Source organism: Lactuca serriola, chromosome 8, assembly GCF_051521515.1.
Source record: "Lactuca serriola cultivar US96UC23 chromosome 8, Lser_US96UC23_V15, whole genome shotgun sequence".
NCBI classification, from domain to species: domain Eukaryota; kingdom Viridiplantae; phylum Streptophyta; class Magnoliopsida; order Asterales; family Asteraceae; genus Lactuca; species Lactuca serriola.
The window spans coordinates 205388564-205532742 of record NC_136415.1 but is presented as its reverse complement, the minus strand read 5'-3'; the positions used below and the strand labels follow the sequence as shown (position 1 = coordinate 205532742).

The 144179-nt window shown below is 37.5% G+C and overlaps 1 pseudogene; it reads left to right on the top strand.

Moving 5' to 3' along the window:
* Nucleotides 1-52220: 52220 nt before the first annotated feature.
* LOC145071014 (dirigent protein 22 pseudogene) lies at nt 52221-53645 on the top strand (annotated as a pseudogene).
* Nucleotides 53646-144179: the final 90534 nt, after the last annotated feature.

Below are 144179 nucleotides of genomic sequence, written 5' to 3'. Positions count from 1 at the left end.
GTTTAAAAATAGAATAATTAAATAAGGGGTTTTATAGAACATTTTAGATAGATATGGATGTTAGAACAAAGTTCTATCTGGATCGATTGATTCTAAGTACGCAAACAAGAAAGTATGTAAAGTGAACAAGAATATGGCTTAAATACGTTGAATGGTTAATGCTTCAACACCTTAGAATAGATCGATGAAGAACTTCGACTGTAGAGGTGTTTAGGGTTACAAAAACTCAAGCGTAATTAATAAGACGTACGTTAAAAGATAATGCATACATGCATGCATATATAGTCTAACCCTGAGAGATAATCACGGATGGACAGGCCCAATCCAGATATATACAAAAAGCCCTAAGACGCAATACAATAAACCCCAAAAATCTCCCCCTTTGCGTATTTGGGACCGAGACTTCAACTTTGTTTAGGAACCGAGGGCTTCTTCACCGTCTTGAACACTCTCGATATGATAGCTAACAGATGGTACCGAAAGGTAATATACCACCGAAGCATATCAGTAAAATTTTTCTTATCAGCATCTGAGTTCTGCTTGCACCGATGTATCAGATTGATAATGTGCTCCAAGCAGTCAGTAGAAAACAAATGTTTATCTACCAAAGCGAACAGAAACCTGTGAGCTTTGCCTTTTGTGAACATCACAGTAAGATTCGTTGAATCTATCTGTCCTATTTTCATCTTGTTCACATCACCAAGCTTTTGAGTAGGCTTGACCGTCGGCATCTTGTTCATTACTCTTGCTATCTCCTGATCCATTTTTGCAACTTCATGGATATAGGATCCCAACATTCTTTTTAAATGTTCTATAATCGGTTCATACTCCTTGGAATTATTGAGCAGAATGTTGACTAGAAAAATCCAATCGTGTGGATTAAGATTGGGAAGATCAGCCAGTGATATCAACGAAACAGAGTTTGCAGTCCTTCGTGTAACCTTGAAATGGACGTTCACAAACTTGTCAGTTGGAGTCGGCTTCAATACCTTGACAGTTACAATCTTTTGTGCACTCCATGTCAGATATTGAGGTTGACCATACTTTAAGTACCAATCGATAAGCTCTCGGTCAACCTTTGGACTTGGAAAGGGAACCTCAACAATTGAGTCAAAACAGTGAAACGTAAATGCCTTCCTTGTAATCGGCATATCAAACTATGAGTCCTTGGAATTGTCACAATCAAACAAAGCAACTGGTTCCAACCAATAGACAGAAGGAGACTCAATTGCCTGATTGATAAGTGTTTCTTTCGTCCATAAGGGAAACAAAGATTTCTTATAGTGCAGAACATCTTCTTCTTCTTTGTTTCTCCTTTCCCTTTCCTCAACTTCCCTTGCTATTTTCACACTTTCATCCAATTCTTTGTTTCTTTTCTTTCGTTTGAGAGCATTAGCAATTGTTTCATCTTCCTCGCTTTCACTTTCATTAATGTTCTCCATTGGCTTTGCTTTTCAACCAGAACCTGAAGCTACATTATCCTTCAGTTCAGTTGTGACACTGGTATGATCATCTTCTGTTTTCACAAATACTTTCGGCTGAACAACACGAGTAATTTCTCCCCCTTGTGTTTGGAGGTACAAACCCCTCCGAAACACCTTTCATTTCATGCAGCATGGCAAGGGCAGGAATGAGTTTGGTTGTGAGATGATTACGAATTGTAAGAGTTAAAATAAGATCATGAGCACCAAGTAAATTGGTCAACAAGTCCTTCACCTCACCTGCACAACTCTTATAGACAGCCCATTGTACCTTTAATAAAGATATTTCTTTCTCTGCTTGGGCAAGCTGCACCTTCTGGACTTCAATAGTGGCTTTGTGTTTGGCCAGATCCTCCTTCAAGGCACTCTCGGTTGCTAGGTTAGCATGAAGAGAATCAAAACGAGAATCCACTGATCTTAAAAAAGAAGTGGTCTCGGTTTGGAGCGATGAGCGTACAGCATCGAAGTTAGTTCTTTCTGCTTGAAGGGACTTAGAAAAGGAGTCCACAGAGGATTGAACTTTCGCTGTAGTGGTTTCAGCATGAGCTTTCAAAGAATCAAGGAATATCTGAGTTGTATGAATAACCTTAGTAACCTCTGTCGTTTCTTGTTTACAAGATGATGTAGACGCATCAATTTCCTGAGTAGATTTGTCAATAGCCTTTGTGTTTTGATCAATGGCAGTTTCGAGGAAGGCTTTAAGAACAACACCACTGTAAGCTTTACTATCATCAAGCAAACGATCAATCTTCTCATGAATTTCATGCAAATGTTGAGTTGTGACGGGCGCATCAATATCATCATCAATCGGAAGCCGGTATGGACTAAAATAAGTAGAGCCAAATTCATCATTTTTTCCACCAAGGGTAGCACCAAAATCAGTGGAGTGGATTGGGGAAAGAGGTTTAGAGACAACAGGGGTTTCTGTTACAGGAGTTGCCCCCGTATCAGATATGTTGACATTCACTGTAGGGTTAGGAATTGTGGTTGTTGTGGATGCTGTAAAGATTGGGAATGATAAAGGAGTTGTAGAAATAGGAATAGATGTAATGGGAGGTGGTGGAGGTAAGGTTGTTTGTTGAGTTGTGAATGGTGGAGTGATAATGGGATCAGAGAGAGGTATGGTCTGCTTTGGTGATGGAGGTAGGGAAGGAACTCCGTTGTGATTGGGAGATTTGGTTGGAGTAGGAGATCGTGGAGGAGTGTTACCCCTTGGTGAGTCATGATGACCTTCCTAATCTTCATTGTCATCGTCCTGTTCTGAACATGGAGGAGTGGGACTCTTAGACCTTCGTGCCATCTTCTTAAACTTCTTTTTCTTGTGATGAGAAGACTCTCCTTCACCAGTCTTGAGTTTTGTTGACTTAGAGGATTTAGACTTGCCCTCCTCAGTAGTTTCTTTCTTTGAGATGCATTTTCCTCGGTTGGTAGACTTGTCTACGGCATCCAGGGCAGCTTGTTGTTCTACAGAAAGAACTCTTGGTCCAACGGGAGGAAGTTTCCGATATACAACCATAACGTTACTCTGATCTGAAACACACCTAAACATGGACTCCGGAATTGATCCCTTGTGAGGAAACTTAAGGGGATCCGAAATAATAATTCATATGAAACGAAGAGATAGAGGCAAGCAGGGCATCCTTCATAACCGGAATCTCCAAAGAATTGATCGCTTTTCTCGTAATCGGAGTCCAAAATCTTCCACGGGAGACTTCCGAATGCCTCGTGGAGGTGTTGAGGCTCTGCACCACCTGAGACCAGATTATTGAGCCATAATCAAGATTGATTCCGTTGTAGAGTCCATAAATAATGGTAAGGAAACCCTTGCTAGTACCATCGAAACCACAACTTCGTTCTGCCAAACCCTTAATCAGTAGAGAAGCAAGACATTCCATTGAGACGGCAGACATGACTTCTTTACTTTGGTAATCGTGGTGAGCGCATCAGTATATCCCATCTCGTACATCATTGAGAATAATTGAGTGGTTGTGATAAAGTCCGGCAAGATGACAGAGGGATCCACAACCAGATGCAAAATCGAACAAAACTTCACTTTAGAAATTGTTGCCTTCTTATCGTGGATGACAAAGTAGATGCGTTCTTTGTTTTTGTCATAAGTTGCCGTAGAATAGACTTGGGATAACAACGACATTGGTACAGCTTCAACTTGAGTTAGGGCTAAAACCAAGGGGGAATACTTCAAACATTCCACAACATGTTGCATATATGAATCATACAAGAACGGGTTAAGTTCGCTGATCATATTTTGGTTTGGCTTAATAGTGAGCAATGACGACGATGCCGTCTGATCATGAACTGATGATGAAGTCTCCATTATTGATCGAAGAAAGAAGATGAACGGAGTGTACTTGCCTTGTAAGTTTGAGAGAATTTGTTGCTGATAAAAGACAAATAAAACAAGAAACCCTTAATATACCATTGCCAGGAGAGAGAAAAATCATGATGATAATGACGTGATCTCTGAAACGTCGCCTGGAAAAGCGCGATGTGACAGTGTGGTTACTCCCAGGTATACGTCAGCACGCATGGGTAGATAGAACATTCAAATTCACGCGTCTAGAGTTTATCTTCAATCGTAGTTTGAAATTCCATGGTAATCCCTTGTTTGGCGCCAACGGATAGAACAAAATTCAAATAACTCAGCAACCAGAATGTGGGAAAATTGAAATTTTGTGCATCAGGGTGACAAAGATAATGAAATAAAGCAAATGTGTATGGGATGTGAGTGATGTCTCATTATGAGACATAAAGTAGAGGATTCCGGGCAAGAATCACTTCCTTCAAAATCAAGAGAGACTTGAAGTGCTTGTGTAGTTTCCTTAAAAATACAATCAACTGTTTGTTAATAAACATTGAAACGCTTCTTTTAATTATTAGGATTAGGGTAGCTTATCTTCAACCGAACTTCGAGTCTTAACATAAAACTGAACGTTGGAAGAAGTACCTGTGAGACGGATGTGGTCTGTTGAACAGATACGTTGGATAAATTATATAGTTATGAAAAAGGAAGCAGAAATACCAAAACAAAAAAAATTAATCTGGATCTCTTTGGGAAGAAATGCCTTGGTAGTAGACAATTTCATAAAAGATCACACAAAAATAAAAGGAGATTTCATTAAGTAACCAGTAAGTTCTTGAATAATAAATTCACCGTCAATTCATTATGGGTGTTGGATATTGGGTTTCACTCAGTACATGGTATATGTAGCTAAGATAAAAAACATAGATGTTGTGTAATCATAAACCTCAGTGGTAAGGACCAAGAGTCTCAAGGGTTACATTTGTAAACTGAAAGTAGATGGAGAATTTAAGGAAGGTGGCTTTAGAACCGAAAGTACCTTCTGCTAGATAGACATGACAAAGCAGAAAAACTCTTAACTCATATGAGAAGAGTAAGGTAGCTCTAGACCGAATAGATGTGTTCAGTTTGATTGGGAAGAAACGATAGGTATAGATCGAATCATTAAGGCCTGCTCAAAGTCATAGAGGCTTAGGTCAACATACTGCAACATGCTTCTAGGGACCCTTATCTAGTTCGAATTTAAAGTAAAGATACCTGCCTTAGATCCACATTCCGTTGTAAGGGTACTCTTGTCACCTATGAAAAATAAAGAAACACACGACACAAACCAAACAAACAAACAAACGAAACAAAAAAAATTGAATTTTTAGAATTTTCTAAAAAAGATTAAAAAGAGAAAGATAAAATATTTTTGAATTTTTGGAATTTTCTGAAAAAGAATAAAAAACAGAAAGATAAAATATTTAAGTTTAAATCAAATGAAGGACATGAGAAAAGAATGTACAAGATATACAACCGAAACCTTATCATACAGGAGTGAAGCGAAATAGACCGAGCGATCAGTTCATTTATGTTCCTTAAAATTCTAGAGCCGAAATAGATCGAGCGTTCGGTTCATTTCGGTTCCCAAAAATTATGGAGCCGAGATAGACCGAGCGGTCGGTTCATTTCGGTTCCCTAAAATTCTAGAGCTGAAATAGACCAAGCGGTCGGTTCATTTCGGTTCCCGAAAATTATGGTGCCGAAATAGGCCGAGCGTTCGCTCCATTTCGCTTGTCTAAATTTTTAGTGAGAGATTTGAGGATTCGGTACTGACTCTCCTTCCATCATGCCCAAGCCTTGTAAAATTTTGTTAAAGGTAGCTTCTGGTAAGGGTTTAGTGAAGATGTCATCCATTTGATCAGCAGATCGAACAAAGTGTACTTCCACGTTCCCATCTTCAACATGATCTTTGATGAAATGATATCTAAGTGTGATGTGCTTGGTTTTTGAGTGTTGCACTGGATTGTGACAAATCCTTATCGCACTTTCTGAGTCACAATAAAGAGGTATCTTCTTCATGCTTAGCCCATAGTCTCTCAGTTGACTTTGAATCCAGAATACTTGAGAAGTGCAAGAGGCTGCAGCAATATACTCAGCTTCGGCTGTAGATAATGACACGCAAGTTTGCTTCTTGGATTTCCAGCTAACAAGTTTCCCATCAAGAAATTGGCATCCACCTGTAGTACTCTTTTTGTCCAGTCCACATCCTCCCAGATCAACATCAGAAAAGGCTTGAATGAAGAATCCAGATCTTGCAGGATACTAGAGACCGAGAGATGAGCTTCTCCTCAGATAACGAAAAATGTTATTCACTGCCACCATGTGAGGTTCTCTTGGATTAGCTTGAAACCTGGCACAATAACAAACAGAAAACATAATATTCGGTCTACTAGCTGTTAGATACATAAGGGACCCTATCATTTGACGATATAGTGTTATGTCCACAACAGGTTTTTCAAGAGATGGTGTTAACTTCGTGCCAAATGTCATAGGAACCTTCACCTTTGAATCACCCTTCATACCAAATTTTGTTAGTAAGTTCTTTGTATAGGCCTCCTGGTTGATAAATATACCTTCTGGTCCCTGTCTAATATTCAAACCAAGGAAAAAATTAATTGGACCCATTGCGCTCATTTCAAATTTAGTCTCTATCAACTTCCTGAATTCAGCTGCTAAGCTAGGATTCGTGGAGCCGAAGATGATATCATCAATGTAAATTTGAACAATCATCGGATGTTCGCCTTCCTTCTTACGAAAGAAGGTTGGGTCAACCGAACCTTGTTTAAATTTTGACATTTTCAAGAAGCGAGTTAGTGTTTCATACCAGGTCCTCGGTGCTTGTTTTAGACCATAGACAGCTTTATCTAGCACATAGCAATGATCAAGATATTTTTCGTCCACAAAACCAGGTGGTTGCTCAACGTAGAGTGTTTCTTCTAATTCTCCATTCAAGAAAGCGCATTTGACATCCATTTGGAAAACTTCGAAGTTTTTATGAGCAGCATATGCCAAAAAGATTATGACTGATTCTAACCGTGCTACTGGATCGAAGGTTTCCTCATAATCTATTCCTTCCTCTTGACAAAATCCTTTTACCTCCAACCGAGCCTTGTTACAAATGACATTCCTCTCTTTATCTAACTTATTTCTTAACACCCATTTCAAGCCGACAACAGAAGCATCTTTCGGTGTAGGAATCAACCTCCATACTCGGTTGCGTTCGAACTCATGGAGCTCATCCTGCATTGCTTGAACCCAATCAGAATGATCAAGTGCAGCATTTACAGTTTTCGGCTTGATTTTGGAAATAAATGAATTAAACATACAAAATTCAACTTTAGAGAATAATGCAGTTTGTTTCGCCTTTAGTTGAGAGCGAGTAAGAACACTTTCTAATGAGTTACCAAAAATTTGTTCTTTGGGATGGTCCTTAGTCCATTTCACTAATGGAGGATAGTTTGGGTCATATTCTGGATTCAATTCAGCTTCCACTTCTACTTCAACTTCTGATAGATCACCCTCGCCTTCGTCAGTTGTACTGTCATTCTCTTTCTCCCCCTCAATTGGCGAAGTTTGTCCTGAGGCAGCATCAGTGTCTGCATCCCCTGTGGAAGTAGGATTCTCCCCCTCGATTGTACTTCTACTCGTTGTTTTTGGATCAGTACTTTCCTTTTCATCTGTATCTATATGTGCTGGGGAGGGAATTCGATTCTCCCCCTCGACAAAGACTTCAGTTGTCTTTGAAGTTGTAGTACTCTCCCCCTTGAACGTTGAGCCTTTGTGTGGAGAGTCATTTGAGGTTTCTGCACTTGTAGCTGTAGGAGGTTCACTTTCCATCTCTTTGGCAGCTTCATCGATGACCTTTTTGAGATTATCTATTTTGTTATCTACTGCTTGTACTTCTAAATGAATCGCTTTCTTTGGGTCATCAAACATCCGAATGTATTCCTCGAACAGGTTGGATATCGGAACCGAGACTTGTCCAGATTCTGGGAATATGTCACCTAGGTCCTTTGTAGTCCTTTGAACCTTCTTCATATAATTGTCATCAAAGGTGACATAATAAGTCTCTTCAATCCTTTTGGAGCATTTATTTAACACTCTGTATGCTTTTGATGACAGAGAATAACCCAGAAATATGCCTTCATCGGCTTTGACATCAAACTTATTTCGGTTCTCTTTCGAGTTGAAAATGAAACACCCCCTTATCAGCCAGAAAGTCTTCAAAATCTTTGTTTTTGAATTCCAGACCATTGTCACTTCTGATGTTTCTGACTGTCTTCCTCAGCTGTACTTCCACTTGTTTAATAAATGACTTCAACTTGGGGTTTGCATCTGATTTCTGTGTAAGAAAGAAAGCCCGACTGAAAAAAGAAAAGTCACCCACAATTACAAGAATGTACTTACTACTACCGATACTTTCTATAGCTGAAGGTCCACACAATTCAATGTGCAATAGTTCAAGTGCTTAAACTATCTTTGTATTTAAGCATGTAGGGTGACTCTTTCTGCTTTGTTTTCCCATCTCACATGCAGCACATAGATGCTCCTTATCGAACTTGAGAAGAGGAAGACCTCGAACATGGTTACCAAGCACCAATTTGTTGATGTCTTTGAAGTTCAGATGCGATAGGTGTCGATGCCATAACCAGCTTTGATCGGTATTTGCTTTTGACAACAGACAAATAGCTGGTGTACCTCGAATTGGGTTTAAATTCAGAGGGTATGTTTCTCCCTTACATTCAGATTTCAGCAAAACCTTTTTGGATTGTTTTTCAATTATCTCAGACCCCTCATCATCAAATGATACCTTCAAACCTGTGCCCACAACTAATTGTGACACGTTGATGAGGTTATGTTGTAATCCTTCTACATACGCCACTTTCCTAATTGAGAAATCTTCGTTGGTTATCATGCCATACCCCTTGATTGTTCCATAGGAATTGTTTCCATACTTTACACATCCACCATCTTTCAGGGACCGAAACTCCCTCAATTCTTCCTTCCTTCTTGTCATGTGACGCGAGCAGCCACTATCTATATACCATTCGTCGTCAAACTGCTCATCACTGATTACCTGCAAATTTAAGCAGATTTAGGAATCCAAAGTTTCTTGGGTCCTGGTGAGTTTTTCACAGAGAAAGGAATTACAGAAGAGATATCAACCAAACATGTTCGTTTAATGAGAGTGGTTTGATCTTTTCTTTTAATTATGTATACCTTAATTTTGGTTTTATCTTGTTTAAATTTGAGTTCGTTGGTTAGTTTGTTTGATGGCGTGTGGCTCCTAGAATTAGCTGATGAATGCTTGTTATGGATCCTAGTATTTAGAAGTTGTCTTTCCTTTTCCTTTGATAGTTCTTTTGCTTTAAGGTTTGTTGTAGCCGAAACTAGATTGAGGACCGAAACTGGGTTTAAAACTATTAGGGGGACCGAAACTCGACTTAGGACCGAAACTAGATTGAGGACCGAAAGTGGATTTTCGGTTCTTAGACTTGGAGTAGTAAGAACTTGGGCTGAATTTATCTTTTACTTTTTCTTTTCCTTTGTCCTCTGAGATCTTCTTTGGAGGAACATGGTTGGAATTTTGTGAATTCCAGTAACTCATTCGCTCATTCAAATTCTTAGCATATCTTTGATTTCTTAAGCGTTTTTGCTCAGCCAGTTCCTTCTGCGATTTGTGCATATTGAAGCTTGCCTTTTGCTTCTCTCTTTAGGTTTCGGTTGTTTTGACTGGAGCTTTCGGTTCTTCTCTCTGTTCTATAGGAATGTCCTTGGTTCCACTCGTGCTTGGTTTGTCAGAACTCGAGGGTTTATTTAAGGGTTCAGCTATGTATCTTCGTTTAACTCTCCAGGAGGACAGCTTAGATAAGCCTACAGTTTCGTCTGCATTATCTATGGGAGCTGACCAGAAGAAATCTTCACAACCTTCTTCATTTTCTTTTTCCACCAAGACTCTTAGTTCTGCCGTTTGCCCTGGATTGACTCCTGTAACTGTGTATACCTGATTTGGTACAGTCTGAACCTTTTGATAGACCATGGCCTTTTCCTAGAGTTTCGTTTTCTGTTCTTTTGACATACGAGCGAATTCAACCGAGTTTTCTGATATCATTGGTTTTTCATTCTCGGTTTCACTTTTCATAAACTTAGAGCAGTCAACTTCATCTTCTACTGAGATTTCACTCATCTCACTTTCCTCATCAAATTCAGACGAATTATCTAAGTTTATTTTATTTTCATTGACAAGTTTGGCGTTTGAAAGATCAAATGTTTGAATAGTTTCAGATTTAATTTTTAGCCTATCATTTTCATCTAAGATATCTTTTAGTATACTTTTGTGTTCCTTAGAATCTATGAAGGTTTCTATTTTTTCCAGACCAATTTTATATGACATGGACGTCTCTTCTGATGACACAACTGATTCGCTTTCAGCTATTACCTCTTCTTCCTTAAATTCAAGAAATGGCAAAATCATCTTATGAATTTTCTTACCTATCTCACAGCTTAAATGCAGTTGAGCTATATTAGTGTATAAACGCTTAACAATTAAACAAAAAATATTTCTCTGTTTCAAAATTTTCAAATTGTCTTTTTGTAAATAAAAACTTTCGTCCCTAGCGTTAACTAATTCCGCCTCCTTCAACTCGATCCACATCATTCTCTCCTCACTCTTTGAAGACACCCTGCTGAGTTGGTCAGTTAGGTTAGAATTCACTAAGCGAGTTTGCATGAGACTACCACTTAAGTTAGAGAATTTAAACTTTAATTCATTTAATTCTTCTTCATAATTTGTTAATGGAATTTTAATTGATTCGAGGATGGATTGTACCTTTTTGATCAACCGATCGCAGTCGTTGATCTGCTCACTGACAGGCTTTGCCATGAAGCATTTGTCTTTATTCAGGTTCGGTTCTTCATCTGCACTTTCGGTTGATGATCCAGCGGTGACCATCAAGCACTTCCCGGCCGAACCTGCTTCCTTTGCAACATAAGCCCTTCCATGAGTGGGCTTTCTTACTTCTTCATCCTCAGAGTCGGTTGACTACACTTCCACGCCACCGAACTCATCTTCATCAGCTTTTTCCTGCACAATTAAAGCATTCATCGTACCTTTTGCACCGTTAGTTGTCTTCTTGTTCTTGATCTCTTCCAGCTTGTGCATGTAATATGCCTCATCATTTTCCCCGTCTCTCTTCTCAACCAGTTTCCTTAACATACAATCCTTGGCAAAGTGGTTCTTGCCATGGCAGTAGTTGCAGTCGTATCCCGAAACTCTTGCAAGTTTCCTCTCATTCTTGTCTTCAGTCTTTTGAGGGGTGATCTTCGCTTCATCCTTCGCCTTCTCGGAACTATAACTTCCTTGCCAATTTCGGTTTTTGTTGATAGGAAATTTTATTATAGCAAACTTCTTTGGATTAGTGACCATCATAGCATATTCTTCGCTTGTAAGGTCATATTCAGACATATCCGACTCTTCTTCTTCTTCTGCAACACCCTTTCCTTTTGATATGAGAGCCAGTGATCCCATACCAGAGACCACTTTCGCTTCTTTGGTTACTTCACTTTCATGGGACTTAAGGATTCCCATAATTTTTGCAAGCGAGTAAGATTTGAACTGCTCATGCGCTTTTACGGTAGAGACCACATCCATCCATTCGGTTCTTAGTCCGTTCATGAAAGTCACCTTTTTCTCAATTAATTTTCTTTCTATTCCATGCTTGACCATTCTGCTGGGAAGATGATTGAACCGATCGAACGTCTGTATGAGTTTCTCCTCTGGTTTTTGTATGAAAGCTCCAAATTCTGACAATAACAAGGTTTGAGTTAAGTGTTCCAGATCTTCATCAGTTGAATAGAGTTCTTTCAATCTGTCCCAGATTTGTTTAGCAGTTGTGCATGAATCAACTAACCGAAAGGTGTCAGATTGCAAGGCGAATCTTATCATTCGCATGGCTTTCACATTACATAGCAGCTTGTCTTTCTCATCATGTGGCATCTTCTGTTCATCTGCCACCATCTTGATGTAGTCCTGTTAAGTCTTGACAGTAGTGTTCGTTCCCGAATGAACAAACGGTCCAAGAGTGATGGCTTCCCAGATGAGATAGCCATGATCTTCATAACCGATCACGTAGTCTTCAAAGTGAAGCGCCCATACTTCATAGGCTTGAGTATAGAGTATGGGTATCCTAGTTGTAGATCCAATGCTATTTGAGATGTTGATTGGATTTGTTTGCGAATCATCGTGAGACATGTTGAGTTTTTAGAATCAGACTTTTATACTCGAGATTAGGGTTTTATCTAGAACAAAGTTGCCTTCGAAACGAAGAAGACGACTTGTTATTTATACGATAAAAGCGGAAATCCTCAGGAATTCTTAATACAGAAAGAATGTGTATTGAACACACAGACTCCTGCTCTGATACCAATTGTTAGAACAAAGTTCTATCAGGAGCGATTGATTCTAAGTACACAAACAGGAAAGTATGTAAAGTGAACAAGAATATGGCTTGAATACGTTGAATGATTAATGCTTCAACACCTCAGAAGAGCTCGATTAAGAACTTCGACTGTAGAGGTGTTTAGGGTTACAAAAACTCAAGTGTAATTAATAAGACGTGCATTAAAAGATAATGCATACATGCATGCATATATAGTCTAAGCCTAAGAGATAATCACGGATGGACAGACCAAATCCGGATATATACAAAAAGCCCTAAGACGCAATACAATAAACCCCAACAATGGATAAATTAGTTAAATTTTGTAAAAAAAAAAACTATTTGAGGAGGATAATCATTAGAGTAATTATTTGGTTATAGATTAATTTTTTATAATGATGATGTGACAATAGTTTCTAAGTCTTCATATGAATTAACCGTTAGAGATGCTCTTAATTTGTAAAATTGTGTTGTATGTTTACAATATTTTCTAAATTAGTTTTATATGATTTTAGTTAGGTTATATTTATTTTAAAATAAAAAAATTAAGTGGGTTGGAAATGATGCAAAAGGTTAGGTTTCTAAACAATATGAAAATAATGCAAATAATATTTCATTTCCAACTTATTATATTATTTTTTATGGAGTAAATTGTAAAATTGGTTCTTATAGTAACCAAAAAATACAGATTGAATCATTGTTTTTTTTTTCATTCGCATGGTCAATATAAAATTGAAACTTTGATGTAGATTTGGAACATGTGGCATGCCAAAACATGTAGATTTGACCATTCAAGTTAACTACGTCTAAAGAAAGACTCAAACTATATATATATATATATATATATATATATATATATATATATATATATATATATATATATATATATTGGATAAAACAAAGATAAAATCTATATAAAAGTTACAATTTTGGAATAGCCATATGAATATAAAAAAGTCTTAAATTGTACTTTTAAAATACAATAGGACGGATTTTGTAATTTACTCCTTCTTATGCTATAAAATCTATTTATACTATACTAGTTTATAACCCGTGAGAACCACGGTTATAAAATTAATAAATTTTCATATTAAAAAATTAAAATTATTAAACAATTATTTTAAATAAATTATTACTTAAGGGATATTTTTTTAGTTATATAAAGTTATAATCATTGATTTAAATAAATACGTAAAGTTATATCGCCATATAATCTATATAATTTGTATTAATTTAATTTTATTTTTTCAATGTAATGTTATTAATTAAATATAATTAGAGTGAGAAAATTGAAAATGAAGAACCAATTATTATTTTAATGTAATTAGAGTGAGAAATTTAAAATTTGAAATGGATAGTCAATTATTCATTTAATGTAATTAGAATGAAATTTAAAATTTAAAATTTAAAATGGATAATTAATAGGTTGACAATTGACATGATAAATGATATATAGCATTAATGAGGAGTTCTAATTATATGACACTTGTCAATAGGAGATTAAACTTATTCTTTTACTAGGTGTGAAACCCGTGTATTACACGGGTTGATTTAAAAAAAATTTAAACATTAAATTAAAGTGTAAATAGAAAATATTTTTAATGTACAACTTTAAAATAAGAAATTGAATAAACGTATTTATTGCAATTTAATATCATATATATGATATTTAATACTTTACATGTATAGTATATGACTTTAATTTTAAAAATTGAAACAAACCAAAAATTGACAAGTGGATAATATTTATTTCAAAAATACCACAAAATGACAAGTGTCAAAACTCATGAGAGATTGACATGAGAGATTGATGGCTTCCCAGATGAGATAGCCATGATCTTCAGAACCGGTCACGTAGTCTTCAAAGTGAAGCGCCCATACTTCATAGGCTTGAGTATAGAGTATGGGTATCCTAGTTGTAGATCCAATGCTATTTGAGATGTTGATTGGATTTGTTTGCGAATCATCGTGAGACATGTTGAGTTTTTAGAATCAGACTTTTATACTCGAGATTAGGGTTTTATCTAGAACAAAGTTGCCTTCGAAACGAAGAAGACGACTTGTTATTTATACGATAAAAGCGGAAATCCTCAGGAATTCTTAATACAGAAAGAATGTGTATTGAACACACAGACTCCTGTTCTGATACCAATTGTTAGAACAAAGTTCTATCAGGAGCGATTGATTCTAAGTACACAAACAGGAAAGTATGTAAAGTGAACAAGAATATGGCTTGAATACGTTGAATGATTAATGCTTCAACACCTCAGAAGAGCTCGATTAAGAACTTCGACTGTAGAGGTGTTTAGGGTTACAAAAACTCAAGCGTAATTAATAAGACGTGTGTTAAAAGATAATGCATACATGCATGCATATATAGTCTAAGCCTAAGAGATAATCACGGATGGACAGACCAAATCCGGATATATACAAAAAGCCCTAAGACGTAATACAATAAACCCAAACAATGGATAAATTAGTTAAATTTTGTAAAAAAAAAAAAAACTATTTGAGGAGGATAATCATTAGAGTAATTATTTGGTTATAGATTAATTTTTTATAATGATGATGTGACAATAGTTTCTAAGTCTTCATATGAATTAACCGTTAGAGATGCTCTTAATTTGTAAAATTGTGTTGTATGTTTACAATATTTTCTAAATTAGTTTTATATGATTTTAGTTAGGTTATATTTATTTTAAAATAAAAAAATTAAGTGGGTTGGAAATGATGCAAAAGGTTAGGTTTCTAAACAATATGAAAATAATGCAAATAATATTTCATTTCCAACTTATTATATTATTTTTTATGGAGTAAATTGTAAAATAGGTTCTTATAGTAACCAAAAAATACAGATTGAATCATTGTTTTTTTTCATTCGCATGGTCAATATAAAATTGAAACTTTGATGTAGATTTGGAACATGTGGCATGCCAAAACATGTAGATTTGACCATTCAAGTTAACTACGTCTAAAGAAAGACTCAAACTATATATATATATATATATATATATATATATATATATATATATATATATATATTGGATAAAGCAGAGATAAAATCTATATAAAAGTTACAATTTTGGAATAGCCATATGAATATAAAAAAGTCTTAAATTGTACTTTTAAAATACAATAGGACGGATTTTGTAATTTACTCCTTCTTATGCTATAAAATCTATTTATACTATACTAGTTTATAACCCGTGAGAACCACGGTTATAAAATTAATAAATTTTCATATTAAAAAATTAAAATTATTAAACAATTATTTTAAATAAATTATTACTTAAGGGATATTTTTTTAGTTATATAAAGTTATAATCATTGATTTAAATAAATACGTAAAGTTATATCGCCATATAATCTATATAATTTGTATTAATTTAATTTTATTTTTTCAATGTAATGTTATTAATGAAATATAATTAGAGTGAGAAAATTTAAAATGAAGAACCAATTATTATTTTAATGTAATTAGAGTGGGAAATTTAAAATTTGAAATGGATAGTCAATTATTAATTTAATGTAATTAGAATGAAATTTAAAATTTAAAATTTAAAATGGATAATTAATAGGTTGACAATTGACATGATAAATGATATATAGCATTAATGAGGAGTTTTAATTATATGACACTTGTCAATAGGAGATTAAACTTATTCTTTTACTAGGTGTGAGGCCCGTGTATTACACGGGTTGATTTAAAAAAAATTTAAACATTAAATTAAAGTGTAAATAGAAAATATTTTTAATGTACAACTTTAAAATAAGAAATTGAATAAACGTATTTATTGCAATTTAATATCATATATATGATATTTAATACTTTACATGTATAGTATATGACTTTAATTTTAAAAATTGAAACAAACCAAAAATTGACAAGTGGATAATATTTATTTCAAAAATACCACAAAATGATAAGTGTCAAAACTTATGAGAGATTGACATGTGGCAAAAAAACCTTCATTTATTAAGGAGGATTAGAATAGAGATTTATTCTTTTTTGTTAACTTATATCGATGTTCGAAAATAACACTTCTCTTAATTTTTTTTTCCAAAATTTGTATTATATCAATTTCCCATAAGGCATGGATGGCAGCATGACATGCCATGCACCACTACCTCTGCACCATTGCTTCCGATTTTGTTACTTTGCCCATCGACGTTTTCTATGAATTTCACTAGTTGCATGTGCAAGTGTGTATGTATAAACTATTGCTGCTTTGTCAAGTAGTAGTAAAGTTTGTTTATCATCTTCATTTAAAGATCATAGCAGAATTCGGTTTACTTTTGCTGGCCAACTCGTGAATCGTTGTTTTTGTGTAGTCAATTGTGTTTGGATTCCGTTGTGCTTCATCACTTAAATTACAACGTCTTTTGTATTTGATATTTTTGCACTATCTGTTGCTCAGACTTTTATTCATCGTGTATACACAGCCATCTGATTTCATCCTCATTATTTGTAGTTCATTAATATCAATAAATAGATGTCATTTTAAAATTAAAATACTTTTATTTTTCTTCACTTTCTTGGAGACAATTTAATTAATACCATGGTTTTTTAACATGTAGCTACACAATATTAAAAAGGGGCATGTAAAAAAGAAAAGAAACCCACTTACCTCCTCCCATATTGACTAAGGTGAGAAACACAATCTTAAAAAGGGGGCATGTAAAGTTTTCCTGAGATTTTTTTTTTCCTTAGAATGATGCACGTTTCTAGTTGTACTGGAATCTATAAATAGTGCAAAAGTGGGATGCTATTGTTTTTCATTTAACCCTTATAAATGAATCTAAACATGCCCCTCTCTTACATAAATCTATACTTTGGTGACCACTTGAATCTTGGACAACTTTTTATTTTTGAAATTTCTATTTTGGGTTTAATGGGAAAATTCCAATAATGTGTTTGAAAGTGGAAACATTAAAGTCAGTTCATCTTTATGTCGGCTATCTCATGTTGATTGACTTGATTCTATAGTTTATAATTTTGTGTCTTGTGTTGAGCTTCTTGTATGATATTTTTCATTATTCTCGTAATTTCACTCTCAATATTTGTAGGCGGTCCAACCAAGCGTGGAACATGACCAAAATAAATAAGGGCCGAAACAAAGAGTTATATGTATACTTTCTAAGATAGGGGTAAAGTCTAAATAATATCTTTTGTTTTCTGTTTTCTGTTTGATTTTTTTTTCTCCTAATCACCAATTTCATTCTTTACGTTTTAACTATAATCTGTTTCGAAATCCAGATAGGCCTATATAGTAAGTATCCTAAAATAATAGGCTAATCTAGAATTTTTTGATATTGGAAGCCCCATAAGGCATCCGCCGCTGGGTCGTAGAGACACAAAAAACCAAATTTTTTAGGATGTTTGTAGAAGAAAAGTACCTATATAGTAAGTATATCCCTAAACATATAAACATAAATTATTCCATTAGACATCTATTTAATAAGTATATATCTGTTATTGTGTAATTATTAAGTTCATTTTATTTATTTATTTATATTTATTTTTATTATCAGCGGGCAGATTTAGTATTTGTTGCGATTGAACCCATTAAACCCAAAACCTCTTGGTTATTTGACACATTGTTGCTCAAGTGGACTAGCCAAACTTTTAATTATTTATCAAGTTAACATAATATAAAAGAAAGTGATTTATACAGAATATTTTTTTTTCATACAAAACAATTAGATATGTATATTTAATGAAATACAAAAGAATATTATATTCATGTATTTTATTTAAATATCTTCTAGATGTTACATTAAGAGTATGTTTGTGATTACTTTTGAGCATCAAAAGTCTTTCTTGTAGAAGGACTTTTTGTAAAATGATTTTTTTGCAAAAAAATGTCTTTAAAATGTGTTTGGATTGACACAACGACTTTTAAACTATCCAAACAACAAAAAGTCACAAAAAGTCATGATTTTACGACTTTTAGAACTCCTTATTTTCTTCTTGCCAAAAGTCATTTCCAAAAGATCTTTTGAACTATCCAAATACCTTTTTTTTTTTTTTTTTTTTTACTTTTTGGAAAAGTTAAAAGTTATTTCAAAAGCAACCCCAAACACCCTATAAGTCAATAACTTAAGTCCTTTTGGTAGCATGGCTAAAAAGTTAGTTGGCTAATAATATCATCCAAAATACACACTACTAACCATTATATTGATCTGTGTCACATCATCACTACATATAAATAGGGGCCGAACACAGACATTAGAGTAGGAGGGGCCGAAGGATATATAACGAAATAAATTAATTTGTATGACAAATTGACAAATTAAAATAAAAATAAAATTTATTAATGATAAGATAATTAAAATGTAGGTTTTCGATGAATATGAGAAAAAACATATTTTATAAATGTTTTTTTGAAAGTCTTTATATTATGATTTTTTATTCTAACAACACCTTTTAATTTGCTTCTGTTTTTGTTTATCTCCAAACAATTTAATAATCGAGAAGATGAGTACATCAAAATTAAAAAGCATGAATTATTTATTAAATCACATATCATAACCCTAATATATCATAACCCTAATGAACATGGATGATTACAACCTAAACATAAACAAACTTAATAATCTCACAGTTTATTTATTTCCAAAAAAATTTATAATATAGTTTATAACAGCTAACAAGTAAATAAATAAATATATTAATTGAATATATATATATATATATATATATATATATATATATATATATATATATATATATATATATATATATGTTTGGGGAAGGTACTAGGCAAATAATCTTAAGTCATAAGTCTTTCTTATGTTCCCAAAGCCTTTTGCCTTCGTGACAACACATAGAAAGAGAAAAATGGTAGCTTTAAAACAGAAGCAATGAATATCAATTTCATATAAAAAAACACACCTTAAAAGATAGAAATAGAAATATGGCGAGAGTGAGTGAGTATGCAAGAATTAGTCAACAGGAGGACATACATCGATCCAGAAGGCCGACTGGCGAGATGTCGGTGACTTCGACTTCGACTGGTGATGGGAGGGACAATTTCCGTCAAACCATATTGCCGCCGTCGAACGAGTGATGACACGAACCCTAGGCGGTAACTAGAGACGAAGTTCATCTGTTAGGTATTCTGAGTTTACAAATGTTTGAGATTTGGTTTTTAATTTTTTTTTTTGGATTTTATAGAAATTTTGGTAGATTCCAAAATTAGTTAGGATTTTTGTTTTTTTATAAGAATTCGATGTTACAGAAATTCCGATAATACCTCAATCGTTGTTATGATTTGCTAAAACTTTGCTTTTATAGTTCAGATTGATTTTCATTTTTATGATTTGGCTTTGAAATTCTGAAAATTTAGTTTGTCTTCCTTATGATATTAAATGTTATGCCAAAAACCTGGGGGGGGGGGGGGGGCATGGCCTCCCCTGACCCCTTAAAGATCCGCCACTGCATACAAACACTAAAAGTATGAGATACTTACCATTAAACATTCCATTCTACATTAATTATTTATTTATTTATTTATTCAAAAATACAATAAAAACATAAACTACTTTAAAAAAAGCTAAAATAAAAAAACCCAACAAACATAAAAATTCAAAACATAAAAAAAAAAAAAAAACTAATTTTCGTTCATGTTTTGTGGGTACAAATATCTAAACGCAACCGTATATTCTTATATACTACTACAACTCATACTTCTTCTACCATCGGGTTTTTGTTTAAAATAATTATAAGGGGTCTCTAATCATTACTAATACGTAAAAATACAGAATTATTTAGACACAAACGATGTTCGAACGAGTCATTATTATAAATAAAATTATCGACAAAGTAATCATGTACCAATAAGTAATGTGCAACTTGAAAATCTTGATTCACAACTGCTCTTGAATGTGAAACACTCAAACCTTCTTCGTATTGTATGTATTGCACAACATTGAAGAATGTCGAGATGAATTATTCGTTGTCATCCGAATCAAAATTCTTAAAGAAATCCATAAATATGATTTTTAGAGAGTAGAAAAAAGTTGATTGGTTTGGATGTAAAGGTTTATATGAATGTTGTGTATTTATATAGGTAAGTGGTTGTTTTTAAAAAGAAAAATCAAAAAAGTTACCATTAAACCGCTAGTCAAACTTAGTCAAACGGGGAAATTAAATCACCGGCGTTAGATTGGTTCGTTCTCGATCGTCGAAGGGAATACAAAACACAACGACCACGAGCTACCACAAGGGTTCGGGTTGGTATGCACAAATCATGCAATAATTAATAAGTTAGATTACAAATATATGGTATGCATTCGAACAGCCTAAGATAGCATGCAGCTGATAAGCTAGTTTATGAATTAATAGTATTTGGTTAAAAAATAATTAATAAGTTAAATTACAAATATAAAATTGCATAAATGGATATTTTAATAAAGAAACATGACTTATCAAACTTAAAAGAACAGGTCTCCAGTTCCTATAAAAAAGTTCAAATTCTATTTGCGCGTGCGCGCGCGCGCGCACACACACACACACACACACACACACACATATATATATATATATATATATATATATACACGCTTAAGTTATTTTGTTTTTACTAACTATTGTGTGCTAGAATGTACAGATCTGGACCAACAGATGGTAATCAATGGACATGATTTGAGAGTGTATAATATTACAATGGGATAACATGTACCATATAATCACACAAATTTTAGCAAAAGGGTATTTTGGACAATTAACTACATTTATAAAATGAAAATTTCGGATTTTTATGGATAATTAACTCTACTAGTTTCAAAAATCTGATTTTTTTTAATTAATTCAATTTTAATTCTAACGTAAACATAATCGATTTTATTCTGTCAGAATATTTTTTTTAGAATGATGTTCTTTCAGAATTTTATTCTATTAGATTATTATTGAAGATTAACAAAATTCTTGAATCCGAGGTTGAAAAATAACAACATTCTATTATATTCTTATACATTCGAATTTAAATATAAATTCATAAATATTCTTACAGACTAAAAGCCTTATACATTTTAATATAATTATACATATTCTAAAAAAATATCAACAAAAATGAATAAAATTCTTAAAAAAAAATAACAACATTCTGCTAGAATACTCTCTTTCTCTATGTTTTCTTCATTTTTTTACATCAATGGCAGACCTTTCAAAACCTAAATAAAATAATGAACTTTAAAATATTATAACTTTTAGTATATTCTAACTATAAATTCTTATAGAATATGTTAGACATTAAAGACTTTTAATTTATTCTAACAGAATGTAATACTCAAGTCACTTGATCAAGTATTTCCCGAGTCACTTGATCCAAATAATCGACTTAATCTAATTACAATGATTCTAGAGCCTACATTGTAGCTAACACAGAGGACAGTACTTTGGAAAAAGGTCAGCTTATTACAAGCTAGAATGTGGTAAATATGACCGTTCAAACATCACAAATTTTTCTGAACAAAGTAAAAGTGCAAAAAATACAGTTGTAACATCGCATGTTCGAAGGACTATAACTCAGCCAATATTAATCCAATTAAAATAACTTTCGAACCTAACTTGTAGCTAACACAAAGGAGAATATGCATAAACAAATTTCAGATCATTCCAAACTAGTATGAGGGAGATATGATAGTTCAAAGATTACAAAAAAAGTTGGCTGAAATATCTGATTCAATCATTTTAACAAACATTTGGCGGGCAAAATCAGATGTAAAGAATGACTTTAGATTAAGGAATTGTCAAGTAACACCAACTCTATATTTTTATAAATCTTAATTTCCTAATTATTAACTACCAGTTAGGATAGTTCATAAATTGCCACAGTAGATTAAATATCAATTCGAAGAATAAAATTAAACTCTATAAACAAAGAGGTAAAACAACAATTAACAAATTTCATGTATGACAACAATAAGTAAATTCCAACTATTAACAATATTTAAGATTTTCATTATCTTTGACATTCTATGGTTTTTATATGATTATTTAATTTTATTATGAATGAAAATAAATAAATAAATAAAGAACTAGCAGAACTCAGTGGAGTATTATAATTTTAGAAAACTAGCAATGAACATGTATCATATGTATGAAAACCTACGAGCCTACAAAGAATCAAATAATATTAAAATAGTAGAAAAACTCAAAGGAAATATTACATATTGATTACATTGGTTGAGTCTTCTTTGGCGGCTGTGAACATGGAGTTGTAATAGGTTCATCAATGGTGTTGTATTTATGTATGTGGTATGGGGGCTATCAGTGAAACAAGATATTGTAGCTGTGTAATTAAAAATCGATCGAAAACCTTTTGCCACCAACGTTCATCGTGATTGCATCAACAAATCAAATAATTTTGTAGAAGAGGGGGATGTGAACCTTTAAGTACGGTGGGCTAGGTTTAAAAGATAGGGATGACGGATAAAGGGATCTCTCAGTGATTTTGTAGTGTGTATTAAAAAAATTTCCATATTTAAAGGTTATTAATGATTTTAATTATTTACCATATTTATCATAAATAAGATTATCATTATACCCTTTAATGATTTATTATTGATTTTATTTTTTTCTTAATTTTGATTGGTTGTTAGAGGCACACAATACTTGTTGGAAACATTTGAACCTATCTTTTTCTCTTTCTCTTTCTCTCTCTCTCTCTCTCTCTCTCTATATATATATATATATATATATATATATATATATATATATATATATATATATAGAGAGAGAGAGAGAGAGAGAGAGAGAAAGAGGTAGGTTCCATTGAGATTAAAAATAAAATAAAGATCTTGAGATTCAACCTCAGCCACATATTTCAAGTCAATCGCTCTAACCTTCCGGCGTACTGGTGCGGCAGACCTATTATAATCATAAATGATTATATAGCGTTGCCCGTTCCTTTCTCCTCCGCCAACATCCCCACCACCACAATCGCCACCAGCACCACCACTACCACCACCTCTGACACCAGCCGACACCACCACAGTCATCTCGACATTATGCGGGGGTTTTATTGATCTACTCGATGAGTCGGGGGACCGACTCGACGAGTAGGAGCTGTCTGGACAAAACCCTAATATTTGGGTTTGCACCCTATTTAAACAACTTATAACACCCCAACACAATCTCCATTGTTCCTCCCAACCCAGAGAAATCCCTAACTCCAAACCCTAGCCATTTTTTTGTGTTCTTGAGCTTGTTGGTACCTTTTTGTGTGTTTTGAAGTTGGAAAGGAGGAAGGAAGTTTGGGAGTTTAAGTAGAAGCAAGAAGATCCAAAGGTTTTGATCCATTCTCAGCTCATTCAAGGGATTGAGTATTCGAGGAGACTTGGTTTTCATACCGGGATCAGTGCAGACACTACATGAATTTGAGGTGAGTCCTCTGCTAGTAGGAGTGGGTCTACGACCACAATGCTGACCCACTAGTAAGAGTATTAGATAGATGATTGTCTATGTGATAATTATCTAGTGTTGATATGAGATATGTTTATTGTGCCAGATATGATTATTGTGCTTGATGTGTTTACTGTGCTTGATATGTGTTGATAGTAGTAGGGGTGAAATAGTCCTCGGTTACCGATTGAAAGATACCGAAGGGGAGGGTAGCTCCCAGTTACCGGTTGAAAGATAGTAAGGAGGAGCCCAGCTCCTGGCTATGCCCGACAGTTACCGGTTGAAAGATACCGAAGATTATGCATTATTTGATGGGGGAACTCACTAAGCTCTGTGCTTACATATTTTATTTTTGGTTTCAGGTACCTCTTCATCTAAGGGGAAGGAGCCGGCGGGGTAGCAGTGCATCACACATTCACACATGATATTCCGCATTTGAGAAACCTGGGATTGTACTATGATATTATACTATTTGCTAAAATGGTTTTGAGACTTGTGATTTGTGACTTTATGTTTGAAAGGATTTCAATGTTGTTTTCCGTTAGCTATTTTTACAAGTAGTATATTTTAAAACAAAAATTTTTGGGTCTCGGTTTTGGGATGTTACAAGTTGGTATCAGAGCCTTGGTTTGAGGGATTCGGGCACACCATCGGGGGTATCTGGACTCAAACCGAGGCCTTGATGGATTTTTACAAGAAAAATAGATTTCTAAATTTAAAAATAAGGAGTTTGAGAAAGAACAAGGTGTGTGATGCGTGCAACCGACCGAGTTCAAGTAAGTTTTCCCCAAGTTACCTATACATGCTATGTTATATTATATGATATGATTATGAGAAATGCATGCTAGATTAGGGCTAAGGATCTAGGAAGGATGCCTTATATGCCTATTGTATGAGTTTATTGAGCTATATGCTAGGGCTGGTTAGTCAGCAATATGGTAGCCTGGTTAGGTTATGCTTGGTAATGGTTACTCAATGCACGAATGCTGCTTGCTTTGTGCTGATGGGGGTTCAAACTAGCTTTAACTAAATAGTAAGCAAATATGTAATGGTATCCGCAAGCTAGTTAGGGAAAGATGGTAGGGACTCCTAGTGCAGCTGATGGCGGAGAGTAGGTAGGAGAGTGCCCTAGGACAAGCCTAGGAAGAGGTAAGCTTGGAAAGCAGTATCAGTAAAGGGGAATTGGTGAAGTCGAAGCAATCCTTGAGGAAAGTACAGATAGATGTGGAAGGTAGTATGGGTTCGTACTATTGGAAGGAGAGGATCCATACTCGAATCAAGGAGGGCTGAGATAGAACCAAGAAACTTGGAGAGTGTGAGATTTCTCGAGAGTATGTATGTCCCTGATGTTTATGTATTTTATTTCAGTATGGCGATTATGCGACATGGAGCAGGAGGTTCAGGATCCGGATCAGGATCAGGATTAGGCTCGGGTGCGGCATCCGAGCAGGTTGATGACGGGTTACGCGAGCTCATCGCGTCAGAGATCACGAGAGGTATCCTTGAGGCGATCCCGATCATTCTCGGGTCGATCAAGGAGGGGATTATTGAGTTGATGGAGGATCGCCTCCGAGCATTTAGGAGTGACTTGGTGTCCATCAAGTCGGGTTCGCGCACACTGTCCTTCATGGACTTCAGGGGGGGGGGGGGGGTAGTGAGCCATACTTTCACGGGGTAAAGGACCCCATTGTGGCCAGGAGATGGATTGCAGACATCAAGTCTGCATAGTTAACGAGATTCTGCCCGGAGGGGTCGAAGGTTCGCTTTGCTGCAGGATGTTTGAGGGATCGGGCCCGAGATTGGTGGGAGTTAGTGGGTGATTCACTGGGTGCCCCAGCCATTGAGGATATGACGTGGTCAGAATTTGTGACCAGGTTCAGGGCTGAGTTTGCGCCAGCCGTGGAGCTTCAGCAGCTGGCCATGGAGTTTCTTGATATGAGGCAGACTACTGAGACTGTGGCAGAGATCACCACCAAGTTCCGAGAGAGGGCCTTGTTGGTGCTTCAGTATGCAAGGGATGAGGAAATGCAGAAGACCCGCTATCATGATATGTTGAGGGCTGACATTCGGGAGCATGTCAACTATTCTGCTTGCCCGACTCTGGATTCCATGATTGCCAGGGCGAGGGAGATGGAGATTGATTTAGAGCTGTTGGATAAGGTGTCTAAGTCCATAACAATATTTGAGATGCACTTGACCTGACCCGGCATGGTCCATTTGAGTTGCACTTCACCAGAACAATTTGTATGGATAATCTTTTGAGAATAGTATTTTTATGATTTATTAATATAGTATAAGGTATAATATATTAATGCGAAATAATATTATTTAATTAGTATTGATCTTAAATTAATATAGAATTAATTTAGTGATAAAAAAGGTGACTAATTAAATATGGGCTCTTGTATTTATATAGTGTGGGCTAATGCTTATTTAGTATGGGCTAGGCTTGCATGGGAGTCCATGGATGGTCCATAGGGCTTTTAACCCATGGATCCTTGGAAAGGAAGAGTCATGGGTATTAGGTTTTACATGGATGTAACCCTAATCCTCCACACTATAAAAAGGAGTCTTTGGCACTAGTTGTGTGTGAACAAGAGTGGTGTCCGATTTCAAGAGTGTACATTATTCTCTCAAGAGTTTTCCAAAGTTTGTGGTGATTTGTGATTTCCATTCGAGGCATCCACACTATTAGTGCTAGGCTCTCAAAATCCAAGCAATCAACCACCACTAAAAGGTATGCCATTATACTAGTAGTTTTATGATTCAAGTTCCCCATGCCATACTAGTTAGGATGTAAACCTTGGAAATTCTTATTTGCATGTATTTCAGAGAAAACATAGATCCAAGGTTTATAGGGTTGCATGTACACCATAGGAGTGTTAGAATGCTCAAATCCCAACAGTGATATCAAAGCCTAGGCTTATTTTCTTGAATACTTGATGCAAAATGCTAAAAAAAAGTCGATTTTTCCCACTGATCAGTGGACTCGCCGATTCCATGGGGGGACTCGTCGAGTCCAAGCATATCTTCATCCTACTCATCGATTAGGTTCTTGCACTCGACGAGTAGGAGGCCCTGAGTGTAGATTTTCGATTTTTTTAGCTGGAGTTGGACTAGAATCATTACACTAAACTGTTTTGGACTTATAAAACCTGTTTTTGATATTGTAACGATTATGCTAATCCAATTTCAAAGGCTATTATCAAAATTTCAAATTTTGTATGTGTTCATATGATTCTGAAAATTGTTGATATGGATGTTCATGAACTTATGAGTTTGTTTAGATCATAAGAATTATTTCCAAATTGTTTGTTAGTTAATTCTTGATCTTGATGTGGTTTAATGGAATCTATAATTTGTCGTCAAGTTATGGATTACCAAAAGTCTTTTCTTTTAAAGTCCATTAAAAACCATAGGTTACACAAGTTGAAGATTCTTTTTCATCATAAATAGTTTTATGGATTCCATAAGTTGTCCTCAAGTTATGGATGTCCAAGAGTCTCTTCATTAAAAGTTTTTTTTAAACCTTAATTAAACTCATAAGTTATGAAAATCCAAAAGTTCTTGAATTGTTCAAAACTTTCCCTCAAGTTTTGGAATTTGTAAAGGCTCACACACACTTTAGTTCCAACCCTTAGAGTTTTAAAAGTTAAAATTCAACCCTTATACTTTATAGTGTTATAAGTTAATAATATATATATATATATATATATATATATATATATATATATATGTATATATGTATGTATGTATGTATGTATGTATGTATGTATGTATAAGAGCAAGTCAGTCTTACCGTTTGTAGGCCTCATTCACGAAGCCAGTCTATAAGGGGGGTATAAGGTTGTTGCCTATAAAATGACAGCTTAATGGGTGTCCACTCTCACCTACCGCTTCCTTGACTGGTGGAGGGTCGTTAGCCGAACGGGTAGTACAAGGACTATAATTCTCATTATGTAACAACGCAAATTTTCAAACAAAATTTTCATTTTAAAAATAAAGTATTTCCATTCAAAACAAGGCATAAATAATTTAAGTGTTCTGTCAAATACAATTAATCAAAACCCCAAGATCATAAAAGCAGTCTTCAGTGTGTATCGATCACGCCGGCGCCTTCCCACGGTCCTCGCTAGTACCTGAAATACATACACAACAACTGTAAGCATAAATGCTTAGTGAGTTCCCCAATATACACTTACACACATACGCCTTTCCAGGTCCTGACCTTCCGGTCCTCAACACAACGCCTTGCGGCCCATAACATAATCGCCTTGCGGCCCATAACATATTGCCTTCCGGCCCACATAACATACCTAGCTCACGGATAACAAATAACTTATCACATATATCATACATACCACATATCATATCTGACCTTCCGGTCATATAGTCAAACCCTTTCGGGTACAGTATAGTGAGAAGACTCACCTCGTAAAAGCTGAACGCTAGCAATTCCCGAAATGACTCGTGCACAACCGACGAGCTACAACCTCCCTATAACATCACATATCTCATTAACACTTATATCTTCTAAGTGTGACTATCCCTAAGAAGTCAGACTTAGGTCAACTCTGGTCAACGGTCAACGGTCAACTCGACCGGACTCGGCGAGTGCCATGGCGACTCGGCGAGTCTAGACGTCCTCCAACTCTCTGAGATTCCCTATCTACTCGTCGAGTATCCTCCTCGACCCGACGAGTTACTCCTGGAAGAATCGCGGGGCCACCCCGACTCCACTCGTCGAGTCTGAAGAACAACTCGGCGAGTCCCAGTAAATCTTCAAGCTACTCGCCGAGTCTGAAGAACAACTCGGCGAGTCCATGCCATGCAGACGAGCAACTGCTTTCTAAATTACGTATGGTCCCGAGATATACAATCATGGGACTTTCTGGACTTCTAAACATCTTATTACTGGGGTATAAACGTTTGGGTAATAACATAATAACCCATCTAATCACTAAATGGGTTTCATAAACCCTAATTTCGCATACACATCAAAATAACAGAATTGGTCCGAGCATTACCTGAAAACGCACTCTCTGTGTCCCCCAAACCTCAGGACTCGATCCTCCTTGATATTCCTTTGGCCAAATTCCTCTTCTTCTTGCCTAACAAGTTCCTCCAAGTTCCAATGGCTTTCTCCCCTGCTCTGGACGTCCACAACGATTAGGGTTCTTCTCAATCGACCAAAAGACGGAAAATGACGGCCTAAGAGGCATTATATACGATCCAAAACCGAACGGTTAGGGTTTCTGCTGAACAGCGTCGACTCGCCGAGTCCATATCTGGACTCGTCGAGTCCAGTCGTGAACCCGCGACCAAGTCTGCGATCCTACTCGGCGAGTCTAGGCTCCAACTCGCCGAGTCCCCTCTTAAATCACCCCCAAAAACATAATTTAACAATACCTGAGATTCCGGGCTGTTACAACTCTCCCCTGCTAGGATTAGACTTCGCCCTCGAAGTCTCGTTCTGAAAATAGTTCCGGATGTTGCTCCCGCATCTCACGTTCCGGCTCCCAAGTCATTTCCGATCCCTTACGGTGTTGCCATTGAACCAACACCAGAGGTACCTCCTTGTTCCTCAGAACCTTGATCTTCCGATCCTTGATAGCCACTGGTCTCTCCGCGTAATTCAGGCTCGCATCCACCTGAATATCCTCCAATGGAACCACTGCCGACTCATCGGCTATGCACTTCCTCAATTGCGACACATGAAAAGTGTTGTGGATCTGTCCCAACTCTGCTGGCAACTCCAACCGATAGGCTACCCGGCCTATCCTTGCAATCACACGAAATGGCCCAATATACCGGGGCCCCAATTTGCCCCTTTTCCTGAATCGAATCACTCCTTTCCAAGGAGAGACCTTCAGGAGAACGAAGTCGCCGACTTGAAACTCAAGCTCGGATCGGCGCCTGTCTGCATAACTCTTCTGTCGGCTCTGGGCGGTCAATAACCTCTGTCTAACTTGCTGAATCTGCTCTATCGTCTGAAGCACAATCTCTGTGCTGCCCATCACTCTCTGTCCCACTTCTCCCCAGCAAATGGGGGTCCGACACCTCCTACCATACAACAGCTGAAAAGGTGGCATACCAATGCTCGAATGATGGCTGTTGTTGTAGGAAAACTCTGCTAAGGGTAAATATGCATCCCAGCTACCCCCGAAGTCTAACACACCCGCCCGAAGCATGTCCTCCAGCGTCTGAATCGTCCGCTCGCTCTGACCGTCTGTCTGGGGATGGTATGCGGTACTAAAATGCAATTTAGTACCCAGTTCCTCATGAAATTTCTTCCAGAACCTGGAAGTGAAACGCACATCACGGTCTGACACAATCGAGATCGGCACCCCATGCCGAGATACCACTTCTTTCACATATATCTCTGCCAACTTCTCCGCTGAAGAACTCTCGCTGATGGCAAGGAAGTGTGCACTCTTCGTCAACCTATCCACAATCACCCAAATTGCATCAACTCCCCTGGCAGTCCTCGGCAATTTGGTGATGAAATCCATAGTGATCTGTTCCCACTTCCACTCGGGGATCTCCAATGGCTGTAACTTGCCATGCGGTCTCTGGTGCTCAGCCTTAACCCTACGGCAGGTCAAGCACCTCTCGACGAACCATGCAACGTCCCTCTTCATACAGGGCCACCAATACTCTTTCCTCAGGTCCAAATACATCTTCGTAGCACCGGGATGGATCGAGAATTTCGATCTATGAGCCTCTTCCATCAAAGTAATACGCGTACCACCCACAAACGGTACCCAAATCCGACCCTGAAATGTCATAAGCCCTCGCCCATCCTTAACGAACTCTGAAATAAACCCCACGACCCGCTCTTTCTTCTGCATTTCTGGTCGCACAGCTTCGGCCTGCTCCCCACGAATAGCATCCAATACTGGAGTCATCACAGTCAGTCTCAAGCATACATCTCGCAATGGAGTGCTCTCCGCCCTGCGGCTCAACGCGTCGGCTACCACATTAGCCTTACCTGGGTGGTACAGGATCTCACAATCATAATCCTTGACCACATCCAACCACCTCCTCTGACGCATATTTAGGTTGGGCTGATCCATCAAATACTTCAAGCTCTTATGGTCCGTATATATCGTACATCGAACCCCATACAGATAGTGACGCCAAATCTTGAGAGCGAACACTACTGCCCCCAACTCTAAATCATGCGTGGGATATCTCGCCTCATGAGGCTTCAGCTGCCTCGACGCATACGCTATCACATGACCCCTCTGCATCAACACTGCACCCAGTCCCGAAATCGATGCGTCGCAATACACCACAAAATCCTCCATCCCTTCTGGGAGAGCTAATACCGGGGCTTCGCACAACCTCTGGCGAAGTGTCTCAAAGGAGGTCTGCTGCTCGGGCCCCCATGAGAATGCAACACCCTTCCGGGTCAATCTGGTGAGCGGCACTGCGATCTTGGAGAAATCCTTAATGAATCTCCGATAATATCCTGCCAACCCGAGGAAGCTCCTGATCTCAGAGGGTGACTTCGGCACCTCCCAACTCATCACCGCCTCAACCTTGGCCGGATCGACCAATATCCCTTTCTGATTAACAACATGTCCTAGAAATTGGACCTCCCGCAACCAGAAGTCACATTTGGAGAACTTTGCATAAAGCTTCTCCGACCTCAATACCTCAAGGACCTCCCTCAAATGCTCCTCATGCTGCTCTCTAGATCTCGAATACACCAGAATGTCGTCGATAAATACAATCACTGACCGATCCAACATCGGCCTGCATACCCTGTTCATGAGATCCATGAACACAGCCGGGGAATTGGTGAGCCCGAAAGGCATCACCACAAACTCATAATGCCCATATCGCGTTCTAAACGCTGTCTTCTGGACATCCTCGTCCCGCACTCTCACCTGATGGTACCCTGACCTCAGATCGATCTTGGAAAACCAAGATGCTCCCTGCAACTGATCGAATAAATCATCGATCCTCGGCAACGGGTAACGGTTCTTGACCGTCAACTTGTTCAACTCCCGGTAATCAATGCACATCTGGTGTGAACCATCCTTCTTCTTGACGAACAGAATAGGTGCTCCCCACGGCTAGCTGCTCGGCCGAATGAATCCCTTCCCCAGCAACTCCTGGAGCTGCGAGGACAACTCTTGCATCTCTGGAGGTGCAAGACGATAAGGCACCTTAGCAATAGGCGCGGCCCCCGGAACCAGATCGATACCAAACTCTACTTGCCTCACAGGAGGTACTCCCGGCAGCTCCTCGGGGAAAACATATGGAAACTCACGCACCACAGGGACCTCCTCAACTGACTTCGGTCTCTCGGAAACCTCCCGCGTATCCATCACATACGCCACAAAACCCTTACAGCCCTGCTGTAGACACTGCCTCGCCCTAGCGGCCGAACAAAAAGCTGATCCCGAACGGGTACCCTCGCCGTACACCGAAAGAACTCCCCCACTATGGTCTCGTATAGTCACCAGCTGACGCTCACAGTCGATGACAGCGCCGAATCGGCTCAACCAGTCCATGCCTACGATGATACAGACATCACCCATCGCGATAGGAATCAGGTCAATCGGGAATTCAACCCCGAAAATCTCTAGTACACATTCCCGTAGAACCTCCGTGGCGCAAATCACCTTCTCGTCAGCTATGGAAACTCTCAAGGGTCGACTCAACGACTCACAACTAGCGCTGATATGCTGACTAAAGGCTAAGGACACAAAGGACCTACTCGCACCCGAGTCAAATAACACTAAGGCAGGCACAGAGTTCACAAGGAAAGTACCTACGCATACAATAACATAAGCATAACATCTCGACATTAAAATAAATACATGAATTACAACATACCTGCCACGACATCGGGCGCAGCGCGGACCTCTTCCGCAGTCAGCTGAAAGGCTCTCCCACGAGCCCTCGGGGCCTCGACCTTCACCGGTCGAGTCTCAGTAGTCCTAGCAATAGGTGCAGATCCCTGACGAAGCTGCGGACACTCGGCCTTTCGATGGCCGGTCTGGTTGCAATGAAAGCAAACCATAAACCCCTTGGGGCACTCCCTAGCAATGTGCCCCTCCTTGCCGCACTTGTAGCAAGCACCGGCTCGACACGCCCCATCGTGACCCTTGCCGCACTTTCCGCAAGTGCGGCTCTTCGAACCTCCCGTCCTCGAATCGGCGGACTTGATCCGCTTGGCTGCCGGCTGAGACTGAGCCGGCCGCCGGTCCGCCTGCTGAGACTCGGCCTCCTCCCTGGCCTGAGTCTCCAACTCGATCTCACGCTTCCGGGCATTCGCCTGAAGCTCCGTAAAAGTATGGTAGGTGGAGTTCGCCACAAACTCCCGGATATCCCTCCTCAAGACACCCAAGTACCGGCTCATCCGAGCCTGCTCTGTGGACACCAGCTCGGGGCAAAACATTGCCCTCTCATGAAACTTCCGCGTGATCGCCGCCACCGAATCAGTACCCTGCTTGAGGGTTAAGAATTCCTGAACCAATCGTTCTCGTTCCACCGGGGGAACGTACTCATCCCTGAACATGGTAGTAAACCCCTCCCATGTCACCGCTGTAGTCTCTGCCATAGTGAAGTTCGCTGTCACGAACTTCCACCAGTCCTTCGCTCCCAGACGGAGCTGGTTCAAAGCGAACCGTACCCTCAGGTGCTCCGGGCATGAACACGTGTATAAGCACCCCTCTATGTCCGCGATCCACCTCATCGCAGCAATCGGATCCTGCGTCCCATCGAACTCCGGTGGCTTCGTGTTGCTGAACTCTCGGAACAGCAACGAGTCACCTCCCTGTGGCCTAGCAGCGGCCACAGCTGCGGTAGCTGCAGCGGTTGCAGCCTCAGTCAACGCAGCGTACCGCTCATCGAATGTCTCCATCAGGGTGGTCTTAATAGACCCAAACATCTCCGGGATCTCAGCCCGGATCGCTGCCGCCACCTCCTCGTGAATCATCTGACGAATATCCTCGTCACTCACACCGCTCGTACTCGCTCCGTGGCGTGGTCTAACCATGATGTCTCTGAAATACAACATAAAACTATCAGAGACTCCACCGAGTATAATTGTACTCGATACGCAACCCTACTCAGTCCCCGATATCCAGGGATTCTTACTTGGGTCTCCCACTGACCCGGTGTCTTCGGTAGTACGAGCCCAATACTACCGACCACACCGCATCAGCATTCATCCCAAGTCTTCCTCCCCAAACCCCGGATAGTGAGTACTGTACTTCTGATATGCATTATCTACCTGCATACTAGCAAGCATCTCATATCGGCAAACTTCCCTAGACTAAGGCATCACCAATCAGGCCACTCTAGTCCTATCATGAATACCTAGTCTTCTAGCATGCATAACAATTTATATCATATAACATTGTAAGGTATTTTGGGGATCTTTACCGTTCGGGCGCTGACTGATCGTACACACTGCTTCTTTCTTGCCTACCACAAAACCATTTACAAAACTTTATGCCTTTATTTAAAAGTTTTCCTCAAATCCTCGGTTTGAGTTCAGTTACTCCCGAAGGTGCACCCGAATCCCTCAAACCAAGGCTCTGATACCAATTGTAACAACGCAAATTTTCAAACAAATTTTTCATTTTAAAAATAAAGTATTTCCATTCAAAACAAGGCATAAATAATTTAAGTGTTCTGTCAAATACAATTAATCAAAACCCCAAGATCATAAAAGCAGTCTTCAGTGTGTATCGATCACGCCGGCGCCTTCCCACGGTCCTCGCTAGTACCTGAAATACATACACAACAACTGTAAGCATAAATGCTTAGTGAGTTCCCCAATATACACTTACACACATACGCCTTTCCAGGCCCTGACCTTTCGGTCCTCAACACAACGCCTTCCGGCCCATAACATAATCGCCTTGCGGCCCATAACATATTGCCTTCCGGCCCACATAACATACCTAGCTCACAGATAACAAATAACTTATCACATATATCATACATACCACATATCATATCTGACCTTCCGGTCATACAGTCAAACCCTTCCGGGTACAGTATAGTGAGAAGACTCACCTCGTAAAAGCTGAACGCTAGCAATTCCCGAAATGACTCGTGCACAACCGACGAGCTACAACCTCCCTATAACATCACATATCTCATTAACACTTATATCTTCTAAGTGTGACTATCCCTAAGAAGTCAGACTTAGGTCAACTCTGGTCAACGGTCAACGGTCAACTCGACCGGACTCGGCGAGTGCCATGGCGACTCGGCGAGTCTAGACGTCCTCCAACTCTCTGAGATTCCCTATCTACTCGTCAAGTATCCTCCTCGACCCGACGAGTTACTCCTGGAAGAATCGCGGGGCCACCCCGACTCCACTCGTCGAGTCTGAAGAACAACTCGGCGAGTCCCAGTAAATCTTCAAGCTACTCGCCGAGTCTGAAGAACAACTCGGCGAGTCCATGCCATGCAGACGAGCAACTGCTTTCTAAATTACGTATGGTCCCGAGATATACAATCATGGGACTTTCTGGACTTCTAAACATCTTATTACTGGGGTATAAACGTTTGGGTAATAACATAATAACCCATCTAATCACTAAATGGGTTTCATAAACCCTAATTTCGCATACACATCAAAATAACAGAATTGGTCCGAGCATTACCTGAAAACGCACTCTCTGTGTCCCCCAAACCTCAGGACTCGATCCTCCTTGATATTCCTTTGGCCAAATTCCTCTTCTTCTTGCCTAACAAGTTCCTCCAAGTTCCAATGGCTTTCTCCCCTGCTCTGGACGTCCACAACGATTAGGGTTCTTCTCAATCGACCAAAAGACGGAAAATGACGGCCTAAGAGGCGTTATATACGATCCAAAACCGAACGGTTAGGGTTTCTGCTGAACAGCGTCGACTCGCCGAGTCCATATCTGGACTCGTCGAGTCCAGTCGCGAACCCGCGACCAAGTCTGCGATCCTACTCGGCGAGTCTAGGCTCCAACTCGCCGAGTCCCCTCTTAAATCACCCCCAAAAACATAATTTAACAATACCTGAGATTCCGGGCTGTTACACATTAAAAGTAGAATGATGAATATAAAGTAACTAAACCTTTTATAAATCCAAATCTTAGTTACTTTAGGAATATGTGAATTTGGTGCTAACCCATGAAATTTACACTTTGTACCATACCAAGTCATTGGTGGAGCGTGTGTGGTTAACCGGCACACTAACTTGGACTACTAAGGATGGCAAAGGGTGACTTAATGTTTATCATAGATCGGTGGAGCGCGTGTGGTTAACTGGTACATTGATTGGGTGATAATATTAAGGGTACCAAGTGAATTTTCATGGTTATTCACACCTTGTTTTGTGATCCTCGACATCCCAGTCACAAAACCTGAAGGGCAGAATCGAAATTGAAACATGCCATTGAAAAGTTCAATGAATCTCAAAAGATCTAGGAGTTTCAAACCAATTAAAACCTAATTTTATTTTGTTTTTCATGGTGGAAATTGGTGAATCATCATTCACCTACCTTCAAATATTCTATAACTTGGATTACGACATCCCTCTTCCAAGTTATAAATCTTGTGTTGGGTCCTAGCCTTAATATTTCATATTGAGTGTTATATTATGGATTTTAAATCAACTAACTTGAATATCTCCCATTGTAGATGTCTGGTTCAGACAAGTATGATCTTCTCAAATCTCTTGGAGCAAGCTTTCCTCTTGAAGATGATGTCCCACAACATCATGCTTCACTTCCTCCATCTCCTCCAATTATTCTCCCCGACTCACAAGCTCGAAGACTTGAAAAGTTCAAACTCACTCATGTCCTATTGGATAGTAAACACAAGGATGGAAAGCCAGCATGTGCACATGTCTTGGAGATGAAGGCACACATTGACAGGCTAAGGATGATAGGTGTCGGGTTCCCAAGAAAGTTGGCTATTGACTGGGTTCTTAAGTCACTTCCTGGGTCATATAGTGAGTTTGTTAAAGACTAATATGTGACAGATCTCGACATGGACCTAGTACATCTTACCTATTTGCTAATTGCTGTTGAATCAGCAATGATTTGGCGCAATAATCAAGCAACTTTGATTGGAAGGTCTGCCTCCCAAGCTGACAGGGACATCCCATAAATGATTCCTTCCCCTAAAGGAAAGGAATTGTCCATGGTCAAAAGTGATGATCATAAGAGAAAGGCCATTTCTGAGACTGCTCTATGTGTTGGCTCAGATGAGCCTGTGTGTTTCTATTGCTAAAGAAATGGACATTGGAATCGAAGATGCCCTGACTACCTGAGATCTTTAGTCAGAATGTATGGTTCTGCTTCAGGTAAGTCCACTATCTAACTCTGTTAAGTTCCTAATTGTTGATTCTTAATACATGATGTGACTAGGTTGCATTTTAATGTTTTGTAGGATCAAGCAAAGGGAAGGAAGCTTAAAAGAATAGTATGCTGAATCTGATCGCGAAGATGGATTTCAATCGCATGGTTCGAAGATCAGATTCTTGAGCTACTACTTAGGAGTTATGATAGATTGCTAGGAAATATGTAATAGCATAGTTTCCATTTAATGTTGCATTGTAAGGATTTTTTTTTTTTTGCATTTTATAAATAAATAAAATTTTTGTTTTACTTTATTTTATATCTCCTTGCAATGGCATTTATGGAAAGTTAATGGTTGTATGTTTCTAGCAATAATGAATTTGATTCTTTCATGCGTGGTAGTGTCTAAATTTACCAAATAAGGAAAGACTCTCATCATCTAAGTTTCAATTGGACAGAAACTTGGAATCATGCATGTTGTATTGCATGATGAATGAGAATTTTCATTTTTGGAAAGTTAAGACTAATTCCCTGACCATATGTATATGTGAGTCAGGTGAAAGACTAAAGGATCAGGTACACTGGGTGTATGCAGGTCAAAGTCCACCACAAAGATCGATAAAACTATTCGTCATGATTTAATAAAGTTTAGTAAATATGGTTGTACCTACAAGTTTAAGTACAATTCTAAAACATTGGAAAAGTCTCAATGTATGGTAGGGCGAATGGGAAGAATCAAATTAGGCAGAAAGATAAAATTTTCTCAAATCTGAAAAGATGGGAGAGTACTTTAGTATCATGTTTTATGATCATCTTAATGATTATGGAACGATATCACAATTTGATTCTCTAAGGACATCTTAGTGCATTTTTATGGCTAAGAAGAGGATTCATGAATTGTTGGAATGGTTAAAATTAAGAAGATGAATCATACTCCATTCCAAAACAATTCTTGGAGTTATACTCCAAGATGGTAACCTTGAGTGACATAAAGAAGGGTTTAAAACACTTATCAAATGTATAGTAAAATGTTTTCTACTCTTGAACATTTGAAATTGGTAAGTTGTGTTGTCTTGGATAAAGCAAAGACCAACTGAGACCAATTGTGTGAAGTGTTTATCTTGATAGGAATCCGCACTAACTCTTGAATATTTGTTTGGTTGTCAAGGAATGGTTCTTGACAAAGAGAAACTTATATGTCAAGAGGACAGTGGGAGTCTTAAAGGTCTTGAAAGTTTCAAGAGCTAATCAAGTATAAAACCTATAGTTTATCGCTAGCACACGACTTGAGGTTTGTAGCCTATCGTGTTGACATAATTCTTGTTTCTGTACCTATTCTGGTAAAGTTGACTATGTATGTGAGTTATGTATTGTGTGCATAACAAATTGGAAGAAATGGTGGGACCTTGTGCTAATAAGAGGCAAGAAATTAAGATTGAACAAGTTCAATTCATATGGTTTTGAGTTTGTCACTAACCTTGTCTTGTGATTATGGTTTTGAAAAATTCACATGGATAGGAACATATGCACCATAAAATCTAAGAGTCATAATGTTTATTTCGGATTCATGAAAATGATGGTGAGGAAACGTTTTCACTAAGTAGATTTTAAGTAGATAGCAATTGTGATATTTTCATTCTCAAAGTCGTTAGTGGAGCGTGTGTGGTTAACCGACACACTAGCATGGACTTGTGAGAAAATGGAAAAAAGGTCTAAACATTATGATTATGACATCCCTCTTCATAATTGTTTAGACAAACATGTGAGCTATCTAAGGAAAGATGTATGAGTCTGAGAAGCTTAGATAAAATTTTGTCGAAGCATCTCGTATCAGAAGTCTGAACTTTGGTGATGAAAGTCAATAAAGCATTGATTTCTAGAAGTCGATTTCTGAGTATATGTCAAAGCTAGTGGGAGCATAATTGTTATGCTAAATCATTATTATGCTAGTGGGAGCATAATCAATTATGATAAGTATTGTTACTTATAGAAAACAAAAGTTTCGCTTGGAAAAGGTTGTTTTGCTATAATTAAGGGAGATGAGATTATACTTCATTTCAATCCTAAAAGTTTAGATTGAGATTTCAATAATCTTTAGTCAAGGATATATATATATATATATATATATATATATATATATATATATATATGTTGGATTAGTGTCTAAGCCCGTAACCATATTTGGTAAGTACTTGACCTGGTTGTGCATGGTCTTTTTGGGTTGCCTTCACCAAAGCAACTTGACTGGAGAAATTAAATAGAGAGAGAGGTTATTGTGATTTATTAATATGTTATAAGAATAATATATTAAAGGAAAAATCATATTTGTTTAATTAATATTGGTCAATAATTAATTAGGAATTAATTTTGTGATCAAGTGTAATTAATTAAACTAGAGGGGCTGAATTGTAATTATAAGATAGTTGCAAGATAGGGCAATATTTATCCTTGTTAAAGGATGGACGAATTCAAGGATAAGGATATCCTTAAAATCGTCCAAGGATAAGAGGATAAGGGTTTTTTTTAAGGCTTATCTTGTGGTTGCTTGGTGGGCAAGCAACTAGATAAGGATAAGGACTGAAACCCTAATCTAAACCCTATATAAAGACCACTAGGCCTTTAGAATTCGTGTACATGATCCTAAGAGGTCCCAAGGACGAATTCCATCTCCTCCCTCATCTATCTTAAGCCTCTCCAATTGCTTGTGGTGTTTGTGAGCCATTAGAGGCACTACACTTGTGGTGCTTGCTTTCAAGACTTAGGATTTGAAGATTTAAGTTGTTATTGCAATATAACAACAAGAGGTATGTAATCCAAACTTATATGTTAATTTTGAAAATAGCAATGCACATTAGGGTTTTATTCTTGTGTTCATAATGTTGTGTATCTAATAGTGAAAAAATAGATCCAAACTAGGGTTGCATGCACACTTAGGATTGTTTGTATAAAACCCATCAGTGGTATCAGAGCCATTGGTTAACTTGTTTTCAATTAGTTTTATTCAATTGTATGAACTTGACAAATTAGGGTTTATAGCCAATAAACCCTAGGAGGCCATAGATTTCGAGATTAGGGTTTCCTAACCCTAATTTGCGAAAATCTTGAAAGGGTTTTTGAATCCTTTCCTTTCAATCCAAGATTTCGAAATCTAGGGTTTGCAAACCCTTAGATTTCTAGATTTGCCTCCTTCCCCAAGATAAGATCCTAAATTTTACGGATTTGGATAATCCCATATCTTGTAATTATCCTTTAATAGTTAAATATGGTAATTAAAGATCATGAATTATCCCATCCCTATTTTCGAAATTTATAGAGGGATTTAAGGGATTAGGATAAAATACACCCTATACTATTATATTATTACAAGCTTAATAAATATATATATGTATAATTAAAATGCTAGTCTTACCGTTAGTAGGCCTCATTCACGAAGCTGGTCTATAAGGTGGGTATAAGGTTGCGGCCTAGTATTTTTGAAATGTTTAAAATACACCCTATACTATTATATTATTACAAGCTTAATAAATATATATATGTATAATTAAAATGCTAGTCTTACCGTTAGTAGGCCTCATTCACGAAGCTGGTCTATAAGGTGGGTATAAGGTTGCGGCCTATAAAATGGCGCTTAATGGGTGTACACTCACACCCACCGTTTGCTTGATCGGTGGAGGGTCGTTAGCCGAATGGGTAGGATAGGGCAACCTCATCCTCTCATTAAAAGTATAATAAGAAATACAAAGTAACTACATGTTTTCTAAAATTTCCAATCTTAGTTACTTTAGGAAAGGTGAATTGATGCAATCCCATGAAATTACACTTTGCACCTTGCTAAGAAGTTAGTGGAGCGTGTGTGGTTTACCGGCACACTAATTGGTTCTAAGCGAAAGTGGCAAAGGGTGATTCATTGTTTATCATAGTTCGATGGAGCGTGTGTGGTTTACCGGCACATCGAATAGGTGATCGATACAATGAAGGCACCATGTGAATTTGCATGGTAATTCACACCCACTTTGTGATCCTCGGTATCCCAGTCACAAACGAGAGGGGCATATCGAGATTTAAACATGCCATTGAAAAGTTTCAATGAATCTCATCCGAACCTAGGAATTCTCAATACATTTAGAACTTAGAGTTAGGTTTTTCATGATGGAGGATTAGTGAATCGTCATTCACTTACCTTCAAATTATTTGCATTTAGATTACGGCATCCCTTTTCTAAGATGTAAATATTGTTGTTGGATCCTAGCCCTAATTTTTCTTATTGGGTGATAATTAGGGATTCATATTCTAATCTATCTTTCTCCTTTTCCTTTGTAGATGTCGAAATCAAACAACGTTGCCGATAGTTCCTTCTCATTGATGAGCCTTTGCCAAAAGGTTACTTTCGATGGATAGAACTTTACCGAATGGATAAGATACATTCGCACAATTGCTCGCTACGAGGACAAGGAGTATGTCCTTGATGAAAAGCTCGAGAAGATCAATCCAGAAATCGCTACTCCGGCTGAAATGAGTGCTTTTGAGACTCATGAGCGTTATGCAACGAAGGTTTACTGCATCATGATAGCCACAATGAACTCCGAATTCCAAAAGTCCTATGAGGACATGTATCCATACGAGATGCACCAAGACTTATTGGAGAGATACCACCAAAACGCGAGACAAGAGCGTTATGAGATTTTCACTAACATGATTTCCGCTAAGATGGGTCATGGAGAGTCTCTTATCGTGCACCTGCAAAAGATGCAAAGGTATGTCGATCGTCTTCGCAAGTTGAATGTTGACTTTGGGGAAGACTTGGCGATCGACATGGTGCTTCACTCTTTGCCTCCGATGTACAATCAATTTAGGATGACCTACCACATGAAAAAAGAAGAGGTCACCCTAAGCAAACTCCAAGGTCTCTTGACGGTCGCTAAGGGCAACTTCAAGGACAAGTCTGTTGCACCAACTCCCAATCCACCCGCTACTCCTGTCTTGGCTATTGGTCAAGGAAAGGGAAAGAAGAGGAAGGCTTCGTCTAAAAACTATCGCAAGGTTAAAGCCCGAGATGGTGCCTCTTCTAGTGGGACCAAAGTTGATCCCGCTAAGCCTTGCCCTAACCCTAAGGAGACAGAGTGCCACCACTGCCACAAGTTAGGACATTGGAAGAGAAGCTGCCCAGAGTACCTGCAAGCCATCAAACAAGGAAAGATCAAGCCATCTTTCGCAGGTATATACACAATTAAATCTAACGATTCTAGTCATGCTATTTATTGGGTTCTTGATACCGGTTGTGGTTACCACATTTGTTCTAATGTGCAGGGACTAAGAAGAAGTAGGGATGTGGAGCAAGGAAGAATCAATCTAATCATGGGGAACAGAAGATCGTCACCTGTGACCAAGATTGGAGTGTATTCTTTAGTGCTTAGGAATAATTTATGTTTAGATTTGAACAATTGTTTCTATTCGCCAGAAATGGCTAGAAACATCATTTCATTTCATGGTTTATATAGACAAGGTTTTAGATTTTCTTTTAATAATGAGAATGGTTCTATTTTAGCTTATCTAAATGGTGTCTTTTACTTTGAAGCTATACCATGTAATGGAATTTATGAAACTGTTATGATTGTTGATAACTTAGGAAATGATGTTTTGAATATAGATTCTTCCAATAGTTTGGATAAAGCATCCTTGTGGCATAGTCGTCTTGGACATGTTAACAAGAAACGCATAGCCCAACTCCAAAAGGATGGAGTGTTGGAGTCATTCGACCTTAGGGAAGATGACACGTGCGAGTCTTGTTTGTTTGGAAAGATGACTAAGTCACCCTTCGCTGGTACGTGCGAAAGGGGTAAAGGTTTATTGGACCTAATACATACCGATGTATGTGGATCGTTTAGATCAACCACGAAGGATGGGAACCGCTTCTACGTGACTTTTACCGATGACTATAGTAGATATGGGTATATCTATTTAATCAAGCAAAAGTCAGAAACTTTTGAAAAGTTCAAAGAGTTTAAGAATGAAGTGGAGAATCAATTAGGCAGGAAGATCAAGATGCTTCGATCCGATCGAGGAGGAGAGTACCTCAGTCTTGAATTCCACGAATATCTCAAGGAGTGTGGAATAGTTTCGCAATTGACGCCACCTAGGACACCACAATTGAATGGTGTGGCAGAAAGGCGTAATCGAACCTTATTGGATATGGTTTGCTCTATGATGAGTCGTGCTTCACTATCAATCTCTTTTTGGGGGTATGCCTTAGAGACTGCCACCCATATCCTTAACCGAGTCCCTACTAAGAAGGTTGCCAAAACACCTCACGAGATGTGGACGGGGAAAGCTCCTTCTTTGGCACATATCAAGGTTTGGGGTTGCGAGGCTTTCGTAAGACGAGATACTCACGACAAACTTGAACCTCGAAGTGAGCGGTGTATTTTCATCGGCTACCCGCAAAAATCCTTTGGATATCTCTTCTATAGACCGAAGGACAATGTTGTCTTTGTTGCGAGGAGAGGAGTTTTCCAAGAGCGAGAACTCATAGGCCAAGAGGACAGTGGGAGGCAAATCGAGCTTGAAGAGATTCAAGAGTCGATAGATGAAGGAACCTCTACCACTGGCACTCAACCCGAGGAGGAAACTCCGGTTGAACCAATTGACGAGTCCTTACCTCTTAGACGTTCCGATAGAGTTAGATTTCAACCCCAGTTTTATGGTTTTCATATTACTACCGAAGGGGACACGTATATTAGTGATGGTACACTAATAAATCTTGATGAACCTAATAGCTATAAGGAAGCCATGGCAGGCCCGGAGTCTGTGAAATGGAAAGAGGCAATGGATAGCGAGATCCAATCCATGTATGATAACCAAGTTTGGAATTTGGTTGATCATGTGCCCGGACGTAAGACCGTTGGGTGTAAGTGGATCTTCAAGAAGAAGACCGACGTGGATGGAAAGGTACACACATATAAAGCACGATTGGTTGCGAAGGGCTTTACTCAAATTCCCGGAGTTGACTATGATGAGACCTTCTCACCAGTTGCGAAGATAAAGTCTATTAGGGTAATGCTAGCTATTGCCGCATTCCATGATTATGAGATTTGGCAAATGGATGTCAAGACCGCTTTCCTTAATGGAAAGTTGGCTGAGGATGTTTACATGGCTCAGCCAGAAGGGTTTGTGGATCCGAAGCATCCAAATTGAGTGTGTAAGCTTGAGAAGTCCATTTATGGACTTAAGCAAGCATCTCGCAGATGGAATCTCTGCTTCGATGAGAAAGTCAAAGAGTTTGGATTTGTACGAAGCGAAGATGAGTCATGTGTATATGTCAAAGCCAGTGGGAGTATAGTAAGCTTCCTCGTTCTATATGTCGATGACATATTACTCATAGGAAACGACATTCCGACTCTGCAGGAAGTTAAGTCCTGGCTCGGGAAGTGTTTCGCTATGAAGGACCTCGGAGTGGCTTCTTACATTTTGGGAATAAGGATAGTAAGAGAAAGAAGTAAGAGACTAATTGGACTTAGTCAGAACACTTACTTAGAGAAGGTACTAAAACGTTTTAGTATGGAAAACTCAAAAAAGGGAGAATTACCGATACAAAGCAATGCCAAATTGAGTAAGACTCAAAGTCCGAGTACCGAAGCTGAGATAGCTGAAATGAGCCGAGTTCCATATGCTTCCGCAGTTGGCTCAATCATGTACGCTATGACTTGTACTCGCCCTGATGTAGCCTTTGCTTTGAGCATGGTTAGTAGATATCAAGGGAACCCTGGCAGAGCACATTGGATTGCTGTGAAGAATATCCTTAAGTACCTTCGGAGGACGAAGGAATGGTCTTTAGTCCTCGGAGGGAGTGATGACTTGAAGGTGCGAGGGTACAGTGACGCCAGCTTCCAAACCGATAGGGACAACTATCGTTCGCAATCGGGCTGGGTCTTTACCCTAAATGGAGGAGCAGTGACTTGGAAGAGTTCCAAACAGGAAACAGTAGCTGATTCAACGTGCGAATCAGAGTACATAGCAGCGAGCGAAGCGTCGAAGGAGGCAATATGGCTGAAGAACTTCATTGGTGACCTTGGAGTTGTACCCGCCATAAAGGAGCCCATGGAGATTTTCTGTGATAATGAAGGAGCGGTTGCCTTGACCAAGGAACCAAGGGATCATGGTAGATCTCGACATATCGACAGAAAATATCACTTCATCAGACATCGTGTAGAAGAAGGACAACTCGTAGTGAAGAGGATATCATCAGAAGATAACCCAGCAGATCCGCTTACGAAGGGACTGAGTAGGGTTAAGCACTTGCAGTATGCTAGGAGTATTGGGATGAAGGATGGTATTAGCATATATTAGATAGTTTTAGAAACGTGTAATAGATAAATGTAATTGACATTTGATGATTAAATAAAGGAGTTTTATTTATAAGTAAAGCTACTGTCATATGTTAATTGTTTAACTATTGTTTCAATTTTTGCATGTTTTGACTTCCAGAATAATTGAGTTTATTAGGAATAATCGAATTATTCAAATTGTCCACAATCGTTCATGTGTTGGAAGTAGATATGAATGAAGATTGTCATGAATTGGTTTGTAGATTGTCTAAATGGTATTAAACATAGCAAAGGGTTGTTGCGACGTTCATGAGTGCTTATGAACTGGTTTTGAGCATTGGAATAAACCCGTGCTTGATGGAATCACCATATGGAATATGATATATAAGAGGTGATCGCAAGACGATAATATCGTATAGTCTTAAAACCTAGATATATGGTTTATTATTTGCTAATTGATTGTACATTGATAATGCGAAAACACATTGGTAACTCAATGTTATAAAACTCATTGTTGTGTATAGTTGATTATTGACTAAGTAAATGCATATAATTCGAAGTTTATCTGTAAATTTTATCCTAAGAGGGTAGAAGAGATATCTCGGCCGCTCGATGATTTGATTTGACTTATGTGCCGGGCCCGGTCAGAATTAAATTGATGTGTTCGATTAAGTTCTATGTCAAATAAATCGGAGATCGAGAAACCTAAATGCTTGACTAATCATTCCATAGAATTGTCAGCATGATATCTAACAGAGAACTGTACGATACCTTATCTAGAGGACAGGTTACTGATAAGATCAGAGTTTGACAACGTCTTTGAGAGCTATGATTGCTAATCGGGTTGCACGTTACATTTGTGGTTACTAGACTTATCCAAGTGGGAGACTGTTGGATTAGTGTCTAAGCTCGTAACCATATTTGGTAAGTACTTGACCCGGTTGTGCATGGTCCTTTTGGGTTGCCTTCACCAAAGCAACTTGACTGGAGAAATTAAATAGAGAGAGAGGTTATTGTGATTTATTAATATGTTATAAGAATAATATATTAAAGGAAAAATCATATTTGTTTAATTAATATTGGTCAATAATTAATTAGGAATTAATTTTGTGATCAAGTGTAATTAATTAAACTAGAGGGGTTGAATTGTAATTATAAGATAGTTGCAAGATAGGGCAATATTTATCCTTGTTAAAGGATGGACGAATTCAAGGATAAGGATATCCTTAAAATCGTCCAAGGATAAGAGGATAAGGGTTTTTTTTAAGGCTTATCTTGTGGTTGCTTGGTGGGCAAGCAACTAGATAAGGATAAGGACTGAAACCCTAATCTAAACCCTATATAAAGACCCCTAGGCCTTTAGAGTTCGTGTACATGATCCTAAGAGGTCCCAAGGACGAATTCCATCTCCTCCCTCCTCTATGTTAAGCCTCTCCAATTGCTTGTGGTGTTTGTGAGCCATTAGAGGCACTACACTTGTGGTGCTTGCTTTCAAGACTTAGGATTTGAAGATTTAAATTTTTATTGCAATATAACAACAAGAGGTGTGTAATCCAACCTTATATGTTAATTTCGAAAATAGCAATGCACATTAGGGTTTTATTCTTGTGTTCATAATGTTGTGTATCTAATAGTGAAAACATAGATACAAACTAGGGTTGCATGCACACTTAGGATTGTTTGTATAAAACCCATCAATATATATATATATATATAGATATATATATATATATATACATACATATATATATATATATATATATGAATTTTATGTTGGAATGGTTCAACATAAGGGAATTCTATATATATATATATATATATATATATATATATATATATATATATATAGTTTTCTCAAATTCGATTATGATTACGACATCCCTCTTCATAATCGATTTTTGAAAACATGACAAATTAAAAATATTGTAGCAAAAGACCGATCTAGTATCAGGTCTTTATGTGAGACATCATGAATCGTATCCCATATGCTTTGGGTATAGGATCGATCACATGTGCTATAATATTTATCCGTTCTAAATTTTCAAAATGCCTAGAGCATTAAGAGGGAAAAAGGAATTGAACCGGATATGACTGAAATGATTAAGCAATTGTCGAGAACAATCTTAGGTTTGCCTAAGATTGGTTTCTCATGGACAGTTGGAAATATGATGTTAAATTTGGAAAGGGACATATTGACATATTCTGAAAAGATGTAGCTCTTGTTCAGAAGTGATAGTCAAAATGGGAATATGGAAATGTTTCCATATTGGGAGTTGGATTTTAAGAATCTATGAGAAAGTTAGAAAATTTTATGCAAGAAAGATATTCAAAGGAATGTACTTTGAATGTGAGACTTCGTTTCCATGGAATTGATCTCCACTGGAATACTTTGTAATGTCTGTTGCCAGGTCTTTGTGACTTTTGTGCATTGTCATTGCAAGATGATCAATGTATAGAAGTTTAAAATCTAACAGATTATAGTAAATGACAAGAATTTGATATTCTTACATTTACTTGGGATTGTGAAATGAGCATCATTGGAATCATATTCAATTGATCTACTTCACAAAGTAAGGATCATAGAAAAACATAGTTTGCATACTTGGAGTATGGCATGGCTATTGCTTAGAAAACATAGTGTACATGCTTGGAGCATGGGACAACTATTGTTTTAGTTCAAGTGTTAAGTTGATAAATCGAAACAAAATAATGTGTAATCAATATGGTGATGAATAAAAGGTGTTTTATTTATACTCATAAGTGCTGAGACCATATTGGATTCAATTATTCTTGTGTTTCACTTTGCATGTTTTGACTTCCATAATAACTAGGTTATTCTTTCCGAATGACTAAGTTATTTAAACTTCCACAGTCGGTCATACGTCAGAAGTAGGTATGAATTAAGACTCTCATGAATTGGGCTTGTAGATGACTAAAGGTGTTTAGCCATAGCAATGGTTGCTACAACATTCATGAGTGCTCATAAGTTCTGAGTATTGGAATAAACCCACACTCACTTGCATCACTTCATGGAATTTATCTTGAGTGATCGTGAGATGGTAATATTATATATGTCTTCAAACCAAGAGATATGAGTTGTTACCTATGAGTTGGTTGTACATTGATTGCACGAAAACACATCAGTAACTTGATGATATAAAACGTACCTTTGTGTATAATTTAATAAGTAGTAGAACAAGCATATGAGTCGAAGTTTATCTGTTCCTTCTAGTCATTGGAGGATTAGAAGCGATATCTGGGCCCCTCTATGATTTTGTTTTGACCTATGTACCAGGCCCGGTCAGAACCTAATTGATGTGTTCAATTTAGTTCTATGTCAAACAAATCGGAAATCGGGAAACAAACAGTTGGACAAAAAGTACGATGTTGTTCCATTTAGTCCTATGTACAGGCGTCGTTCGGACATGGAGTTCCAGGTTGGGGATATGGTGCTCCTGAAGGCACCGCCTTGGAAATGCATCGTTCGGTTCAGGAAGCGGGGCAAGTTGGGCCCCAAGTACATTGGACCTTTCAGGGTCGTCGTCTGGGTGGGCAAGGTGGCGTATAGGTTGGACCTGCCAGCCGAACTCAGTTAGATTCATAGCACTTTTCACGCCTCCCAGTTACGGAAGTGTTTGGTGGACGATTCAGCAGTGGTGCCTTTGGAGGATATTCAGGTGGATGACAGCCTTAACTACATTGAACGACCTATGGCGATCCTCAACAGGAAGTCGAAGGATCTAAGGAACAAGAGGGTGGAGCTGGTGAAGGTGCAATGGCAGCACCGCAAGGGCTCGGAATGGATGTGGGAGACGGAGGATGAGATGAGGCAGCACTACCCCAAGATTTTTCAGGACTCAGCAGCAGACTCCAAGGACGAAGTAAAATAAGTGGGGGAGATTTATAACACCTGGTTCCTAGTACATATTTAAATTCAAGTATTTTGGTATTCTACTCTGGGATACGGCAAGTTGGAGGCCCAAGTCGTCGAGTAAACTTGACATTATGCGGGGGTTTTAATGATCTACTTAACGAGTCGGGGGACCGACTCGACGAGTAGAAGTTGTCTGGACAAAAGCCTAATATTTGGGTTTGCACCATATTTAAACAACTTATAACGCCCCAACACAGCCTCCATTGTTCCTCCCAAACAAGAGAAAGCCCTAACTCGAAACCCTACCATTTTTGTATTGGTACCTTTTTGTGTGTTTTGAAGTTGAAAAAGAGGAAATAAGTTTGGGAGTTCAAGTAGAAGCAACAAGATCCAGATGTTTTGCTCCATTCTCAGTTCATTAAGGGGATTGAGGATTTGTGAAGAGTTGGTTTTCATACCGGGATCAGTGTAGACACAACACGACTTTGAGGTGAGTCCTCTCCTAGTAGGAGTGGGTTTACGACCACAATGTCGACCCAGAAGTAAGAGTATTGGATAGATGATTGTCTTTGTGATAATTATTTAGTGTTGATATGAGATATGTTTATTGTGCCTGGTATGATTATTGTGCTTGATGTGTTTACTGTGCTTGATATGTGTTAACAGTAGTAGGGGTGAAATAGTCCTCGGTTACCGGTTGAAAGATACCGAAGGGGAGGGTAGCTCCCAGTTACCGGTTGAAAGATACCGAGGAGAAGCCTAACTCATGGCTATGCCCGACAGTTACCGGTTGAAAGATACCAAAGATTATGCATTATTTGGTACGGGTATGATCGGGGAACTCACTAAGCTCTGTGCTTACAAATTTTATTTTTGGTTTCAGGTACCTCTTCATCTAAGGGGAAGGAGCCGACATGATAGCAGCGCATCACACATTCACACATGATATTCTGCATTTAAGAAACGTGGGATTGTACTATGATATTATACTATTTGCTAAAATGGTTTTGAGACTTGTGATTTGTGACTTTATGTTTGAAAGGATTTCAATGCTGTTTTCTGTTAGCTATTTTTACAAGTAATATATTTTAAAACAAAAAATTTTGGGTCTCGATTTTGGGATGTTACGGTCATAATCATATATGATTACACAGGTTGAATCTTATATATATATATATATATATATATATATATATATATATATATATATATATATATATATATATATATATTGGGGGGGGGGGGGGGGGGGGGGGCTATCTGTGTGTGTATAAATAAGGCCGTTGCCTATTATGAATATATCAAAGTTGCTTTGTGTAAGAGTTGAGTATTCTCAAAGTTTTTCTCTGTTGAAATTTATATTCCTAAATAGCAAAATTCATATCCAAGTTCATATTATCGGTTATACTCGCAACATTCAGGTGTGTTATTCTATTTAGTCATTCTAATTATATTTTTATTCATTTTTATTATTATTTTACACATCCTAATTTCATTTTGACATTCAGGTGTGTTATTCTATTTAGTCATTCTAATTATATTTTTATTCATTTTTATTATTATTTTACACATCCTAATTTCATTTTGCGTATTTTATTATTATTTTACACATTCTAATTTCATTTTGTGTAAATTCATTTTGGAGGTTTTGAATCCTTATATAGAACAACTTATGTTTTTTTAAGTATTTATTATTTTATCTTCTGTTAAAACAGAGTTTAAAAATATATTGGGATTAGTTTATTTGGTACTAAAATTTGATAAGTTAATAAGTTGTATTTTATTATTTATGAAAATTTGATTATATTTGTAAAATAGGTGTGAGACCCATGTATTATACGGGTTGATTTAAAAAAAATTAAACATTAAATTAAAGTGTAAACAACAAATATTTTTTAATGTACAACTTTAAAATAAGAAAGGAAGGAACGTATCAATTGCCATTTAATATTATATATATATATATATATATATATATATATATATATATATATAGGTTCAAATGTTTTTCACGTGCTAGATTGCACCAATAGGAATTTAGTATTAATTATATGTATATTAAATGCTATCCATACTTATAACTCATTTTTATGGAAATTAATTAAATTCGTCATTAATGCCAACAATAATATTCTTTCAGAATAAATTCATATCTAAAAGAATGAGAGTGTATTGCAGTAGAATGAGAGTGTATTCTAGTAGAATACACTCTTGTTCTTCATATTCGATACAATTTTATTGTATTTTAAATGATTGAGTCTTGAAACAAAGTACGAACTCATATATAAAAACTTAGATGTAAATTCATTCTAAAAGAATGTTATTGCTGGCATTAACGACGAATTTAATTAGTTTCCATAAAAAGAGAATTATAATTATGGATATCATTTAATATACATATAATTATGGAAATCATTTAATATCTATAATTATTTAATTTTACTAAATTTCTATTGGTGCATTATATCACACAATAAATGTAAAAAACAAAATAACCTAGCTCTATGTATATAATTGACAATTGGATAATATTTATTTCAAAAATACTACAAAATGATAAATGTCAAAACTCATGAGAGATTGACATGTGGCAAAAAAAAAACCCCTTTATTTATTAAGAATGATTAGCAGAAAAGGCAAAAATGATATCTTATATATTATTAGCATTTTTGTTTTTTTTAATTAAAAGTAAAAATGTAATTTTATTTACAGAATTTGAGAGTTTCTATTATATTAAAAAATATACATGTACTGTACGAAACAAACCTTTATTATTATTATTATTATTATTATTATTATTATTATTATTATTATTATTATCTAAACACTAAAAGGTGATTATTACCATTGTGAAAAGATAATTTAAATAAACAATCCCAAATGTCCCCTTAATATTTTTAAGCTTTGGAGTCGAGCCTCCTCTATTGAACACATGATCAAGAACAATCTACTCCCCACAATTCCACAAATAAATCATTAAAAATCAAAAGCCCACTTTTTCTTTTTAAAAGGGAATAATATTCAACAATGGTATCCTGTCCAGTCTCCACAGAAATATGAATGCTACCCTCCACTTGCTTCCATCAAAGAAAACGAGTTTCTTTCACCGAAACCAGAGTTAACTAGTTGACTTCCCCATTTTCTTTTCAATTTAAATCTTTTCGCTTATAAGACGTTTGTTTGCAGGAACAAGGTTAATGATTCAAGTCCCTGTGTTCAAGTTTCCATCGTTTATCTTTCATAAACGCATTTTCAACTAGAAATCCAGTTCTTAAAATCCCAATTTCTTTGTCCAGAAACAAAGAATCAAGTCCCATTTTGAACCTTTTTGTTTAGGGTTCTTCAGATTTCTGATATAAATGAAGAAAGAGCATTTGATCTTGACGCTATGCACACTTTTCGCCATAGCAATACCATTGGTTCAAAGCATTTCTGAAGGGCCAAAAGGAGTGGAAAAATGGTTCAAAGAACTCCCACACAAGAAACAAAGGGTCACAAAGCTACATTTCTACTTTCACGACACCACAACTGGACCGGGTCAAACTGCATATCAAGTATTCGAGTCAAACATCAGCTCGACCACAATCACCCAATTTGGTCGAACCTTCATGTTTGACAACCCACTAACGGTTGAACCAGATGCAAGGTCTATGAGGATTGGTAAGGGCCAAGGGTTCTTTGGTGCAGCATCTTTTGAAGAACCACGGTTTCTTATGAACTTGAACTTTGTGTTTACACAAGGGAAGTTCAATGGTAGCACCCTACAGTTTCTTGGCACAAACCCGATACTGAATCGGGTTCGTGAAATGTCTATAGTTGGTGGGACAGGTGCTTTCAGGTTAGCACGTGGGATCGCCACGGCTCAGACGTATTTTCTTAATGATACGTCGTCTATCGTTGAGTATAATCTTGTAGTGCTTCATTATTAAGCTTGCCGACTCGTTATTTTTGTTCTTTTTTGTTTCGTAATTTGTTGTATACGACGATGTGTTAGTAAAAATATGTATGGGGGTGTATTCCATGCTTGTGTCCAATTCAAGTCCATGAATATATTATATATAATAATATATTGAATGGGGTATAACATTTTTATGTAAATGTTTAATCTTTGTTTTGTATATGTATTATCGTAGATACGTTATATGTTTACGAATAAAGGTGTTTGTTATATACAACTTAGGTCGCGTTTGATTTTCTTGCCGACTAAGGCCGTGATATATACGAATCATATGCCGAGTCAGGGCTGACTCGGAAGACAAGGTGTAGTTGGGAGATGGTTGATCGAGAAAGAAAGCAAGGCTTTTCAATGGTACGCTTGACTTGGATAAAAATGAAGGTTACAGGAATACAACTTAGGTCTCACTTATAGAAGTAATTGTGTTTACCAACAAGCTGAAGGATTTTTTGTGTTTTATTTCTAAAATAATATATTTAATGTCTATTATGCTGAAAGTTATTATTATTATTATTATTATTATTATTATTATTATTATTATTATTATTATTATTATTATTATTACTGTAATTGTTGTAGTTGTTGTTATTATTGTTGTTGTTGTTGTTATTATTATTATTGTTATCATTATATTACAAAGAAACGATTAGAGCATCGGAGTAAAATGATCATTTTGCACGACTCAACACATTCAACTGGGTTTTCAATTAAACAACATGATTTCTTACTCAATCAGGATTTCTTATTTGGACATACATTTATTAATCGACACTTTCTCAATCATCAACTATCAAAAGGAAACGGGGCCCAAGTCTGGTCACTTCGTCTAGGGTGTTTGATAACAATAGTTGATGCCTCTTACCTTGCCCATAACTATGATTTGGTCATTGAAAAACCTTTTTTCGGTCATCAAAAAAATATAAAAAAATACCCTCAATTTGTAACAATCGGCTAAAAATATAGTACACTTTATTTATTTATTTATTTATTTTTACAAAAGAGGTTACTTCATATTAACCCTAAATTATGGTTTTTTACTGTGACAATTCCTCCAAGCTCTTTCCTTAATTTATCCGTATAACTTATACCTACAATCACCAAAACATGAACACTGCTAAGCTTGAAAGCATAATGATCACAAATGATCAAAGTTTATCTCAAATCAACACACACACACACATACATATATATATATATATATATATATATATACACACACACTCATGTAGAATATCCTTTCTATATATCAGTTATACTCCTTTATTCAATCTGTCAAATCATGATACAATCATAATACTCATTTCAAGAATAATCTCTTATAATTCAATTTCTTTATCTCAAAGATCTAATTATATAGATACTCATTATCTTTCACTATATTGAAGTCTTCTACATCATAAACCCAATGACCTCGATCAGAAGTCTTCTACATGAATAAACCCAATCACCTCTTATGGGTTTAGACATGTAAGTCTCATATCTCCGTTTTGGACATTCTCGTCAAATCAAATTTTTACATGAAATGATCTAATCAACCTCTCATAGATCTATCATGTAGGTCTTTATGATCTCAACTAGAAATCCTCTTTTTATTGATCTTCTGCATAATGAGATCCTGTTTCCTCTCGTGGATTCATCATATGAATCTCATAAACTCAATCAAAAGTCCTCATTCATATATAATTTCTTACATAACCAATAAGCTTCTTATCTAACACATCTTAACAATCTATAATAATAATATCATTAACAATCATCTATATTACAAGAGTAATCAAGAATTAATCACCTTGTTTATGGTCTATGTGGATGATACTCCAAGCTTTTGACCTCCTTGTTTACACTTTTTTCTTGATTTCTTAATCACAATCTATTAATGCTCATCATTAATTAAGTCATTTGTATGACTTAACTCTTATAGATAATCTCTTTTATACAATAAGGTCATTTTCTCAAATCACATAAACCTTACTTTTACAAAGTTTTCAATATTCACAAAGGTTCACTCTATCAACTGTATAATGTTAATAACATCATAATTTACCACATAATGGCTTAACCCATAAAGTCATATTTTATAACGACCATGTTTCTTGCTAGGCATGATTAATAAAACATGTATTTATGCTGGTCAACAATAATTGTAATCTTCTATGAATAAATGAATGAGAATTATTTGAGTATATGTGATTTATGTTTATATAACGTTTATATAAAAACTTAATAAATAGGCTAAAAACACTTTAAGAATAAAAGATTATTTTGGACAAATAATTTAAACGGAACTTGTGTGTGGTCGTACGTATAAAGAATGCCAAAATCTGATTTCATATGAGGAAGTTATGATTTTTCAAAGTTTCAACGCAATAGTGTGGACAGAGAAATCAAAATTAAAATCGGTTGATTTTTAGCCAAAACAATGTAAATGATAATTAAAGACCTCATGAATAGGAATCTATTGATACAAATATAGTCAAGAACAGAGTTTGTATGAAGAAATTATGAATTTTACACGGTCTTTTTGTAATGTAATCTTCGTAGAGTCTTAAATTTAAAGTCAGATGAGAATTAGCCGACATAGTCTAAATGAAAGTTGTATTACTCAGAAATACCTACACGTAGATATAAAGAACGTTGAAAAACGAAGATTTTATAAGTAAGATATGAATTTTTGAAGTTTGGAACCGTACCTACCTCTTTGCAATGTGGCCTATATAATCTCGCCACGTGTTACATTTTGGGTGGAGGAACCAATACTTACCCAGGCGTGACATGCCTTCCCTAAATTTTCTTTACCTTTGACTTTCTAGGGTGAAAATTCCAAAATTCTCTAGTATTTAGGGTATTTTAGCAAGAATCGGACGCACCAGGGAGCCCAAAAAATAGAAGCTTTAGGGTCAGAATTCTGCCTACAACTTTCCCGGTTTTCGCTAGAAACTTTGTAAGTTAAGCTACACTTGTTGTGCTTTAAGTGTAACTTATGTTTAAGTTCATTATTATTATTATGAACCTATAAAAAAAGATTTATCAGTGATTCTATGTCATAATAGTAATTGATCTACTTACAAGAATGATGTCTAGGATAGATTTAATGAGGTGTTTAAAGTGGGATTTCCAAACAATATACCCTATATACTAAACAAACCCTGCCTCGGATACGATCTTACCTGATTGTTCCCTATTGAAGGTTTTCTTGATCGGATACAAACAAGTATAAACACAAGATAAGATGACATAGATGAAAAGAAGAAGAAAACAACAACGATGATCACAAAGATGGTTTTTCACTAAGAAAAATGTTCTCACAAACAGAATAGGTGCACAAAGCAGTCACAAAGACGGCCATAACACACATTAGGGTTTAACCGCAATGCAAGACTATATTCTAACAGAGTAAATGGAAATCCCTTTATTTAAATGTAATCTAATCTATGTATAGTCTTATACTAATCACTAAGATTATGGATCATATATTTATTCTATAAATACAAAGCTAACTATGATTACAAAGTGTCTAACTGGCAAATAAACAAAAGTATCAGACTATTATACAAAAGTTCATGATGTCGCTGATACTATGTAAACGCAAGCGCTTACACTGGCTCTCACGCTGACGGTAGCAATAGTGTTGACACCAGCGCTGGTGCTAACGCTGGTGGACAGCATGAGAATGGTGTTTGAATCATCAGATTGTAAGGTGCGACCTTACAATCTCCCTCTATCTTATGATGTCAAAACTAAACATTTAAAATATCATCGGGAGAAAATTTGCTTTCAGCAGCCTTACTTTCAGCTGCATACATAAGCTCCCCTTAAGAAAATGAATGCTTCTAATAGACACTTTGGAAATTTTTATCTATAGCTCACCCTTACAAGGTGTATGGATCTCTCCCTTTTTAGCATCAGCAAAATGTTCGGGAGACGTAGAATCATCTCCCTGATATCATGTGATTTTGCTATAAATCATTGACATACTGTTGTAAAGATTCATCAGTGTATGGTTTGTTATGCTCAATCATAAATTTATTTTATTAGAAAAATAGGGACAAGAAAAGAGAGATGCGTGTAATACACTTTGGTTTTTTAGTATACCCATCGGCATTAATTGTCGAAGTTTTATCGATGTATGGAAAATAGAGTGAATCATTAACCTATTTGATGTAAATTTTTTAGGTCGGGAATGGATAAGTGCGTGTAATACATCACAATACGTGATATACCCATCGGCACAAATTTTCAAGTTCTCATCGGCGTCTAGTTTTATACGTTGAATCATAAAACTTTAAAGAAGAAAATATGGTAAGAATGTGTTGGTGCGTGTCATAAACTACAATACATAGTCTAACCATCAACATAGTTTTCTAAATTTTCATCCAGGTGTGGTATTTCACAGTGAATCATTAAGTTCTAGAAAGAAGATTTATGGAAGAGAATGAATGTTTCAATAACGCTTAGGTGAAATTAATGTGAAACATAAATAGTGTCAGCTCATCAATAAGAAGTGGTTTAACTTCTGTATCATAATGTTGAGCTACACTTTAGAATCAGTGATTCACCATTAATTCCTTTAATGAGGTACAAATAAATATAATAATATAACATATAATAGAACAATGACACATCACGGTACGTGATATACCCATTGACACAGATTTTCAAGTTCTCATCGGCGTCTAGTTTTATACGTTGAATCATAAAACTTTAAAGAAGAAGATATGGTAAGAGTGTGTTGGTGCATGTTATAAACTACAATACATAGTCTAACCATCAACTTAGTTTGCTAAACTTTCATTCAGGTGTGGTATTTCACAGTGAATCATTAAGTTCTATAAAGAAGATTTATGGAAGAGAATGAATGTTTCAATAACGCTTAGGTGAAATTAATGTGAATCATAAATAGTGTCAGCTCATCAACAAGAAGTGGTTTAACTTTCGTATCATAGCGTTGAGTTGCAGTCTAGAATCAATGATTCACCATTAATTCCTTTAATGAGGTACAAATCAATATAACAATATAACATATAATAAAACAATAATCCATCACGGTACGTGATATACCCATCGACACAAATTTTCATGTTCTCATCGGCATCTAGTTTTATACGTTGAATCATAAAAATTTAAAGAAGAAGATATGGTAAGAGTATGTTGGTGCATGTCATAAACTACAATACATAGTCTAACCATCAACTTAGTTTTCTAAACTTTCATCCATGTGTGGTATTTCACAGTGACACATTAAGTTCTATGAAGAAGATTTATGGAAGAGAAGGAATGTTTCAATAACGCTTAGGTGAAATTAACGTGAATCATAAACAATGTCAGCGCATCAACAAGATGTTGTTTAACTTCCATATCATAGTGTTGAGTTATAGTCTAGAATCAATGATTCACCATTAATTCCTTTAATGAGGTACAAATAAACATAATAATATAACATATAATAGAACAAATAAATTAATAAAAAAAAATAGAAAAAAGGAATTGGTCAGACAAGGAGGTTTTCCAAAACGATAACCATGCAACTTTTTCAGAAAAGTAATAAAGACCCGATCCAATAAATCTTTAGACTTAAACGGAGATTAAAAACTTTATTCTCTCCAAGATATCTTCTCCTTACCACTATCTATAAATTAGTAGACAGACACAATCAAATACATCAAAAAAAATCACACACATAAAATGCCTTTAAAGATTGATGTGTTGCAAATACATTCCAAACTTCATATCTACCAAGAGGAGAAAGCATCCAATACTGAGTCTTTGTAACCAATGGGTTATAAGGATCCAATCTTTGTAACCTTGGAGTTATGTGAGTCATCAGGACAATACTTGAAGACGCAAAGAGTTGTGAATCATTACAATAGAGATGAGGACCATTGATTTGAGAATGCGTTTTTTGGATCTTGGATTAGAAGAAGTGTGACAAGATGATCATCATTGTAGATCTGTAGTGTAATGAAATCTAGATCCATTTTATCTCATTGCAAAAAAAATTGGATGTAGAAGAAAGGCGACATAAGTGTGTAGGAGAACAAGTTCGAACACACATCTTCCTTTTATGTTGTCGACCATAATGCACTATGTGCTTCATAGTCTAACCATCAACTTCATACGATAAGAAGCCAATGTTAATGAACAGATGAAGAGCTAACTTCAACAATAAGATCGTGCAACAAAAATGGATAAATTTGTTTAACAAGTTGATCTTTTCTTTGAAGAGAAAGAAGTGATAGTCAGTGTCACGATGAAGATGAAGATCATGATAAGAGAAATGGCAGAGAAGATAACACATTGTTTTTATTAGATGTGAGCATACAACGTATAATCCTTTGGTAACATAGGCTAAAAGTCTACATTTGTAGTTTTTTTAGTGTTGTAATTAAATAATAAGGCAAACAACACATTTTTGTGAATTTTATTAGTTTCTGAGTTGGCATAGATGTATAGACTTTTAAGACAATGTATATATATATATATATATATATATATATATATATATATATATATATATATATATATATATATATATATATATACTAGTAGCGTACCCGCGCGATGCTGCAACGGCGATTTGTTACATTCCGACGATTACTTTCCGTACGAAAGTTAGTGTCATTTCGATGGTCGTCAAATTGTTTCCTTTCGATTTGTTTCATTCCGACGATTTGTTCCATCTGGCGATTAGTTGTTTCTAGACGGGCAACAAATAGTAATTTTCGTCTATTACTCTTTATATGGCAGCAGCGCCAGATAATTTTTATGCGTCCGTTAGTTATATTTTTGTGTTTCATAGTTCGTTTTAGCCTTCTGACGAATTGTTTCTTCGGCGATTAGTTTTCTTTGGGCATGTTGTTGTTTTAGGATAAAAAGCAAAGTGTGTTGTTAATTTCCAATGTGACATTGTGCCAGGGCGGTCAATTGTTTATTTTCGGCAAATAGTTTCTTTTCGACGATTATGGTTCTCAGTTCCCCATTAATTCCATAATCAGTTTTTGGTTAGTTCAGTTCCGGTGGCGGACGCAGAAAAAAAGTATGAAGGCTGCACAAATTTTTTAAGGGTGCACAGCTAAAAAGAACTTGTTTTCGTCATATAATTCGTCACTAAAAGGGTTACATCGACATATTTACATTAAATTTACATTTATTACGAATTAATTTTACGAATTTTCAATGGATTTGTGACGGATTTCTGATGAATTTGTGATGGACTTGTGGCGTATTTCGACGAATTTACATTAAATTTTGCACTTAACGGTAAAATTTGAGGGTTACCTGTGCACCCCAGGACACCATGTAAATGTGCCTCTGGGTTTCCGGTCCAAAACCATTAAATCCTAGCTCAGCGGTATCAGGTGTTGCCATCATTCTTTGACGTTGAGGGTTCAAGTCTCCTCCAAGACATAAGTTGTATTAAAAGTAGTTTGGTAGGAGTAGGTTAATATTGACGTTAAAAAAAACAGGTAACGTAATGTTAAATAACAATTATTATTAAAATATATTCATAGGCAGTATTGTTGTATTGATTAAAAATAAAAATGTCTATTGTTTATAATAAATATAAATGTATATTTAAATATGTATAATTAAGAAGTATATGAAAATAAGTTATTGTTTTGTTGTTCGTTAAAAGTTAAGGCGTATTCGGCACGCATCGTTTGGGAGCTTCTAACTTATAGCTTTTAAGAAAACGCTAGTAAGAAAGAAAAATTTTCGTTCGGCGATAGGAACGTTTATCTTTTAACCTAAACAAAACGCTCAAAAATTAAACGCTACCTGCTACCCACTATCAGCTATTTTTGCCGAACTTTTTTTTGAAACGGCAAATTATCTACTCTTAACCCATGATCTCTCATTTGAGAGAGTCACTAATTACCACTTGTCCTCTCATTTTGCCGAACACGCCCTTAATTATTTATGTGGTTAACTCCTATAAATGACTAAATATAAAAATAAAAAGCTACCTTATTTTAAATGTTCATATTATAGTTTTCAAAACTAATATCAAATAAAAGTTTCAAATTATTTTATTTAATTATGTTAGCCAATTTTTTGTGAAAACTGAAAATGAAATTAAATGCAAAATTCTTGGATTCTTGGAAACACATGCACACGTTTTCCTTTTTATGTTTGAATAATTAAAATATGTTAACGCTATACCCATTTTGGTGTAGATAATGCTTTTGTGTTTCACTACCAAATGGTTTTTGCCTCAAATTGTACTTTATGAAAATTCTATAATTTACATTCTTCTTTTTATATAGAAATGACTGCCCCATATTGTACTTTATGAAATTTCTATAATTTACATTATTGTTTTTATATAGAAATGAAATGAAATGATGAAAACTAAACTTACCTTGCTTTCAAATACTAACGTCATTAATAGCAAAAATCAAAATACTATTATGTAGCCAATGTCACCCTGAAAAAGAGTTGTACAGGAGTATCTTTTATATATAAAAAAAAAAACTTTTCAAACGCCATCTTTAAATAGGATGACAATTATCTTCTTCTATAATATCTTTAAATAGGATGACATAATAGATTTTTCTAATATAATATATTCTCTAAGATTTTGTTTGCTTTTTAAATTGAGATTATACTCAAATGGAAATTGTACCCGGTTTTTATTCTTTTGTGCTAGAGATAGTACTCAGTTTGATATCCATAAATCAAAATAGAATACCTAATTTTTAGTTTAATTTTTACACTATAAATTAAATAGAATTTATCATCATTTCTATACCAAATCTTTTTTTTCCCATACCAAGCACACGAAAAATATCAAATATAAAACATATAAAACTTAGGGATAATGACTTGAGAGGGTAACATACTTTTGATTTTGATCACATTTGGTCACTGAACTTTTTTTCGTGCTCTATTAACCCTTTAACTTGTTGATTTGTGCAAATTTTCCCCTTCCGACCGGGTTTAGCCGGTTTCAATGAATTTATTGATCCTACGTGTATTTTTTATCTTACGTGGCGAAAGAGGTGGCATGTAGGCCCCGATTTTTCGTCTCCGTCTCATTAAACCACACCCCTCATTAAACCACACTCCGAAGTCTCATTTGGTCCTTAAACTCGACTAGGTCACCAAATTCTCCATCGATCATTCATCTCCTTCAACCGTTCTATGGCATCATCTCCAAATCCTACTGATCAGAACTTCATTGTAGTGAATTTCCACTACAATGGTCAGTTTGCACCCAATCCCTTAGTTTACTTTGATCCCGACAGAGCATCAGTGCGAGATGTTGACTTCAGTGGGTTTGGGTATGAGCAATTCATGGAATTCCTTCACAAGCTCACCAAATCGAGAAGCAAAGACATCTATTTCTGCCTTCCACAAGAGTCTTTAGGTCTTGGAATTCATACATTGGTGAACGATGGTGATTACAAGGAATTTTTGGATTTGGCGTATGCTAATGACAAGAGAATGAATGTATATGTGGATCACCATAATGAACCTATCTTCGACTGGATTGAGGCTGAGGAAAGTGAAAGTGAAAACGAAGACTTAGATGAAGATGAGGATTCAGTTATTCAAGATTCATATTTTGTTGATCATGAAGAAGATGATGCTACTTATCCATTTCCAGCAAACAAAACTGCACGTGATAGATTTTTAAACATCCTTTGTGAACCTATAGAAAGTGAAGATCAAGATGATGAATACGTGCCACCCCAGTACCCTGTGTATGATGAGAGACAGCCATGGGATCAGATGAAACCAATGATAGGTATGCGATTTTGTAACCCTACTGAGCTTAAACATATGTTAAGCAATTATGCAGTTGCTAATGGGTATGATCTATGGTTTGAAAAAAATGACTCTGATATATTGTTAGTGAAATGTTGCAAAAAGAATAAGTCACCATCTTGCCCTTTCAGACTATGGGCCTCCTAGATGGGTAAAGAAAAGACTTTTCAGATCAAATCTCTAGTGAATGAACATAATTGTTGTAGGGTGTTTAAGTTTGGGTCAATTGTAACTTATAGATGGATAGGGAAACATTTTATGAGTCAAATTATAGAGAACCCAAAAATGAGTGCAAGGAAGATGAAAGCTAAAGTGTCAACAACATTCAACATAAATGTGAGTGTGGGGCAATGCAGAAATGCAAAGAAATTTGCATTACAAGAGATTGAAGGAAGTTTAATTGAGCATTATGGGAGATTGTGGTCATATGGTGAGGAAATTATCAGGTCAAATCCTGGGTCTACTGTGAGATTGGATGTAGACATCATGCCAGATTCCACAACTTTGTTTTCTAAGTTTTATGTGTGTTTCAAAGCTGTAAGGGATGGTTGGTTAGAAGGGTGCAGGCCTGTAATTGGGCTTGATGGTTGCTTTTTAAAGGGTATAGTTAGAGGAGAAGTTATTTCAGCTGTTGGGAGAGATGCAAACAACCACATCTACCCTTTAGCATGGGCTGTGGTATGTGTTGAGAATAAAGAAACATGGAAGTGGTTCATAGATTTGCTTATGGAAGACATTAATGGTAGTCTTGGTGCAGGCATTACCCTTCTTTCTGATGGACACAAGGTTAGTACTAGGTCATTTTTATGCTTCATTTTTATGCTTTTTCACTCATAATGATGTTGTGATTTGTAGGGGTTATTACAAGCAGTTAAGGAAAGATGTCCAGAAGCTGAACATAGACAATGTGCTAGACACATTCTGGCCAATTTTAATAAAAGGTTTACTGGTCAACAATACATAAAGTTATTTTGGAGGGCTTTAAGGGCTAGTACTGTGGAGAAGTTCAGAGGTATAATGGAGAAGATCAAATCTATTGATACTCATGCTTATGATTACCTTATACACAGAGATCCTACTACCTGGTCTAAGGCATTCTTTCAAGAAGGAAGAGACTGTGATGCAGTGGAGAATGGGGTCAGTGAGAGTTTCAATTATGCTATTAGGCATGCTAGAAGGAGACCTATAATCACTATGCTGGAGGAGATTAGGTTATTTGTGATGGAAAGGATATACACTCAAAGAGTTGAAGGAATGGAATGGGATTTGCTTATATGTCCAGCTATTAGGAAGCGTATAGAAGAGCTGAAGGTTAAACAGAGGTAATTATTTTACTTTAATATGCTTATGTTAATTATGAGGATGTGTTATTGATTCACTGATGTTAATATGCTTAAACAGATTGTGGGGAGTTACTCCTTGTGGTTATCAAAAGTATGAGGTTAGATTCACTGATGTTGCATATGGAGTGGATCTAATTGCAAAGAAGTGTGCCTGTAGAATATGGCAACTTACAGGGATACCATGCTTACATGGAGTGGCAGCAATATCTTACTTGAATCATGATGCTGAGGCATATGTGTCCCAATCATACACTACTGAGGCTTACCTAAAATGCTACAAATATAGCATTAATCCTCTCAATAGTAGTGAAATGTGGCCAGATGTTCCATACCATAAGCCTTTGCCTCCCAAAAGAAGAAGATTACCTGGTAGGCCATCTGTGAAAAGGAAGAGGGATGCAATTGAACGAGAGTTGAGTGGATCAAGTAGACAAACTATCTCAAGAAGGGGTAGCATAATAAAGTGTGGTATTTGTAAGGAACCAGGTCACAACAAGAAAAAGTGTCCATCTAACCAACAAAGCAATACATCAGGTGAATATTTTTAAAAACATTACATCATTTGAACAAAGAATTGACATTTTAATTTTTGTTTGCAGTACCAAGTTCATCCAGGGGCAGTGGAGCAGACCCAAGTTTATCCAGGGGCAATGAAGGACCACCACCTCCTCCACCACCACCTGCAGCCCAACAACCTCCTCCACCACCACCTGCAGCCCAACAACCTCCTCCACCACCACATGCAGCCCCCATGCCAAGAAGAAGGGTCCCAGTTAATAGAAGTGGAAGGAGGAAATATTCTGAACGGATTATCAAACAAGCATTAAGGAGGCAGATACCTGGGGTTGGGAGTAATGCAGATAACCCTTCAGTTATTGATTAATTTAGTGGGTGTGTAGTGGGTGTAAGGCAGTTGTGATGTAAAGACAAAGTAGTAGTCTTTTTATTATGCTTTTCTATGGTACTATCAAGTAGGTGTATGGGCACATGGTGGCCCTTCTTTTGTCTATGCACGAATCTTTTATGTTACCTAGAAACTACTTTTGTGTATGCAGACAAAAACTTATATAACTGTAGAATATTAATGGCGTATTACAATGAATCCAACCACCACATTCACTTACTTTTTTTTATTATATGTATTTGTTATATGTATGCTAGTTTGTGATTCCATTCCAGTCAAAACTAATTCTTTATATGCATGCTACTTTGTGATTCTATTTCAGTCAAAATCAAATATGTATTCATTGTGATTCCATTCCAATCAAAGTTAATATGTATGCAGTTAATATGTATGCTTCTTTATCCTTATGATTCCATTCCAGTCAAAAATATTTCTTGGTGATTCCATTCCAGTCAAAGTTACTTCATTCCATTCTTTGTGATTCCATTCCAATCAAAGTTAATATGTATGCAGTTAATATGTATGCTTCTTTATAATTAAATTTTCCATTACAATCAATGTTACTTCATTCCATTCCAACAAGAAGTTAAGATAACAACTCTATTCTATTCAAACAACATCTTTCAATACATCATGTGACTTCATTTCATCATATACACGATGATCAGAAAAAGAAATCCAATGGTAAACTTATATAGTTTCTCCTTCATTGCAATGGCATCAGAGTACTTTTCCTTCTTCATCTGTTCCATGTCTTCCTTCACCTTCTCTACTTCGGTCTTCAATGCTACTAATTCAGCTTTCATTCCCTCCACCACTTCCATCAGAGGCATCTGTACAAGTTCTACATCCAACCATTTCCAATATTTGCATTTACCCTTCCACAATAAAATTTCAAAGTGAGATTTCAAATCTGGAATAAATGAATCAGAAAAGAGGGAAAATTTAAGTGAAATTGCTTACCTCATTGCACACCATGAAATGCCTCCCTGGATTCTTTGGTTTTGTTGATGTTAGAATACGTGCAGGGAACCCACAATCACAAGTTTTTGGATCATTCACTGTGGATTTCTTGCTTGATCGATTGAGGGAGGATGAGATGCTGTAGGAGGAAGCCATCGGGTATTAGGGCAACGGGGTATTAGAGCACGAAAAAAAGTTCAGTGACCAAATTTGATCAAAATCAAAAGTATGTTACCCTCTCAAGTCATTATCCCTAAAACTTAATACAAATGTGTTATAATGGAATAAGAATAATTCATTTTCTACATCAAACGCAGTTTAGCATTTTCAAATGTGTTTTAACAACAGAAAATAAGAAATCAATACCCACAAACACAAGACATACATTACTAAATACATATAAGATTAGAGTAAACTATTAGTACTACAACACAAAATTTTAATATTTTTATTAAATATGAATTACATAAACGATCTAGCAAATCAATATATCAAATGTTGTTTATTCAAAACGTAACCGGATCTGATGTCGTAAAAGAGATCCTAGGCTCTTGATTGAAGTTCAAATAAAAGTCAAAGTTCATTAAAAAAAATCAAAGGTTGTTTTAATAAATAATAAACAAAAACATAAATTAATATATGCATCAAACATAATTTTTGCACTTCAACATATGGTCCTCGATCAATTAATAATGAATACATATTTTTTCTGAAGATGATTTCACATAGAGCCTACATTGGAAACTTTTTCTTCCAGACAAATACATACATATACCATAGATCTGAAACCTATTGCTAAAACTTTTAATAAATACAAATACTCAAAACATGAATCTCAAACACAGAGCTTACAAAAGAATTACAAAGTGAAAATTCAATCCAAAATCTTTACACCAGAAATTGAAATTTCAAAAAACAATTATTAGACAATCACACATATAGTTAAATACAAAAATTACAATCGAAATAAAGAAAGAAGCCAAGATCTAGTTTAAGTGGATCGTCTGTTGGTGGAAGAAAGATATTCAAAAGCCAGTTAAAGATCTGGGGATTTAGATCTATGGTTTTTAGTAATGATTAGAGAAGCACAAGTAGGCGAAGAAAGACAGATATAGAGAATAAGTAGTTAGGGTCGTGGTGGTGGAAGATGTATTACTGTCGGTGATAACTTCGGAAAGGGAAATCGCCGGTGGAGGAGAAGAAACCGGTTGAGGCTGTTCTTTAGATTTTTAGAGAGAAGAGGAGAGAAGGGTTTAAGAGAGAGAGAGAGAGAAAGAGAGAGAGATAAATGCAACATTCAAATTAAAGCTTTGTGTGATTTATTGATATAGTATATGTTTGTAAATGTAAGCATCTAATTTTGTGTTTCTTTTGTGTCTAATAATATAGGTATTTGTTTTGATTGGTTAATTTTCTTTCACTTGGATCACAATCTTAACCATACATTTTATATCTAATGGCCAAAAAACCTTCTCCTTATTTTTAAGATAGATGTATTAAAATTGAAAGGGACCCACCACATATATGCATTATATATATATATATATATATATATATATATATATAAAGAAACAAGAACCAAAGATAGGGTCGTGGTGGATTGTCTGTTGAAAATTCAATCCAAAATCTTTACACCAGAAATTGAAATTTCAAAAAACAATTATTAGACAATCACACATATAGTTAAATACAAAAATTACAATCGAAATAAAGAAAGAAGCCAAGATCTAGTTTAAGTGGATCGTCTGTTGGTGGAAGAAAGATATTCAAAAGCCAGTTAAAGATCTGGGGATTTAGATCTATGGTTTTTAGTAATGATTAGAGAAGCACAAGTAGGCGAAGAAAGACAGATATAGAGAATAAGTAGTTAGGGTCGTGGTGGTGGAAGATGTATTACTGTCGGTGATAACTTCGGAAAGGGAAATCGCCGGTGGAGGAGAAGAAACCGGTTGAGGCTGTTCTTTAGATTTTTAGAGAGAAGAGGAGAGAAGGGTTTAAGAGAGAGAGAGAGAGAGAGAGAGATAAATGCAACATTCAAATTAAAGCTTCGTGTGATTTATTGATATAGTATATGTTTGTAAATGTAAGCATCTAATTTTGTGTTTCTTTTGTGTCTAATAATATAGGTATTTGTTTTGATTGGTTAATTTTCTTTCACTTGGATCACAATCTTAACCATACATTTTGTATCTAATGGCCAAAAAACCTTCTCCTTATTTTTAAGATAGATGTCTTAAAATTGAAAGGGACCCACCACATATATGCATTATATATATATATATATATATATATATATATATATATATATATATATAAAGAAACAAGAACCCTTAGGACATAGAAGGCATACCCAATTCATCAATGAGAGAGGTAACTTTCTGATCATTTAGTGGCTTGATGAAGATATTAACATCAAGTATGCTGGAGTCACAAGCATATTCCTTAGTGTGGGATTCATTGACAAATTATTAGACCTTGTCCTTTTAGCTCTTTATTAGCAGAAGACATTTCTCTATGTAACGGAACAGTTGGTTTTTCATACATTTCTTGCACTGATTCGTAATTCTAAATCAAATGAAAACTGTGATGAAGAAGGTTTCTTATCATATATTTTATTTCATCAATTGGAGATAACTTGATTGCAAAAGAGGATTTTGGATATAAGGAAGAAGACATTATAGCTTGAATATATCAGAAAACCCACTCTAATAACAGTTAAAGGTTCACTTGATCGGATACAAACAAGTATAAACACATGAAAAGATGATATAGAAGAATATACAAACAAAAGAACAACAATGATCGCAAATATGGTTTTTTCACTAAGAAAAATGCTCTCACAAAGAAAACAAGTGCACAAAGTAGTCACAAAGACAGTCACGCCACACGTTAGGGTTTAACCCTAATGCATGACTATAAACTAATACAATAAAAAATATCCCTTTGTTTAAGGGATGTAATCTAATCTACGTATAGTCTGATCCAAATCACTAATACTACGAATCAGATATCTATTCTCTAAATACAAAGCTATCTATTATAACAAAGTGAATAATGGACTAATATAAAAAAGTATCAGAGTATTATAAAAAAAGGTCACGCTATCGCTGATACTATGTAGACATTGGCATTGGCACTTATATTGGTGCTACTGCTTATGTTGGCACTTACGCTGGTGCTGGTGTTGACGTTGGTGGACAATGTGCGAATGATTTTTGACTCATTAGATCATAAAGGTGTGGCCTTATAGCTATAGATCAATATTTATTAGCATTCTTAAGGAATCGAGACTATCGACATTATAATAATGAGGAATATAATATAGAGACTTTGTGATAATCGTATCAAGTTCTTTTGAAGGAAAAGCTAAAGTGTTAGGCGAAGCTCTGCCCAAATTACAAGTCATCCACTTATAACATGTGAGTGCATAGTTACTTTCATATTAGACATATATATGAAGTATTTAGATGATTATATGCTATATGTGCCTATTATTTGTGTTCTTGATATACATGTTAGATGAAATTATATAACATCATTTAACCATATATATATATATATATATATATATATATATATATATATATATATTGGGTAGAAAAGAGTTAAGGAAGATGAAATAATGATAGGAGGCCATAAATTTATTGTAATGTTGTATTGATGAACTATTCATCTAGTAGAGTATATGAAACATCCCAAGATATGGTCCCAAAAAGTTCATTTTTAATAATAGATAAAATAGTATTTTCCAACATCATCCAAAATTTTCAAATAAAACAAATTTAACAATTGCCATAAATTCAGAGTAAAACATTATGTGCGGAATCCTAATGGTGTGTACAATGCAGTCAACTCGAGCTCTTCCCTTTGCAACCGGAAGTATTTAAAACATATACTAAAACAGTAAGCACAAAGCTTAGTGAGCTCCCCAAAATACCACAAACCATACATATCATGCAATAATGAAATACGAGCATTGTCCACACTCAAATAACAGTGAGATATGGACCCCACCCACACTCGAATAATTGGCCCCGCCCACACTCAGATAGTAATGAGATACGGGCCCTGCCCATACTCAGATAATAATGAGATAAGGGCCCCGCCCACACTCACATAACGCGCCCCGCCTAAGAGACATACATATACAAGTACTTACAAGTATCACACAGACAACAAGTATAATAACATACTAAACGAGGGTCTGTCACACCCTCGAACCAGAACGTCAAAAACATCCGGGGTGGATGACTTTATGAACAGTATCATAACAGTTGAATAATAGAGATCAAAGCGTTACAACCATCATATTGATAAATTATATGTTTTTTACATTGTATTCAAATTTTTGTTTGTTTGATTTCCAAATACATATGACCAAAAATATGTGACATGACGCTGCTACGCCCCATCTTCAAAATCAAACCCTTATGAGTACCTGTTTACTGATTTCCTGAGAATACAAGTAGTTTTGAAAAAGTGTTAACAATTAAGTTGTTGAGTTCATAAGCGTTTTGTATGAGAAAAATCTATCATTTTTCTTTGTAAAATGATAGAGTGTACTTCCAAAAAATCCAATATTTTCTTTTAAATGTAATGTAGTCTTAGATACCCTAAGACCGAAAATGTATAAGTATTGTTGTACTCGGAAGTGGTATAATGTAGTTTTAATGTTTATAAAACTCTTTGAATGTATGTTTCCATATATGTAAGTTGTATTGTACTGGAAAATAATGTACTGTAGTTGTATCTATGTAAAACCCTTCGAATGTATGATTCTGGAACTACTAGTTGTACAGTAAAATAGTGTAATGTAGTTTTATTATTAAATAAAACATGTGAATGTAAGTTAGCCCCGTAAACCAAATTCATTAGTTAATACCACATGTGAGTTATTATAACCATGTTAGCGACTAGTTAGCCTGCTACGACGTTCTTCAGACGTCGGAATGTTACGAAATTTGTCACCCAGACATGCTGGTCTAACTGTAGCTAATAGTATAGGTACGGGATTTTCAGTCCCGTATAGATCTATATAGAAGAGTAACACTCTCTCTGCAAGAGACTCTAGTTATAATACAGGACTTTGTGTGTACTTTGGTAGGTACGGTGAAGCCAAATGTCTCACAAAATTGCATTAACTGGTTTACGTCTAGTCTAGTGAAAACCCTTTTTCTGGTAAATGTATGTATTAACCTTCCGTAGTGTCTAGATAGCATAAAAATAATTATACTTTTAAATAATTATTTCTTTGTCCCAAAAGGGTAAAATAGTGTGAATGCCCCATAAACTATACCTATTATAGTTTATAAAAATTGTTTCGCTGAAATGATGAATCCTTCGTATGTACCATTATATATATATATATATATATATATATATATATATATATATATATATATATATATATATATTTGTAAGAATAAACTAGCCTATTTGTGATCGTTTTTCGTGGCTTTGTGTTTTTAGCAAACGTTGTATGAAAAGTTCACGAGTTTTGATGCAAAACTATATATAAATTTAGCACTTTTGTATAAACGGTAGGAAAATGTATTTAACCATTTTGTAATTTCTAACACAAGTTTTCTTGTGGTTTACTTGTATTCTCCCCCTAAAACATAGAAAATCTTGGAAAATGTAGGGGTATGAACTCACCTCGAGTGTGTTCTTGGCTGGATAACGAAGTGATGGGGATGATCTTTAAGTTAGAATACGTGAAGGGGTTCGTATCCTATGAGTATTTAACACATGATATTGTGTGAAAATTAGTTGAACTAACTTGAAAGTGTTATATAAACACCAGATTAAACAAGGAAATTTACAACGATTCTTAATAACTCTCTTGAAGAATAGTCTCTGGGGAAGGTTTTGTTCTTGATTCTGGGAAACACGTATGAAGATTTGCATATATAAGGCCCTCTTTCTTAAGAGAAAAGTGAAGGAACTTTGAAGGTGTAAATGAGAAATAGGGAGAGTGATTTCGGCCAAATATATATATATATATATATATATATATATATATATATATATGAGGTGTAAGAGTGATGTGATGTTTGTATTGGTATGTGTAATATATCACATTGGGAAAAGGATCACCATTTTAAACTAGTGATTTCGGCCTAGCACCACCAAAATCAAGGGTGATTTCGGTCCATCTACCACCGAAATCATATGTGATTTCGATCCAAATAAAACCGTAATCCCTAAGTTTTTTGGTCTTGTGCCACCGAGGTCTTCAAGGTTTTCAGTCCCAGCCACCTAACTGTTAGATTAATGTCTAAGTCCATAACTATATTTGGTATGTACTTGACCCGACCCGGCATGGTCCATTTGGGTTGCACTTCACCGACACAATTTATATGGATAATCTTTTGAGAATAGTATGTTTATGATTAATATTAATATATTATACGTTCTAATATATTAATATGGAATCATATTATTTAATTAGTATTGATCAAGAATTAATTTATAATTAATTAAGTGATCAAAAGGAACTAATTAAATATGGACTCTTATATATATGGAACGGGCCAAGTTCATTTAGGTTGGGCTAAGCTTTCATGGATAGTCCATGGAGTGTTTAACCCATGGATCCTAGGAAATGAAAGGTCATGGGTATTAGGGTTTAACCCTAATCCTCCATACTATATAAAGATGTCTTTGGTTGGTGAAATAGACACTAGTGTGGATACACTAAAGAAGGGCTAGCCAATTTCACTAGAGAGAACCAAGTAATCATATTCTCTAAAGTATTCCAAGGTGTCTTGGTGATTTGTGATTCCACTTGAGGCTTCCACACTATTGGGGCTAAGCTCTTAAAGCTTGAAGACATCAAGCTACATCAAGAGGTATGTATTCTATCTTGTTACATTCATAGTTTTTGTATGCTAGATTAGGATAATACCTTGGATGTTCTTATTTGCATGTATAATAGAGAAAACATAGATCCAAGGTATTTAGGGTTGCATGTACACTTAGGAAGTGTTAGAATGCTCAAAACCCAACAGTGGTATCAGAGCCACGGGTTGTTTTCTGTTATATTGATGCAAATATTTTATTTTCAAAGTTGAGAAAAAAAAACATGAAGTTTGTCAAATTTTAAGATAATTACTTGTTCTTGTGAAAAACTAATTATTTGTAAAATTTGAATAATTTCCTTTATGAGTTGAATTAGGTCAAATTTAATAAAAGATAAAATAATATGATTATTTTATTAGTTTTAAAAGTTTGATCTAAAGAGTTTTATTTTTTGAAACCTCCATAAGTTATGGATATGAAAAGGTTTTTAAAAAAAAAATTGATTCAAAGTTTTTATGGAGTTACAAAATTTGGTGTTAATGTTTTAAAGGATTCCATAACTTAAGAATAAGTTATGGATCACCAAAAGTTTTTTGTGTTACCTTGTTTTATGAGTGAATTTAGATTAATGAATAAAATTATGTGATAGTTGGTTTTAATCCAAATTAATCTAAAAGAAGTTCATAAAATGTGTTTATGTAACTTATAAGTCACATTTATGAATCTTAAAACTCATAAAAGTTGGCAAAGGTTACAAAAATGAAGAGTCTAGTTATAATTAAAAGGTGTTATGACTCCATAATTTGTCCTCAAGTTATGGAGGACCAAGAGTCTCTTCATTAAATAATAAATTAAAAAAAAAGTGTAACCTTAATTAATTCCATAAGTTATAAAATAAAGAAAAAGTTAATTCTTTTATTAGTTTAAAGTCTTCCATAACTTGTCCTCAAGTTATGGAACTTGAAGAGTTTTTGGATGAAAACTACTTTAAACACATAAGTTATGGAATTAATTAGTTTTGAATAGTTTCAAAACTTGCCCTCAAGTTTTGGAATTTGTAAAGTTTTCTCTTATGAATACTTTAATTCCAAGTTAGCCCTTAGAATTTTAAAAGTTAAAATTCAACCCTTATACTTTATAATATTATAAGTTAATAATATATATATATATATATATATATATATATATATATATATATATATATATGTATAAGAATAAAGTCAGTCTTACCGCTAGTACGCCTCATTCACGAAGCCGGTCTATAAGGTGGGTATAAGGTTGTTGCCTATAAAATGGCAACTTAATGGGTGTCCACTCTCACCCACCGCTTGCTTGACCGGTGGAGGGTCGTTAGCCGAACGGGTTTGACAAGACTATAATTAACCCTTCATTAAAAGTATTAATGATAAATACTAAGTAACTAAACACTTATAAATACCCAATCTTAGTTACTTAGGAAAATGTGAATAAGGTGCTAATCCATGAAATTACACTTTGCACTTTGTTTAAGTCGGTTAGTGGAGCGTGTGTGGTTAACCGGCACACTAACTCGTATTTAAGAAGGTAGGCAAAGGGTAACTTAATGTTTATCATAGTATCGGTGGAGCGTGTGTGGTTAACCGGCACATCGATTGAGGGGTAAACACTTAAGGGTACCAAGTAATTTGCATGGTTACTTCACACCTTGTTTTGTGATCCTCGGCATCCCAGTCACAAAACCTAAAGGGCACACTCGAGATTGAAACATGCCATTGAACAGTTCAATGAATCTCAATAGATCTAGGAGTTTCAAAACCAATTAAAACCTAATAATACATTTCGTTTATCTTGGTGGAAATTGGTGAATCGTCATTCACCTACCTTCAAATATTTTGTAGCTTGGATTACGGCATCCCTCTTCTAAGTTATAAAATAGTTTGTTGGGTCCTAGCCTTAATATTTCATATTGGGTGTCATATTAAGGACTTTAAATCAACTATCTTGAATATCTCCCAAAAGATGTCTGTAATAGACACCTATGATCTTCCCAAATCTAGTGAAACAAGGTTTCCTAAATGAAGATGATGTCCTTTGGAAATCATACTTCTTTCACCTCCTCCAATTATTCTCCCCAACCCACAAGTTCTTGAAAAGTTTAAGGTCACTCAAGCCCTATTGGAAAGGCAAGGTCTAGGTGTGAACACATCTTGGAGATGTAGTCACATATTGACAAGCCGGGAGAGTTGGGTGTCAAAGTCTTGAGAAAGTTGGTGGTTCAATCACTTTCTGAGTCACATAGTGAGTTTCTTTGGGACACCTATGAAACAGACTATGACAAGACCCTTAACGATCTTATCTATTTGCTAAGATCAACTTCCTAAAACTTTATGGACATTGACAATGATGACATTGGATATCCAGTAAAGCATTCTCTTCCCAATGGAAAGGGATCGGCCATAGTCAAATCGGTTGACCAAATGGTAAAGAGAAAAGCTAAGTCTGTGATAGTCTCGTGTACCATTATCAAAGGGTCCATATGTTTATATTGCCAAGGGAAGGGGCATTGGTTGCGAAGCTGCCAAATTTACCTAAGGATGTTAAAGTCAATAAGTTTGACTCTACTTCAGGTAAAGACCACTATCTAACTCTGTTAAGTTTCTATTCTGAGATTCCTGATACATGATGTGACTGGGTCACATGGTGATGTTTTAAGAATCAAAGAAAAGTGAAGAAACTTAAAGAAAGAATATGTTGAATCTGATGGCTTAGATGGATTTCTATCGCATAGTTTGAAGATCGGATTCTTGAGCAACTTCTTAGGAGTTATGAGATATTGCTTAGGAATAGATAACAACAAGTTTTCATATGGATTGTAAGGATAAGTTTTTCCGCAAAGTTTTAAAATAAAAGAAAAATTTTTGATTTTATTTATTTTAAAATATCCTTACAATGGCTTTTGAGGAAAAATTGTTGCTTATATGATTCCATTAAAAGCAAGAGTGGAAATATGAAATTGATTCTTTCATTTGTGGTAATGTCTAGATTTACCAAATAAGGAAAGATTCTCATCACCCAAGTTTCAATTGGACCGGAACTTGGAATCATGCAAGTTGTATAGCATGATGAATGAGAACTTTCAAGTTTTGGAAAATTAAGACTAATTACTCGGCCACATGGATGTGTGAGTCAAGTAAAGGACTAAGGGATCGAGTACACATTCTTGTGCACTGATTAAGTCCACCACAAAAGATTGATAAGACTATTCGTCATAGTTTACTAAAGCTCAGTAAATATGATTATACTTACAAGCTTAAGTGTAACTCTAAGACATTGGAAAAGGTTCCAATGTATGGCAGGGCGAATAAGAAGAATCAAATTAGGCAGAAGGATAAAAGTTTCTCATATCTGAAAAGATGGGAGAGTACTTTAAAAGCAAGAGTGGAAATATGAAATTGATTCTTTCATTTGTGGTAATGTCTAGATTTACCAAATAAGGAAAGATTCTCATCACCCAAGTTTCAATTGGACCGGAACTTGGAGTCATGCAAGTTGTATAGCATGATGAATGAGAACTTTCAAGTTTTGGAAAATTAAGACTAATTACTCGGCCACATGGATGTGTGAGTCAAGTAAAGGACTAAGGGATCGAGTACACATTCTTGTGCACTGATTAAGTCCACCACAAAAGATTGATAAGACTATTCGTCATAGTTTACTAAAGCTCAGTAAATATGATTATACTTACAAGCTTAAGTGTAACTCTGAGACATTGGAAAAGGTTCCAATGTATGGCAGGGCGAATAAGAAGAATCAAATTAGGCAGAAGGATAAAAGTTTCTCATATCTGAAAAGATGGGAGAGTACTTTAGTATCAGTTTTGTGATCATCTTAATGATTAAGAAACCATATCAAAATTAGTTCTCTAAGGAAATCTTAGTGCATTCTTATGACTAAGAAGAGGAACTTGAATTGTTGAAATGGTTAAATCAAGAAGATGAATCATACTTCGTTCCAATACAAGTCTTAGAGTCATACTCCAAGATTGTCATTTGAGTGACATGTCTTAAAGAAGGTTTAAAACACTTGTCAAATGTAAGAGTAAAAATTTTCTACTCTTGTACATTTGAAATTGGTAAGTTGTGATGTTTTGGATAAAACAAAGACCAACTTAGGCCAATTGGGGTAAAGTGTTTTTCTTGATTAGAATCCGCACTATCTCTTGGATGTTTGACAAGGGAGTCTTATATGTCAAGAGGACAGTGGGAGTCTTAAAGGTCTTGAAAGTCTCAAGAAATAATCAAGAATAAAACCTGAAGTTCTTCACTAGCACACGACTTGAGGTTTATAACCTATCGTGTTGACATATCTGTGCCCATTCCAGTTAAAGTTGGCTTTGCATATGAGTTCTTAGAGTTCTCAGTTTGTTGCATAACAACTTGGAAGCAATGGCAGGCCCTTGAGCTGCCAGGTGGCAAGAAGTTAAGATTGAGTTCAATCCATATGGTTTTGGATTTGTCATTATCTTTGTCTTGTGATTATGGTTTGACAAATTCATATGGGTAGGAACTCATACACCATATAAATCTAAGTGTCATAAGGTTTCTCTCCGATTCATGATAATGATGGTGAGGAAACGCTTTCACTAAGTAGATTTTACGAAGATATCAATTGTGTTATTTGCATTTTCAAAAGTCGTTAGTGGAGCGCGTGTGGTTAACCGGCACACTAACATGGACTTGTGAGAAATGGAAAATGCCTAAGCAATTGAGACCATGATTACGGTATCCCTTTTCATGGTTCTTGAAATTGCTTAGACACACAGGTGAGCTATCTACGGAAAGGGTGTGTGAATCTAAATTTCAGACTGTCCAACTGATTTCTGAGTACATGTCAAAGCTAGTGGGAGCATAAGTGTTATGCTAATAATCATCATGTTAGTGGGAGCATGATAATTATGATAAGTATTGCAAGTTAGCAATGTTAATTATAGAAAACAAAAGTTTCAATTGGGAAAAAGTTGTTTTGCTATAATTAAGGGAGAGGAAATTATGCTTCATCTCAAATCTATAAGCTTAGATCGTGAGGTTTTAATCATTTAGTCAAGGATATATATGAATTTCATGTTGGAATGGCTCAACATAAGGAAATTCTGTATATGGGTCCATTATTTGCGTTCTAAAATTCGATTATGATTACGGCATCCCTTTTCATAATCTGAATTATGAGAACTTGGCAAATTGAAATGGAAATATTATAGCAAAAGACTGGTTTAGTCTTTATGTAAGACATCATGAATCGTGTCCCATATGCTTCGGATATAGGATCGATTACATGTGCTATATTCATCCGTTCTAAAATTTTCCAAAATGCCTGGGGCATTAAGAAGGGAAAAGGTTTAGAACTGGATATGACTAAAAGGATTAAACAATTGTCGAGGACAATCTAAGGTTTACCAAAGATTGGTTACTCAAGGACAATTGGAAGTATAGTGATAATTCTGGAAGGACCATATTGACATAATCTGTAAGGAGGCAACTCTTGTTCAGAAGTGATAGTCAAAATGGAATCTGGAAATGTTTCAAAGTTAGAATTTTCAGTCTGTGTAAGATTAAGGAAACTTAATGCAAGAAGGATATTTCAAGGAGTTGATCTCCTTTGGAATACTCTGTAATGATTGTTGCCAAGTCTTTGTGACTTTGTGCATAATCGTTACAAGAGGATCAATGCATATAAGTTTAGAATCTAACAGATTTCTGTAAATGGCATGAATTTGGAATTCTTGCATTTGCAGTAAGGATTTGGGAGTGTGAAAAGAGAATCATTGAAGTTATGTTGAATTGATCTAGTTCACAAAATAAAGATCATAGACAAACATAGTATGCATACTTGGTGTGTGGCATGACTAGTGTTTAAGAAAACATAGTGTACATGCTTGGAGCATGGGAGAACTATTGTTTTAAATTCAAGAATAAAGTTGATAGCTGAGACAGTATACAATGAATAATGTGTAATCATATGGTGATAAATAAAAGGTGTTTTATTTATGTTCAAAGGGTTGATACCATATTGGATTCAATTATTATTGTGTTTTATTTTGCATGTTTTGACTTCCCGAATAAACTGGGTTATTCTTCCTGAATGACTAAGTTATTCAAACATCCACAGTCGGTCATATGTTGGAAGTAGATATGAATTAAGACTGTCATGGGTTGGCTTGTAGAGGTCTAAGGTGTTGGACAAAGGGCTACAACACTCATGAGTGCTCATAAGTTCTGAGTATTGGATTCAACCCGCGCTCATTGGAATCACTTCATGGATTTTATCACGAGTGATCATGAGACAATAATATCTTATATTCTTCAAACCTAGAGATATGAGTTGTTACTATGAGTTGGTTGTATATTGATTGCACGAAAACGCATTTGGTAACTCGGTGCTATAAAACGTGCCTTTGTGTATGATTCAACAAGTAGTAGAACAAGCCATATGAGTCGAAGTTTATCCATTCCTTTTACCTTCGGGATAAAAGCGATATCTGTGGGCCCCTCGATGATTTGATGATGACAAATGGAAGTGCTCGGCCGGGCCAGGACTGATTTGATTTGTTCAATTAGTCAGTCGTCATAAATCGGAAATCGGGAAACAACAAATGGACAGAGAGAATGATTATAATCCATGTCTCAGTCCATATGATATCTAGAATGGAGGAATATATGATCCCTTATCTAATGGACAAGTTCGTTGACAAGATCAGAGTTCGACAGCAGCTTTAAGAGCTACGATTGCCAGTTAGGTTTGAAGTCATACGCAATAATAGTTTTAGACTTATCCAAGTGGGAGACTGTTGGATTAATGTCTAAGTCCATAACTATATTTGGTATGTACTTGACCCGACCCGGCATGGTCCATTTGGGTTGCACTTCACCGACACAATTTATATGGATAATCTTTTAAGAATAGTATGTTTATGATTAATATTAATATATTATAAGTTCTAATATATTAATATGGAATCATATTATTTAATTAGTATTGATCAAGAATTAATTTATAATTAATTAAGTGATCAAAAGGAACTAATTAAATATGGACTCTTATATATATGGAATGGGCCAAGTTCATTTAGGTTGGGCTAAGCTTTCATGGATAGTCCATGGAGTGTTTAACCCATGGATCCTAGGAAATGAAAGGTCATGGGTATTAGGGTTTAACCCTAATCCTCCATACTATATAAAGATGTCTTTGGTTGGTGAAATAGGCACTAGTGTGGATACACTAAAGAAGGGCTAGCCAATTTCACTAGAGAGAACCAAGTAATCCTATTCTCTAAAGTATTCCAAGGTGTCTTGGTGATTTGTGATTCCACTTGAGGCTTCCACACTATTGGGGCTAAGCTCTTAAAGCTTGAAGACATCAAGCTACATCAAGAGGTATGTATTCTATCTTGTTACATTCATAGTTTTTGTATGCTAGATTAGGATAATACCTTGGATGTTCTTATTTGCATGTATAATAGAGAAAACATAGATCCAAGGTATTTAGGGTTGCATGTACACTTAGGAAGTGTTAGAATGCTCAAAACCCAACACTAACCGAGAACCTTAAAATCAAGGTATAATTTATTGATTTATGTCTTAACTACTTGTCTTTCGTTTGACTTGCTTGACTTTTGTTGACCCAAAATAGCCGGTTGTCACATTATCCCCCCGTTAGAGGGAATTTTGTCCTGAAATTAGTCTAGAGTGGGTAATCATGAACTATGGAAAAGATGTGGGTACTTTTGTTTCATCTGATCTTCTCGTTTCCATGTGAATTTAGGTCCTTGCTCAGTGTTCCAACGGACCTTCAATATTATACATATTTGTTTCGTTCTCTTGATCTCCTTGTCCATGATTTCCATAGGTTTCTCTATGAAGTGTAGACTCTCGTTTACCTCAATTTCATCAAGTGGAATTACGAGTGTCTCGTCGGATGGACATTTCTTCAGATTAGACACGTGGAAGGTTGGATGAACATTACTGAGTTCCTGCGGTAGTCGAAGTTTGTAAGCCAACGGGCGAATCCTGACAAGGATCTTGAATAGCCCGATATACCTTGGATTTATTTTTCCATGTTTTTCAAAATGTATCATTCCCTCCCAGGGTGAGATCTTCAATAGAACGCGGTCACCAACCTGGAATTTCAAGGGTTTACATCGTTTATCTATATGGCTCTTTTGCTGATCCCAAGATGCTTTTAGTCATTCCCGAATTTGGACGATTTTCTCTGTCGTCTCCCTTATGATCTTAGGGACGGTGATAGTGTTGTTAGGAACTTCCCCCTTGCTAGCTGTATGTCACCCACTTCAGCCCAACACAGAGGTGATCTGTACTTACGTCTGTAGAGGGCTTCGAATGGTGCAACTTTGATGCTAGTGTGATAGTTGTTATTGTAAGAGAATTCGATGAGTGGTAAATAGGTATCCTAGGCTTTACCAAAGTCTATCACACAAGCTATCAACATGTCTTCCACCGTCTGAATGGTTCTTTCACTTTTCCCGTCAGTTTGGGGATGGTACGTTGTACTCATGTTTGGTTCCTAAGGACTTTTGTAGTGATTGTCAATACCGTGAGGTATATCTACTATCTCTGTAGGAGATAATGGATATTGGCACACCATGTAATCTTACGATCTCTTTAATGTATGTCCTAGTTAGCTTCAACATCTTGTAGGTCTCTTTTATTGGTAGGAAGTGCGCGGATTTGGTTAACCTATCAACGATCACCCAAATGGTGTCATGACCACCCATCGTCTTGGGTAACTTGGTTATGAAATCCATGGTTATCCGCACCCACTTCCACTCGGGTATATCTGGTTGTTTTAGTAAACCTAAGGGCTTCTGGTATTCTACCTTGACCTTAGCGTAAGTCAGGCACTTGCCCATATAGGTAGCTATTTATGCTTTCATGTTTGGCTACAAATAAAGTTCCTTGAGGTCCAACGACATCTTGTCTGAAGCGGGATGAACAGAGTATCTGGTCTTTTGAGTCTCATTCATGACAACGTCTTTGTACCCACCGAACTTTGGTGTCCAGATCCGATCCATGAGATAATGAGCTCTGTCACCCTTGATTTCAAGATTTATATCCATTCCTCTCAAGGATTCACCTGTGACATTTTCTGGTTTCAAGGCTTCCAGTTGAGCCTCTTTGATCTGCGTGGACAGGTGTGAATGGATGGTCATGGTCAATGATTTTAGTTGACAGCCCGAGTATTCCTTTCAACTGAGGGCATATGCTATTACATTGGCTTTGCCTGGATGATAGCAAATCTCGCATTTGTAGTCATTTAGTAGCTCTACCCATCTTCGTTGCGTCATGTTAAGTTCCTTTTGGTCGAAGATGTGTTGGAGACTCTTATTGTCCGTGAAGATTGTGCACTTAGTACCATAAAGGTAGTTTCTCCAGATCTTCATAGCAAATACTACTGCTCCTAGTTTTAGGTCATGTGTGGTGTAGTTGACCTCGTGATTCTTAAGTTATCTCGAGGCATAGGCAATGACCTTTCCTCATTGCATGATTACACATCCTACACCTTGCTTGGACACATCGCAGTAAACCACACAAATCTTCAGTCTCTTCCGAGTTGAAGGTTACACCCTTCTGAGTCAAGGTGGTGAGTGGTTTTGCGATCTTGGAAAAGTTTTGTATGAACCTTCTGTAGTAGCTAACGAGGCCTAAAAATTGACGAATATCAGTTGGTATCCTTGGTGTCGCCTAGTTTTTGATTGCGTTGATTTTAGAGAGATCCACGTCTATCCCTTCCTCGCTAACCACATGGCATGGGAAATCCACCTTTTGAAGAGAATTTGCATTTCGATAACTTCGCAAACAAATTCTCCGCCCTTAATATTTCCAAGACTTGCCGTAGGTGGTGACTGTGTTCTTCCTTACTTCGTGAGTAGACAAGTATGTCATCGATGAATACTATCACGAATTTGTCTAAGTAAGGTCGGAATACACGGTTCATTAGGTCCATGAACACCGTGGGTGCATTTTTTAATCTGAAGGCATTACTACGAATTCATAGTGACCGTAGTGAGTTCTGAATGCGGTCTTGGGAACATCTTCCTTCTGGACTTGCATCTGATTGTACCCGAATCTTAGATCGATCTTTAAGAAGTAAATTGATCCTTGTAGTTAGTTGAAGAGGTCGTCGATTCGAGGTAAAGGATATTGGTTTTTGATGGTGATTTTATTTAGTTCCTGGTAGTCTATGCCCATGTGGAATGATCCATCCTTCTTCTTCACTAACAGGACCGGTGCTCCCCAAGGTGAGAAGTTTGGTCTGATGAATCCTTTGCTTAGCAGTTCGTTCAGTGGACCGGACAATTCATGCATTTTTTCCGGTGGTAAATGGTATGGGGATTTGGCTACGGGGGTGGTTCCGGGAATCAAGTCAATTCTTCGACTTGGCGTTTAGGTGGTACTCTTGGAAGTTCTTCTGGGAATACATTGGGAAAATTATAGACTTCGGGAATATTCTATATGTCTTTCACTTGTGGTTTCTCTTCCACAACATGGGCTAACAAGATGTGGTATTCCTTGCGTAGGTACTTTTGAGCCTTGATACAAGAGATGATTTGTCGATTTATGTTGAGTTTGTCGCCATAAATTACAAGGGTTTTGCTACTTGGCAGGTTAAGGTGAACGACCTTTTTGTAACGCAGGATATCAGCACGGTGACGACTTAACCAATCCGTGCTGATGATAATGTCAAAACCTTTTATTGTGATCGACATTAGGTCGATTTGTAAAGAATAGTTGTTTAAAGTGAGGGTACATACTATGTATATATCATTAGTGCTTTCTGCATTTCCATTTGACATTTCTACTGTGAATCTTTCATTTAGTGATTGGGGCTTTTATGTAAGTAATTGTTTAAACTTGTGGCTCATGAAACTCATCTCTGTACCACTATCAAAAAGTATGCATGTATATGAATTATTGAGGAGAAACGTACCAGTAACCACGGTAGGATCATTTACGACCTCCTCGTGACCCATAGTTAAAACCCTTCGTACACCTTCGTTATTCCTTGCTTTTGGACACTCTTTCTTGAAATTCCCCATTTCACCACAACCATAGCAAGCCTGGCTCACCCCGGCATTAGCGGCTTGGGTGGTTTGTTGTGCTGGTGCCTTAGAAAAACGGGCGGTGTGCCCCTTCTTGTTGCAATTATTGCAGTGTATCTCTCGGCAGGCTCCATGGTGATGAAAGTTGCACTTGTTGCATTTTGGGAGAGTTCCAACATATTGTTTGGCGGGTGCTGGAGCGACAGGAATAGTAGTAGCATGGACTGCCACAGTCAGTTGTTTCTTTGCAGGCTCTTGCATCGGCTGGCCCTTCTTTTTTGTTCCATAACTTTCTATTATTGTCACTCCCTTTTGTTTGCTCGGGGATGGTTGTCATAAAGCCCTGGCAGACTCCATGATCCACAAGTGTTTGTGCCAATCGTTTGGTGTTGTCAAAGGTGGAAAGGTTTGAAGCTATCACATTTCCTTGAATTTGAGAGGATAGTCCCCAAATGTATCACTTAACCTTTTTACTTTCTGGGGTGACCATCTTAGTGCATAGTACTGTTGGATTACTAAATCTGGCAGTATTGGCTGCGACCTTAGAGCCTAACATGGTGAGGTTCCAAAGCTCCTGTTCTAGCTTTTGTACTTTGCCCCTCGGGCAATATTCCTCCAGCATCATGATCTTTAAGTCCTACTATCTCATCGAGTTAGCTACCGTGAGGGTTAGTGATTTGACATGGCCAATCCACGAGGAAAGGGCCCTGTCAGCGAGAGTGCATGCAACAAATTTGAAATTGCCTCCCCTTGGGCATGTACATATCTCGAACATTGATTCTGTCTTTTCGAACCATCATGTTAGAGCAATGAGACCCCCACTTCCATTGAAGGATTTAAGTTTTCCATTTGTGAAGTATTTATAGGAGCATTCCCTTGGGTGTCCCTATCTATCTCCCTGGTTAGTATTATTGGTACCACCTCCCGTCCCATTGGTACCATTTGTGCTAATTTGTGCCATGGTGGCTGTTACAGCAGCTTGGAAAATGGCAATGTCCATCTGTGGAGGTGGTGGCGGTGGTGGAGTTGTTGGTGTGTTGTTTTTGTGCCTGTTTGACTTCTTTTGTGGCATACTTCTACTATAAGGTTTAGAATAGGAATGATGGTAGGTTTTTAACAATGGTCATGAATCAAGCATATCGAAACAGAGTATCTTAATCTATATGTTTTGTTATGTCAATTGCACAAGAATAGCGGTATAAAGACACATAAAGAGTCTAGTTGTATGCTTCTATAGTATCATAAAATACTCCTATAGTAGTTTAAGTTTATGTTCGGTTCTAGAGTTTCCTTATATGGGGTGTTGGTAAGTATTAGACTCGTTGTTCACCACGACTATTCCAAAACACATGTTAGTCATATCTTGTATAAATATAGTTGTCCATGCTATATTTATTCCAGATATGATTACATAACTATCTAGGCTTAATTGTAGTGTTCAACTTATCTCATTACTTTTATGGTGTTCTTATTATGACACTGTTCTAGTATGTATGCATATACGTATAATTTTATATAAATATTATTATATATTAAAAGTATACACACAAAATCATCCATACACACAAAGATCTATACAAAACAACTTGTATTCTCCCCCAAAACAAAGTAAAAATCGAAAATAGGGGGTATGAACTCACATTTGTTTGAAGGTTTCAGTTTTTGATGAGTTAGCAAGGTGCTTTCGGCCTTAGCAAGCTCCTTTGAGAAGATCTTGAAGATGTAGATGGTTCTAAGTCCTTATATACAAAAAATAATGTTATAAGAATAAGAAACTTGTTATGGACTTGAAACAAAACAATGAGGATTAACAAGCCTTACCAAGAATGATGCCCTTTGATGAAGTGTTCTTCAACACTCACACAACCTCTCACGAAAATTGAAGAGGAAGGGTGAGGGAGTTTTTGAAGCTCTAGAGAGAATTGTAGTTGTAGTGGAAAGAATGTGAGGATGGTGGTGGAGTCTCTTTGGCTGAAATAAGAAGAAGAGAGAGGAGGTGGTGGTTTTTTCATGATGGTTACAAGCTAGCTTATATGGAAGTATGTTAAATAATAACATTGTTGTTTGGTGGTTAATTGTGAGGTGTCAAGTTTTGATCCAAATTAATCTTTTTTTTAATTGGGTCGAGAATGGGGTAAGGAAAAGGAAATGAAATAGTTTGGTCCCTCTCATGACTTAGTTCGAGTTTATGAGGCATAATATAAAGATTTTTTTGACCCATTGGACCCTTATGAGGGTTCTCAGCCCAAAGAAGCCCATGAATATAGTATACGACCCATTAGGGCTTATGAACCATTTATGGCCCATCATGGCCCATTAGAGATAATAAGGATCATTCTAGGCCCACATGATCCAAAATACCTTAGTTTTATGGATGCGGGTCCAATTAGATTTTGGCCCAAAATTGTCAAATTGAAAGTTTATTGGTCCATTAGGCCTAATAAGATGATCCTAGTCCATAATAAACTTGAACTGGGATTTTTAGGGTTTTCAACCCATAGTTGAATATATGAGATGTATTGTATTAGGTCTTGAATTTCAATCAGTGGGTTTGGATTCAAAAGGATGATTTCATGTTAGCATATAGCATGATATTCACTTCGAGTACAAGCCTTGCAATAGCTGATATATATACATGAAAATAGAATCTCCTAGATGAAAATGCTAGTTGTGACATCATATTAATGAGATATTCAATTATCATTTAGGTTATGTTGGCTCAAAATCGCTCGATCTGAAATTCAAATTCCGGACTGTGAACTGCTATGCTAAATCTTATAAAAATCACAACTTCCTAATACGAAGTCAGATTTGGACGTTCTCTTTATGCATGTTCTCGGTTTAACATATACTACGAATTTTGTTTAGATTTCTAAGGATAAAAAGTAATTTATCAAAAACTCACTTTTTACGCTACGTGGTGTCATGGTGGTTTAACGTAAAACTTCGATGGGTCGTAACTTCTTCGTTATAACTCGGATTTCAACGTTCTTTATATGTACGGAAGCCTTGTGAAATATACTATAACTTAGTTAAGATTATTTATTCTAAATAATATTCTATCAAAAAGTCATTTTTGATTCTTATTGACTCCAAATTGACTAGGCCGAATCTGCAGACGTTACACAAACTGAAACCAGTATTTTAAATGCTTAACAAGATAGAGGGTTTTTAGAAAATAATGTTCTTCTGAAACAAGGGGGAGAAACAAATATGAAAGAAAAGCCCGAGAAAAAAATTATGGAACCAACTGACTAAACTGAGTAGAAACCGAACACAAAAGATAAGTAGGATAATGAAGCTTTTGCATCTAAAGTTGAAAAAGTTGTTGATGATGATAAGGAAGAAATATTATCCGAAGGTGAAAAGCTTATATGAAAGAAACATGATGTTGAACTTGATAATCTCTTGAGAGTTCGTAAAGAGTTAGAAACGAAGGACGTTGAAGCCGAGATTGCGAATATCACTCTTGCAACTCATAAGTCCCTATTTCCCCCATGGACTCTTGAAAGGATTCAAAGGAGGTGATTGATGAACCAAGCACAAATTGGTTAGAGCCTTCAGTTTCATTTGAGCTAGACAACACTGCAGAACTGTAACTTAACTTCCCAATTACTCCTAGGGTGTTTTTATTCAGGTGTTTTGAGAAGATTTTGAAATCTCGCCTTTTAGATTTTGATGTTAATAAAACATTCTTCCTTTTCTATTTCAAATATGGAAAGCCCCAATTCCAAACTTGGAGTTTACAAAAGATTATCATAGTGAAGGTGTATGCTCCCTTTCCAACCGAAAGTTTCATCAACATCAACTTCAAAGGATTCAGAGGAACCAATCGTACTGAATTTGAATATAATATTGGTGATCTACCTTGTAAGAATCCTTATGATTGGATTTCCCCGTTCCTAATTTTATCCTACAACGAACAGAAGAATGAACCCATCATAGCTCATTTTAAGAGAATGTTGATTTGCTAATTTCAAGAGTTTTCAAAAATGAATATAGAAATCGTAGGTATGCTAAACAAAAGAAACTGATTCTGCAACTAGAAGAAGAATCGAAGGATCTAAATAAGATGAAGTTGGGCAAAATTACAAAAGAGAACTGGAGTGTGGTGTGCAAGAGGAAAACTGATCAGAAAGTTTAGAGATGTATATTCCTTTTTCTAGATAAGAACTTACATTGAACATCTACTCTGAACTACATCCTGGAATTAGCGAAGCATGCAAATTGAATGATGTTGGTGATCCAAAATACTTTTCCGACATGATCAAGTGGTACATTGTTGTTCGGAACACACTTCTAAATATGATGCCAAAGTTATTCAAGCTTTAGAAAAGGCAATAATGAAGAATCTCCTTCGCATTTTGACAAAAGGGGAAATTGTAGGGTTATTAAAGTGTTGTGTCAAATGTTTTGTAGTCTCATTTATTCCGATTTGGGCATGTCCATCCGTGATTATTGATTTCTAGGGTTAGAATATAAATATTGGATGCATGTAATGTTAGGGAAAAGCAATTGTATCGCCCTACTTAGCTTACACAGAAATGTTCACATTGAACTCTTCTAAAGCTATTCAATATAAGCGTTTGACACTATTTGATCTTCATTGTTCCTGTTACTTATTCACATCGTTTATAGAATCTATCGATCTAATTTATTATTGTTTCAACAAATGCTACGGGCCACCGTGCAATCTTGCAACACTCCCACACTAACGGCCTATCTAGTGAATGAAAGATCTAGTATGCCCAAAAGTCATTATAGAATGATATTGCTAATAATATAAGATCCTTAGGGTCACACCATATAGCAAGTTACTGTCAGTTGATTATTTATTACTATAATTTGATTATTAATAAATATATCAACACTTGTATTTAATTGAAAAGATATTATTTCATGGAAATAAAATTTTACTAATTGGGAATTTATTATTTGTGGAAATAATATTTATTGGAGAAATAAAAACTTATGAAATATATCATAAAGTATGATTATTTTTAAGTTATATTTATATCTTAATAAACTAGTTCAATTTATATATATATATATATATATATATATATATATATATGTGTGTGTGTGTGTGTGTGTGTGTGTGTGCGCGCGCGCGCGTTGGGAATTCTTTATAAAAATGATTGATTTTTATAAAGATAACATATATGTATACATGTAAATTAGCCATGAGACAACTTTTGTCTTCATTATGGCATGCTTTTTCGAATAATCAAGAGGAGACCAAGCACGGTATTCTTTTGGATTGTTTAATCAATTCATGTCATGCTTGGAACAAAGTTGTCCATGATTTTGCTTTATGGTCACCCTTTCAATTTTTGGCCATTATATAAGGAAGGGCATGGAAGGCATTTTAAACAAGTTCTTGAAAGCATGACTCTTCTTCTTCTTTAGAGCCTAAAACCGAGATCACCTTTGAACATATATTTGGTATATATTTGAAAGGCTTATGAACAACAAATCACAAGTGTATACTAGCATATTTTGATGGTTCTACTTGTAGATGTAAAATTGTAAATGTCGAATATAGTGTTTTGTATAGTTTCGCATTTTATTGTTATTTTACTAAGTCATTTTTATGCGAAGTGAAAATGTCTAGACTTAGTATATTTTTTGTACACTCATGTTCTCTATAAATAGGGACTGAGGTTAGAAGTAGAGGGAGACTTTTCGTAACTGATATCTCTTTTCTGCTTATGTTGTAATCAGTCTTTATCAATATGAGATATGATTAATATTTACTCTTCGTGTTCTAAATCTTTAATTACTAAAATCAAACTTTGCTTTCTCAAATCTCGATAACAATTCTCATCAATTGGTATCAGAGCAGGATTCAAACTGCTTCGATCTGATTTTCGTGTTAGAATCATTTGCTTTTTGAGTTGCAATTTTACTCAAAATTTTCCGCGCATTTTGGTTTTGAAAATCACATTTGATCTTCAGATTTGAATTGATTCTGTCTTTGAATTGTTAAGTCGAGCAATCGATTAGTGTTTTGTGATCAATTCAATTGATCAAATTCTCTATTTCATCAAGTTTTTCAAGCTTTCTAAAAATTTCTGTGTTCATCAATGGCTAACTTCAACATGAATACAATGACTTTCTTCTCTCACTTGCTTGGTTCCTCAACTAAAATTCCGATGTTAGTTCCAGAATACTATGATCAGTGGGCTGATAGAATGGAAGATTACTTAAATGGAATTGATGAAGAACTTTGGAATTATATCGATGGAACAGTGCAAGCTCCTGCTAATGTTCAACCAATTGGACCATCTACTGCATCTGCTGAAGTTGCTGATCAACAAAAACGGTTGAAGAATAATGAAAAGAGGTGCATGAGGGAACTAAGAGGTGCTCTTCCTCCTGTGGTTTATAATTACATTCGTAGTTGTACAATAGCAAAGGAGATCTGGAACACTCTAAAAGAGAAGTATCAAGGAAGCGAAAAGACGAAGATTAACTCTATGAAGCAATGTCTAGTTGAACTGAAGGAATTCAGACAAAAGGATGTTGAAACTATTGAAAATTACTATGATCGTCTGAATGAGCTTATGTTTCGCTGCAATAGGTATGGAATCACTAGGTCTCTCATAGAGTTCAATTTAACTTTCATTATGGGTCTTCGCAAGGAATGGCGAAGTGTGAGCATGATGATTAAGAATCAACAGAGTTTTGATACAACTAAATTGAATGATCTCTACAATCAATTGAAAACACATGAATGTGAGGTTTCAGAAATGTATGAAGAATCAAAACAAATTATTGGAGGTCCTTTGGCTCTTGTTTCAAAGGTATCAGAAACCGATGATAATGAAAAAGTTGGTTCAGATGAAGAAGGATTTTTGATGAACTCTGATGATGAAGCTGTGGCATTCTATTCAAACAACAGAGTTAAGAAGTTTTTCAAAAAGCCTTTTAATCCAAAAGGAAAGGCTAGTGATGTGAAAAATGCAGTCACAAGAACTGGAGGGGAGGAGAGGAAGAAATTGGAGAAAGCTGATGAGAAACAAAAAGATGCGAAAGAAGAGAAGAAGTTGAAAGGTGATTCAGGAATTTACTGTCATTACTGCAATGGTGCGAATCACTTCGCAGCCGATTGCATGTTGCGAAAGAAAGAAGAGAAGAAGGACACAGTTAAAGATGAAGCATACTACTCTGAACAGATTGAAGAGATATGTGCTAAGACCAAAGGAGTGTCTTTGGTTGCGAAGGGTCAATCTGCTGATGAAGAGAGTGGAACATATCAGATCTGGTCTTCAGGATCTGATGACGAGGAAATGAGGCATCCCACACATGGAGCAATGTTCGCAAGTTTTGAAGATTGCGAAGAGGACATTTCAGGGAGATGCTTCGTATCTAAATCCACGAACAAATCACCCATGACAACCAAGGTACGTGCAATACATGAATCTTTTAATATTCCTTGTAACGCATGTGTTTCCGGGCTTGCCATTTGTAGCAATATAATAGTCTAAGTTAACCTCTGTAACCCGTTTTGAAATAATAAAGATTGTATTATTTGAGTATTATGTGTTTTGTGCTTAATTGCTTAATTATGTGGTTTGATTAATTAAGAATAAAAATAAGCGTCAAAATTTAAGTGTAAAATAAACTTAATATCTTTGATCTATGTTGTAGTAGTTGAAACGAGGTTTCCGAATATATATAGAACGCCCAAATCTGACTTCGTATGAGGAAGTTATGATTTATCGAAGTTCCGGCTTAACGGTGTGCAGCCCGAAATACTCGATTTGAGATCGAGCGGTTTTTAGCCGAAGCAATCTAAACGAGGATCGAAGGTCTCGTTGTTGGTATCAAAGCGATAAAAAGTTAGGCGAGAACGGACGTCAAACGAAGAAGTTATGAATTTATAACGAAGTTTTTCTGTCGCGGCCTATTAAAAATAAATAATAAAAATAAATTCGAAATTAGCCGACGGAGGCTAAAGGAAAGTTGTAGAGCATAGTCTCACCTTCGCGTGGATATAAAGAACGTCGAAAACGGAGTTCGTATGAAGAAGATATGAATTTCCGAAGTTTATTTAATATTTTGTATTTAAATTTAATTGGAAATTCGGAAGCATTATCCGAAGGAGTCACCGATCTGATCCGAGGTACGCCCCGCGTACTCCGAGGGATGTCGACACTTGCACTCGAGCACTTCGGATACGTAAGCAATGACGTTTTGGGCAGTACGCCCCGCGTACTCCGAGGCTCCAGCCTCCTATAAATAGGATGCGAGGGTTCCGGGTATTTTTGCCAATTCCCTCTCATTTTCGTGTCGAAGCTCTGCGCAAAACCCCCCGAAGCTATCCCGAAGCCCCGGTATCATACTCTAGCCCCGAGGCAAGTCCCGAGATCCCGAAGATCCCGAGAAGTGCAGTTCCCGAGTCGAAGCTCTGCCCGCGAGAAGTTTGATTTTCGAGGAGATCTTCCAGATCTGCTGAGGAATACTACTTCTATAAGCCGTAGTGCTGTCCGATCATCTTCTGATCAAGTGAGTATGTAGTTATTTTCTTCCAAATACAATAATACGAAGTATTATATATAAAATACGTGCTATGTGTATATATTTGGTTGTGTTATGTGTGAATGAGTATTCACTCTCTTCTATCTTATAGATCTGCTTATTTCTTTATGAGATATGTGTTATGTGTGTGTGTGCCTCATCTGTTATGTGATATATGTGTTGATTAAAGCATGCTATACAAGTTTTAAACCATGTATACAAATGTATATTTTTATCTACTAATATGTTGGGTAGAACATGGGTAGACAGTTAGTGTGTAATAAACAGATGAGAGGCCTCGTTGTTGTTTGATTGAGTCATCTAGCGGAGTTTAGATGACGACCACTGGCTATTCTAGACAGTCTTGTGGAAACATTAGCAGGTTTGCCACCTGTAGGTGTTAATGAACTTGGGTGTTCATTCGCTGTACTCCATCCCCCTCATGGTTGCCTTATTTGACTTATATTGCTGAGGTACCCCCGAAGCATGTGTTGTCGCCCCGATGAAATATTCTTAGACTAGGTCCCTTATGTTAGTTGTTTTAGGGACATTAAAGTGAGAATAACGGGAATGGGTAATTGGGTTATTGTTGGTTGGTGAAAATTAAATATGATATTTATTGTGGGTTGAAAACCCTATATGCTCACCAGGCTCCCAAGCCTGACCCACTCAGTTTTAAATTGTATTACAGGTAGTGGCGGAAGGGCATGAGATGGATGAACCATCAAGTTGTTTTGTTTACAAGTCTGCTTATGTTTATATTTGTTATATGACTTGTAATGTATTCGTTTATGCTTATTGGTCTGTATCGGAACATGACACCCCGAGTTTTGATTATAATGAAAATACATTTCTTTTATGAAATGCTTCGGTAAACAATGTTTTATCATGTTTTGTTTTTGGGAACAAATTCCGCAACTCTTTCAAATCAAAAGGATTTACTCTGAAAATATTTAAAAGCATAAATGAAAATCGGTCTTTTCTGGCCGAGATTTTGGGGATGTCACATTCCTTTATCTGCTTATGATGCTGAAATTGTTTCATTTGATGATACGGTGGCTTATTTTGATTCTGTTATTGTGTCTGCTAGTACTGAAGCTCAAAAATTAAATTTTCAACTAGGTGAGACACGGAGAGAATTAGAAATAAAGAGGAGCATAGTAGAAAAACTTGAAATGCAGATCAAAAATATAGATTGTGATAGGAATAATCTTACAAATGATGTTAGGTTGTTACTAGCACAAAGGAACATATATTGTAATTCTGCCAAACAATTGTATGCAAAATTAACTGCTTTACATCATTCTTCTGACATTAGCAAAGAACAACATAGGAAACTTTTACCTTTTCTTGAGTATGAACGTGAAAAAGTTGATGTTGTTTCTTATGATTGTGAAAGTACAATTGCTCAATTTGACAAAATACCTGATGATAGATATCCATACGGTATTGTCAAAATTGATGAATTTCTGAATGCTGATGAGTTGGTTAACATTGTCAATGAAAGCTTGACAAAGAGTGAACAAGTGAAAATCTTAAAGAAAACAGAAAATTCAACTCTTGCCTCACAATTCAATTATGCTGATATTGATGAAAATTCAGATAATGTGAGTGAAATCAGTGAGATACAAGAGGAAGAAGAGGTTGATTGTTCTCAATTGTCAATCATTAATATCACATCTAAGATCAAAGGTAAAGAAATAATAGTTGATTCGATAGTAGAGGATGAAATTGATAAACCTTCGACTTCGCAACATTGTAAGTTTGATAATGTGGGAGTTGAAAGCTGGAAATTTGATGATACTGATGAGAGCAAAGAAGAAAAGAAAGATTCAAATGAAACACCTCAACGAGTTGTGGTTGATCAAGTGTTTGAGAATACAAAAGAATTTGACAAAATTTTAAATGAAAAAGGTGCACATTATTTGGAAACCAACACTGTGGTATATCCAAATTTTGTATGCACTGATAAAACTATTTTTCCAATTCAAGTTTTTGTCACTACTGGAAATGCTGAGAAAGTTCATCCTGAATTCAACAAAATGATTGAAAAAGATAATTAAAGTCAACCACAGAAGGTTTTTTCGCAAATCAAAACACAGAAGCAAACAATTTAACTCAAAATTCTTATGTGTTTCAAAAACAAAAATCATTACAAAAATGGGTGGTTAAAGGTGAAAAACCAAACAAGATTTTTGAAAAAGTTGAAAAATCAAAGGCTGAAGTGAAATTAAATTCTCATGAATTCAAATTGATGGTTGGAAATTATTCAACAGAAAATAATGTTTCAAAAAGAAAAGCAAGAAAAACAATTTTCTGGCAAGTTGTGTCTAATGACAAACCAAGAGCTGAAAAAGAACAAATTTCAAAAACAACATCATCAAAATTTCAAAGCAAAAATATACAAACAGATTCAAGTTTTCATAAACCAATAAATTATGTTGACAAAATTCCATATGTTCGCAAATATGACAACAATCGAAAATTTGAGAACTCGAAAAAATTTGTAAATAATCAAAAGTTTCAAAATGCTGGCAAATTTACGAATACTTCATCAAGTTTGAAAAATTCAACTCAAGCAAAAGTGAAATTTTCACCAAAAAAACAAATTTTCCAAATCCTTCAGTCTCAAAACCGACCAAAGTTTCATATACAAAAGGAAAATCTGATGTAAGCACGATCAATCATTGGTTTGAAGGGAAAGGAAGAAAATATCAAAGTGGAAAGTTTTCAGAGCAACAAATCAAGAATGCATTTGATAAGTTCGCAAATAATTCTTCCACTGCTAGTTCGACATCTCATAATTCGCAAGTTCCAGTTCAAAAATGGAAACCAGTTATCAAAAATGCGAATGTTGTGAACGATAAGATTACAATCAATGGAAATCCAAAACTATTGAATGACTATATCTCAATATCTAGATCTGATGATGTTGATATAATGGATTCTGTCACAAACAAAGTGAAAACATGGTTTTTAAATTCCAAGAATTTGTTTCATTCTACTAATGATGGACCCAACAAGTCTTGGGTTCCTAAATTCTTTCAATAAATGCAGGTGATGTGTGACGAGCAATATGATACGAAATGGTATATTGATAGTGGTTGCTCTCGTCATATGACTGGAAGAAAGGAAAACTTGCGAGATTATAGAAGCTTGGAAAATGCTGGAGTAGTCAAATTTGGAAATAATCACAAGTGTCAAGTGAAAGGCTATGGGAAAGTCACAAATGGAAAATTCACTGTGAACAGAGTTGCTTATGTTGAAGGAATTCAACATAATTTGATAAGCGTGTCACACCTTGTTGTTGGTACTAGAAATCAAGTTGTATTTAATGAAGAAGGAAGTATCATTTCAAATGCGAAGTCAAATGAAATACTTCTCAAATCCAAAAGATATGGTGATATGTTTACACTGGATATCAAACCAATTGTGGGAAAACCTGCTGTGTGTTTACTATCAAAAGCATCTAATGATCTCAGCTGGCTTTGGCATACAAGATTGTCACACTTGAACTTTCGAAATATTAATAAACTTGTCACTGAAGATTTAGTTCGAGGGTTACCAGTACTAAAATTTGACAATGATTCTTTGTGTGCAGCTTGCGAACAAGGAAAACAACATCGAAAAGGTCATCCGATTGTGATAGATTCAAAAATTGTAGAACCATTGGAACTTCTTCACATTGAATTATGTGGACCGTCGACTGTTGCAACAATCAATAAAAAGCGGTATATTTTAGTTGTTGTAGATGATTTCTCTCGATTCACATGGGTGTTTTTTCTCAGGTTGAAATCTGAAGTTGCTCAGATGATGATTGATTTTATCAAAAAGATTGAACTTAGTCTAAAGAAGAATGTACGAAAAATTAAAAGTGATAATGGCTCTGAGTTTAAAATCAAACTCTTGATATTTTTCTCACAAGCAAAGGCATTTCGCATAATTTCTCATCACCATATACTCCACAACAAAATGGTGTTGTTGAAAGAAGAAATCGATCTCTATGCGAAGCAGCCAGGACCATGTTAACATATGTGAATCTACCTCAATATCTTTGGGCAGAAGCAGTGTCAACTGCATGTTTTACTCAGAATCGATCATTCATTCATCGAAGATTCAATGTTACTCCATATGAAATAATCAATAATCGGAAACCTAATGTAAAATTCTTTCATGTTTTTGGTTGCAGGTGCTTTATCATGAATCTCAAAGATAATTTGTCCAAGTTCCAAGCTAAAGCTGATGAAGGCATATTCTTAGGATATTCACAGAATTCAGTTGCATACAGAGTGCTTAATAAAAGAACAAGAAAAGTTGAAGAAACTTTCAATTTAACGTTTGATGATTACTATCTTAAACAAATGGATAGTAAATTTGAAAATAAATCAATACTTGTTGATTCAAATACTCAAATTGATAATTCTGAAATCAATGATTTTGATTATGACTTAATTTTCGGAATTCCTGACAGGGCAATTGACGCAGAAAATAATGCTCCTGATAATCAAACATCAGAATCCTCAAAAAATACTGATGATTCAACAATAAATACAACATCGATATCTTGTGAAAGTACGACTGATATTCGTATGGAAGAGTAACATACGAGCATTCATGAAGATACTCAGCCAAATCTCGAGGGGGAGAATGAACTTATGGAACATCAAGTTGAGGGGGAGCATTCACAGAATCAACAGGAACATCATTTTGAGGGGGAGCATCAAGATGAAGATCATGTTGAGGGGGAGCATGATGAAACAGAGACAATTAATCTTGATGAAAATGATGAGTTTCATGAACTAAATGATAACTTTTCTGTTGCAGGATTTGAAAATGAAGATATGTATGAAGATGCACCATTAGAATTTGATCCTAATTTTCCACCACTTGAGAAATGGACAAGAAATCATCCAAAAGAACAGGTAATTGGTAATCCACAAGATGGTGTGTTGACTAGAGCTCAAATTCGTGCGAAAAATGAGGTACTGAATGCGAACCAAGAACTATGTATGTTTAATGTCTTTATTTCGAAAATAGAGCCAAAGACAGTAAAGGATGCTATGGAACACTCAGATTGGGTTGTTTCTATGCAATCTGAACTGGCTAAATTTAAACGAAACAAGGTTTGGAGATTAGTATCTAAACCTTCTGATGTTTCAATTGTCGGATTAAAATGGATTTTTAAAAACAAAACCGACAAAGATGGCAATATTATTCGAAATAAAGCTAGACTAGTGGTTAAAGGTTATTAGCAACAAGAAGGGATAGACTATGAAGAAACATTTGCACCTGTTGCAAGACTTGAAGCAGTTCACATATTTTTAGCCATGCAGCTCACAAAGACTTTGATGTTTATCAAATGGATGTTAAATGTGCATTCTTAAATGGAGAACTAGAAGAAACAGTGTATGTTGAACAACCACCAGGATTTATAAGCAATGAACATCCTAATTATGTTTACATCCTAGATAAGGCTGTATACGGATTAAAACAAGCACCAAGAGCCTGGTACGCAACACTTACAAATTTCTTGAAACAATCTAAATTTAAACAAGGATCAGTTGACCCCATATTATTTCGCAAGAAAGTTGGGTGTCATCTAATGCTTGTTCAAATTTATGTTGATGATATTATCTTTGGCTCAACTGATCCAACATTGTCAATTGAATTTGAAAATCTAATGAAATGTCAATTTGAAATGAGCATGATGGGAAAAATTAATAATTTTCTGGGCTTAAACATAAGACAGAACAGGGATGGAATCTTAATGAATCAAGAAAAATATACGAAGAATTTGCTTGAAAAGTTTGGAATGTCTAATAGCACGAAACTTAGAGTACCAATGGCAGTAGGAACAAGACTAACTCCTTCGTTAGATGCTCCTGCTGTTGATTTAACACTTTATCGAAGCATGACAGGGTCTTTATTGTACTTAACTGCAAGTAGACCTGATATTATGTTTTCGTTTTGCAATTGTGTTAGACATCAAGCTAATCCCAGAGAACCTCATTTGACTGCAGTGAAAAATATTTTTCGCTATCTTAAGGGAACAGTTTCTTTAGGACTTTGGTATCCTACGAAAACGGGGTTTTTCATTCAAGCTTTTTCAGATTCTGATCTAGGAGGATGTACTTTGGATAGGAAAAGTACAAGTGGTGGATGTTAACTATTGGATGGGAAGTTGGTGAGTTGGCAATCAAAGAAACAAACTTGTGTGACTATATCAACCGCTGAGGCAGAATACATTGTTGCTGCTGCTTGCACTTTGCAAATTATTTGGATTCAGAGTCAACTTCGTGACTATGCAATAAACATGAAAAAGATTCCTTTGTATTGTGATTCGCAAAGTGCAATTCGCATTTGTCATAATCCAGTACAACATTCAAAGAAAAAACACATTGCTCTTCGATATCATTTTATCAAAGATCATGTGGAAGATGGGAATATTGAAATTCATTTTGTTAAAACAACTGAACAACTTGCTGATATTGTTACAAAACCACTTGATGAAAAATCATTTGTTAGAATTTTAGCAAGATTGGGGATGATTAATGCGAATTCAATTTCAAACAATCATGCCTAAAAGTCTGGTTCAACATTTATGAGTCACATTTGTTCAGAGGTTACTGTTCATTCAGAGGCTTCGCATGGCTTCGCATTCACATCTTTTCGCATCTGAGATCATAACAACTAAGGTAAGGTTTACGACTAATTTTGAATTTTTTTAAAAAACTTTTGAAAAATCAAAAATCCAAAAAGATTTTATTTTGTTATGTTCTTAATTTTGAAAAATCAAAAATCCAAAAAGATTTTATTTTGTTCTGTTTATTAATTTTGAAAAATTAAAAATCCAAAAAGATTTTATTTTGTTATGTTTTTAATTTTGAAAAATTCAAAAATCACAAAAATATTTTTGTTTTCTTTGTTCTTTAAACTTTGTGTGTTGAGAATTTAATACAGGGCTAAAATGCGAAGATGTCATACTTATGTGTTTCTACGAGAAGGTATCAAATTTCTTTTAAAAACTAGTTTGGATGTCCCTAGAAGCATGCTGCTATATGTAGACTAAAAGCCTCAACAAGACTCTATGTGTGAAAAGAAAGCCTTAATGAAATTATCACATGAAAATTTCTTCCCAAAAAGGCTTATATTCGCATAAGTCAACAGAGTTACCTTACTCTTCACAAATGAGTTAAGAGTTTTCTATTTTGTCCATTATAACAGAGGTACAATTCGATTCTTATCCAATCTTTTAAACCAAACAATTCTTACACTCCAAATTTTTGAAGAGATTTGTCCTTGAGGTCTTTGATCAAACCAATCAAAACCTAGACAAATCATAAGTCTGTGTTTATGATCTAACATCATGAGTCCGTGATGGAAGTGAAACCCAAAAATCATAAACCTTAAGGAATTGAAGGGGAACTTTGTTCCAGATTTTTACGAAACCTTTGTTTCAGTATCAAAAATTTCGAAACTTCAAATCATATTCAATTCGCATGTGTGGTCTTGATCAAATATTCACAACCAACAATGTTTGTTACCCAACAAGATCCAGAACAAATTTTCTTTTGAATATGATTTCTGTGTAAGTTTCATTCGCAAATCCTAGTCATGATAAATATTTTCACAAGCCAACTTGTCACTGACTACACTGGTCAAAAAAGTAATTTCATTTACAATTTCTCACCTTATGTTAAGGCTGATATGTAATGAAATTTCAAACCAATCCAAAATGTCTTTTAAAAGAAGCCCTTTGACACTTCTCTACAAGTATTCGATTCTAATTCACGGGAAACTACACAAGCTGTTGATTATCTCTCTTGATGATTAATGAAGCAACCTTTGCCTGGGGTTTTACTGCATTAATGTCAAATTAAATTTTTGACATCACAACATTCCAAATTTTTTGTTTCTCATCTTATTCTGTTGACACAATGCACACACGAAATCCTTGAGGTTCTGAGTAAAACCAACTCAGACTGATGATTTCGCAAATCTGGCATATGACTTCACTTTATATCCCAAAAGTGAAAGAGCCTTGACTCCATGCGAAGGGTTTTAACGGTTTAGATTCTATAACGGGAAACTTGACAGGTTGTGTACTCAAGATGGTTGGTATTCTATCCGGTTTTCAAGGAGATGTGACAGTTACTTTTTGAAACATGGTTATCTTTTGCAGTCATGATCCAATTTTCAAGATGCCACATCGGATAACATTAAATGCATCCCTCTTTAATTTAAAATCAATTTGAGTAACCTATAAAAGGGGGATCAAGAACACTATGTACGGTTACGCAAACAGAACTCTCACAAACCTCCAAAGCTTCAATCTTGATCAAACTTCATCTTTTTCAAACCCTAAAAATGGCAGCCACTCAATCCAACACTGATGAAGTTCTTTCTCAATCCCTGATGAAAATCCAAAGCACAAACTATCAAGTTGATCCAAATGTATCTTCTTATTCTGAAGGCTTGAAGATGCTTATCGTTGCCCTGAAACGATCACCTCTGTCAACTGCCATGTTTAGTTCCTTCTTTGTTCCGATGACATGGTTATCCTTGGCAGCTTCAACGGCATCATACAATCATACAGCGGATGTGATAACATTCAACTTAATCAACAACAAACGGGTCAAGCTGTCCAAGAAGATGTTTGTTGAATTCTTGCAGCTTCCAAACAACCCTCCATTTGTCAAACCTGTAAACTCTCAAATCATTCACATGTTCAACGAGATGGATCATCAACCAGAACTTGAGAAGATCAGTGACTTTCGAAAGTCTGGGTTGCCGTGCATATAGAATTTCTTATTTGGAATTTTTCTCAAATGTCTTACAGGAAGATCAGTTGGACTGGATAGAGGACGAATGGAAGTATATGTCATGGTTATGGGAATATACTATGATATAAACGTTGATTATGCAACCCAATTATGGAAGGAATTTGTTAAAAGTCTTGAAAACACAAATTCGGAAAAGGGGATCTCGTGTGCAAGATATTGGAGCTTGATACTGGAGAAGGTCTATGAAAAAGAAGCAATTCCAGTAATGGAGGATGTTGAAGTTGCAGAATTTTCTTTGTATCAGTTTCCGAAGGCAGTAGAAGATGATGAAGCAATCTTTACTCATGTGGCTCGTATTCCAGATGCGATGCTTCGCAAGGTATCTCAAACTCACAAAGTCTTGGTGAGCTATTTGCGAACAATTGATCAATCAGAGCAGACTGGAGTATTATTGGATGTTGCTGCTCCATCAAAGAAGAAGAAGCTCATAAAGAAGGATGCGAAGGGTTCATCTTCACAACAAGTTCAAGATGAAGATATCCAGATTGAAGAAACTTCATCAAAATCAATGAAAGAAATAATACCTTCTAAGTCTGGGGTATTGAAGAAAATTCGCAAGGCTGAGGTGAGTAGTAAAGGCGTTACTATTCGCAGTATTCCAGCTCCGGTTTCTCCAGGAAAGAAAAGACAAAGAGCTGAAGATGTTGCCAAGAACATGCAACGTACTCTCGTTAAAAGAAGGAAGATGGTGATTCGCAATGAATCATCTAATGAGGAAATAGTACAAGAAACTCCACCAGTGCCATCGACGGTAAATGTTTCATTACCTATCATCCATACTTCACAAATCTCTACCACCTTACCACTCACCAAACCACTCGAAATAGTCACTACCAAATCAGTTTCTAAGGAGGTACCTATTTCTGATACGGTTGTCAACGTATCTGATACGGGGGCACCTATCCTGAGTGTTGCAACCACAATCCCAATCGCCTTACCTATTTCATTACCAATTGTTTCAATTCCAGTTACAACTTTATCCACCACCTCATCAATTTTTGATCATGCTCTTCAAAATCCATTTACAACACCTTTTCCATCTCAATCACCTAAAAATCCTTAACCTTCGTAACCTTTATCTGATAATGAAGCTGAAGGAGGTGCCTTTGGAGGCATAATTGAAGATATTCATTTTGATTCAGAGGAGGAGGATATTCCTGATCATATGCTTATGATAGGAAAACAATTTAAAATCCTGAATCAAAAGTTGAATGCTATTATTCAGTCGCAAGCTGATTCCGGCAGGATGTCTGCTATTTCAGCTATGGAGGTTGATGTAATAATCAAAGGTGCTGAGAAGCGTATTATGGAGAAGGTTGATCAATCTGACAAGAATAATGAGCTTTGCATTCAAGCACAAGGGAGCTATTTTTCTTCAGTGGTCAAGGATTTGAAAGCTGCTGCAAAAGAACGTCATGTTCTTTTTGTACAAGATGTGAAGAAAGTTCGGGAGGATGTCAACTATAAGCTTCAAGAGTTGAAATCTGAACTTGCGAAGGAGCTTCAGGATATTCATACTCAAAATGCTGAAGTTCAAAAGCAGATTGCGGAGGTTTCTTCAAGAGTACAAAAGTTTGTTGATGTTCCTATTCTTGAAGCCCATAACGAAGAAACAAAGGAGAAGCTTGATCAGCTAACCAAGTTGGTGTCTGAGCTTAAAATGGTGGTTTCGCAATCTTCAACTACAAAAATTCTCACTCCTGAGTTCTTGTCTCTAAAGATTAATACTTTAGAACAAGCAATTCAGAAAGCTCTTGCTCAACTTGCCAATTTTACTTCTTTACTACCAAAGGGTGCCCCACCTACTTTCACAGGGGTGCAAGGGGAGAGAAGAGTTTAAGTAAAGAAGAGGATGCGAAGACAGTTGGGAAAGTTATATCTACTCAGCTTATAACTACTCTTCCCATACTTGCAAAGCCAATTTCCTCAACCACAATAACCATAAAAACGATTGCCAAAGGAATCGTTATTGGAGAAAAAGAAGGAGGTTCAAGTTCAAAACCTCAAACAGATATGGTGGGAAAAGGAAAAGGTCTTTTATCTGAAAAATCAAAGGAGGAGAAGAAAGCTGAGGCTGAAGAAGAGTTGGAAAGGATGAGGTAAGTACAAAGCATTATGAGGCAGAGGGCAAGTAATCATCCCACGATGAACAAAGGAGATCCTGCGAAGCTTTACTCTTACGAAACTATAGAGTCAAAAGTTTTTGGAAGGGAAATGTACGAATTCGAGAAGAAGCCAAAAAGAAGTTATGATATTGCGAATTCAGACAATTGTCAGCTGGATTTTCCAATCAATGAAATGCTATTCATCATTGCTCAGTACAAGATTAGTGAGAAGTTTGATAATCCTGATGATTATACACACATGAAAATCAGATTTCATGCTGTCTTGGGGAAGAATCCGGATGAAGTTTGGTCTTTAATGAAGATCAAAAAGGTGCTGACAATCAAGAAAGATGTATTGTTTGAAGACATGCTTCAAAATTTTTGTTATTTTGTTATCCGAGCAGACAACAAGCAGTATGACTTCACGGTAGCTGATTTTCCTCTGATGAACTGCAATGATTTAATTCAAGTGGCTCTGATTTTGAAGCATATGGAAGAAAATAATCTCAAAGGCTTTGAGACTAAAGTGTTCAAGATAGGTTTCGCACATGTGAAGACATTCATTGACAACTACTTCGATTGTTTGGCTCTTACAGATGAAGAACTGGCTAATGTGTTGGGAAGAGAAGTGCACGTTCCTTGGGAAGAAACTTTATCTCAATCAGCATTATCGAAATACGTTGTTGGGGAAATATGACTGAAACCGTTCGACATGGTGTTTTCTGGAAGAGATACAAAAGGGAAACCTAAGAAGTTCTTGTTTAAAGTCTCAGAGATTTAAAGATATAATTCATCGCAATATACGCACTTTATTGTTCGTATGAACCATTGCAAGAAGAACAATGAAGGAGACAAGAAAGATCTCAAGAAGGTGATCTCCTGGTATGGAGAAGTGTGAAAGATAATCCACTCAGCTGTTCAAAAGCTTATGGGATGAATAGCTTCGACTGTTTACAAAGAGGGAGAATGTAGATGTAAAATTGTAAAAGTCGAATATAGTGTTTTGTATAGTTTCGCATTTTATTGTTATTTTACTAAGTCATTTTTATGCGAAGTGAAAATGTATAGACTTAGTATATTTTTTGTACACTCATGTTCTCTATAAATAGGGACTGAGGTTAGAAGTAGAGGGAGACTTTTCGTAACTGATATCTCTTTTCTGCTTATGTTGTAATCAGTCTTCATCAATATGAGATCTGATTAATATTTACTCTTCGTGTTCTAAATCTTCAATTACTAAAATCAAACTTTGCTTTCTCAAATCTCGATAACAATTCTCATCACTACTCTTGCTTGGTGGATACTTCTAGAGAACTCTTATTTTAGAGTTTCATGTGACATCCCCATTTCAAAAGCGTTTCCATAGAAATGTATTTTATTAAAAAGACTCGGGATGGCATGTTCAATACAGATCATAAGCATAAACAATACAACATAAGCCTTACTACATTCTTTCATATCTACAGGCTTATATCCGTAATCCCTCATCAAAAACATCACATCTATGCTCATGCGTCACTACCTGTAATACAAGAAACTGAGTGGGTCAGGCTTGGGAGCCTGGTGAGGACATAGGGTTTTCAACCCACAATAAATAAGTTTATTAATTTCATCAATCAACAATAACCCGATTACCCGTTCCTGTTATCCTCACTTTACGTCGCTAAACACCTATCATAAGGGACCTATCCTAAGGATCATCATCGGGATGGACACTAATGCTAAGGGGATTCATCAACAATAAATGTCCTTAAGGAAACCATGTGGGGGATGGAGTACACCGGTGAACACATCGTTCACAAACACCTACAGGTTGCGAGCCTGCTAGCGTTCCACTGGACTGTCTAGAAGAGTCTGTGGTCGTCATCCATACTCTGATAGATGACAGAATTAACAACATCAATATCGAGGCCTCTTATCATTTTATCACACATCACCTATTACATCTACCCATGTTTTACCCCAACATTTTTTTTTGCAGATATAAAATACATATACAGTTCAAATCAATGAAAACATGTATAAAAACGTTCATCCAGCATATATAGCAAGTATTCAGATAATATGCACACATAACACGTAATTTATATAAAATACTTCATATCTATGTGTAAGCTGAAAGTAACTATGCACTCACTTGTTAAAGTGATGATTCCAAAATCGGGCAGCGCTTGCTTCTAACGACTATTTTCCTTCGACGAAACCAAGCATTATTATCGCTAAATTTTAGTCTACTATTTACCATGACCAACTATTAGTCTTAGTATAATTATTATTATTATTATATAAGCATTAAACAGTATTTTCCAACCACTATGTACAGACAGGGGCCAGACATAAAACACCGGAGGGCAAGACCATTTTGGCATATAGCACTTCTGAAATCCAACAACCCTATGCGGCCCTTTAAACCAGATTCCTCATACCGCGAGTAGTTAAAAAAAATATTATAACCACACTTATATAAGTTATAATAATAGCTCAAATATTTATTATAAGTTCATAATAACAATACTAATTTTAAATATAAGCTATATTAAAATAGGGTAAACATAACTTACTTACAAGGGTGTTTTAGCTAGGAATCGGGCTCTGCAGGGGCAGAACTTCGTCGCTGAATCTTTCTAAGAAAGATTCGTGCAATGCTACAGCACTCACCTTACTATACTAAACTACAGAAAGAGAAGTGGAATCACGAGGGACCGAATGCTCGAGGGATAAGAAGAGAAATACTCTTGAACCAAAAGAATGGTGTAAGAAATATGAGAGCCTAAGACACTTATTTATAGTAATTGAATTTACAAAAACTACCCTTCATAATTACTTAATGACCTTATAGTTATATAAACGACTAAACACCCCTTCATAATACTATTTTAAATAGATTTAATGATTTTTGTACTAAACTAATGTAGAAAATACTCAACAATTGTCTTATAATGACCGCATCGTCGATACAATTCTAATGACATATACATTTGTATATATATGTATACATATGTACGATTTATACTTTATTTTAATACATAAATATGTTATTATATTTTTTAACTCGTTCATACGAACTCCGTTTTTCACATTCTTTATATCCTCGCCTAGGCGGGACCGTACCCTACAACTTTTGTTTAGATCACTAAGGCTAAAAATTAGTTTATCAAAAATTCAGTTTTTACCCTTCCCGGTGTCGTGCTGGTTCCGTCGCGAAACTTCGATGGGTCATAACTTCTTCGTAATAAATCGGATATCGGACTTATCTCACATTTTAATTTTGACACTTATTTTTATTCTTTATTAATTATATCTTTAAAATTAAGTAATAAGAACACAAATACACATAATTCACATAGAATTCAAATATCTCATCTTTATTACTTCAAAAAGAGTTACAATAGTTGACCTAGACAATTACATCGCCCAAAAAATGCTTAGCCCTGAAACCCGGGAGTTACAATTATCTCCCCCTTAGGATTATTTCGTCCCGGAATCTTGCATCAGCAAACATGCGGATAGCAACTCATCATGTCACTCTCTGTTTCCCAAGTGAGATTCGGCCCGTTCGAATGTTTCCATCGGACTAGCACTAAGTCGACCATCTTGCGTTGTAACTTCTTAGTCTTACGGCCAACAATTACCTCAGGCTCTTCGATCACCCTCTTATTCTCATCCATTCTAATCTCTGAGATTGGGAGTATGTCGGGAACTTCTCTCGTGAATTTCCTCAGATAACACACATGGAAGGTGTTATGAATACCATCTAGTTCTTCGGGTAATTCCAGCTTGTAAGCTTGGGTCCCAATCTTCTGAAGAACTTTGAATGGTCCAATAAACCTTGGACTCAACTTTCCTCGTTTCCCGAATCATATAAGTCCCTTCCATGGTGAGACTTTAAGCAAAACCGAATCCCCAACTTCGAAGGTCATCAGTCGACTTTTCTTGTCAGCATAGCTCTTATGACGATCCTGAGCTGCTAACATCCTCTCCCTAATCACCTTCAGCTTCTCTACAGTCTCATGGACTATCTCGAGGCCCATAAGCTTCTTTTCACGGCCTCAAGCGAACAAGACGGCGTACGAAACTTATGTCCGTACAAAGCTTGGTAGGGTGCCATCTTGATGCGCGAGTGGAAACTATTGTTGTAGAAAAACTCTACCAGAGGTAAGTGCTCGTCCCAGTTCCCTTGGAACTCGAGGGTACATGCTCTCATCATATCTTTCAGTGTCTGAATTGTTCTTTCGCTCTGTCCATCAGTCCGCAGATGGTAAGCAGTTCTCAAACATAACTTTGTACCCAATTCCTCTTGTAGACTCCTCCAAAACCTTGACGTGAAACGACTGTCACGATTTGATACAATCATAAGAAGAACACCATGAAGTCTTACTACCTCTTTCACGTAAGCATTTGCGAGCTTATCCATAGACCACTTCTCGTTGGCTTGCTATGAAGTATGTACTCTTAGTGAAACGATGCACGACTACGCAAATCATGTCGTGACCGTTCTTCGTCCTGGGTAGTTTGGTCACAAAATCCATGGTGATGTCCTCCCATTTACCCATGGGTACAGGTAAAGGTTCCAAACTCCCATACAGTTTATGATGTTGTGCCTTAACTCTCGCACATGTCACACACTCGGCCACATACTTCGTAACATCGAGCTTCATCGTCGGTCACCAGTAGTAGGGTTTTAGTTCCCTATACATTTTAGTGCTACGGGGATGAATCGAGTACATGGTCTTGTGGGCTTCTTCCATCAGAAGGTCTGTTATTCCTACCGTCTTAGCTACCCAAATCCGATCTTGGAATACCTTCAGTCCTCGATTGTTTGTACCGAACACTAAAGTTTTTCCCAAACATTCTTCCTTTCGGTCATTCTTCTCTAAGGCTTCTTCTTGAGCTTTCCTGATACTTTCCACAATCGTCGAGACGACTTCGATTCTCAATGCTCTTGGCCTCTTCCTTTCAAGATTGACTTTTCGACTGAGAGCATCAGCAACAACATTTGCTTTACCGGGGTGGTAATGTATCTCACAGTCATAGTCCTTGAGTAGTTCTAGCCAGCGTCGTTGCGTCATGTTCAATTCTTTCTGATTAACGATATACTGGAGACTCTTATGATCAGTGAAAAGCTTGCACTTCGTGCCATAGAGGTAATGCCTCCATATCTTTAAGGCAAATACTACCACTGCCAACTCCAGATCAAGAGTGGGGTAGTTCTTTTCGTGCTCTTTCAATTGTCGAGATGCGTATACTATCACCTTTTATATTTGGGTCAGAATACAACCCAAACCGACTCCAGATGCGTCACTGTATACTGCGAAGTCTTCAACTCCATCGGGTAGAGAAAGTATTGGCGCTTCACATAACTTCTTCTTTAGCTTCTCGAATGCCTCATCGTGCTTCTCACTCCACGTATATGTAGCTCCTTTATGGGTCAAAGCTTTCAATGGAGCAGTTATCGAAGAAAAGCCTTGGATAAATCGTCGGTTATACCCAGCTGATCCTAGAAAGCTTCGAATCTCTGTGGGACTTTACGGACGTTCTCACTTCATCACAACCTCGATCTTTGTGGGGTCAACCATTATCCCTTCTTGGTTAACCACGTGACCTAAGAACTGGACTTCTTGTATCCAAAAGTTGCATTTGGAGAACTTAGCATAAAGCTTCTCCTTCTTTAACACTTCCAACACTTCCTGTACATGCTTGCCATGCTCCTCCTGGCTTTTCGAGTATATAAGAATGACGTCGATGAACACTATCACGTATTTATCGAGGAATGGTTTACAAACCCTGTTCATCAAATCCATGAACGCTGCTGGAGCATTGGTTAGTCCGAATGACATAACCAAAAACTTGTAGTGTCCATATCTCGTTCTAAATGTAGTCTTCTCAATATCCTGCTCTCTTACCTTCAGCTGATGATATCCTGACCTAAGATCGATCTTTGAGAAGTAGCTCGAACCATACAGCCGATCGAATAGGTCATCAATCCTCGGCAATGGATACTTGTTCTTCACCGTTGCCTTATTCAGCTCTCAGTAGTCTATGCACATCCTCATGCTTCCGTCCTTCTTCTACATGAATAACACCAGAGCTCCCCAGGGTGATGAACTAGGTCAAATGAAATCGTTGTCCAACAGCTCTTGAAGTTGCGTCATAAGCTCCTTCATCTCCGTCAGTGCTAATCGGTAAAGTGACTTTGCTATTGGTGTTGTACTTGGTAACAAGTCTATCCGAAACTCTACTTGTCTATTAGGTGGTAATCCGGGTAGATCTTCGGGAAAGACTTCTGGATAATCACACACAACCGGTATATTTTGCACCTCTTTCTTTTCCTTCTTAGCATGGATTACGAATGCCATGTATGATGCACATCCTTTAGACAAACATTTCCTGGCTTTCATCAGGGAAATGATTCCAAAATTCACTCTGCATTTGTCCCCGTACACCATAAATGATTCCTTTCCGGGTGGGTTTACCCTTACTATCTTCTTTCGGCATTGAATCTCAGCATCGTTGGCGTTAAGCCAATCTATACCCAAAACGATGTCGAAACCGTTTAAATCTATGGGTAATAGCTCCTCGTGGAATTCGTTTCCGTTTAGGTCGATGACTACGTTCTTAATACGATTACTAACAGGTACGAATTTGCCATTGGCAACTTCTACAATCAGGGAATTATCTAGTTTTTCTACAGGCAATGCTAATTTCCCACCAAATTTATGCGACACAAAGGAGTAGTTGGCTACCGAATCAAACAGTATATTTGCAGGTAAACCACTTAAAAGAAAGGTACCTGAAGCGACGTCTGCTGCCTCCTTCGCAGCCTCGAGCGTCATATGGAAGGCTCTTGCCTTCAGCTTCGGTGGTATGTTGGGTCTTCCAGCCTCCTTCTTCTTCGGGCAATCCTTTGAAATGTGCCCCTCCTCATTGCACTCATAACAGACCTTCTTAGTGAATGTGCATTCATTGGCATAGTGCCCAGGCTTTCCGCATTTGAAACAAGTGAATCCTCCATTACGTTACCCCTGGTGCTTCTTCTTACATTTGTCGCACCGTTTTGCTTCGGCTCCTCGTTCTCTCGAACTAGACTTCGATAATTTACTCTTCTTACCGGACCTCAAGGATCCATCAAATTTCCTTTTCTCTCCCACCTCCCTCTCTCTAGACCCTTCTCTCGTATCTGGGTCTCCACATTTTTAGCAGCCCAGATGGCAGCTTTCAGAGTGGTATTTTGCTTGACCATTGGACAAAAGTCTGCTGGTAATCCGAGGGAAAACTTGTTAACCTTTGAGAGTTCAGTTGGGACGAGGTGAGGAACAAGCTTCATTTTCTCAGTAAATCTTGCAGCGTATTCATTAACGCTCATTCTCCCCTTCTTCAGATTCTGGAATTCGTTGTTGATCTCCAGAACATCCTGCCTAGAGCAGTATTGCATCTTCAACTGCACCAGAAAATCCTCCCACGACATCTTGCTTGCTTCACCTTTGGGCATTGAATCACCTAGTAGCTTCCACCAGCTTAGTACTCTAGATTTCAACAGAGGAATCGCGAGAGCGGTCTTCTGCCTATTGCTACACTCGCAACTCTCAAATATTGTCTCCATCTCAGATATCCAGTTCATGACTTCCACCGGCGTCGGGCTTCCAGATAGACTCGGTGGTTTGGATGCCATGAAATCCTTGTATTTGCATCCACGTCCATCATTTCCTCCCTCCTGGTGGTTTTGCCTAACTATCGGTGGGTTGGCTTGACCAACAGTCCCACTGTAGTTTTCCTCCTTCTGACTGCCCATCATTCAGCTCGTGTTGTTTAATTGGTACCGTAAGTTCTTCTCGGTTCTGTTGAAGTAAACGCCTTGTTTCCTCCATTTAGCGATCCAACATCATCTGGATCATCGCTTGCACTCCGACCATCGTCATTGGCTCAGGTGCCACTTCTTCGACAACATATATTTGTTGTATCACTGGAGGTTGAGGGGGTTGGTTCCTATTTCCATTTGCGTTTACATTTCCGCTATGGGTCCTTGCCATCTTGATCTATACACCGAATAAGGTGAATTTAGATCTTTATTTAGGATAGACGATTAAATCATCCTTATCACTCTGAAACATTTATATGCTAGTTCTAATATCCGTACTTGTACGTTTAGAATCCTAAACGCATAAGGTTTCCAGATCCGGTCGGCAATAGACCATAGCTCTGAACAAATAATAGCATATCAGGCACAAAGCATTTAGGACATAAAAGCATTTTAGGCATAATTCCTAAAATAAGCTGGTGGTCACACCTCACAATCATCGCTTAGCATTCTAAGTTTAAGTCTAGAAATCCTACAAATTCCTAGTTCGCTTAAACTAATGCTCTGATACCAACTGTGACATCCCCATTTTCACGGCCAGAAAAGACCGATTTGTTTATGCTTTGTTTGAAAATAAGAGTAACATTTTAAATAAAAGTGTTGCGGAATTTGTCCCAAAACAAAATATGATAAGGATTTATCAAAAGCATTCCCATAGTAATGTATTTTATTAAAAAGACTCAGGATGTGATGTTCGATACAGATCATAAGAATAAACAATACAACATAAGCCTTACTACATTATTTCATATCTACAGGCCTATATCCGTAATCCCTCATCCAAAACATCACATCTATGCGCATGAGCCACTACCTGTAATACAAGAAACTGAGTGGGTCAGGCTTGGGAGCCTGGTGAGGACATAGGGTTTTCATCCCACAATAAATAAGTTTATTAATTTCAATAATCAACAATAACCCGATTACCCGTTCCCTTTATCCTCACTTTACGTCCCTAAACACCTATCATAAGGGACCTATCCTAAGGATCATCATCGGGATGGACACTACTGCTAAGGGGATTCCTCAGCAATAAATGTCCTTAAGGCAACTATGTGGGGGCTGGAGTACACCGGTGAACACATCGTTCACAAACACCTACAGGTTGCGAGCCTGCTAGCGTTCCACTGGACTGTCTAGAAGAGTCTGTGGTCGTCATCCATACTCTGATAGATGACAGAATTAACAACATCAACATCGAGGCCTCTCATCATTTTATCACACATCACCTATTACATCTACCCATGTTTTACCCCAACATTTTTTTTGCAGATATAAAATACATATACAGTTCAAGTCAATGAAAACATGTATAAAAACGTTCATCCAGCATAGATAGCAAGTATTCAGATAATATGCACACATAGCATGTAATTTATATAAAATACTTCATATCTATGTGTAAGCTGAAAGTAACTATGCACTCACTTGTTAAAGTGATGATTCCAAAACCGGGTAGCGCTTGCTTCTAATGATTCTATTTTCCTTCGACGAAACCTAGCATTATTATCGCTAAATTTTAGTCTTTTATTTACCGTGACCAACTATTAGTCTTAGTATTATTATTATTATATAAGCGTTAAACAATATTTTCCAACCACTATGTACAGATAGGGGCCAGACATAAAACACCGGAGGGCAGGACCATTTTTGCATATAACACTTCTGAAATCCAACAACCCTATGCGACCCTTTAAACCAGATTCCCCGTACCGCGAGTAGCTAAAAAATATTATAACGACGCTTATATAAGTTATAATAATAGCTCAAATATTTATTATAAGTTCATAATAACAATATTAATTTTAAATATAAGCTATATTAAAATAGGTTAAGCATAACTTACTTACAAGGGAGTTTTAGCTAGGAGTCGGGCTCTGCAGGGGCAGAACTTCGTCGCTGAATCTTTCTAAGAAAGATTCGTGCAACGCTTCAGCACTCAACTTACTATACTAAACTACAGAAAGAGAAGTCGAATCACGAGGGACCGAAATGCTCGGGAGATAAGAAGAGAAATACTCATGAACCAAGAGAATGGTGCAAGAAATATGAGAGCCCAAGACTCTTATTTATAGTAATCAAATTTACAAAAACTACCCTCCATAATTACTTAATGACCTTATAGTTATATAATCGACTAAACACCCCTTCATAGTACTATTTTAAATAGATTTAACGATTTTTGTACTAAACTAATGTCGAAAATACTCAACAATAGTGTTATAATGACCGCATCGTCGATACCTTTCTAATAATATATATATATATATATATATATATATATGTATGTATATATATATATATACATATATATATATATATATATATATATATATATATATATATATATATATACGATTTATACTTTATTTTAATACATAAATATGTTATTATATTTTATAACTCATTCATACGAACTCTGTTTTTGACGTTCTTTATATCCACGCGTAGGCGGGACCGTACCCTACAACTTTTATTTAGATCACTAAGGCTAAAAATTAGTTTATCAAAAATTCACTTTTTGCGCTTCTCGGTGCCGTGTCGGTTCCGTCGCGAAACTTCGACGGGTCATAACTTCTTCGTTATAAATCGGATTTCGGCGTTCTTTATATTCCCGGAGTCCTTGTTTCGACCACTACAACTTTATGTAAAGATATCGGACATATCTCACACTTTAATTTTGACACTTAGTTTTATTCTTTATTAATTATATCTTTAAAATTAAGTAATAAGCATACAAATACACATAATTCACATAGAATACAAATATTTCATCTTTATTACTTCAAAAAGAGTTACAATAGTTGACCTACACTATTACATCGCCCAAAAAATGCTTAGCCCTGAAACCCGGGTGTTACATTTCATGCCTCACTTCATCAACTTTCAACCTCCAATGAGGATCAAAGTCTTTAAATGTTGCTATGCTTTCCCTTCTATGGTTGTTTTAATCTTTCTAACTCTTGCAAAATGATCCTTACTGGGTAAAATAGTTTTAGTTTTATTAAACCTTTTTAAAGATTTTGTTGTCATTTTTACTAGTGGTGAATCCGGATTTTTGAATAAAAACCCACTAGTGAATGTTATGGGTCACCCTGCAGTCTTACAACACTCCCACACCAGTTTCCTACTGTCACACCCCGAAACCCAGGGCGGAAACGTTCTGGGGCAGAGGTGACTTCCTGTTGAATATCATAACCAACGTACATAGTAAGCAAAGTAAACAACCATTACATTAAATATAAAAGTTTACATCTGTTTAAAAGTAAAGTTGCACAAGTGTGATACATAGTATATATGAACAAAAGTAAGACATGTCTTCTACGCACTCCGTCTTCGCCAAAAGGAATCATCGGGTACTTGTCTAATGCGGACCTGAGAATACAAGCTGTTTGAAAATCAGCATAAAGCTGGTGAGTTCATAAGCGGTTTTGTTTTCTGAAAATGTACAAGTTCCTTTTTGTTTTCTGAAAAGTTACGCACCAAGAAAATCCCTTATTTTCTTAAAAGTTGGTTATCGAATCCAAAATGTAATGTAAAAGATGTACACTGAAAACATGTTTACCCTTGTGAAGTGTAAAGTTTAGTTATCTGTTTTGTTACACATTTCTGGTTATGTACAAATGTTATCCCAGGAAAATCCCATATTTTCCTAAAAGTTGGTTACCAATCCGAATTGTAATGTAAAAGATGTATACCGAAACTTGGTTGACCTTGTGAAATGTATTAGTTTTAACACGTATATAAAACTAATATGTACAAAGTAAACTAGTTACTTTATTCATTATTACTATTTAGTAAATCTCTGTTATCCAAATTGCGAGTTCCATAACCATACGATAGACTAAATATGGCAATAAGTAGTCCAAATCACTTTATGACTTTCGTCACCCTTGAACTTTTGGGTTCGGCTGTAGCTTGCAGCCAGGTGCGGGGTAGTCAGCCCCGTATAGATCTATACACTCAAGTCACGCTCCCTATGTAAGAGATTCTGGTTACGGGTGCAGTCCTCCACTCGTGTATCTCTGTGGAGTGTTCACCGAGGACGTGTCTCCAACTTATACGAATAACAAATTTACTAGTAATAATACAGAAAGATCCTGTTTCAACAATGATCCTCCACTCACGTATCTCTGTGGAGTGTTACCGATGACAAAATAGTATACTAAGTTTCATGTTCAAGTTCAAATGTTATGCTTTTAACTGATATACTGTGGAAAAACCATTTGTGAAAATAGAAAATACAACATTTTATAACATTTTTCACAAATAATATGGTAATGTGTTCTCCAAGTTCAAACAGTTGTCTGTTACGATTATCAGTGTTAAAAGCATATGTCATATGAAACACAACACATGTAAAACAAGTTTTGAGTACAAGTATTCCCTTGTACTTTTCTTGTATTCCCCCTGAAAACAGTGAAAAACATTGAAAAATGGTAGGGGTATGAACTCACCAGACGAGAAAACGTGAGGGTTTGGATGCTAAGTGTCGGTTCGGGGCTTGATAACACGCGAGGTTCCTATGTAATATGAAATGATATACAAATGTATCTAATTAGATTTTAAATCACTAATTAGATATGATAATAAACTCCAATACGAGAAAACACTTCAAATCAAGTGTTTGGAGTGACCCGGGTGACATCTATGGACGTATAGGGCTTGGATAACATGTTTACTCTTTGAGAGTAAACTCCTCATGGAGTTTTTGGCCCTAAGACCAACTCCACACGAGTTCACGGCCGTGAACTCATGAATGAGGGGTTTATGGTGCTAAATGGCCTTAAAACACTTGAGGGTTAAATCTAGGTTTGATTTTAAGGCATGGGGAAGTGATTTGAGGAATTTGAGGACCATTTAAGGAGTTTATGACAGTAACTATGAGTTTACGGCCGTAAACTCTCATGTACCCAATCTTATTGTGTTTTGGTGGTCTTAATTCAATCACATATGATTCCAAGTCATTTTACAAGCCAAGGGGTGAATTTAGGGCACCAATTAACCCATGTATATGAGTTTACGGCCCAGGAACCCATGCTTGGGGGGTTTACGGTCGTAAGATCCTAAAGGGGTGATTTCCATCATGTTTTAAGGCCCCTAAATCGATTATGGTTGGTTCTAGACTTTAATCCAAGGTTGTTGGTGTATTTAAGTGGCATTTAAACACTTGAATTTGAGTTTACTCCCCATGATTATGAGTTTACGGCCCAAGCATGTTCTTGGGCAGTAAACTCAGGTTTACTCCTCAAAAGTCGGATTCGAGGTGTTCTAAGTTCGTTCCATTAAGTCATTAAGCCATATCTAAGCCCCGAAGGCAATTTGGAAGTGTTTGAAGGCTCAAAAACCCTCTTGATGTGTGTTTACGACCCAAGAATGTTGTAGGGCCGTAAACTCATGAATATGGTCCTAAATCATAGTTAGAACTCGGATTTGGAAGCTGAAAAGGTTGAACAACAAGTTAGGGTGATTACCTTGATGTTTTGGAGCTTGAAATTGGATGATTTTGGACCTCAATCTTTGATTGAGGAGAGAGGTTCGAGAGAGAGTAGTGAGAGAGAGAAAAAGCTTCAAATGGAAGCTTAATCCACTTTAAATAGGGTCCAAGTTCGGGACACGGTTGAATTCTACCCGATACCAACGTTAGACGTGGCTTTTGGTCGCACCCGATCAAGTTGTCGTAATCCGATATGGTCGATTCTAAGATTTTTCCGATTACAAGAATGGGGTGTTAACATGAGTTCTAATCACGTTGAGACACCCATTAAGTCATAAAAACAATCTCAAATTAATGACTTAATTTAATAACGTAAACGGAAACGAATTTGAAAACGATGAATGGATTAACGAAAAGGGTTACAAACGATGGTACAAACTTTGGGTTGTCACATTATCCCCCTGTTAGAGGGAATTTCATCCCGAAATTCAGAATTAAGATACAAATCATGGATCTGGTAAGAGATGCAGATACTTCTGTTTCATCGAGTCTTCACGCTCCTAAGTGAATTCTGGTCCCCGCTTGGCATTCCAACAAACCTTCACTATCGGGATGCGGCTTTGCTTTGTACGTTTGATCTCTCGATCCATGATTTCGATCGGTTCCTCCACAAAGTTCAAGTTTTCCTTGATCTCGATCTCGTGTAAGGGAATCACTAGGGTTTCATCGGATAAGCACTTCTTGAGATTAGAGACATGAAAGACAGGATGAATGTTGCTGAGTTCATGAGGTAATCGGAGTTTATAAGCTAAGAGGATCTCGAAGGGTCCAATGTACCTAACATTAAGTTTCCCATGCTTATTGAAGTGTACCATGCCTTTCCAGGGCGAGACCTTCAACAGGACGGTCTCCAACCTGGAACTCCAGAGGTTTTTGTCGGTTATCTGCGTAACTCTTCTGGCGATCTCGTGAAGCTTTCAATCGTTCCCGGATTTTGATGATCTTCTCGGTGGTTTTGCGAATGATTTCAGGACCAGTGAGAGCACTGTCAGGGAATCGACTCTTGGCTAGATGCGTGTCCCCTACCTCGGCCCAACACAGAGGGGATCTGCACTTGCGACCGTAGAGGGCTTCAAACGGGGCAGCCTTGATGCTGGTGTGGTAACTGTTGTTGTACGAGAACTCGATCAAAGGCAGATGTGTGTCCCACGAGTTTCCGAAATCGATGACACATGCTATAAGCATATCTTCTAGGGTTTGGATAGTTCTCTCACTCTGTCCATCAGTATGAGGATGATAGGCTGTACTCATGTCTAGTTTGGTTCCAAGAGCCTTCTGGAGAGACTGCCAAAATCTGTAGGTAAACCTGCTATCTCGATCAAAGATAATGGATGCAGGTACACCGTGCAGTCGGACTACCTCTTGGATATAGATTTGCGTGAGTCTTTCCATCTTAAATGACTCTTTGATCGGAATGAAGTGAGCGGACTTTGTCAAACGATCAACAATTACCCAAATGGTGTTGTACCCACTCGGACATTTGGGTAACTTGGTGATGAAATCCATGGTAATCATCTCCCATTTCCATTCGGGTATCTCGGGCTGCTGGAGCAGACCCGAGGGTTTCTGGTACTCGACTTTCACTTTGGCGCAAGTCAAGCACTTGCCCATGAATGTAGCGATCTCAGATTTCATGTTTGGCCACCAGTATTGTTTCTTGAGATCCAGGTACATCTAATCCGAACCTGGGTGAATAGTGTATCTGGTCTTGTGTGCTTCCTCCATGACAATCTCCATGAATCCTCCAGACTTTGGGATCCAGATTCGGTCCATGAAACAGTAGACTCCGTCACCTCTGATCTCAAGTTTCTTATCCATTCCCCTCAAGGCTTCGATTGACACGTTCTCGGGTTTGAGGGCTTCTAACTAGGCTTCTTGGATTTGCATGGATAAGTGGGAATGGTTAGTCATCGTCAGGGTCTTCACTTTTTGGCTTGAACTCTCCTTTCGGCTAAGGGCATCTACTACTACATTGGCCTTGCCGGGATGGTAACGGATTTCACACTCATAGTCACTGAATAGTTCTACCCATCGCCGTTGCCTCATGTTTAAGTCTTTCTGATCAAAGATGTGCTGCAGGCTCTTATGGTCAGTGAAGATCGTACACTTGGTCCCGTAGAGATAATGTCTCCAAATCTTCAGTGCAAAGACTACGGCTCCTAACTCCAAGTCGTGCGTGGTATAGTTGACTTCGTGTGCCTTCAGCTGTCTTGAGGCATAAGCAATTACTTTTCCTCTTTGCATAAGCACACAACCTAAGCCCTGATTAGACGCATCGCAGTAGACAACGAAGTCCTCTGTCCCTTCGGGTAGGGACAGAACAGGCACGCTGCACAAGGCTTGCTTTAATGTCTGGAACGCTATTTCTTGCTTTTCACTCCAACAAAAGGGTACACCTTTCTATGTCAGAGTGGTTAGAGGTTTGGCGATTCTAGAAAAATTCTGGATGAGTTTCCAATAATAGCCGGCGAGACCCAAGAATTGACAGATTTTTGTGGATGTCTTCGGTGCCGACCAATTCTCTATCGCTTTGATCTTGGATGGATCTATGTGAATACCCTCCTCGCTTACCACATGACCGAGGAAAGTTACCTTCCAAATCCAGAATTCACACTTGGAGAATTTTGCATACAACTTCTCGGATCTAAGGGTTTCCAACACTAGCCTCAAGTGTTGTTTGTGATCTTCTTCTCTTCTGGAGTAGACAAGTATGTCATCAATGAACACAATGACGAACTTGTACAGAAAAGGGCGACACACCCGGTTCATCAGGTCCATGAACACTGTCGGTGCGTTGGTTAGACCGAAGGGCATTACTACGAACTCGTAGTGTCCATACCGAGTCTTGAAAGCTGTTTTGGAAACATCACTCTTATGAACTCGTAGCTGATGGTAACCTGAACGAAGGTCTATCTTTGAGAAGTAACTGGCTCCCTGGAGTTGATTGAAGAGGTCATCTATTCGCAGAAGAGGATATCGGTTTTTGACGGTCAACTTGTTCAGCTCACGGTAGTCGATACACATCCGGAAGGATCCATCTTTCTTCTTAACAAACAATACTAGAGCTCCCCAGGGTGAGGAACTCGGTTTGATGAACCCTTTGCTGAGAAACTCATTGAGCTGACTGGATAACTCCTGCATTTCTGCTGGAGCTAAGCGATACGGATATTTAGCTACGGGGGTAGCTCCAAGAATTAGGTCAATGCGAAATTCGACCTGACGTTCGGGAGGAATTCCCGGAAGCTCTTCGGGAAACACATCAGGAAAGTTACAGACTTCGGGGATGCGCTCAAGGTCTTTAACTTCTTGTTTCTCATTGATTACATGGGCTAAGAATGCATGACACTCCTTACGCAAGAGCTTTTGAGCTTTGATGCAGGAAATGATACGAAGATTGGAGCTGAGTTTATCGCCATAGATTATGAGAGTCTGACCCGCAGGGAGGTTGAGACGGATTGCTTTTTCGAAACAAATGATATCAGCATGATTGGGACTCAACCAATCCATGCCAATGATGACATCGAAGCTCTTTATGGAAACTGGCATAAGATCGATGGGAAATGAATGATCGTTCAGAGTAAGGGTACAACCTACGAACACCTCACTAACGCTTTCTTTCTCACCGTTAGCCATCTCGACGGTAAAAGTTTCGGTTAATGGTTGGGGATTAGGCTTAAGATTATGTTTGAACGTATGACTAACAAAGCTTCTTTCAGCACCCGAATCGAAAAGAATACTAGCATAAGAGTTGTCGAGAAGGAACATACCCCAAACAACGGTGGGATCGGCGACTGCCTCCTCCCGTCCCATGGCTAGGACTCTTCCAGTATTATCCGCTGTTGTCTTCTTGGGGCAGTTTCTCTTGAAATGCCCAACTTCCCCACAATTATAGTAGGCTTGACCAACACCTGCTACCGAAGATTGATTTGCAGATTGAGCTGGTGCTTTGCAGAATCGGACTGTATGCCCCTTTTTACCACAGTTGATGCATGATAGTTCACGGAAGGGGCCGGGGTTGTGGTGGTATTTACACTTTTCACACTAATGAAGGTTACCTGCATACCTACTAGTAGGTGTTTGAGCTGTGGATCCCACAACAAAAGCAGCAGCAACGGGGGTAGTAGCAGCATGGACTGCTACAGTCTGATGTTTCTTTGAGGATCCTTGGGAAGATTGACCATTCTTCTTCTTCCAAAACTTCCTTTTCTCACCACTCCTCTTGGTCAGTTCAGGAGTGGTGGTTGCCTCCTCAATATCATCGTTGTGGTCAATCAGGGTCTGGGCTAAGTTTTTGGCGTTGTCATACGTATCCGGCTCGCAACTAAGACATTTCCTTTTGTTGGCTGGGTCAGCCCCTAGATGAATCTCTCAATCTTCTTACTCTCCGGGGTAACCATTCCCAGGCAGAGTAGCGCCAAATCATCAAATCTGGAAGTGTATGCAGCAATATCGGAACCCTTCATCTTCAGGTTCCAGAGCTCGTGCTCCAATTTCTGCATTTCGCCCCGAGGGCAGTACTCAGATAAAAGGAGTTCTTTCATGGTTTCCCAATCCATGGCATTGGCTACAGGTAGGTTCAAGGATTTGACTCGGCCATTCTACCAAGTCAAGGCTTTATCGATAAAGGTACAGACTGCAAATTTCACTTTATCGGATTCCGAACAAGCACTGATTTCAAAGATAGATTCGATTTTCTCGAACCATCGGGAAAGGGAAATGACACCTCAAGTACCATCGAAGGATGTAGGTTTTGTGTTCAAGAAATCTTTATAGGAACCCTCCTTTCGGTGTCCCTGACTGCCTTCTTGGTTTTGAGTTTGAGTACCACCTCCCGAACCACTGGAACCACCGGTGTTCAATTGAGACATAGCAGCTGCCACCGCAGCGGTAACAGCGGCCTGGAACACCACAGGGTCAATTTCAGGAGGAGGTGGTGGTGGAGGGTTATTGGTCTTTGAGCTGGGTCTCTTTCTTGGAGGCATCTTGATCTAATAAGATCAAGAAAGAGAGGATGGTAAGTCCTCTGAATCGAATCAAGAGATATCATATATATATATATATATATATATATATATATATATATATATATATATATATATATATTCCGAATAAGCGATAAAGAAGGAAAGAGTTATCGAAGCAGATAAATTATCGCTAAAGGAATGATCATGGAACAACGCGTGAATGAGGATTTCTACAAAGGATTGGCTCGAGAAATACTCCCATAGTATTTCATGATTCGCTATGATACTAGCTCGATGTTTGTGGTATTTGGGTAAGTTTTAGGCATGCCGCATACCACAGTCACTCCCAAGCACATGTTGGCTGTGTCTCGAATGAATATAGTTGACCAGGTTATACTGATCCTAGACACGACTACATAACTGCCCAGGTTTAACTGCAGCGTACAACACGCATTTACTTATGTTTTGTTCTACTTGTAGATACGGATCTCGATGGTTAGGTATACTTGTATACTTTTGAAAATACTTATACATTTGAAGTATACTTTTAGTTCAGAGCACTTAGGCCCCTTAGTGCTTATAGTCTTATACCATGCAAGGTTTGGTATACTTTATTCACTATAAACAAGGGCTCTGATACCAATCTGTCACACCCCGAAACCCAGGGCGGAAACGTTCCGGGGCGGAGGTGACTTCATGTTGAATATCATAACCAATGTACATAGTAAGAAAAGTAAACAACCATTACATTACATATAAAAGTTTACATCTGTTTAAAAGTAAAGTTGTACAAGTGTGATACGTAGTATATAGGAACAAAAGTAAGACGTGTCTTCTACGCACTCCGTCTTCGCCAAAAGGAATCATCGGGTACCTGTCTAATGCGGACCTGAGAATACAAGCAGTTTGAAAATTAGCATAAAGCTGGTGAGTTCATAAGCGGTTTTGTTTTCTGAAAATGTACAAGTTCCTTTTTGTTTTCTGAAAAGTTACGCACCAAGAAAATCCCTTATTTTCTTAAAAGTTGGTTATCGAATCCAAAATGTAATGTAAAAGATGTACACTGAAAACATGTTTACCCTTGTGAAGTGTAAAGTTTAGTTATCTATTTTGTTACACATTTCTGGTTATGTACAAATGTTATCCCAGGAAAATCCCATATTTTCCTAAAAGTTGGTTACCAATCCGAATTGTAATGTAAAAGATGTATACCGAAACCTGGTTGACCTTGTGAAATGTATTAGTTTTAACACGTATATAAAACTAATATGTACAAAATAAACTAGTTACTTTATTCATTATTACTATTTAGTAAATCTCTGTTATCCAAATTGCGATTTCCATAACTATACGATAGACTAGATATGGCAATAAGTAGTCGAAATCACTTTATGACTTTCGTCACCCTTGAACCTTTTGGTTCGGTTGTAGCTAGCAGCCAGGTGCGGGGTAGTCAGCCCCGTATAGATCTATACACTCAAGTCACGCTCCCTATCAAAGAGATTCTGGTTACGGGTGCAGTCCTCCACTCGCGTATCTCTGTGGAGTTTTCACCGAGAATGTGTCTCCAATTTATAGGAATAACAAATTTACTAGTAATAATACAGAAAGATCCTGTTACAACAATGATCCTCCACTAACATATCTCTGTGGAGTGTTACCGAGGACAAAACAGTATACTAAGTTTCATGTTCAAGTTCAAATGTTATGCTTTTAACTGCTATATTGTGGAAAAACCATTTGTCAAAATATAAAATACAACATTTTATAACATTTTTCACAAATAATACGGTAATGTGTTCTGCAAGTTCAAACAGTTGTCTGTTACAATTATCAGTGTTAAAAGCATATGTAATATGAAACACAACACATGTAAAACAATTTTTGAGTACAGGTATTCCCTTGTACTTTGCTTGTATTCCCCCTTGAAAACAGTAAAAAACATTGAAAAAGGGTAGGGGTATGAACTCACCAGACGAGAAAACGTGACAGTTTGGATGCTAAGTGTCGGTTCGGGGCTTAATAACGCGCGAGCTTCCTATGTAATATGAAATGATATACAAATGTATCTAATTAGATTTTAAATCACTAATTAGATATGATAATACACTCCAATACAAGAAAACACTTCAAATCAAGTGTTTGGAGTGACCCGAGTGACATCTACGGACGTATAGTGCTTGGATAACATGTTTACTCTTTGAGAGTAAACTCCTCATGGAGTGTTCGGCCCTAAGACCAACTCCATATGATTTCACGGCCGTGAACTCATGAATGAGGGGTTTATGGTGCTAAATGGCCTTAAAACACTTGAGGGTTAAATCTAGGTTTGATTTTAAGGCATGGGGAAGTGATTTGAGGAATTTAAGGACCATTTGAGGAGTTTACGGTAGTAACTATGCGTTTACGGCCGTAAACTCTCACGTACCCAATCTTATTGTGTTTTGGTGGTCTTAATTCAATCACATACGATTCCAAGTCATTTTACAAGCCAAGGGGTGAATTTAGGGCACCAATTAACCCATGTATATGAGTTTACAAACCAGGAACCCATCCTTGGGGGGTTTACGGCCGTAAGATCCTAAAGGGGTAATTTCCATCATGTTTTAAGGCCCCTAAATTGATTGTGGTTGGTTCTAGACTTTAATCCAAGGCTGTTGGTGTGTTTAAGTGGCATTTAAACACTTGAATTTGAGTTTACTCCCCATGATTATGAGTTTACGGCCCAAGCATGTTCTTGGGCAGTAAACTAATGTTTACTCCTCAAAAGCTGGATTCAAGGTGTTCTAAGTCCGTTCCATTAAGTCATTAAGCCATATCTAAGCCCCAAAGGCGATTTGGAAGGGTTTTAAGGCTCAAAAACCCTCTTTATGTGTATTTACGGCCCAAGAATGTCCCAGGGCCGTAAACTCATGAATATGGTCCTAAATCATATTTAGAACTCGGATTTGGAAGCTGAAAAGGTTGAACAACAAGTTAGGGTGATTACCTTGATGTTTTGGAGCTTGAAATTGGATGATGTTGGACCTAAATCTTTGATTGAGGAGAAAGGTTAGAGAGAGAGAGAGTAGTGAGAGAGAGCAAAAGCTTCAAATGGAAGCTTAATCCACTTTAAATAGGGTCCAAGTTCGGGACACGCTGCAATTCTACCCGATACCGACGTTAGACGTGGCTTTTGGTCGCAACCGATCAAGTTGTCGTAATCCGATATGGTCGATTCTAAAAATTTTCAGATTACAAGAATGGGGTGTTAATATGAGTTCTAATCGCGTTGGGACACCCATTAAGTCATAACAACAATCTCAAATTAATGACTTAATTTAATAACGGAAATGGAAACGAATTTGAAAACGACGAATGGATTAAAGAAAAGGGTTACAAACGATGGTACGAACTTCGGGTTATCACACCTACCTGGTGAATGCTATGGGTCACCCCACATTTTTACAACACTCCCACACCAATTGCCTACTTACTGAATGCTACAGGCCACCCCACAATCTAATAACACTCCTACACTAACTGCCAACCTTGTGAATGCTACAGGCCACCATGCAGTCTTACATCACTCCTATCTTTCCATGGCCACCACCCATGGTCTTACCGCTCATCAACCAATCCACCCATCACCAAGAATACGCTAACCAACGGTTGGGAGTTTCCTAAATTCCCAACTTACACAATCTTCAATCCAGCTGGCTAATTGAGTCATCTTCCCTCCCAACGGAAATGTGAAACTCATCCTAGTTTCACGCCAGATTCAGATTCCCCTCCACTTGAATTCGTCAAAGCTCTCCCAGCACGCAAAGTTTTAAGGATTCCCCATCCATCTTACCCATATGATTGAACTGCTAATAACCTTCGCTTAACAATACTAGTGTTCCATCGCAAGCCAAACTACAAGACCGCATAACACTTGAAGACCAGATGAATACTCCCCGAAATCTCAGCAAATCCGACAACCCCAAATGCTTCCGATGATACAGCTCCCAAATCCTGAAATCCTTTATGCTGATGACAAGAACAAAACCCTAGCAATCAATTAATTTTTCCTGACACTCCTAGTTGCTAACCAAGCTCATGCGACTGCCACCACCATCTTCTTGCTACCGCTCATTCCATAACAACGGTAAAGATTAAACCTAAAAGTTCTTCCACAGACCACATGTTACTACCAAACCCACTAGATCAAATGCTAAAACCGTTGAACCATGACTTTAATGGAGAAACAAACAGCTGAGATTGACCATAGACCTTCCAAATGATACCCCTGAACTAATCCTGAGAAAGAACCTGAACAACAACCGACCGCACCGAAACCCGATAAACAAGATACAACCCCTTACCGGCCCACTAATGATTCTTGCCATGCAAATGACATATAATAATTCTTGATGATACAAATCAAACAATAACAGAGAATTAAACCAAAGATAATGCTTACCCAAACCGATACAAAATCCCAAGCAATATAAATATTGATAATAACCAAAGAGAAGGCAAAAGGCAACTTACCTGCAATATCACCTACTGGAATCCTGGCCTTCCATGTCTGATACTCCAATGCTCATCTCCTCTCTACTAGGGCTCTTGCACTACCCTCATGACCATTAGTAATCCTCAAAGAAGTCGGAACAGGTGCACTCACTGCTCCTTCCCTCAACATTGGACGGTTAGCTTTCTTGTGGCCCACTTGGTTGCAGTGAAAGCATAATGGGCTTGCCCCTTGAGGAGAATCCCTGCTGACATAACCAACCCTGCCACAATTGTAGCAACCCATACCCCTAGAAAGACAAATCCCATCCCGCAGTTTCCCACACTTGCTGCACTGACCCCGACCCTGTTGGCCCATCAATCGCTGATCTGAAGTCATGTGTCTCTTCCCATGACCCCCACTACATGTATCGGATATGGCCCCCTCTTCCCAGAGTCTTGCACCCTGATATACTCACAAACTCCCGAATTTCATCCCTTAGTATATCATGATACCTTACCTTCTTCATCTCCTCATCTGCTGCATACTATGGAACCAATAAGCCCTCTGATGGAACTTGGCGGTGATCTATGCCACAGTCTTAGTAGTCTAGTGGAGATCCTAAAATTCTCGTGCCAACTGCTATACCTTAATCACCGGTGCAAACTCAGCTCAAAACCTGTTCGAAAAATCTTCCCACATCATAGCATCAATAGCATCATCACCCACCTCATGTCCTACCTCCTCCTACCAATCTTATGCCATGTCCGTCAAAAGGCAGGAATCATATCTGACGTTCGACCTTCGTGGCATAAACTCGTCCTCAACGTGTTAGCCATATCTGTTAACCATCTCCTACTGACAATGGGGTCCCTCTCCCCAGAGAATGTAGGAGCTCAACACGCATGGAACTCATGGAAAAAAATAGTACGAGCTCCAATGATAGCCATAACCTTACACAGAACATGCCCACGTTCTCATCCAAAATCTCTAGAATCCCCTCCTTGACCGAACCAAATATCACAAGAGTCTACTCCAAAATACTACGGGTAATCTCTGACGAGATGAACTCCCGCATCTTCTCGCTAATCGGCTTAGTGCATGCACCTGAGCCGGAACCAGAACCTGAACCTCCTCCCTGAGTGCTCATCACCAAACTAAAATACAATCACACAAATAACCAGAACATACTCAAGAATCCTCATCCCACAAGCTTCCAAGATTCTTTAAGACTCTCCCCAATTCAAGTATGGATCCTGTGCTTTCTGTAGTACGGACCTAAAATTACCTTCCACACCTATCCTTACTTTCCTCATGAATCATATCGAATCCTCTAAGTCACCCTCTCAAACTGATGCATCCTTTTATCGGTAAACAATGTAACTAAACCCACTAAAGCATTTCCTAGGATCTCCTAGGTTCCCGACCTCACCCTGCTCTCAGTTGTTGAAACGCTCTCACCAATGTTAACTAACTACCTCATGAATATAGAAACATGTAACAGAGATAAGATACTCCTTCGAGTAAAAGCCAAAACCCTAGAATGATTAGACTCAGACGAGAGCTATGCAATAGGGTCAGATCTATCACTCTGAGATTATTTAACAGGTGCCACATGTGACTTAGCATATTCACTTAGTAGTTGATCAACATCGCTAAGAGACCCACAAAGTACAAAGAAAGCGACATTCAGGCAATGAAAAATCTAACCAACATACACTAATCAAGCCATTCCATCCACTTATCTAAAAACCATTATAGCATGCAATCCTAATAGCTCATACAATCATGCATACAATGGCAACTCTCATATCATAAAATCCTGAGCAGATCATTTGCCCTAATCTAGCATGAAATTATCATAATCTTATCATATATCATAATAAACATGTACTGGTATTCTACGAATCACTTACTTGAGCTTGGCTGATTGCACGCATCACGCCCTTTTCTTTGATTAGAAACCCTTTTTATAATCATTTATTTTATGAAAATTTTCGCCAAACCCTCAGTTTGAGCTTAGGCACACCTGAGTGTATGCCCAAATCTCTTAAACCAAGGCTCTGATGCCAACTTGTAACACCCAAAAATATGATAGAAAAAATTTCATTTTTGAAACAGCCAAAACAACCATTTATCATTTACTAAAACACTTAAAGGTATTTTATAATAGAAACAGTTATCAGAGTATAATCCCACAATCTGAAGGTTGCGAAAAATATGGGTGTATGCGCTACGATCGAGTTGGGCCCTTCCATTTTGAACTTAAAGTAATTGAAACCATAAACACCAATTGTAAGCACAAAGCTTAGTGAGCTCCCCGAATACCACATACCATACATAACATACAAGTCATACATATAAAACATGCAATAGGAGATGCTATGTGCCAACCATAGTCTTGCCTTTATACCATGAGCCATATCATGGTCTTCCCTTTCCAAGTCGGGGGACAAAATATTGGGTCTTACAAACAATTTCCAGGAGCCACCTCTTGGTCTTCCATGTAAGCATCACAAAGACATCTAGCATACAATCAACAACTACTTATCTACTTAACTGCTAGAGTCCAAACTCTGGTCTCGCATTCAAATTTACTAGGAGCCACCTCCGGGACTTTCATACAAATGTTAAGGCCCACCCCTGGTCTTCCTATAATACATAAAGCAATAGGCTAGAATTGGTGGCTTTAGCCCAATAGTACAGTGAGGAGACTCACCTCAGACAGATGAAGCCCAAAGATAAAATATATGACTACAGATCTGCCAAAATCCACGCGCTATCAAATACCAAAATGACATCCCATCAATAATTAGATCCTGAATCACACTAAGAGTCTAAATCGGGGTAAAAGATCTTTTTGTCCTTCCTCTAATTTGGCCCAATGCCAACGCTTAAGCCAGATGACCCAAAAGCCTAAAATCTAACACAAGCACTCAAGGCCCAAATATGGCCCAATTTTCCAAATTGGGCCTAATCCCTTTCATGGTCCTTCACCCAGGAGATTCCAATAAAGTCTCAATAGCTCAACAATAAAATCCAGATAGCCCAACGTGGCCCAAGACCACCAAGCCCATCCTAGCCCAAAGCTGAAGCCCAAAACAACGAAAACCAAGCCTACTAAGTACGTGGGGCTTACTCAGCCTGTACGCTCAGCGTACTGCATGCAAGGCTTGTATGCACAACATACAAACTTGTACGCCCAACGTACTCACCAATCAGGGCCAACTTTTCCAAATCAACTTTTAATCCATTAAGACTTGATCCAAACTCATATCTGACTTCCCCAAGGTGGTTAATCACATAAACTTGCCAAATTTATGTGCATGCATGGATTAATGGGGATCTAGAGCTCAAAGGAGCTTAATAAATGACTTAATACTTGCATGAGACCAAAACCACCATAAAGATTGCACCTTTATGCATAAAGAACCCTTAACATGTCCAGATCTATAAGGTTAAGCTCCAAAAATATCCTTAATTCCCAATCACCAACCAAAATCATCAAAAACATGCCAATGAGAAGATCTAAGAAATGAAATGGCAAGTTTTGAACTTTATACCATACAGGCTACCAAAAGAGGATGATATGCTAGATCTCAAAGCCCTTCTCCAAAGAACAAGTCTTCAAGCTTTTTCTTCTAGATACACAAAACCCTCCACAAATTTTCACAAGAGCTCAAGATCACCAAACAAGGGCTATGGATCGAATTAACATTTTTAGGATATGGAGACTGACTAGGAAATGATCAAAATAGACAAACATATGGCTTATATAGGCTAAAACTTGAAAATTTAGGGTTTTCTTACCTCCCCCTCGTACGCCCAGCATACGAGGCTATGAACCCGCGGCCAACATCCACTAGTACGCTAAGCGTACATTAGTGGTACGCCAGGCACACTAGCATCTCAGCTAGTACGCTATCACATATATCAAATTATGGTTAAGATTTCTATCTTGTGCACAATAATTTCCTTGTGTAATCTTGTAACCCTACATTTGGTATAAATCAAACATCAATGCTATACAAGTTTATACCTCCAAAAATTGTGATACGAGTCGAAACTTCCCCGTGAAAGCTCAAAACCTAACCCAATAAGCTATGTCCACTCAACTTTGGACCTTAGCCCAATCCTTATCGGCCCAAACTCCTATTTGGGCCAAGACTCTCCTATTGCGCCCTAATGCTCTGATGACCTCTCAAGTTGATCCTATAGGGCCAAAAGCCTTATTTTTAGTATCAATGGGCCACAATTCATTATTGGGATTTCTAATGGGCCGAAAATTCTTATTTGACATAGTTTTGGGTCGTAAGACCCATATTGGGCCTTATTGGGCCGTGATGAATTATTTTTAAAACTTAATGGGCCGAATTCCTCTATTAGAAAATATTTTGGGCCAAAAACCCTCTAATGGGCCCTTTTGGACCGAAAACCTTCACTTAGAGTTTCATTGGACCAAAGACCATTATTTGGGCCCTAATGGGCCAAAACTCTCTATTGGCTTCTCACTCTAAATAAAAAATCCTTATTGGACCCAATCTATTTCTTTTAGACCTATTATTGGGTTGGAACCATTATAGGCCCAATCCATGCCCGAAAACTTGTGCCAACCGAAAATGCTATTGGGCCTAAGGTTTTCTTGGTTTCCCTTCAAGCCCAAAACCTTTTCTTTCTCCTTCTCCTTTGGGCCGATCGATTAACAAAAAGAAAAAGAAAAAAAGAAAGAAAACAAAAGAAAGGAGGTGACTTTAGTGCCACCTCAATATTGCATGATATGTATCTAGAGCAATGGACTAACATACATCTAGGTCTAGTATTATTGTCCAACAAACATCCATGATTTTCCCTCCTCTCTCACCTCCTTAATCGGCCAATTTCCCCATCTCTCACCCCACCATTCATTTCAAACTTCATTCACTTCTCATTTCCTCTCAACTCTAAAAAACGTCTTCACCTCATTCCTCTAAAAATCGTTAGTTGTGTGTGTTTTTTCAAGAGGATTTTCTTCAAGTTCCATCCCTTCGTAAGTTTATGACAAACTCTTTTACTTTGTTCCAAGTTTGTGTTAAAGATCCTTCACTTACTCTCTCGTTTTCGTGAATATGCTTCTTAGAAAGGTATCAACTTCGAAAATCTCGTCAAGGAAGAAAATCTAGGCAGAAAACCTTCATCATCTTCCACTTTAAAACCGAAAAGGCCCCAAGATGAGCTTCATACCCCTTATTTTCGACTTTTTCCTTCTTTGGGGTAGAATACAAGTCAAAGTGTTGGGTAAATCTTCGTATATTTGCTTTCATGTGTGTGTTTTACATGTTATGTGTGTTGAAATGTTGTGAAACCGTGTTAAAAGTCCATGAACTCAAGATTTTGGTTGAATCTCAAGTTGTTGGAAAAACAAAGTTATCTTGTATAGCTTATATGCTATGTTGTTATGCTTAAAAGTTTATCTTTGATGTGTGATAAAATCACCATAAAGTCAAAGAAAATGTTAGCTCAAATTTTTATCACTTATAATTCGTAGTAAAAAAATACAATAGTAACAATATTTATAACGTTAAATAATGAAATTCAATATTCGCGTAAATTCCGTTAAGGCTCTTGTGAGACACTCCTTCACTCGTACCTACCTAGCGTACATCGTAAGTCATGTAGTTATAACCAAAGTCTCCTGCAGGGAGAGCAGGATATTGTGTATAGATCTATACGAGGTTGACACCCCCACACATGAGTTGTTCACTACAGCTAGACTGTAACGACCCAAAAATCATGACTAAAATTTTTGTTTGAAAAACATTACTTAAACCACGATTGTCAATCCATAACATAAATCATAACATAAAATCACAGTGTTAATTCAGAAAATATTCTTATTATGGTGTGTGCCATGCGATCATCCCGAGCTCTTCCCTCCGCTATCGAAAGTACCTGTAACCAAAACTGAAACTGTAAGCACGAAGCTTAGTGAGCTCCCCCAAAACTACCACATACCATACAATAACATATAAAGCAACTACTTGGCCTTTCCCACTGTATCGGACCGAAGTCCGGAACTAACCAGGGCCTTGCCCTCTACATCGGACCGAAGTCCGGAAACTACATCAGACCGAAGTCCGGAACTAACTAGAGCCTTGCCATCTGCATCAGACCGAAGTCTGGAACTAACCAGGGCCTTGTCCTCTGCATCGGACCGAAGTCCGGAACTATCCAAGGCATTGCCCTCTACTTCGGACCGAAGTCCGGAAACTGCATCGTACCGAAGTCCGGAACTACTGCTAACTAAACGGGTCGGCATCGTGGTCGTAGACCCATTCCTACTGGAAGGAAAACTCACCTCGAAGAACTGACTGCTAAAAATCCGAGTAAAGAATCCCTGACTGATGTTTCGGTTGCTCCCCGGCTATCATGATCAATTAAGACAATAAATCAGAATAATGATCCTTCTATGTGTAAAATGACTATTCTACCCCTGCTATGGTACGGGTCATAAACATGGCCCAAACCCTTTAATTCATTCTAGGTCCATCAATTGCCCAATAAAGCCCCACTAATGGCCTAATTTGCTACATTGGGCCCAATTCCTTTTTATTGGGCCTTACCCTAAGCTCAATACTAAACTTGGCCCTTATTCATGGACTCCTTATGGCCCACTAAGGCCCGAAGTCCAAGATACAGCCCACACCGACGCCCAATTACTCAAAATCCAACTCTACTGAGTATGCTGGGTGTACTCCAATGTACGCTAAGCGTACTAGCTTCTTGTGAGTACGCTGGGCATACATGCACGTACGCTCAACGTAATCCTCCTGTTAAGACACTTTTTCATTAAGTGCTTATTAATCCATTTCAGAAGCTACAATCAGAGATCCTGGTCCATATCTACGTCTTAATCCATAAATTCACTAACTTGGCGACTTACAATTCACCAAACAAACCTAAACTCAAAAGGTGGCAACAAACTTCCATAAACAAAGGTTAGATCTCATGGAATAGCTCATAAGGACCATTAAAATCGATACTTTACTGCTCATGGGAAAATATTTAGCTCTAAGGATGGAAATCCCAAGCTTGGAAATGAAGTTACACTATAAAGGTCCAATCTTTGGACCTAGAAAGATCCCAAAACTTCCTACATCTGGATCTAAGCTTCTATAAGGAAAGGTAGATGATTTATACCTTCTGGGGCCTGCAAATAGATAACTTGGATCCAAAAGCTCTTCCTTGATCTATGAGACTTTAAGATGATCCCTCCACTCCAAGAACACTAAGATGCACTCAAAATGAACTTACAAGCTTCAAGAACACTCAAGAGGATTAGGGTTTCTATGGGAGTTATCTAGGGGTGGAATGGAAGCTGAGGCTTGGGGAATAATGTTCCTTTTCTAGTGGTACACCCTAAGAATAGGGTTTCTGGAAACTAGACGTACGTTGGGCGTACATCCTGTACGATGGGCGTACGACCCCGACACCTGCAATCACTTATCCTATTTACGATGGGCGTAACCCAGCCTACGATGGGTGTACCCGGCTACTTACATGCATGCATTTCATGCATGCGTAGGACCTCCTTGCCAAATATTTCCTTTAGGGTCGATTTATGTCAATATCTTCAAAGATTCATAAAAGACTAAAAAGGCCCTAGCCTTGGCCTCTGAAACTCCATAATTGAATGATTTAGAATAGGTCGTTACAACTCTCCCCCACTTAAACTAGACTTCGTCCTCAAAGTCCACTACGGCTAACTATCTTGCAATCTGCTCACCGCCTTTCTGTCCGATACTCACTTCAACTGTTCAACCGAAACCTCAGAGGATTGCCTTCAATGGCCTTCTGCCTAGTCCATCCAGCTAACTTTAGTCCTTGAGGATAATAACCTCGAGTGCACTTTAATCCCTTAAATCCTGAGAACACAACTTACCCAACTGACAATCCTTCCGGTACTTCCCGAGTACTTAAGTTGGACATCCTAAGGGTTCACCTCCTTTTTCCTTGCGCGCTACTGGCCTTCCCAAGGCGATGTTCCATAACCAAACACCTCATCTATTGTCACGAAGGACATACCCCTCATGGTATCCATTACTCCAGCCACTCCCAGTACTGGTCACTACTGCCAATACTCAATGATTACTTCATACTACTATATCTTAGTGCTGAGCACCCAACCCAACGAATGGATCAGATAATCCTTCGAGTAAAAGATTCATCCCTGTAACGGTTAGACTCATACGAGAGCTGCGCAACAGGGTCAAACCCTTCCCTCTGAGATTATTTAACCCTATAGTGAGAGGCGTAGCACTCCTCGGTCAACTAGCTGCTCGCACCCAAACTCCTCTTAAGATTACTCCCTCTGACTGAGAACCCTGCTATCTCTTTATCCGCCTTACGGATAAACCGAGACCACTCTGGTCCCGACTAACCTGCCATTAACTAAGTTACCGGACTCCCACCGGTTACCATACCCAACACAATCTCTTAGTCGCTCCCGGCGACTTCCGAAGATACTTCGGCTATCTACAACTGCTCCATTTACTCTGCCACTCTGGCGCTACAAGTCCTGGGATTCTCGATTCCCCTATCTTGACCATAAGGTCCCTACCAGGTCTTACCTGGGATGCTATAATCTCACAGGCCTCACCCGACTGAATCTTGGAGCGGCCTCACCTGTCTAGGGCTATGCAGGCCAACTCCATACTAAACCTCGACGAACTTCCCTTTATTGATCCTTACTTTGCTCACTAGAAGGTACGGGCCTCTGCCCACACTCTTCTAACTGACCTGTAAATGTATGCTACATGATCATTGGTAGCCCTAATTCATAATTGACCTTGACAGTCCACTGCTTCCTTGCTCTCATAGCGGTACTGACGCTTCATGCAGTCCTATCACTGGCTTAACCAGTTCTAATCCGTTTGGATAATTCTGAAATTCAATCCGTGAATTCCCATATCCTCACTGCTATACCCGAACTGGTTGGTACTGCTGCTCTTTCCTTTCGCATTCTGACAACACAATCTTGCCATCTACCAATCTTGTGAATGTTACGGCTACACCCACAGTCTCACACCACTCTATCACTATCTGGCTGCTAGCTAATGCTACAGCTACACCCGTAGACTTACAACACTCTATCACTATCTGGCTGCTATTGAATGCTACGGCTACACCCGCAGACTTACAACACTTTACACTATCTGGCTGCTAGTGAATGCTACGGCTACACCCGCAGATTTACAACACTCTACACTATCTGGCTGCTAGTGAATGCTACGGCTACACCCACGGACTTACAACACTCTACACTATGTGACAGCTAGTGAATGCTATGGCTACACCCATATACTTACAACACTCTACACTATCTAGCTGCTAGTGAATGCTACGGCTACACCCACAGACTTACAACACTCAACATGCTGTCTCTACCACTGTCTACTATTCTGAGGGCACCCTGACTAACCCGAGTGCTGCTAGCGATCCTCCAAAGTGATTTCCAAAATCAACCCACAGCCATCAAATGCTACAACTACCTTGTAGTCTTACATCCTTGCTAAAATCACATTCTGTCGAAAAATTCTTCAGCTTTGTTTCCCAAACCAATCCTCTACTAATCCCAAATACATTAATCCGACGTTCGGAAGTTTTCCAAACTCCCAACTCCTGTACTCCTGAACACACTCAACCTTTCAGGCTGCTTCCCTTCCTACTCGAAAAATACTAACCCTTTCTAAGTTTAGCATGGTACCAACCCTGAATTCTTGAACGATTCTCCCCCACTTTGATCTGGCTTATCTCTCACAGCTCATAGCTTGAATATGATTCCCCATCCTTCCTATCTTCTAAGGGGGTGATCCGCTAACAAGCAGCGTTTACATCTGTCGGCGCTTCGACAACTCTTTACCAGACATGAACCAATCTTTCCAACTAACTGAGCAGCTTTCAATTCCCAATTGCATTAGCTACAGTGACTGCATCCTGAGAACCAGCGCTTAAGGTAAACATCTCCGAACTACTACCCTATCATCCATGGCATGTAGATGGCATATAACTCAATTACAAGCAGGTAATATAATATTCTAAAATATAATTACTAACATCAATGTAGTACCATAACCATAAAATCATGAATAAAATTGGCAATAACTAAAAGATACGCACCACCAACCTCTGGTGCTGCTCGAGACTCCACTGAAGATAATTGAAAATCCCTACTCCTCGCCGTAGGCGCCTTCGCCCGGCCCTGACAGTCATCGGTGATTCTCAACGTCGTAGGGGCATGTGTTATCACCTGTCCTACTAAAAACAAACTCGGGCACTAGGCTTCTTGTGGCCCCGCTGACTGCAATGGAAACATATCAGATCTGAGCCCTAAGTGGTGGTAGCAGTATAATCTCTGATAAAATGACCAGTCCGACCGCACTTGAAGCAGCCATAACCACTACCACTACCACTCCTACACACTTCCCGCATCGGCTGCGGCTCAGACAATCCCCTGATCTTGAATCTGACCCCTTGAGCCTTTTGCCCGAACCCGCCGCTACCTGAATATCATTCGGCTTCCTCTTCCTGATGTGCTCCAAGTCAATCTCCTTCTCTCTAGCCCATGCAATCATATCCTCTAGCGTTTTGCAGTTGGTCCTACTCACAAACGGCCTAATGTCACTCCTCAGCGTCTCGTGATATCAGGCTTCCTTCATCTCCTCGTCTGCCACACACTGCGGGACAAGAAGAGCCCTTTCCCTGAACTTGGCGGTGATCTCCGTTACAGTCTCAGTAGTCTGCTGATGATCCTGAAACTCCCGTGCTAACTGTTGCACTCAATAACTAGTGAAAACAAAGCTCTGAACCTAACTGAGAAATCACTCCATGTCATCACGTCCAATGTGGAATCATCTCCCAAGGCATGATCAACCTTCTCCTACCAGTCTCGCGCTCTGCCCTTCAGAAGACAAGTGCCGAGTCTGACCTTGTCCTCGTCGGGACACCAGCTCGTGCGGAAAGCGTTGACAACATCTGCCAACCACCTGATGCTAGCAATATGGTCCCTAGCCCCATGATAATCTGGTGCCCCGCAAGCTTTAAACTCTCGGAATGTCAAGGTACGCGCCCCTACCAAAGCCATGATCTCTACATGAAAGGCTCTAAGCCTCTCGTCCAAAATCTCTAGTATACCCTCCTTAACCGTGCCAAAGATCACAGGAGTTTGGTCTAAGATACTGTGCGTGATCTCAGTTGATACCAACTCTCTTATCCGCTCCTCGAGCTGCTCGGTCCCTGAACCTGAGCCTGATCCCTCTCCGGCGCCTGAACTGTCAACTGGTACCTCCCACAGGGACACCATACTAAAATCATGCCATAACAATCATCAAAAAACATATCACTGCTGAGGGATCGCACACACACACACTACAAGTTTCCTAATTTTGTCTTGGACCCTCTTGAATCGAGTACGGATCATCTGCTTTCAGTAGTACGTGCCCATACTACCTTCCATATCTATCCTTACTTTCCTCAAGAACTTCCTTGACTCTACCAAGTCCCTTCTACTGCTACTGATCTCTGCTACTCTCATCCTAGGCTTGCCTTAGGGGAATCTCTGACTCCACCCAAGCCAGTCCTCAGCTGCTGAAGGCCTCCTCGTAATGCCAATTAGCCAGCACCTGAATACCATCACATGTGACGAGGCTTAGATAATACTTCGAGTAAAAGACTCGTCACTACAATGGTTAGAAAACATTACTTAAACCATGATTGTCAATCCATAACATAAATCATAACATAAAATCAGAGTGTTAATTCAAAACATATTCTTATTATCAGAGTAAAACATCCCAGGCTGACTAACTATGGTGTGTGTCATGCGATCATCCCGAGCTCTTCCCTCTGCTACCGAAAGTACCTGAAACCAAAACTGAAACTGTAAGCACGAAGCTTAGTGAGCTCCCCCAAAACTACCACATACCATACAATAACATATAAAGCTTCTACTAGGCCTTGCCCACTGCATCGGACCGAAGTCCGGAAACTGTATCAGACCGAATTCTGGAACAAACCAGGGCCTTGCCCTCTGCATCGGACCAAAGTTCAGAACTATCCAGGGCGTTGCCCTCTGCATCGGACCGAAGTCTGGAAACTGCATCTTACCGAAGTCCGGAACTATTGCTAACTAAACGGGCCGGCATTGTGGTCGTAGACCCGTTCCTACTGGAAGGAAAACTCACCTCGAAGAACTGACTGTTGAAAATCCGAGTAAAGAATCCCTGACTGATGTTCCGGCTACTCCCCGGCTATCATGATCAATTAAGACAATAAATTAGAATAAGGATCCTTCTATGTGTAAAATGACTATTTTACCCCTGCCATGGTGCAGGTCATAAACATGGCCAAAACCCTGTAATTCATTCTATGTCCATCAATGGCCCAGTAAAGGCCCACTAATGGCTCAATTTGCTACATTGGGCCCAATTCCTTTTTATTGGGCCTTACCCTAAGCCCAATACTAAACTTGGTCCTTATTCATCGACTCCTTCTGGCCCACTAAGGCCCAAAGTCCAAGATACAGCCCACACCGAGGCCCAATTACTTAAAATCCAACTTTGCTGAGTACGATGGGCGTACTCCAATGTACGCTAAGCGTACTACCTGCTAGTTAGTACCCTGGGCATACCTGCACGTACGCTCAGCATAATCCTCCTGTTAAGACTCTTTTCCATTAAGTGCTTATTACTCCATTTTAGAAGCTACAATCACAGATCCTGGTCCATTTCCACGTCTTAATCCATAAATTCACTAACTTGGTGACTTGTAATCCACCAAACAAACCTAACCTCAAAAGGTGGCAACAAACTTCCATAACAAAGGCTAGATCTCATGCAATAGCTCATAAGGACTATTAAAATCGAAACTTTACTACTCATTGGACATTTTTAGCTCTAAGGATGGCAATCCCAAGCTTGGAAACGAAGCTACACCATAAAGGTCAAATCTTTGGACCTAGAAAGATCCCAAAACTTCCTATATCTAGATCTAAGGTTCTATAAGGAAAGTTAGAAGCTTTATACCTTCTGGGGCTTGCAAATGGGCTAGATAACTCTGATCCAAAAGCTCTTCCTCGATCTATGAGACTTCAAGATGATCCCTCCACTCCAAGAACACTAAGATGCACTCAAAATGACTTTACAAGCTTCAAGAACACTCAAGAGGATTAGGGTTTCTGTAGGAGTTGTGTAGGGGTGGAATGGAGGTTGAGGCTTGGGGCATAATGTTCATTTTATAGTGGAACACCCTAAAAATAGGGTTTCTGGACACTGGATGTACGCTGGGTGTATGCCCCCGACACCCGCGATCACTTAACCTATTTACGTTGGGCGTACTCGGCTACTTACATGCATGCATTTCATGCATGCCTAGGACCTCCTTGCCAAATATGTCCTTTGGGTCCATTTGTGTCAATATCTTCAAAGATTCATAAAGACTAAAACGCCCCTAGCCTTGGCCTCTGAAACTCCATAATTTAATGATTTAGAACAAGGTGTTACATAGACAGACCAGTCTAGGGTGATAATTATCTTTAGAAACTGAAACCTGAAGAACGTCAAGACAGACTCTCACGTCACATCAATATGGTTGTAACGACTCACATAGAGAATAACATTATCATTTTAAAATTTACGCAAGACATACACTTTACACGTTTTACAAAGTACAAAACTATGTGCGACCTATTTTGCACTAATCTTATCACTCGAGTCTTAGGGTTTTAAGACCACAATATTTCATATAACATAAAATATAGGATTTTCTGAAAACACTCTCTATGAAACTTTTAAAGAAAGTAAACCAAGAATACACACGCGAATACACACAATTATAAACAAGACCCTTAAACTATTTTTACAGAAAATATTGGATTTTCTGGAGTGTAAAAACTATTTCAAAGTTTTTATTATAAACATGCTTATGAACTCACCAACATTTTATATCTTGATGATTTTCAAACGACTTGTATTCTCAGGAATCCACTGAGTAGATTTTTCTTAGCCATGGATATTTGTTGTATTTTTGGATTATCATACATTATGTTATTTTTGGATGTATTTCCATGAACAAATTTAATGTGGTAAACAATATATGTTGGTATCCTTGATGTATGATTGTGATTGCTATGTTTAATTTCATTTGTATTCAATTGTTATGATATTACAAGATGAAGTCACCCGCCCTCGAACGTTTCCGTCATCGCGGTTCGGGGGTGTGACAGATTGGTATCAGAGCATTGTTTATAGTGAGCTAGCATATCTAACATACAAGATATGCAACTATAAATAAAATGGGACTAAAGTACTCTGAACAAAATAATAAAATAAAATCCATACATCTGTGTATTAGGGGTATTGTTATAACAAGAAACAATTAAGAGTTTTTAGAAGAGTTAGACATCGTGATTAAACCCAGGTAGTTATGTAGTCGTATTAGGGATAAATATAACATGATCAACTATATTCATTTAAAATATGACCAACGTGTGCTTGGGAGTGATCGTGGTGGGCAACGAATCTAAAACATACCAATTTTGTATCCAAAAGTTTTAAGGAACCAAACCTAAACAATTAAAATACTATAGGAGTATTTTTAGCATGCTATCTGTTTTCTTATACTTATGCATTCTCGTACAAACACTATGGATGGCTTTCATCCAGGCCCCTATGTTCCCAATCTGGGAAATGTTGGATGGTTGGAGGTTGAACCAGAGGAAAACCCCAGAGAATTCGAAGTGGAACCTAAGGCACCTGCAGTAGATTTTAAAGAGGAAGAGCTTGATGTATGCGACGAGGAAAACGATGAGCATGAATCGGACGCGGAGTCCGAAGTCATCAATCCACCTTACATGGCTAAGGTGCCAGCTCATAGGATGGGCCTAATGGCCCTACACCTCCGTGGGATCACGACATATGGCGATGGAGCAGACATCAGGGAATGCGTCCACCGTTTGGCATGGACCGAAGATTTGTCGATCTGAGCCATGGAGGGCCCACAGACCGCGCTCTCCCCGTTATGGTCAGGCAGACTCGGGATATCGACAATCAAGATCGGTTGACCGCCAACTAGATGGATGAGATGAGGGCTACGGTGGAGCGCACAGAGAGGCAAACCCAGGCCATAGTAAGGGAGTACCAGGAGTGGCAGGCCACCCTAGAGGCGAGGATAAGGGTCATTGAGCACCAACTCGCCAGACTCTAGGGTGGTTCTACATCAGCGTTGGCACCACTAGATACCTCCCGATGTGAGTAGGACTCATCCTACTCCCCCTATGGTTGATTGGACTTCTTTTCTTATACTTTATGTATGTAGGATTGGCCCTACGATCATGTGATTACACTACTCGTGGGGTCGTCATGTTGCTTGATTTTCTATCCTCTATGTACTGTAGACCTTTCAAAGGTCAATTTTTATGCACTTATGTACTAGAATGTTATCATTTAATGAAACAATTATGTGTTTTTATTGTGACATTCTTATCTTCTATGTTCTCTCTCTTTGTTTATATTTGATATAATGCAATTCAATTATAAGTACATTCGAACCGCCTTAACCACTAAAATAAGGATTTTCGTAAACTCATCATCGTTCCTATCTCATAACAGGAAATGCCTAGAAAATACAATCGCAAAAACACTAAAACGGCACCACCACCACCGAGCCCCACCAGAGATAAATTCTATTGCATTCCTGGCGGCAGTCTCAGTTGCAGTCACTGCAGCATTAGCCCACATCAATCAGGGCACAAATGGAGGAGGTAACGAGAATGGGGCAGGAAGCGCCAACCAAGGGGATAATCACGGGCACCAAAGAACATGCACCTACAAAGACTTCACCAATGCTAAACCGAGGTCATTCAATGGAAGTGGGAGTGTAATAGCCCTCACTCGATGGATCGAAAATACTGAGTCCATTTTCAAGATTTGTGGGTGTCTTGACGAAAGCAAAGTAAGATTTGCAGGCTGCGCGTTTGCTGATAGGGCCCTTTCGTGGTGGAATGGCCATATCAAAACCATTACTCTCCCAGTCGCAAACGTTATGTCCTGTAAAGATCCCAAAACGATGATGCTGGAGGAGTACTATCCCCGAGGCAAAATACAGAAACTTGAGCAAGAGCTGTGGAATCTTACCGTACAGAACTCTGACATTGAAGGATACATTGCCCAGTTTAGTGAACTGGCACTTCTGTGCCCTGAAATGATAACTTATGAGGCCAAAAAGGTCGAACGCTTTATTTGTGGGTTAATCCTCCAATTCAGGGGAACTAATTTCCGCTAACCCCTCGACCTTCGACAGTGCGAAACATTGGGCACAAAAGTTGAATGACCACGGGGATGGAAAGGGCGTGAAGAATTTTGGCACTGAAACAAAGAAGGAGGACAACAACAAGAACAACCGGGAAAACAAAAGGAATGGGCGACAGGGAAACAGAATTAGGAATCATCAAAGAAGTAGCAAACTATACCCGTTCACGCTGCTACTACTCAGACCAGACCAAAACCAGCTACACCAACATCAACAAAACCAACACCAGCAAATTCATACGCGGGCACCCTACCAAAGTGTGATAAATGCAAATTCCACCACAACGACACCTGCCGAGACTTGCAGTGCACCAACTACAATCGTAAAGGGCACACCGCCCGATATTGCAAGACTTAGCCACAACAAAACAACCCTCAGTCCAACAATATCGGGGCAAGTTAGGCATGCTACGGGTATGGAGAGACCGGTCACTATATAAGTAAATGTCCCAAGACGAACAACCGAGGTGTCAGGGGATCAGGCAGGGTCCTAACATTAGGGCAGGGAGAGGCTGTGCAAGATCCAGTCGTAGTCACTGGGACGTTTTGTTGAAATAGTGTCTAAGGCTGCAACTATATTAGGCAAGTATTTGACCTGGTTGTGCATGGTCCTTTTGGGTTGCCTTCACCATAGCAACTTGATAGGATGATTTATTAAGAGAGAGTAAATATTATTAATATATTATGGGAATAATATAAAGAATAATATATTGTTATTTGATTAATATAAGTCATAGAATTAATTGGAATTAGTTTGGTGACTTAAAGAGGTTAATTAAATAAAGGGGTATAAACTGCCAATTGTTTGATAGTTAAGCTTTAGACTATAAATCCTTATAGATATATAGTGGACAGATTCTAGAAGCTAGGATAGCTTCAAAATCATCCAATGAGTTATCTAAGGAAAGGATTTGGATAGCCTTAAGAGAAGATTATCCAATTAGGGTTTAGGTTGTAACCCTTAAGGAATCTACAAGTATAAATAGACCCCATAACCAAGGCAAATCGGCACTTCATCTAAAGCATAGAAACCCTAGCCGATTTCCTCCCCTCTCCTCTCTCCTAAATCATCTTTCTTGCTATTGGTGTTTGTAAGCCATTAGAGGAGTGACAATTGTGACTCTAGAAGCTCCAAGACAACAAGGTCAACAAGGAATTCAAAGGTATGGTACTAGATCTATTTCAATGTTGTTATTTAACCTAATTAGCCATTAGAAGTCTTGGATTCAAAGCATGTTTAATTAGAAAGCCTAGATCCAAGCATTAGGCTTTTGCATGCGCACATAGGAAAGTTCTTATGGCTAAAACCCATCAGTGGTATCAGAGCCTAGCTTGGTTTTCTTTAAATTGTTGCTTGATTAACTGAAACAAACCTACAAAATTCGATTTTTTGGTTTCTGAGTCATGGACTCGGCGAGTTCCAAAGTGGACTCGGCGAGTAGGCCTGACTCGGCGAGTCCCTTTGTGCACTCAGCGAGTCTAGGCGTCAGGAATGGCCAGATTCGGGATTTTTTCATAATTATCTTATGGAAACTTACCTTAATCATAATAGATCAACC